The 124,395-nt window shown below is 42.8% G+C and overlaps 1 protein-coding gene and 1 long non-coding RNA gene across 4 annotated transcripts; one reads left to right on the forward strand and one right to left on the reverse strand.

Annotated features, from left to right (window-relative positions):
* Nucleotides 1-18,541: 18,541 nt before the first annotated feature.
* LOC149473736 (caspase-3-like) lies at nucleotides 18,542-113,118 on the forward strand. 3 transcript variants are annotated; one of them, XM_089670347.1, is made up of 9 exons: nucleotides 18,542-19,006; nucleotides 75,179-75,496; nucleotides 87,090-87,186; nucleotides 89,130-89,262; nucleotides 91,512-91,562; nucleotides 91,643-91,695; nucleotides 95,500-95,608; nucleotides 100,202-100,682; nucleotides 107,737-113,118. In XM_089670347.1, exons 2-9 carry the CDS (start codon nucleotides 75,192-75,194, stop codon nucleotides 107,906-107,908), a joined length of 1,401 nt encoding a protein of 466 aa, XP_089526473.1. In that variant the 5' UTR covers nucleotides 18,542-19,006; nucleotides 75,179-75,191; the 3' UTR covers nucleotides 107,909-113,118. The 3 variants fall into 3 exon arrangements, with proteins under 3 accessions (XP_089526473.1, XP_089526468.1, XP_089526467.1); XM_089670342.1 differs by having other exon boundaries at nucleotides 18,542-19,002; XM_089670341.1 differs by lacking the exon at nucleotides 18,542-19,006 and adding an exon at nucleotides 56,146-56,223.
* On the reverse strand, nucleotides 40,034-42,953 carry LOC149473737 (uncharacterized). The gene is made up of 3 exons (XR_016312138.1): nucleotides 42,827-42,953; nucleotides 41,831-41,907; nucleotides 40,034-40,612 (listed from the first exon to the last, which is right to left on the reverse strand). It is a non-coding gene; the product is annotated as an uncharacterized LOC149473737 (long non-coding RNA).
* Nucleotides 113,119-124,395: the final 11,277 nt, after the last annotated feature.

Genomic DNA, 124,395 nt, shown 5'->3' on the forward strand with positions numbered 1-124,395 from the left:
CAGGTTGCAGCGTCCTGTACAAAAGAGACTTGTTTGGGGCTGAATCAACCAGTCAACATATTCCATTCTAAAAATAGTTGTCAACTACTTTTGCTATCGATTAGTTGGTCAGCCGATTAGTTGGCCTGCATATAGAATGCATGATTTGTTTACATATCAGGAAATACAGTGCAGCACACATACGGCTCGGTACACCATCCATACATGTCAGTATACACAGTGCAGCACACATACGGCTCGGTACACTGTCCATACATGTGAGTATACACAGTGCAGCACAGATACAGCTCAGTACACCATCCATACATGTCAGTATGCACAGTGCAGCACACATACAGCTCAATACACCGATCATACATGTCAGTATACACAGTGCAGCACACATACGGCTCGGTACACCATCCATACATGTCAGTATACACAGTGCAGCACACATACAGCTCAATACACCGATCATACATGTCAGTATACACAGTGCAGCACACATACGGCTCGGTACACCATCCAAACATGTCAGTATACACAGTGCAGCACACATACAGCTCAATACACCGATCATACATGTCAGTATACACAATGCAGCACACATACAGCCCAGTACACCGTCCATACATGTCAGAATACACAGTGCAGCACAGATACAGCTCAGTACACAATCCATACATGTCAGTATACACAGTGCAGCACACATACAGCTCAGTACACCGTCCATACATGTCAGTATACACAGTGCAGCACAGATACAGCTCAGTACACCATCCATACATGTCAGTATGCACAGTGCAGCACACATACAGCTCAATACACCGATCATACATGTCAGTATACACAGTGCAGCACACATACAGCTCAGTACATCATCCATACATGTCAGTATACACAGTGCAGCACACATACAGCTCGGTACACCATCCATACACGTCAGTATACACAGTGCAGCACACATACAGCTCGGTACACCATCCATACACGTCAGTATACACAGTGCAGAACACATACAGCTCGGTACACCATCCATACATGTCAGTATACACAGTGCAGAACACATACAGCTCAGCACACCATCCATACATGTCAATATGCACAGTGCAGCACACATACAGCTCGGTACACCATCCATACATCAGTATACACAGTGCAGCACAAATACAGCTCAGTACACCATTCATACATGTCAGTATACACAGTGCAGCACACATACAGCTTGGTGCGCCATCCATACATGTCAGTATACACAGTGCAGCACACATACAGCTCGGTACACCACCCATACATGTCAGTATACACAGTGCAGCGCACATACTGCTCAGTACACCATCAATGCATGTCAGTAAGTGCCTGAGAACTTGTGAATGTGTGAGGAGCAATGCCTCATGGGACATGTAGTCCAGGGCAGGGGAAGGAAACAGGGGCGGACTGACCATTTGGAAACTCGGGCACTGCCCGAGGGCCTGGGGTCAGTAGGGGGCCCCATGAGATGCCCCTGGTACCTTTTTCATAGGCTTTTTTGAGTTTGAGCAAGGACACAGGGGCCCCATGATCCCGTATTGCCCGGGGCCCCATGAGTTGTCAGTCCACCCCTGGAAGGAACTGATTTAAATTGCTTCTAAAGGCAGAAGTATTTTCATCTTACTATAGGGGCACTCTTCATTATACTTTGTGGCTTGCTATAGGGGCATTCTGAAGGCAGGAGGAGCCAGAAACTCTGGTGGATGGATTCAGAAGTGAAGGATCAGGGCTGCTCTACGCAAAACCATTACACAGAGCAGGTAAGTATGACCTTTTTTATTAAAAAAAAAAAGAAAAATGTTTACAATCACTTTAAGCACTTGCCCTCCAGATGATTTACCCCCCTTCCTGACCAGGCCATTTTTTGCGTTACAACGCTGCATTACTTTAACTGCCAATTGCGCGGTCATGCAATGCTGCACCCAAATGAAATTCATGTCCTTTTTTTCCCACAAATTGAGCTTTCTTTTGGTGGTATTTGATCGCCTGTGTGGTTTTTATTTATTGCGCTATTAAAAAAAAAACAATTTTGAGAAAAAAAATATTTTTGACTTTTTGCTGTTAAACATGCCCAGAAAAAAAAATAAAAAAAATCTAATTTTGTCATAAACTTAGGCCACAATGTATTCTGCGACATGTCTGTGCTAATAAAAAATTACAATACGTGTCAATTAATTGGTTTATGTGAAAGTCATAGCATTTACAATTGGCGGTACAGAATTTTTCTTTTTTTACTAGTAGTGGCAGCAATTAGCGACTTATAGCGGGACTGTGGTGGACATTCTGACACTGGAGGGAACTGACTTGGTGTCACTGACATCCCCAGTGACACCAATACAGTGATCAATGCTAAAAAAAAGCACTGACACTGTACTAATGGCACTGGGCAGGAATGGGTTAACATGAGGGGCGATCAAAGGGTTAACTGTGTGCAGGGAGTGTTTTACTAGGGGGCGGTGTGTTGGTGCTCCACTGTAAGCACACTCCTCTGGATGGTTGTGCTGTGTACAGCCATCAAGAGCAGTGTGCTCGAGCTGACAGGGAGGAGAACTGTTAGTAAACAAAACAGTCCTCCTCCCCTTCGGAGATGCTCGGTAATCACCGGGCACCGGTGGGTAATCACTGACTGGGACCCGGTGATTGACAGCCGCAGCCACGAATGGCCTCCACATGCTTTCTGATCCTGCCAGCAGCGTTCCATCTGGTCACCTGCTGGCAGATTAGCTTTCTCCGTGATGCAGCAAGGTCAGCAATCAGCAGACTCTCCTTGCCTCCTCTCTCTCTTTTTCCACGGCCTGGTCCAGTCCTCCTGCAGTCAGTGCACTCCTTTCTCCAGATCTTTCTCTTCTCACCTCCTGTCTCATCTCCTGGGCTTTCATATATTAACACCTCCCCCCACACAGCAGCTCCTCTGGGAAATGTAGTTGTTTACTACACTGTTCCTTAGCAAAGTCCTGCAGTTAAGCATACAGGTTTCATGGGGCTGCTCTACAGAGTATGAATGCCACTGTTCTGCAGGACACTGCCATCTTGTGTATGTTTTAACATCCTGCATCAACTTGTAGCAGGATGTTACACCTCCCCCACACCTAAAGTCTTTGGTCCCCAAAGAAAAGCAAAAAAAGCAAATTGATAACGCTTGATATAACATATATACATCAGAGAAATTAGCCACCTTAGTCAGGAGGATTGACAATTGGCAAATGTTAATTTTTAAACAAGTTGTGCAAGAATGATTTCCACCAAGGATTGGGGGACTCAGTTCATTTAAGAGGTAGGGCCATTGGTTTAATCATTTGACGCCTGGCCTAGGGCCGAATGGCGTCCGGAAAAATGTACTAGCTTTCCGGGAGGCCGCCATATGGCGTCCTCCTGCACATGCGCAGTTCGCGAGCTTGCAGAGTCGCGCAGCGGCGTGATCTGTCACCGACTGTGTACCTCGGACACAGCCGATGACAGATCTGAGTACCGGCTCCCATTGCCAGTACCATGTGACCTGCTGTGACCAATCACAGCAGGTCACATGACAGTTGTGTACAATGGATGGCTTCATTCATGCCATCCATTGTATACTAGTGTCTAGCTGTGAATGGTCACAGCTAATCACATGTTCATGTCATGTGATTAGCTGTGGCCAAATCACAGCTAAGCACAAAAAAAAACACCCCTGAATGAATCGATGTCATTCAGGTAAATGCTTGCTTATAGCAAAGCAATTCTTTGCTATAAGCAACTTGTGTAAAAAAAAAATACTGATCACTTCCCCAAAGTAGTAAAATGTTACTATGGTAATATTGTACTACTTTGGACATAGTGAAATATGAAAAAAAAATCTTTAAAAAAATGTAATAAAAAAATTTAAAATAATAAAAAAAATATATTTTTTTTTTTCACACTGTCACCAGTCAGTGTCCCTGATCACCGCCATGCCAGTTATATGATGACGCTGTACTGCACTGGTGACAGTATGTAAAAAAAAAATAGTGAAAATAATTTTTTTTATTTTTTAATTTTCCGAAAAATTATGACAAAAAAAATACAACTTCAAAAAACTCGCCATGCCTCTTATGAAGTACGTCGGACTGTCTACTTTGCAAAAAGGGGTCATTTGGGGGATATCTGTACTGTTCTGACATTCTTGGACCTCAAGAAATGAGTTTGGCTGTCAGTACTTCAGGATTGATCAATATTCAGATCTATACCATAGTTTGTGAACTTTATAACCTTCCTACAAACTAAAAAATACATCCTAATTTGGGTTATTTTCACCAAAGACATGTAGCAGAATACATCTCGGCCTAAATTTATGAAGAACAATTATTTATTTGCAAACTTTTATAACAGAAACAAACAAAAATGTGGTTTTTTTTCAAAATTTTCGGTCTTTTTTTGTTAATTTAGCAAAAATAAAACCCCAGTGATGATTAAATACCACCAAAAGAAAGCTCTAGTTGTGTGAAGAAAATGCTAAAATTTTAGTTTGGGTACAATGTTGTATGACCGCGCAATTGTTATTCAAAGCGTGAGAGCGCTGAAACCTGAAAAATGGCCTAGGCAGGAAGGTGTAAAATTGCCCGGTATTGAATTGGTTAAAAACCTCCTCATGGATGGTGTCAGCAAGGGGGCTTACAAATTATCGGATCTGCTCCAATTAGCTGTAAATGGGAGCCTCCAGAACTCTTTGACTAGCATGGAATGCTTCTTTCTCGCAACACGTCATAGACCAGTCTTCTAGGTGCTCTTATCACCCATTGCTCTGTGGGCTCCTCTGGAGAGGCGGAATGATCTATTTCTTTCAAGATTTCTTCCTCCCCCATATTGAAAAGTTCCATAGCTTCTTCTATTTCAGACTCCACTCTAGAACCCTTCTGGGAATCAATCTCAGGTTCAGGTAGTAAGAGGTCTGCAAAAGCAGAAATTGGTGAAGGTGAAGGCTTAACACAACTTATAGGGCCTGCCTATGTAGTAGGAGGAATCTCTGGGGGGAACTTGTCGAGGGAGCAGTTGAGCTTGGGGTAGAGGTAGATGTCAAAATACTGTCTTTTATGGTAGTTAGAAGAGGTCGCCAATCTATTTCAATTTCTAACCCCTCTTCCTTGTTGGACCCCTCCTCCTCTTCTTGAGCCACAGTGCGCTGAGGAGGGGATAGGGGAGGCCTACGTGGCCGAGTTCTCGCAGTAGGAAGATTACTTGGTGGCATTTGGATTCACACAGCATCAGACAATGGTAAAAGATGATTTTGATGCCAAAACTTCTCCGGACCTTTCTTTCCTTCTAGGCAGATTTGATAAACAGGCAACTCTGGCAACTTCCAACAGATGATGACATATGGTGAAAATTTTCTATTTCAACATGGCATCATGATGCCACTTATTCCTTTCTCCTGCAGGCTAGGAAGCTTTCTTAGCCTTCTCATAAGCGGTCTCCAATTGATATTTCAGTCTCTCCATATACCCCTGGTGGGACAAAGAGGTGAGGTGATCAGGGGCAGTATCAAAGGCTAGATCCATGGGTAGCTTGACCTCTCATCCAAACATTAGACAATAGAGGGAAAAACCAGTGGCGTCATTTTCATTGCTATTATAGGCATGCACCACTGCAGCAATGTGTTTGCTCCACAATTGCTTCTTTTCTAATGTCAGGGTGCCAAGCATATTCAGAAGTGTTTGATTGGTTGAGGATCAACTTGAGGGTGATAAGGAGTAGTTCTGGACTTCTTTATCCCTAACAAAGCTAGCAGTTTTTTTTATTAATTTACTTTCAAAGTCTCTACCCTGATCTGAGTGAATCCCCTGTGGGAGTCCGTAATGCACAAATACATTTTCCACTAACACTTCGGCTACCGTGGATGCCTGCTGATTCTTTGTGGGAAATGCCTGAGCATATCTAATGAAGGGATCTGTCACTACTAAGACTTTCCCCTGTCCTCCAGAATCTGGTTCTAGACAAAAGAAATCGATACACACCAGCTCCATTGGTCCTTGACTTTGAAGGTGGCCTAAAGATGCAGCTTGTTTAGGTAGGGTCTTTCATTGTATACAGTTCAGGAAGGTGCGGCAGTGGCCAGTAGAATCGATCTCTCATCAGCAAATAGGTTCTCTCCTGTCCTAAATGCCCATGTTTATCATGTAGTGACCTCAACACCATTCTTCGGAATTAAGTAGGCAAAAGAGTTGCCATTATCGTCACTTCGGTCTGAGGGGCCCCTTTGGTAGACCACCCCATTCCGTAATTCCAATCTATCCCACTCTCTATGTACAATTTTTGGCATATGGGGGGATCTTCCACCCAAGGTAAACTGGTTTGCTGCTCCATAAGGGCTTTTCTTGACAGTTGGCAGAGCGGGTCTTGCTCCTGTGCCTTCTGCATATCTTTAGTGGTGAGCTGGGGTAGCTCCTCACCCTTCAGCTGTGAGACATAACAGTAATATGATGGAATGCAGGCACCTCTGGCACCTACCACTTCTGCGTAGACCATTCCTTTGACCACATACTCGGCGCCCTGGCTCATGGCCTGCACCTTTTCTGGAGACACTTGTAACCAGCTTGGCTCCGGGGCTTACTGACCATAGAGCCTCTTTGATAGGGCATCTGCATCTCTGTTTTACCTCTGCCATGCATAATATTATATTACAATGCTGTCTGACATTGTTTTAGGTCTTTTTTTAATTTTTTTTCTTTGAATAAAAATTTTGATCTCTGAGTCTGATGATATGAACCAGATTCATCCTCTAATAGTATATACAGGTACAGAAGTATGTCTTCTGTTTGTTATTCTCAGAGTGGATTAGACATTTTGTTCCCTAACCATCCACAGCAGCTGGTTATTTATATTTACCACTGCATATATATATATTCAAGAATAAATTGTATTTTTTTTAAATGCCTCATCCCCTCTGCTCAGCTAGACAGAAAGATGGTGGCGCAGCTTCTTTTGTCTCAGTTTCCCTCTGGTACGCATCTGTACAGATGTTTAACAGAGGAAACCACCTCAGTTTGCATATCTGTGCCTGATTAGACCAGGTAGCGATCTGCAGCTAATCTGTGCTACATTATAGTGCAGATAATAATTTATAGGATGCACAAACTGTGACATTCCTGCAACAAATCAATTTGCAATTTTCCTGTTTCTAGTGCACATGGCGCACATCTGATTCAAGATAAGCAGGCTCTGTGTGTTTTTTTTGGCACATGCATACAAAAAAAAAAGATAAAAAAACAATAGCTTATCAGATCCACTGTCTCCTAGTAACCTAGAAGGTCTCTGCTTCCATTTTATACGTATTTAGATTTAAAGAGTTTGATAACACATAACTCTGATCATTTGCATTATAAAGTTATAATTATTATTGGTAAAGAACTGTTGCACTGAGAGAGTGTGGACATGCCTTAAAGCTCCTTTCACACGATCGCACCAATGGAGTCCGCCTGTCCATTTTTCAGGTGGACCCGATCGGTCCATCCATAGACTTCTATGGACCAGCAGGTGTCAGCGGACAATAGTCTACTGACACCTGACGGCATCCTATTCGATCCTGTACATCAAAAATAAACAGTTGGGGATTGTTCCCCATTCGTCCAGCGGATCGGATGACTGTCGGGTGGAAACGGACAGGCGGTCCGTTTCCATCCAACCATCCCATTGAAATCAGTGGCAGTGTCTGTGCTGCTGTGCAGCAGTAGAGCGGACAGAGAATTATCATCCGCCTGCTCAGTGGTGATCTGAAAGGGGCCTGAAACATAGGGATACAATAATAATTATTCATTTAGGCCTCTTTGGGACTGTAACAGTTCCAAAATCTGTTTTTGGTCTCTAATTGTGGCTGGACACCCGATCGATGTGTGAATCAATCAAAATGATGGAATCAGAAACCGATCAAATAACCATAACCTTTCTTCTGATTGCACTGTCAATTGCATTGATCAGGAACACCAAGCTGGTTCAGTTAGAAAAGTGATTGCATTTTGATCGATCAGATTACGAGGTTTCTTGATAGAAACAGACATCTGACTGATCATTTACATTTTTATTTCTAACTATTGATTGAATTTTACTTCCCTGTGTGTCACATACAGATAAATTGTGTTGTTGATTATCAATCAATTATTCCTATTGAAGAGATAGATTGGAAAAGAAATTAACACCTTACTGAAGTGTTTATTGTGATGGATATGGTAAAATGCCTATTTGGTTTCCTGTTGAATATATACATTTTTCTATACATATCTACTTTTAGATTTTTATATTTCTAAATGTTTTGTATGAATATATATATATGTGTTGTGTATCTTTTGCCTGCTGGTCTTTGTAGTCCTCCTTGCTCAAAAATAGCTGCTCAGCAACCCCTCCCATCGAGTGAACTTGAGAACAAAGGAAATATTTATTTTCAGAGATAAGACCTAGGACGGGTGTCGGCAACCCGCGGCTCCAGAGCCGCATGCGGCTCTTTTTCACCTTTGCTGCGGCTCCGGAGCACACTGCCCACCAGGTGACAGGCAATAGGGTTGCCGTAGCTCAGTGGTCGGCAAGCCGCGGCTCTTTTAACCTCCCTGGCGGTTTTCCCGAGTGTAGCTCGTGGTAGAATTTCTATACCACGAGCTACACTCAGGCTTACCATGCGGCGCTGCTCTGGGGGTCCCTGCAGCACTTACCTTGTCCTTCGCTCCCGCGATGTGTCCCCTGCAGCGTCCCCGGCCATCTCCTCCGGCTGATGCCGGCATCCGGCTTCTGTGTTCTGGTCCCCGTGACGTCGGGACGTACGGGCGCCGCCGGCGGCGGGAAATTTAAAAAATGTCTTTTTTTTTTTTTTCAATTTTCAATAGTAAAACATTGCTGTTTCATCCCATTTCACATACATATTGTCCCTAGTGCTTTGTCCTGTGCCCTGCCTGCATTTTGTCTGTTCTTTCTGCCTGGAAACTTAGAAAAGTCCATGGCGTCCACAAAGCGTCCCTTTAGGTCAAAAGCGGTTTTAGACCGGCTAGAGAACAGCGATAGTAAATCAGAACCACTTGCAGAATTGAGTGATAATGATTTGTGGGGAAATTTTCCTAAAAATTACAGCCTACAATAAAAAACTATTTCCATGCGAAAAAATGGTACCGCTTTCAGCACAAAAAATCGGAAGGAATCATACCGCCAGGGAGGTTAATGCAGCTCTTCTGTGTGCCGGGCGCCCGCTCCCCTCCCTCCTCTCGGGCGGCCGCCCCAAAAGTCAGGACTCTGCAGCTAGCCTAGCAATGGGCAAACTACGGCCCGGCGGACCTTATAATCCGGCCCGCGGAGCGTGGCAAACATTGGCTGTCAGGATGTAGGCGGGGCAGCGTGACGAACTCCTCTCCTCTCACAGTCCGCCCTGAAGACCAGAACTGCGCGGGAACACGGCGAGAGGAACGCGCGGAGTACAGGTAAGTGAATTGACACAATATGGGAATGAATTACTATAGGGGGGATGAATTACTATATGGGGGATGAATTACTATATGGGGGATGAATTGCTATAGGGGGGATGAATTACTATGGGGGATGAATTACTATAGGGGGGATGAATTACTATAGGGGGGATGAATTACTATGGGGGATGAATTACTATATGGGGGATGTATTTTCAGTTTTAAAAATGTGGCTCTCAAAATAAATTTTAATCGTGGTTTTGGCGAGATTTGGCTCAGTTGAAAAAAAAGGTTGCCCACCACTGACCTAAGGCTATGATTGTGATTATGATGATACACTGTGGCCCTGATTAACCCTTTGCTTACTGGGCCCTTAAACCCCCTTCATGACCAGAGCGCTTTTTGCAATATATGCAGTGTCGGATTTGTTTTAAATGTTGCAATGGTTTTGCGGCTCCCAGTCTTTTTTTCCCTCTCGGAAACGGGTCCAAGTGGCTCTTTATGTCTTAAAGGTTGCAGACCCCTGACCTAGGAGAAGATCACACCTATATTTTGAAGGAAGATTGTTTTCGTGTGAAAATGGCCAATCAAAGACTAATATAATGCTAATGCTGCTCTCACATGACTTTTGCATCATCTTGTATATATAAACTCACTTTTTCATTCCAATAAATTAGAAGTATTCACAGACTGAACTCGTGTGTCAGTGTGGGTTTTCTACAAGTGCGCACACATTCCAGAGCTAGCATGATTAATTAGGACAGGAACAGATAATCACCGGACACTTAGTCCGCACTAAAGCAGTATGGCCACCGTTTGTTTGGGTAAATGATTTCCATAATTGCTAAACAGAATTAAATATTTGTATCATAAAACTGCCCATTTATATGGGTTTTTCCAATTTTTCCTACATGTAAACATGTCTATGAAAATTAGTTTAACCACTTCCTGTCTGGCCCATGTATATAAACGGCCGGACGGTGGCAGTGCAGGGGCGGGTTGCCGTTCATAAATGGTGCCCGCCATTTCAGACTGTGCGTGCTCCCTGGGAGCGCGCGGCACCGCAATTCGGTGCCTGCTGTGTTCAGAGAACACAGCAGAACACTGATCGCTGTATGGGACCTCTGTGTGAGGTCCCAATCAATGTGATCACTGATTGGCTGATCGGTGATCACATGAATAGGAGTAAGCAAGATGTCAATTCTGACATCATTGCGTACGTGTGAAATATGAATGATCACAGAGGACACATGGTACAAGGCTATTCACAACAGCCTTGTACCATGTGACAAGCTGTGACCAATCACAGCTCACACATTATTTGTTAATGGCTGCAAGAATGCAGTCAGAGGGAAAGAGAAATTATTGTGTTTACATCCTTTATGGGAGTAAAAGCAATCAGTGTAAAAAAAAAAAATCTTCATCACCCCCCCACAAGTAGTACAGTGTCACTGTACTGCTAGGGTGACAGTATGTTTTTAAAAAAACAAAACAAAAAAAACATAAATAGTAATATAAAAATATAAAATAAAAATGTGAAAACATTTTTTGAAAAATTATAATTTTTGGTTATAAACTAATTTGTGTTATTTTGTTTTACTAAAAAGATAACTGAATACATTTTGGCCAGTATTTATGAAGAAAGATTATTTATTTGCAAAATTTTATAAGAAAAACACATTTTTTAAAACATTTTTGGACTTTTTCTTTTATATAGCAAAAAAAAAAATAACCCAGTGGTAAATAAATACCACCAAAATAAAGTTATATCTGTCTCAAAAAAATGCTAAAACATTTATATGGGTACAGTGTTGCATGACCACGCAATTGTCATTCAAAGTGTGACAGCGCTGAAAGCTGAAAATTGGCCTGGACAGGAAGGGGGTAAAAGTGTCCGGACATGAAATGGTTAATGTGCCTCTGACAGCCTCTTACATCTGATTGGAGGAAGACGAGAGCCCACAGCTACTATTTAATGCAACCAGTATAAAGTCTCCTGCTGTATATTCAATAATTGTCTATAATCTGACCAGGGCATGCTCCACATTTTGCTCTCCTAGCCCTGGAAGCAGATAGTATTTCTTTGTTGTAAGTAAATGTTTTACTCAAATGTATGCAAAGTTTACACTATACCCATCAACAATTTTTATCATTTGTTTCACACAAATAGAGGTTTCTTTTGGTGGTATTTAATTACCACTGAGTTTATTGTTTGTTAAATAGACAAAAAAACCCTAAAACATTTTTAAAAAAAAATGTTATTCTTCATTATGAAACATTTTGCCATGAAATAACCTTTCTTCATAAATTTAGGTCAAAATGTATTCTGCTACATTTCTTTGGTGAAAATAACCCGAATTAGTGTATATTATTTAGTATGTAGGAAAGTTATAGAGTCCACAAACTATGGTACAGTATATACCGGTGATGGCGAACCTATGGCACGCGTGCCAGAGCTGGCACGCAGAGCCATCTCAGTGGGCACGCCAGGAAGAAGAGGAAGAACGCGCTCTCCTGCGCACCCCCGGGGGCGCGCACCGGGCGATCTCCGTGATCGCTGTGTCCTACGGACACAGCTGATCACGTGACGTGGTAAAAGGCCAATCACAGCGGCCTTTTACCACGTGATCAGCCGTGTCCAATGACACGCTGATCACCGGGAAATGTAAATGCCGGTTCTCGGCTGCACTTTCCTCATGCTGTCAGATCGTGAGGAAAGTACTGCCGAAAACCGGCAGTTGTCAGAGCAGGGAACGGCACCGATCATCAGAGTCACTGATCATCAGTGCCCTGATGATCGGTGCCCAGCAGTGCCACACACAAGTTCAGCCCACCTGTGCCCAGCAATGCACCCACCTGTGCCCAGCAATGCACCCACCTGTGCCCAGCAGTGTGCCCACCTGTGCCCAGCAATGCACCCACCTGTGCCCAGCAATGCACCCACCTGTGCCCAGCAGTGTGCCCACCTGTGCCCAGCAATGCACCCACCTGTGCCCAGCAATGCACCCACCTGTGCCCAGCAGTGCGCCCACCTGTGCCCAGCAATGCACCCACCTGTGCCCAGCAGTGTGCCCACCTGTGCCCAGCAATGCACCTACCTGTGCCGCCCACCTGTGCCCAGAAGTGCCACCTACCTGTGCCCAGTAGTGCCACCCACCTGTGCCAACCCACCTGTGCCCACCAGTGCCACCCACCTGTGCCCACCAGTGCCACCCATCAGTGCAGCCCAGCAGTGCTACCAGTCAGTGCCACCAGTCAGTGCCCACTGGTTGTGCCAGTCAGTGCCCAGCAGTGCCGCCAGTCAGTGTCCAGCAGTGATGTCAGTCAGTGCCACCTATCAGTGCTGTCTATCAGTACCCATTATCAGTGTCGCCTATCAGTGCCACCAATCAGTGCCGCATATCAGTGCCACCTATCTGTGACACCTCATTAATGCTGCCCATCAGTGTCACCCATCAATGATGCCCAGCAGTGCCGCCGGTCAGTGCCGTCTGTCAGTGCCTCTAGTTGGTGCTATCAGTCAGTGCCGCTTATCAGTGCCCATCATTTCCTGCATATCAGTGCATCATCAGTGCCTCCTCATCAATGCTCACCAGTGCCGCCTCATCAGTGCTACCTTACTGTGCCGCCTCATCAATGCCCCTCAGTGCTGCCTATCAGTGCAGCCTCACCAACGCACATCAAAGAAAAAATATTACCTGTTTACAAAATTTTAGAATAGAAGCAAAGGAAACCTTTTATGTTTTTAATTTTTTGCTCTTTTTTCATTTATAGTGCAAAAAATAAAACACCCAGTGGTGATTAAATACCACCAAAAAAAGCTCTATTTGTGTGAAAAAATGATAAAAATTGCATATGGTTAGAGTGTTGCATGACCGCACAATTGTCATTGTTAAGTGCAACAGCACTGAAAGCTGAAAATTGTCCTGGGCAGGGAGGGGGTAGAAGTGCCCGGTAGGCAAGTGATTAATTCCAGTGTTGGCACTTTGAAATAAAAAAGTTGGTTTTGTGTTGCAGTTTGGGCACTCGGGCTCAAAAAGGTTCGCCATCACTGGTATATACAATGCTCAGCATAAATGCATACACCCCATTTGAAAAGTAAGATTTTAATCAATATCTCAATGAACACAAGAACAATTTCCAAAACTGAGTTTTATAGAACATTTGTTTAGCTCATTACATGAAAGTAAGGTTAATATTATAACTTATAATAAATTAATAGACAGACTCTTACTATAACCCCTCAAGAAAAGTCACACTTTCACCATTGAAAGCAAAATTATAACTTAAACCTTTTCTCTTAATGAAACTCAAAACCCTTTACACCAAAATATCAAACTATATAAATATAAATAAGAATAAATAAATAAAACAAAAAAATATAAGAAAAATGTAAAATAAAAAATGTAAATTCGAAAGTCCAAAATCTAGCGTCTAAATATTAGTGTCCAAATATAATATCCAAATAAGAGTAATTCATCAAAAATGTTTCAATCCAGTGTGTCCAACTTAATTATCCATTCTAGACCACGTAATACCTCAAGAAAATATAACTGAAATAGTGTATTACCTTCAAAAATTCACTTAAATGTATATACCTTTAAACAAATAAGTATATACTTAATCGGTGCAAATTAAATAATAAATAATCAGATTCAACTGTGAGTGACACATGAATCATGCAAGAAAAAGCACTGTGTACATTCCAATAAACATGAAAAATTGTGTACACCTAGAAAAAAAAAGAAATTCAATATAACTATATATTAAATAAATCAATAAATCAAATAAAATCAAATATAGTGAAACAAATTAATCACTCAATCAATCCGTGAAGTGAGCACTCCGTGACCACCTCTAAATAGTGAGATTAAATGCAATTATCCTCATGGAGTAAAATCAAGCTTAGCAGGATATACAGTCAGGTCCATAAATATTGGGACATCGACACAATTCTAACATTTTTGGCTCTATAAACCAGCACAATGGATATGAAATGAAACGAACAAGATGTGCTTTAACTGCAGACTGTCAGCTTTAATTTGAGGTTATTTACATCCAAATCAGGTGAACGGTGTAGGAATTACAAAGTTTGCATATGTGCCTCCCACTTGTTAAGGGACCAAAAGTAATGGGACAAATGGCTTCTCAGCTGTTCCATGGCCAGGTGTGTGTTATTCCCTCATTATCCCAATTACAATGAGCAGATAAAAGGTCCAAAGTTCATTTCAAGTGTGCTATTTGCATTTGGAATCTGTTGCTGTCAACTCTCAAGATGAGATCCAAAGAGCTGTCACTATCAGTGAAGCAAGCCATCATTAGGCTGAAAAAAAACAAAACAAACCCATCAGAGAGATAGCAAAAACATTAGGCGTGGCCAAAACAACTGTTTGGAACATTCTTAAAAAGAAGGAACTACTTTACTGCATTACTTTAACTGACATCAGCGCGGTCATGCAACACTGCACCCAAATGAAATTTATGTCCTTTTTCTCCCAGAAATTGAGCTTTCTTTTGGTGGTATTTGATCACCTGTGCATTTTTTTTTTTACGCTATAAAAAAAAAGACCAACAATTTTGAGAAAAAAACTATATTTATGACTTTTTGCTATTAAACATGTCCAGTAAAAAAATTTTTAAAATCAAATGTCATCATAAATTTAGGCCAAAATGTATTCTGATACATGTCTTTGCTAAAAAAAATCCCAATACTTGTAAATTAATTGGTTTACGTGAAAATTATAGCGTTTACAAATGGCGGTATATATACTGGAATTTTTGTTTTGTTTTGCTAGTAATGGCGGCGACCTGCGACTTATAGAAGGACTGTGGGACTGTGGCGGGCATTCTGACACTGTGTGGGAACTGACTAACTATCACTGGCATCCCCAGTGACAATAATACAGTGATCAGTGCTAATAAAAAGCACTGACACTGTACTAATGACACTGGGCAGGAAGGGGTTAACATCTGGGACAATCAAAGGGGTTAACTTTGTGCTGTTTTACTGTGTGTGTTTTACAGTGTCAGCACATTGCTTTGTATTGCTCTGCAATGCAGAGCAATACAAAGCAGCGTGCTGGAGCTGACAGGGGAAAGATTTGTATTGGTTACATACAGACCTCTCCCCCATCAGTGATACTCAGCAATCACCGGGTGCTGTTGGGGAATCACCAGCCGGGACCCGGTGATCGACAGCTGAAGCCGCCAATAGAATGAATGAAGGTAAAATACCTTCAGCCTTTACAACCACCTTAAGATGGCAGCTTCCTTGGCTGAAAAGGATTAGAGGGTTTAATTCCCACTCATGTGCACACAACATCTGTTGATGCCCCTTTCAACGCTAGAACTCCTGGCAGGAAAAAGCTGTTTAACAAAATGCAGTAAAAGCCATGTATTGCACCTGTGTTTAGGCCCATTTAAGTGTTAATGCATCTTATTGCCAAGAGTATTCATTTATTCTGGCCATTGGAAAGCATTAACACTCAAATGCTCCACATTTTTTTCAGTTCTTCAGTTCCTCTCCTGAATGCACCTTTGGATGCTTTTTTTTTGGCCTGTAAACACTCCTCTTTTAATACTCCTATAAACCCCTATGTGTTTGTGGACGCATAGGCTTACCGAGACAAAACCCCCAAAACACTCAACATCTGTAACAGCAGCTTTTTTTTAAGCTCTGTGTGCATGATGCCTTAATTGTGTCAGGATTGTACTGCTGTCTGTGTAAGAGTTGTAGAAAATAGGCAGCCCCATAAAATTAAAATCCAAAGCCAAATGGTGGATAATATCCTAAGAGGTATACTTCAGGAGTGGAGGAAAGGAGTGGAAGTATGCTGATGATTCCTACTATATGAATAAGGTGTTTTTTATTTTTTGTTCTGGTAAGAGTATATATGCTTTTTCACTATAGAAGTGTACACTGTTGTGGTCACTTGTTTTTGCTGTATTCACAGAGTGATGCACTATCACTTACTTTGCACAGAGTAAATGTACATGGGAAAGGAATTATACTTTTTTGTGATGTGTTTATTAAGGTAATGCACTATTTCGTTTTTCTTTTTTTAGGTATTTTCTGTCCTTTAACCACCTTCCGCCCGACATATAGTACAATGACGGGCGCAAGGTGGTTCTCTCGTTCTGATAGGACGTCATATGACGTCCTTCCATTCTCATCACGCATGTGCGGTTCAGGGAGCGCAGCGCGGTTCAGGGAGCGCGCAGCGCGGCGATCGCCAGTGTGCGGTGTCCCTCGGACACAGCGGATCACGGAAAGAGCTGAAGATGGTGGCTTGGTCATGTGATCAGCTGTGTCCAATCACAGCTGATCACATGTAAACACGGAAATGCTGGTTATCGGCATTTCTCTCCTCTCGAGCTGTCACGCTGACAGCTCGAGAGGTGAGGAGGGCCAGTAATCGGCTTTCCGCGGAGGGGACATGTACACTGATCATCGGGGCACTGATGATCAGTGTGGCCCCAGAAGTGCCACCTGTCAGTGTCCATCAGTGCCAGCAGTCAGTGCTCATCAGTGCCACATCAATGCCACATATCGGTGCATACCAGTGCACATCAATGCCACATATCAGTGCCCATCTGAGCTGCCTTTCAATGTCACCCATCAGTGCCAGTCAGTGCCACCTATCAGTGCTGCCAATCAGTGCCACCTATCAGTGCCAGTCAGTGCCGTCTAACAGTGCCAGTCAGTGCTGCCTATCAGTGCCAGTCAGTGCCGGCTAACAGTGCCAGTCAGTGCCGCCTAACAGTGCCAGTAGGTGCTGCCTATCAGTACCAGTCAGTGCTGCCTATCAGTGCCAGTCAGTGCCGGCTAACAGTGCCAGTCAGTGCCAGCTAAAAGTGCCAGTCAGTGCCGCCTAACAGTGCCAGTCAGTGCTGCCTAACAGTGCCAGTCAGTGCCGCCTAACAGTGCTGCCTATCAGTGCCATATATCAGTGTCATGTATCAGTGCTGCCTTTCAGTGCCCATAAGTGATGCCTGTCAATGCCCATCAGTGCAACCTACCAGTGCCTTCTCATCAGTGCCCATCAGTGCCACCTATCAGTGTCCATCAGTGCAGCCTATCAGTGCCCATCACTGCAGCCTCATTAGCGCACATCAGTGAAGGAGAAAAATCACTTATTTACAAAATTGTATAACAAAAACTCAGAAAAAATGTTTTTTTTTCAAAATTTTCAGTGGTTTTTGGTTTGTTTAAGAAAAAATAAAAATTCCAGAGGTGATTAAATACCACCAAAAGAAAGCTCTATCTGTCTCAAAAAAATGATAAAAATTTCATATGGGTACAATGTTGCATGACCGCGCAATTGTCATTCAAAGAGTGACAGTGTAAGATGTGTAGAAAATAGGCAGCCCCATAAAATTAAAATCCAAAGCCTAATACCTAATATAACAGTAATCTATCTTTGTCAATAGAAGATACTAGTGATTGCATTTTTATTGTATCATCACAAGAGGGCAGAACTACTTCCTGTGATAATAGGAAGACACAGAAGTGGGAACTAAAAATCTAACAATTTGTTTCCAGTAGGACAGTGATTACAGTGAACATATCCAGTCACATGTAATTAAGAGTTTTCTGTGTTTATTACATCCATTCCTAATAAAGCACTTCTGGTTTCACCCGACCCATCCTTCGCACAGTGGAATTATTTACCGTATGTGCAACAACTGCGCTGAAAGCTGGAAATTGGCCTGGGCAGGAAGGGGGTATAAGTGCCCTGTAGGCAAGTGGTTAAGAGCCAGTGGAGGGGCTCAGCACCAAAGGATTTGACAAGCTGGATTTTGGACGCTTTTGTTGCAGGGACTTTATTTTAATTTTTTCAGTAACTTTACACGGATATTTTATTATTTTTGGACATTGGACTTTATGTTTGGAATTTACAGTTTATTATTATTTGAATTTTAGCACTTGGGTTTATGGTGTGGAGGTATTGGACATATTAGATCTATGTTTAAAGGTCTCCAAGACTACCCATTGATAGTATGTTTGACATTTGACATTCAGTAAATGAAAAATACAGGACCTACTATGAATATGTGAACACATGGACAGATAGAATGACTGAGGCCTATAAGGTTGCTTCAAAAATAGCTACTCAAGCTGCACAGAGAGGAAAAGAACACTATGACAAGAAAATTCATGGAGCTGAACTTCCACCCAGTAGCAAAGTTCTAGTCAGAAATCTTACCAAAAGAGGAGGTCCAGGAAAATTGAGATCATTTTGGGAAGATACAATACATGTTCTTAAAAAGAAGTGTGCAGACAGTCCAGTGTATGAAGTCAAACCAGAAACTGCAAAAAGGCCAAACAAGGATTTTACTTCGCAACTTACTATTGCCATGTGATTATTTAACTGTCGACCAAGGTCAAAAGATATCCAAAAGAACCAGTGCAAGGAAGCAAGGGAAGGATCAAAATACAACTCAACAACCTACACAGACATCTGTGGGAGAATCAGAAAATTAATCAGATCATGAACAAAGACACTGGAGAGCTTTCATCCCAGTCACCCAGCGTGACCACCCAGAGGAAAGTACAGAGCTAAACCCAGAAGCTATTGAGTTCTACCCATATCAGCTGGAAGTAAGTGAGTATGATTTAGAAGAAGTCACAGAGACTGAGCCTGTATTGTAGATCAAATTGAACAAACTGAGTATGCATTTGGAGGTATAGAAAAAGAATGTCCAGCAATAGAGAACACAGCGCAGCTTGTTGAAAGTAATGTAAAGGAGAATGAGGACCTTTCATATTCGCTTCCTCAACATAGAATACAGCCCTACAGGAACAGGAGACAACCAAAGATTCTGACATATGACACTTTAGGTCAACCCAGTGTTACCAGAGTTTCATCTGTACAGGTCATAGACAGTATTCCCCAGGGGCGGACTGACAACTCATGGGGCCCCTGGGAAATAAGGGATCATGGGGCCCCTGTATCCTTGCCCAACCTCAAAAAAGCCTATGAAAAAGGTACCAGGGGCATCTCATGGGGCCCCTTACTGACCCTGGGCCCTCGGGCAGTGCCCGAGTTTCCAAATGGTCAGTCCGCCCCTGGTATTCCCACATTACCTGTTGACTCTAGCTGGTATTTCAGTTCAGAATGTTTTGCAAAAGACTATAGAAGTTGGTAGAAGTGATTATGTCTATTGATCCACTGTTTACTATTTGGGACACTATACCAAAGCTAATTACCTAAACCAGAATAATTGTATGTTACTTTTCTGTTGGTTAAAGTAAGGAAAAATGTAATTGCTTTTGTACTGCAGATATTGTAGGTCAAGCAGATACAGTTTGAGGTGAGGGAACTAGATGTTACAAAGAGACAGAGTTGGCAAAAAAAGTACAGAGCAATAGGTGGCAACGTTATGCTGCATTGTCGATGTACAATGGGTATTCCGCCATTATGATATAAAAAAAGGTATAAAAGTAATAAAATGTTCCCTAGTTTCTCATCACCTTTGTCTAAACTTAGTAACCTATACAAATATGTATAGAAAGGGGTTTTACTAAATTGTTGGTTACACGCAACTATATCTTGCCAGGTACTATAGTGTTGTGGGCCTGGTGGGAAGCTGTGACCAGGGGCGGACTGACAACTCATGGGCCCCCGGGCAATAGGGGATCATGGGGCCCCTGTGTCTTTGCCCAAACTCAAAAAAGCCTATGAAAAAGGTACCAGGGGCATCTCATGGGGCCCCCTACTGACACCGGGCCCTCGGGCAGTGCCCGAGTTTCCAAATGGTCAGCCCGCCCCTGGCTGTGATGTAATAGGGAGTAGATGTCACAGGGAGGATGTTTCCTCAAGTAACTTGGTTACTACCTACCCTTGGCTTCCTATGGTTACTACAACACAAGTAAAAGAATGTTTTCTTAATAAGATTCTGCGTATGTCAGGGACGACATAACAATTTTGTGGGGGAGAGTGTAAGAGGTGTAGAAAACAGGCAGCCCCATAAAATTAAAATCCAAAGCCTAATACCTAATATAACAGTAATCTATCTTTGTCAATAGAAAATACTAGTGATTGCATTTTTATTGTATCCCCACAAGATAGCAGAGCTACATCCTTTTTATAATAGAAGGACACAGAAGGGGGGAACTGAAAATCTAACACTTTGTTTCCGGCAGGACCATGATTACAATGGACATCCTGTCTCATGCCATTAAGGCAGAGCTCCACCCAAAAGAAGAAATGCCGCTTTACGGACTGCTGTCCCGCTCCCCATTAAGGACTGGCACCTTTGGGGGGCAGGGGGGGCGGGTACCCAAATTTGACAGATACCCACTCCCACTTCCGGTCCGATCGCCTAAGCGATCGGAAGCTGAAGGTGTCTTCCCTCCCTCCCTGTAGTCTTTTGGGACACGTGACAGCTCCCAGAAGACTACAGGACCATTCATGAAGTGCAGCACTACTCGAGCATGCGCAGTGGGTACCCGGCTGTGAAGCTGCAAGCTATCACAGCCGGATACCCACGCTAAAGAGGCCGGCCTCCTGGAATACAGGACGGCCGGTGAAACGGTCTGCGGGGGGGACACTGCGGGACTGAGGGACAGGTAAGTGGCTGTTTTTTAAAAGTCAGCAGCTACAGTGTTTATTTTTTTTGACAGGGTGAGTGGAACTCTGCTTTAATGTGTTTTCTGTGTTTATTACAGGTAAGCAGGAGGCTGTTTTACATGATAAATAGGACAAAATGACTTAACATGTGGCCTGGTGGTCAGTAAATGTCACTGCTACTATTATGCAATCAGACTACTCACAGCATGAATGTGAATATATATTGCAGGTATGCAATTTGGCGCTAAGATACAGGGAATGTGATTTCTCTATTGTAATACGCTATTGTTATGCAGAATAGGTTAATAGCATATCTGCAGAGGTCTAGATATTCAGTATTGCGATTAAAGATATTTATTAATGCATATGGAAATGTTTAGTAATGTATAGAGGATTGTGATTACAATGAACATCCAGTCTGATGCCATTAAGAGTTTTCTGTGTTTATTATAGCTGTTCCTAATAAAGCACTTCTGGTTTCACCCGACCCATCCTTCGCACAGTGGAATTATTATCCGTATGTGCAACATCTGTGTCCCAGATGTGTCTATCTGCCCTTGTGACCATTTTCACCAGAATCTGAAATGTTATGGATGTTACTAAAACTGAAAATGAGAAGAAATCGTGCTATGGGGAGAGCTGTGTAAGCAAGGGTGTACCTCACTAAAGAAATTAGAAGAAAAAAAAACTAACAGGAGTTTTACCATTCCCTTCTACATCCAGAACTGGAAAAAAAGGTTTTGGCTATAAATGCACTTTAACCAGCAAAAGTTATCCCTAACAAGTAACTGCTTTTGTCTGCATTGATCTCTTAAATATATGACTGAAAGTGTTCTGCTATGTCTGTTGATCCTGCCAGAAATACAGTGCTGTCCTGTGCAGTCTGTAGTGTTATCTCAAACAATGTTACCAGGAAATGTGTTAGGACTACATAATACATCCCTCTGTGTTATGTAGAAAAGGATAGAGGATGGTTTTCTGTAGTCTTAATCCTAGGGTGACAACTCTGCTCCTCCATAGATACACTACAGTGAATGAGTGTTTTCACATTACAGGATAAGTTAACCTTTCCACAAAAAAAAAAATTAAAGGCACTTTTTTTGCAGGTAAAAAAATGTGCATTTATTATTTTTTGTGTTACAAGCCTGTAAAGCATTGCACCAGCAATCAGCAGATCACTGATGCCATGCAGATCTCCTGCAAACTTTCAGTGTATCTGCTGGCTCGTACATCTCGTATGGAAAAGCTGATGCTTGTTGACAGGAAAAATAAATGAACTAGCATGGTGCTCCACTGCACCAGGGTAGTTTATTGAGAACTACAAGCTGATAGTCGCTAAGGCTGTGTGGACTTGTAGTCCATTCATTCATAGAACACTGTGAATGAATGACGTGACCATATGGGCGGAGCCCCACACAATCACGCTGTTTTTGAAATCTGACAGCTAGTACAGGGAACTTCTCCCCGTACTACTGTTATGGGGGAGTGGGGACAGCGAGCAGGATTGGGAACATGCTACGTGTTCCACCATAAAAACAGGTGAAACATGTAACGTTCCCAAAGGTGAACTTATTCTTTAACTACTTGCCCTCCTGAGGATTTACCCCCCTTCCTGATCAGGCCTCTTTTTGCTACTCGGCGCTGCACTAATTCAACTGATAATTGCGCGGTCTTTCGGTGGTATGGGATCACCTGTGTGCTTTTTATTTTTCATGCTATAAACAAAAAAAGACCAAAAATTTTGAAGAAAAATTATATTTTTTACTTTCAGCTATAAAAAATATATAGTAAACTCAAAGTTAGTTATAAATTTAGGCCAAAATGTATTCTGCTACATGTTTTTGGTAAAAACAATCCCAATAAGTGTATATTGATTGCTTTGTGTGAAAGTTATATCTATGGTATAGATCAGGGGTGGGCAAACTTTTTGACTTGAGGGCCGCAATGGGTTCATATATTGGACCCGGGGGCCGTACCAAGAGTAGATGAATGATGTGTATGTGTCATCCATAGTAAGTATAGTAATATTCCCCCATAGTAAGCATAGTAATTAATCCCCCATATAGTAATTCATCCCCCATAGTAATTCATCCCCCATAGTAATGTATCCCCCATATAGTAATTCATCCCCCATATAGTAATTCATCCCCCATAGTAATTCATCCCCCATATAGTAATTCATCCCCCATAGTAATTCATCCCCCATATAGTAATTCATCCCCCATAGTAATTCATCCCCCATATAGTAATTCATCCCCCATAGTAATTCATCCCCCATATAGTAATTCATCCCCCATAGTAATTCATCCCCCATATAGTAATTCATCCCCCATAGTAATTCATCCCCCATATAGTAATTCATCCCCCATATAGTAATTCATCCCCCATAGTAATTCATCCCCCATATAGTAATTCATCCCCCATATAGTAATTCATCCCCCATAGTAATTCATCCCCCATATAGTAATTCATCCCCCATAGTAATTCATCCCCCATATAGTAATTCATCCCCCATATAGTAATTCATCCCCCATAGTAATTCATCCCCCATATAGTAATTCATCCCCCCTATAGTAATTCACCCCCCCATAGTAATTCATTCCCCATATTAATTAATCCCCCATAGTACTATTCCCCCCCAAGTAGTAAGCCAAGTCCCCCCTGTGTCCATTCACTTACCTTTGCTCCGCGCGTTCCTCTCGCCGTGTTCCCGCGCCGTTCCGGTCTTCAGGGCGGACTGTGAGAGGAGCCTAGCTCCCCTCACGTTCGTCATGCTGCCCCGCCTACACACATCCTGACAGCCAATGTATCCCGCGCCGTTCCGGTCTTCAGGGTGGACTGTGAGAGGAGCCTAGCTCCCCTCATGTTCGTCACGCTGCCCCGCCTACACACATCCTGACAGCCGCGGGCCGGATTAAAAGGTCCGCCAGGCCGTATACGGCCCGCGGGCCGTAGTTTGCCCATTGCTGGTATAGATACTGCAATTTACGCCATTTTTTTGCTATACAGCACTGCGCTAGTTAAAAGGACAATTGCGCAGTCATGCAATACGATACATAAATGAAATTTATGTCCTTCTTTTACACAAATAGAGCTTTCTTTTGGTGGTATTTGATCACCTGTGCGCTTTTTATTTTTGGCGCTATAACCAGAAAAAGTTTTGAAGATAAAAGAAAATTTTTTGAAAAAAACAATATTTTCTCATTTCGGTCATAAAAAATATCCCAAAAAACTAAATTTTTGTCATAAATTTAGGCCAAAATGTATTCTGCTGCATGTTTTTGGTTAAAAAAACCCCAGTAAGTGTATATTGATTGCTTTGTGTGAAAGTTATAGCGTCTACAAACTATGGTATAGATAATGGAATTTACACAGCTTTTACTTTCTGACTGCCTATCACATTTCTTGAGGTGCTAAAATACCAGGATAGTACAAACACCCTCAAATGACCCCTTTTCGGAAAGTAGACACCCTAAGCTATCTGCTGAGAGGCATATTGGGTCTATGGAACATTTATTTTTTTTCCACAAGTTTCTGGAAAATGACAAAAACATTTTTTTTTTTTTACACAAAGTTGTCATTTAAATGACTTATTTCTCGCACAAGCTATGGGTATATGTGGAATTACACCCCAAAATACATTCTGCTACTTCTACTGAGTATGGGGATACCATGTGTGTGAGACTTTTTGGGAGCCTAGCCACATACAGGAGCCTGAAATCCAATGACCACTTTGAAAGCCTGAAGGTGCGTAACTTCCTCATTACACTTCCTCACTACCTCAGGGGTGGACTGACCATTGGGGTACTTGGGCACTGCCCGAGGGCCCAGGGTCAGTAGGGGGCCCCATGAGATGCTCCTGGTACTTTTCATAGGCTTTTGTGGGTGTGGTTTGAAGGCCCTGACATGCCAGGATAGCCCCAACCCCCCCCCCCCAAATGACCCCTTTCTGGAAAGTAGACACCCCAAGGAATTTAAAAAGAGGCATGGTGAGTATTTTGCAGATCTCATTTTTTCTCACAAGGTTTTGAAATATAAAAAAAAATAGAAAAAATATGTTTTTGTTTTTTTTCTTCATTTTCCAAAAACTTGTGGCAACAAATGAGATCTGCAAAATACTTACCGTGCATCTTATCAAATTCCTGACACTTTTTGTTTACATGAAAAAAATCTGTATTTTTTGCTAGGAAGTTAATTTAAACCCCCAAACATTATATATTTTTTTAAAGCAGACACCCTAGTGAATAAAATGGTGGGTACTACAATTTTTTATGGCACATAGTACTCGCGCAGCAATTTTTCAAAAGCAAATTTAAAAAAAAATACACTTTGTTTACTTTTAATGCATAAAAACACAATATATTGGTCAATTATTTGGTAAACTATAAAAGATAATGGTATGCCGAGTAAATAGATATCAAACATGACATGCTTTAAAACTGCGCATGCCCTGTGCAATGGCGACAAACTGCATACATTTTTAAAAACCATAGGCAACACTTTAAAAGCTATCATTTTAGATTTACAGAGGAGGTCTAGTGTTAGAATTACTGCCCTTGATCTGACGTGCACGGGAATACCTCACATGCATGGTGCAACCGCTGTTTACATATCAGCACAGGGTCAAGGCTTGTGCACACAGGTGTGCACGCATGGGAGGGGCAATTTTTCATTTTTTTTTTTTTTTATCACTTTTTAATGCTATCACAGGGAATGCAAATATCCCCTATAACTTCAATGGGCATTGTCATATATTCTTTTTTGAGAGATCTGGGGTCTATCAGACTCTAGATATCTCCTCTGCCCTTACATTATCTAAGCAAACCAAAATCGGTGTGATCAGATGCTTTCCCAATTTACAAATGGCGCTGTTTATATCCTGTGAAACTGCAATGATGAAATGCTTGTAGCTTCCGATTTCTTAGACTATAGAGATTATTGGCACCACTCTGGTCTCCAATCAGCTCTATGGTCAGCTGGCAGAAACACTGGCTGCATTCTCAGGTTCCCCTGATGGCACGGGACTGCCCAAGAAAGTCATGGAAGGCAGTGGGGGAGGGGGGCATCATATCCCGCTGCTTGTAAAAGCAATCCTGCAGCTAATTAGCCGCTAGGATTGCTTTTTCATGAAACCCGATTGCCGGCTGAAAAAAACGATACCAGGATGATGCCTGCAGGTGTAGGCATCATCCTGGTATAACCATTCAAAGTCCAGTGATGTACCAGTACATCGATGATCCTTGTTGGTTATATATGCTATGTTCTTTTTTTTGTATGCAGCCTGTGGACTGAATGAAAAAAAGAGAAGACATCTCTGCCAGAAAAAGTGTGTGGTATGCCCACCATTAGAATATACCACCCTGCATCCACCCACTTCTAATGGTGGGCACACATTAGGTCACTATTTGCCACATGCGCCAGTTCCACGATTGTACAAATGTCTAATAGTGGCATGCTTGAATAAAAATTGTCCATGTATAAGTGGTACCCCAGATGGAAAATGGATCGAAAAGCGGCCAATTTTTCGGCCGAAAAAAAAATTGGCCGATTTTCGCACTATTAGTGGGTTAATTGGTTGGCCATTTTTCGGGGTTTTGGCACATTTTTTTTATTGGTGAAGTTGTAAAAAAATCGTCCGATTTTGCCGATCGGCCGATTTTCCTAGCAATGATGGGCAAATTTTACCGATAAAAAAATCTGCGCATGGGCCGTGACCTGCAAGAAGAAGAAAAAGAAGTAGAAGAAAAAAAGGAGAAGAAAAAGAAGCAGAAAAAAAAGAAGAAGAAGAGGAAGAAGAAAAGGAAGAAGAAAAAGAAGAAAAATAATTCCAGTCCGCTATTTGATATGAAAAAGTATTAAGGTTCAGGGGCGAACTGACCATTCGAGCACTCGGCACTGCCCGAGGGCCCGCGGTCAGTAGGGGGCCCCATGAAATGCCCCTGGTATCTTTTTTTATAGGCCTTTTTGGGTGTGCTTTGAGTGTGGGCAAGGACACAGGGGCCCCATGATCCCCTATTGCCCGGGGGCCCCATGAGTTGTCAGTCCGCCCCTGTTACGGTTGCAACAATGTATCTATTTGTATCCAAATAAAAACATCTATCCGAAATGGATACATTGTTGCAACCGCTATACTTTTTCATGTCAAATATAATAGCGGAGCTCTCTGCAAGGGACAGAAGTAATTAAATGCCAGCCATAGATGGGACGAAAATCGGCCAATTTTTTTTTACCGTTGGTGTTAACGTTGGCCTATTGAACGACTGATTTTTTTTTTTTTTTAAACGGCCAGTTTTCGACCTGTCTATGGCCTGCATAACGCTGCATTTTTGGCGACGCTATACTAATGTGAACGCTGGTATAGTGCTGATCTGATCAAAGATATTGATCCGTTCAGACATTATACTAGCAATGGAGGTTTATTGTGCATGAGCGTGTTCCTGGCAATCAAGGGGTTAAATGTGATGACTGGTGTACTGATGGGCAATCTGACGCTATCTGGGAGGGGCGTAAAAACCGCGGGAGCGAGAATCACATATATATATATGTATGTGATTTTGCGCAACCATGCCGCCCTGTAGTAGTATTTCTGCTATAGGGTGGTAAGGAAGCGGTTACAGAAGCGGTTTGTGTTACTTCGTTGTGTTACGTTAACTGACAATTGCGCGGTCATGCAACACTGCACCCAAATTAAATTTACGTCCTTTTTCCCCACAAATTGAGCTTTCTTTCGGTGCTATTTGATTGCCTGTGCATTTTTTATTTTTTGCGCTATAAAAAAAAGGCAGACAATTTTGAGAAAAAAACAATATTTTGGACATTTTGCTATAAAACATGTCCAGTAAAAAAATTTAAAAATCAAATTTTGTCATAAATTTCGGCCAAAATGTATTCTGTGACATGTCTTTGCTAAAAAAAATCCCAATATGTGTAAATTAATTGGTTTACGTGAAAGTTATAGCGTCTACAAATGGAGGTATAGATACTGGATTTTTACATTTTTTTTATACTAATAATGGTGGCGATCAGCGACTTATGGCGGGACTGCGGCGGACATTCTGACACTGGGGGGAAATTGACTTGGGGTCACTGACATCCCCAGTGACACCAATACAGTGAGCAGTGCAAAAATAAACACTGACACTGTACTAATGGCACTGGGGAGGAAGAGGTTAACTTTTTTTTAGGCAATGAAAGGGTTAACTGTGTGATGGGGAGTGTTTTACTAGGGGGCGGTCGTGTGTGCTTCATGGGGCGCTGATTCGGAGACTCTCAGGATCAGCGTGTGCTCGAAACTGACAGCAGACTTTCAGTGTAAACACTGCAGCCGTGCTCCCTGTCAGTGATTGGCGGTAATCGCCGGGACCCGGCAGGTAATGACCTGCCGAGACCTGGTGATTGACACCCGCTGCCGCGATCAGCGGGACGAGTAGGGCGGGCACGCGCCTCACGCGAGCCCCCTACCCGTTTTGCAGACCGACATTTAAAAACGGCGTTCTGCGCAGTGGTGCCACCCTGCCTCAGTAAAAACACTGTGGCTGGTCGGCAACCAGTTAAGACAGCGTTACTGGCATGATAACCAGGTAAACATGGGGGGGAGCCAAGAAAAAATGAATGCTGCTACCACATCTAAGGACTGATAAGTTGCAATGTATAGAATTTTTGTTCTTAGGTTAAGATACACTTTAAAGCATGTCTATGGTCAAAATGTAAAAACATATGTAGCTACCCCCACAAGGGCCGCTTATATGTTTGACCCGGTTTTCCCTTACTTTGCCCCGCACCCAGGCACAGTATATTTCTTCAGACAAATGCACACACACACTTCAGCTTGTTGTCTTCAATGGCCAGTCTAGGGAATGTTTGTTTTTGAAGTTTTATTGTAGAACTGGGGATAGGGATGGGGAATTGTAGTAGAATACTCCAAAATTAGAACTATTCACACTGAGGGCATCTGAGCTTATCTCTTAATCGAGTAGCATTGGAGTCCTGACTGACAACAGAGAGAAGACTTCTCTTTAAAGTGTAGTAACAAGTAGATTAGCAATGAGCAAAGTCCCTTTAGCAGTAGTAGTAGTTGCAGGGCTGAGCTCCTCAGGCCTGTTACGGCAGACTGTAGCAGTCCAGAAGTAATAGAACTGAGCAAAGTCCTGTGCAGTAGCACCCGTTGGACAAGCTCTTCAGAACACTAGCCAGTGTTCCCTTTTCTCAGACCCACGCTGACTATCAAGCACCAGAGGGTTAGCAAAGCACACACAGTCCCCAAGATTTCTCAATGTCTGTACTCATAAGTCCAAGGACAGAATGGTTGCCTCCTTCCAATCTTCCAAGTGACTCTCTCCAGTGATACTAAACAGATCTTTGGCACACAGCTCCCCTCAGTCAGATTACTGTAGGACCAGGGTCACTTTCTCTAACTTCAGGCCCTCAGGTTGACTCACCTGAGGCCACATGGCAGCAAGTGTCAGGCTTGGTGCAATCCACTCCAGGGAAAGACACTAGGAGCCATGTGCTCGCAGAACATACAGTGCCTTGAAAAAGTATTCATACCCCTTGAAATTTTACACATTTTGTCATGTTACAACCAAAAACATAAATGTATTTTATTGGGATTTTAAGTGATAGACCAACACAAAGTGGGACATATTTGTGAAGTGGAAGGAAAATGATAAATTGTTTTCAAATTTTTTTTACAATTAAATATGTGAAAAGTGTGGTGTGCATTTTTATTCTGCCCCCCTGAGTCAATACTTTGTAGAACCACCTTTCAGTGCAATTACAGCTGCAAGTCTTTTTGATGATGTCTCTACCAGCTTTGCACATCTAGAGAGGGACATTTTTTGCCCATTCTTCTTTGCAAAATAGCTCAAGCTCTGTCAGATTAGATGGAGAGCGTCTGTGAACAGCAATTTTCAAGTCTTGCCACAGATTCTCAATTGGATTTAGAAGTGTACTATTCTAACACATGAATATGCTTTGATCTAAACCATTCCATTGTAGCAATGGCTGTATGTTTCGGGTCATTTTCCTGCTAGAAGGTGAACCTCCGCCCCAGTCTCGAGGCTTTTGCAGACTCTAACAGGTTTTCTTTTAAGATTGCCCTTTATTTGGCAACTACAGTTGCTTATTTTTTAAGCAGTACTCATTAATTGTAAACACTTATATCATAAATTGCAGTTTACCAGGCAACTAATTACAATGTATCTTTTTTTTACCAAATCAATTTCCACATTTTATTGCAATTTTTTGTTAGTCTGCAGCCAATGCCTCGTGTTTAAAAATGCTTTAATCATCATTGATAACTTTGCCCTGCCCTATGTTTGGAATAATATTTTGGGGTCAAGAAGACAAACTGTAGAAAAATATTATCACTTTATATCTTTTTAGTTATTCTCGCTTTAACATTATCACAGGCTGAACATACCTTCACCTGGTTTAAAACTGAAAAAAATTGCCTTTAGTTATACTTTAACTGGTTACTATTGACAGTTTGTAATAGAACAAATAAAGGAGAACTGCTTGAAAAGATTCCACTTAGAATAAAATAAACTTTGCACACGTGTCAGACACATAGTCTCGTGGCCCAAATGATGTACTTCTGCATTCTTTGAATTCCCGTAAGACAGAGCTCTGGCTGGTTTTAGGCATACACTGCATGGATTGAGGGCCATTCACCTCCCAAAGTAGAACTCATAATAACTGCTAAGTTTCACGTCTCTTGTGTATTACCAACATCAACATCAATATTTTTTTCCCTTATACTACGAATTTCTGCAGGTCCTTCAGAGTTACCAGTGGCTTCTTGGTTGCTTATTTTAAATATATACCCTCCTTATCCAGGCGTTGGAATGCCATATTGCTTCAGTTTTTCAATGAAGCTTTTCTGGAATTTTATCATGTACTTGTTTTGATGGTTCCTTGGTCTTCATGATGTTCCTTATTTAGGTATTGTCTTTAGAAATCTCTGGGGCCTTCCAGAAACAGGTTGTGTTTTGTGTAATCACTTTTTCACTTTCCCTCCTAGATTGTAAGCTCCGAGGAGCAGGGCCCTCCTTTCTCTCTTGTATTGAACTGTATTGTTGCTGTATTGTCTCCCGTTATATTGTAAAGCGCTGAGCAAACTGTTGGCGCTATATAAATCCTGTATAATAATAATAAAAATAAATGCATGTAGGCACAACCATTTTAACCACTTGAAGAATGGCATGTTAACCCCCTTCCTGTCCAGTCCATTTGTCAGTTTTAAGCATTGTGATACTTTGACTGACAGTTACTCGGTTTACATATTTACTGTATAAATGGAAAATGACCAACCATTTTGAAAAAAAAAGTTCTATTATAAAACTTTTAAAAATTGTTAGTTTACATCAACAATAGACAGTCCAATCTGCAGCACCTCAAAAGTGTATTCAAAACATTATATCCACCTGTACAACAGTTTCAGACCTTTAAGGGTCATTTTTACAGAAGGAAGAAAACAAGAACCATTTTTCTCAAATTTTGAGCAAATGTTCTTTGGACATTATGACTTTGACAATGAGGAACACAAGTCTCTTACTGCTAAAATAAGACAGGTGGTTACCACACTGCAATCTCTACTCTCAGGCGAGGAGTAGGGTGCATGAATCAATTACTAAGTTCCATAAATTTACTGAAGTGAGGAAACAGAGCAAGATAAGGAGAACTATCATTCTAATCATGAATTTATAATTGATTACATCCAGAATGTGGATACACCAGGAAATTTGTTATATGAAATCCTCAGATGGTCGTCTGCCTCAAATGTCTCGGACTCCTCAGGTTCTGACACTGCTTTTTTTTTTTTACCAAATACTCAAGCAAGAGTGCCTGCAGAGAGAAGAAACAAAGGCAAGGTGGTTGAAATTACCACCACAAATTGAAACATGCCTGCAGCAATGTCACAGCAGAGGAATCAATCAAGACAGAAAATGTCTAAAATGGATCATTTTGTATTACAACAAAATCTATATTTTTTTTGTTTCACAAAATTGTATTGCATTTTTAAAGTAAATAACAGAATACGGAGAGGTGCAATAGTTGAAATATCATTCAGGTGCACATGGGTACCAGATGGGTGCTAGTGCTAGTTAATGCTAGTCATAAGAAAGCAGAAGCACCATGGCTGGTGTAGCTGCAATTTAGAGGTATCAATGGTTCCAGAGAGTAGTGCTCTGTGTTTCCACTCATGGGCACCTCTGCAAAACGAGAAGAGTTGAGAGGCACAGAGGGAGAAGAAAGGGCAGGGGGAAACAACAATTATAGAGGAGGAGTACAGAAAGAAAAGGGAGGAACGCTTGCCCAGGATGAGCAGAAATGGGAAAAATAGAGAGTAGAAAGGAAAGGAGATTGGGGGGTAGTCCCATGTGGGCCAATGGCCAAGGTGATGAAGGCATCTGTAATAGCATCAACCCGAGAGCAAGAACTTATATTGTTTGAAATTTGTTCGATAGTATTGTTACATTTAAAACATTTTCCAGTAGATCCTTCAACCTCTTTGAGGCTAAGGCTTAAAGAGGTGGGTTTGTAAAAATAAGAGTACAGTTCTTCCTTCCAAGATTTACCCATCGATTGAGCACTTTGAGTAGTTTCAATAAGGATGTCAATTTGTGTTTTGAAGATGTTGTAATGAATAGATGGCAAAAATGTAATGACCAAAATCTGAACTGAATGCTTTATATCCACTTACTTAAGACCACAATACGTATATAAACGTTGCAGTTTTCAAGTGCTTTAGAAGGGCTATGGTTGAATAAATCAGCCATAACCCTGGTATTTTTATTTTTCAGCTGACAGACCTGATTTCTATCAAAAACGGTCCTAGTGGCTCTCAAGTCACTGGATTGCTTTCTGTAGCAGCGGAAGAGGATGTACCCTTCCTCCCGCTGCTTGCCGTGTATCTCAGGTTTACCGTTAAAACTGTCGGGCCCATGAAATGATCTGATGGTGCGGCCATCTGAAAATTGAGGCAATGAAAGTCTCTATGGCCTTTGATCGCCTCTGTCATGATGAAGGACCAGAGCGATGTCATGATGGCACATCCGGGCGGCAGCCGCAGTAAACAAATTTTTTTCTTTTTTAAATCAAAAAGTTTAAAAAAAAACCCTTTGTTTTTTTATCTTTTACTTTTAAAGGAAAAGGAGAGATTTGGGGTCTTTTGATCTCTTCTTCAAGAGGACCTGTCATGCATATTTCTATTACAAGGGATGTTTATAATCCTTATAATAGGAATAAAAGTGCTAAAAAAACAATAATAAAGGGACAGGATTTTTTTTTTTTAAAGTACCCCATCCCTCCGTGCTCTTGTGCAAAAGCGAATGCATACGTAAATCACGCATGCATATGTACATGGTGTTCACAGCACACGTGAGGTATTGCTGCAAACATTACAGCGAGAACAATAATTCTAGCACTAGCCCTCTTCTGTACCTTTAAACAGGTAACCTGTGAAATTTTTTTAAAGCGTCACCTATGGAGATTTTTAAGTAATGTAGTTTGTCGCCATTCCACACGCATGCGCAATTTTAAAGTGTGATAAGTTAGGTATCTATGTACTCGCTGTAACATCCTCTTTCATATTTAAAAGAAATCGGGGGTATTTATTATGTTTTGTTTTTTTTTTAATTCACTAAAGTGTATATTTTAAAAAAAATAACAGTTGAAAAACCACTGCAAAGTACCATGTGACATAAAAATTTGCAATGACCACCATTTCAGTCTCCAGGGTCTTTGCTTTTAAAAAATAAAAAAAAAAATAAAATATATATATATATATATATATATATATATATATATAAAATGTTTGTGGGTTATAAGTAATTTTCTAGCAAAAAATACGTATTTAAATTTGTAAAAAAAAATTCCCAGAAAATGCTTGGTCTAGTCTGTCTAAACTGACTGATTTTATTATTGTAGCACACTCCTAGGCAGCTAGGTGGAGCTGGCTAGGTTTTTTTCAGCTAGGAAGGCTGAATAGCAGCCTGGCCAGAGGGTTATTTTATTTATTTATTACAATTTTTATTTAATTATTATAAAAACAGTATTAAAACACATTCCATCTTCAAAAATATAGTTTTTTAATATTACAATCTGTTACCCCCTTCCTCCCGCCCTTTACCCTTCCCTCCCCCCTCCTACAACCTCCTAATATTTTCTCTATCTGTATCCATTTCTCCTTATCTTATTACTCACCTAACTTCACCGTAACTTCTAAATTACCTCCTTTGCTCTAATTAATTCCATGTAAGTTTCTGAAGTTTTGAATTTCGTCCACGCACTCCATACTCTCTTAAACATTCCCATTTTATCCTCTTCTATACATCTCAATTCCTCCCTTCTAACAATGTTTTCTACTCTGTCTATCCAATCTACTATCTTTGGTACCTCAGTTACTTTCCAAAATTTTGGAATCAAACCCTTTGCCGCACTAATTAAATGGTACAATACTTTATTTTTATATACCTCCTGTCACGACTATGGCGGGTAGCTCTATAGATCCACAGCTTAAATTAGGATGGTATGTGCTGCGCCTTCTAATAGGTATCTCCATTCTTCCAAGGCGGATTTGATGGCCAATAATTCCTGAGGGTAGTATTGGGTCTGGATGGCTTAGTATGGGTCTCTTTAACATTTCGAAAGTACCCTGAGCTTCTGGTGTCCAATTGAATCGGACTCCCTGTTTGGTCAGTTGCGTAATTGGTGTAATGATGGCTGAGAACCCTCTAATAAATCTTCTATGAAAATTGGCAAAGCCTATGAACCGATGAACTCCTTTCTTATCAACTGGTGCAGGCCATTCTACTATAGCAGAAACTTTCTGAGGATCCATCTTGAAGCCTTCTATGGATATGATTAGTTCCAGGAACTGGATGCTCTGGCGTTCAAATTCACATTTTTCTGGTTTGACATAAAGTCCATGCAGACGGAGGCGACCAAAGACCCTTTGCACATGACCCCAGTGGAGGTCGATGGAAGCAGAAAAGATTAGAATATCGTCGAGATATACGATAACAAAAACATCTATAAAATCCCTGAAGATGTCGTTTACCAGATGCTGGAAGGTTGCTGGGGCATTACATAGCCCAAAGGGTATAACTAAATATTCATAATGCTCAAATCTGGTACGGAAGGCTGTTTTCCATTCGTCCCCTTCTCTGATGCTGACGAGGTTGTAGGCCCCTCTTAAGTCTAGTTTAGTAAATATGGTTGCTGCTCTGAGCCTCTGAAAAAGTTCTGGAATTAGTGGTAGAGGATATCTATTCTTCACCGTGATATTGTTTAATTCTTGGTAGTCCAAACATGGACTGAGGGAGTGGTCTTTCTTTTCGACGAAAAAGATTCCTGCCCCAGCTGGAGAAGTAGAGAGGCGGATGAACCCCTTTTTGAGATTATCATCAATATAATCTTTTAGTGCTTCCAACTCACGCTCTGATAGCGAAAAAATACGACTGAAGGGGATCACAGCTCCAGGTAGTAGCTCGATTGGGCAGTCGTAAGGCCTGTGAGGTGGAAGGCTGTTTGCACCGCGTTTACTGAAGACGTCTAAGAGGTCGTGATAAGCTGCCGAAACTAACTGGCCTACTTCAGTATCATTTTCCACGCACAGCAGGGGCCCGGACGGAGTAGGAACTTGAGGGAAACAGTGCTCATGGCAGTAGGCCGAGTTAAAGTCCACTTTACCAGAAATGCAATTTATGCCAGGGTTATGGGCCTGTAACCATGGAATTCCCAGGATGATGGGTAATAGTGGTGAAGAAATGACATCCAGGCATAAGAGTTCCTTGTGCCCAGATGGAGATCTAACTACGGGAAGTGGCATCGTTTACTGTGTGACTGCCCCAGATCTGATGTTGGATCTGTCCGCCAAGAAAACCATCAGTCTCTGTGTTTTGGCCCTTAGGGGTATCTGATGTTGCTGAACAAAAGTGGTGTCAATGAAGCAACTGCAGGCTCCAAAGTCAAAAATAGCTGTTACTGGTAGGGTTTTTCCTGAAAGCTAAAATGAAACGGAGATGGTGAGCTGAGCAGGGTTGATAGCAGGCATTTTTGCAGGCAGGGTTGTCAGAGACTTACTTGATTTTGCAGAACAATTTCGCACATAGTGGCCAGGTTCTCCGCAGTAGAGGCATAAGTTGCCCTGGCGGCGGTGTTGCCGCTCTTTCGGAGGGAGGGTGGTACATAGTAACCCGTTTTGCATGGGTTCGGACCCCTCAGAACTGGGTGTGGTAGAACTGGTTGATGCCATACTTGTTAGAGGTGGTACCCTGGGCATCATCCATGTGGGGCGAGTTTGACCTGCGGATCTCTCCAGCCTTCATTCCCTGGGTCGGCGGTCAATCTGAATAGTCAGCTTAATAAGATCCTCCAAGGTATTCGGTACTCCAACCCGAGCTAGCTCGTCTTTCAGGGGTTCGGCCAGACCCAAGCGAAATTGATAACGTAGAGCAGCGTCATTCCAGCTGGTATCAGCGCTCCAGCGCCTGAACTCGGTTACGTAGTCCTCAGCTGCCCTACGACCTTGCTACAGAGAGTGGAGCGCCGCTTCTGCAGATGCAGATCGTTGGGGGTCATCATACAGTTGCGCCATAGCTTCAATGAAGCTGTCTAGGGAAGTCAGTTTGGCATCTGCTTTTTCCATTAAATGATGGGCCCATGCTTGTGGCTCATTCTGGAGAACCATCTCCTCTTGACTGCAAAACGGAGAGTGGGAAGTGTCACAGTACTGGATATAAGGTGGGGGGCGGGAGCTGCCAGAATTTTCACATTAATCAGCAGGTGATTGGTTGCCGTGCGGTTCTTGCAACCAATCAGCAGCTTGCCAATTTGAATAGTTAGAACACTGCCGGGTTTATATTGCTTTCTATTTTCCCGTTAGGTAGAGTCACCCTCTCTATTTGACCTCTATTTGACAGTAAAAATATAAGAAAATCCCAATTTTTGGGGTTGTCACCAGAACAGAAGTAAAGGGAAAGCCTTATATGGGTTCTGGTGACAATCAGGAATTCTCTCACTTTGGAAGGATTTCTTCTCAATTCCAGTGAAAGGAAATCTCCCCAATGGGACACAATGGGAAAATAAAATGGACTGCCTAACTCAATGTACCTCGATGCACAAAAATACACAGCTATTGTGTGAACCTCCGGAAGTGTCTGGGGCCGCACTTGAGGCCCTCTAAAATTTTCAAGTTGACCGCCACCGCTCTTCACAGTAGGATTCTAGTAGAGTCTGTAAGGTATTCATATCTCATCTAATTTATGTAGAAAGCTCAAGATTTCTTCTGGGTTGGTTTTGCAGTTTGAATGTCATCATTAAGTGGATGTAATTAGCTAAAAGGAAAAGACCCACTTATTAGGCGAGTTGGAGCACTCTAAACAGTTTTGTAATTCCAACAACAGGGAGGTATAGGGCAGCAAATTCTGAGGTTCTCAGAAAGGGCATAGTGCTGTTGCTTTAAGCAGGAATAAGACAAAGAATGTGGCCAAAGACTTTTCACCACTCTGGAGTCTGACATGAAGATTCCTCCCTCTGCTGAGGTGTCTGGAACAGAGTCACTGGATACGAGGGGCAGGCTGACCCTTGTGGTCTCTGAGGGTGATGGCAAGTCCTGAACATAGCCACAGTGACCCTGAAGTATCAGAAATCCTGAATACAAACACTCTCTCTCTCAGCACGTGGAGTCTTTGGGTCCCACAGAAATACAGATCCTGACACGACAATTTCAGTAGGGTCCCACAAGGGCAGGAAAACAGTCTTTCACCAACTGCAGTACACAGTCCTCCATCTGCAGCTTTGTAGGTCCCTCCTCTCCAGGGCACAGTCCTCAGCATACACAGCAGAAGTCCCTTTCTCTCCTGAAGCACAGTTCTCACCCTACAGTCCCCCTAGGCTGGCCGTACATTACACAGTTTTCTTGTACGATTTTCCTTTAGATTTATCAATGTCAAACCTAAACACCTTCAATTTGCATGCAGTCAGGATGGCCCTTGCACTACATAGTTGAAGATAAATCTACAGGACATTTAAATAAGAAAATTGTATAATGTATGGCCAGCTTAGGTTAGGTTCACATCTGTGCAGGTGATTACTGCTGGGGGAATGCACCTTTTCTTGCAGTCGTAACCACCCGCACAGAAAACACACAGGAACTGTGTGTGGGTGCCATTAATGCTAATGGTACGTTGCATGTACTGGAAATCACTCCTTACTGGGAACTGCACTGCACTTGCGGTTCCCTTGTGGGCTGCAAATTCTTTAATTCTGTAGGGATTTCTTCCCTGTGTTTCAGGAGGTACAGCAGCCCATTCAAATAAATGAGCTGCTGTGCCTGCGTAAACCACAACTCGCAGAGTCGCACAGATGTAAACGTAGCTTTACAGGCAACTCAGCACTCTCACTGCAGCTCTGTCAGGGATCCCGGCGCCTCGGCGGTGCGCGCATGCGCAGAGCGCTGACTCGTCCGATCCAGCGAGCACTGAATCCTAGGCGATCGCGGCAGCCGCCGCGCATGCGCACTAGCGATCGCGGTTGCACCAAAGAGAGCACAGGGCGGCCTATTTAAACCTGCCCTGTGTCTTGGGGTCCCACAGAAATACAGATCCTGACACGACAATTTCAGTAGGGTCCCACAAGGGCAGGAAAACAGTCTTTCACCAACTGCAGTACACAGTCCTCCATCTGCAGCTTTGTAGGTCCCTCCTCTCCAGGGCACAGTCCTCAGCATACACAGCAGAAGTCCCTTTCTCTCCTGAAGCACAGTTATCACCCTACAGTCCCCCTAGGCTGGCCGTACATTACACAGTTTTCTTGTACGATTTTCCTTTAGATTTATCAATGTCAAACCTAAACACCTTCAATTTGCATGCAGTCAGGATGGCCCTTGCACTACATAGTTGAAGATAAATCTACAGGACATTTAAATAAGAAAATTGTATAATGTATGGCCAGCTTAGGTTAGGTTCACATCTGTGCAGGTGATTACTGCTGGGGGAATGCACCTTTTCTTGCAGTCGTAACCACCCGCACAGAAAACACACAGGAACTGTGTGTGGGTGCCATTAATGCTAATGGTACGTTGCATGTACTGGAAATCACTCCTTACTGGGAACTGCACTGCACTTGCGGTTCCCTTGTGGGCTGCAAATTCTTTAATTCTGTAGGGATTTCTTCCCTGTGTTTCAGGAGGTACAGCAGCCCATTCAAATAAATGAGCTGCTGTGCCTGCGTAAACCACAACTCGCAGAGTCGCACAGATGTAAACGTAGCTTTACAGGCAACTCAGCACTCTCACTGCAGCTCTGTCAGGGATCCCGGCGCCTCGGCGGTGCGCGCATGCGCAGAGCGCTGACTCGTCCGATCCAGCGAGCACTGAATCCTAGGCGATCACGGCAGCCGCCGCGCATGCGCACTAGCGATCGCGGTTGCACCAAAGAGAGCACAGGGCGGCCTATTTAAACCTGCCCTGTGCATCTCCAAATCGCCTTCTGGTCTTGTCCTGTTCCTGTGTTCCTGATTACTCCTGTGTTCCTGATACCTTGTTGCCGACCCAAGCCCGTTCCTGACACTGCTGCCTTCTCCTGCTCTGACCCCTGGCTAAGTCCTGACTATTCTCTACCTGTTCCTGATTGCCTGACCTCCTGTTACTGAACCCGGCTTGTGACCTGTTATTCTTCTGCCTGCTGCTCTGCACTGTCTGCTCCGCTGTTACTGACCCGGCCCGTCTGACCACGCATACCTCTTCACGTCTGGCTCTCACCTGCTCTACGCCATTGGCTTCCGCCTCTACCACAGCTGGTGTTCCTCGGGGGTCGCGACCTGGTCTCAGGCTGCTTCAAGTCCATCCCCACCATCAGGGGCTCTGGTGAACCAGCAGACTGAGGCTTAGACTCCGTGCCCTGAGGGATTCCGGCCAGTGGGCTGCTAGAGGCTACCACCAGTTGGTCGCTGACAACCTCATGGAACTGCACAACTCTACAAACAGCCACCCTGATCCCACCCTACCATAACCATCTGATCAATCATGATAGTAAAGAAAACCAGGAAACTGAACTGTGGAAAATTATGGCCATGGCCCCTTTATTTGGGTTCTAAAACAAATATGATAACCTTTAACCCTTGCCATACCATAATTTTAACATTAAACCAACAGACCAATACCACCATTAAAACTTTATCAAAACCACCTACTCAGTCTTTCAGGACTCAAGCACTGTACCAACCACCAGGTACCACCATAAACACTGTCCACCCACACCTATGGGGTGACATTACCCCGCTCAGTCTTTTAGGACTTGAGCGCCAAGTAACCGTACAAATCACCAGGTACCACCATAAACAGTGTCCACACACACCTGTGGGCTGACATTACCCCAATAAACTTAGAGCCACAACAAAGGGAGGGGAGATGACAGCTCAATTGAAGATTCAGTTGTACCAGACTGCAGATGTTGGCACCTAAAATGAAAAACACTTCATCCCCATAGGTTGTTTCATTTAATTTCAAATTCCATTTCTAAGCAATTTTTTTAACTTGCCCAGGATCAAAGCAGTGATTATCTTCTGGCAATAGCTATCTGCTGTGCTTTCTTATCAGTGACCAGGATGTGAGATGGAAGAGAGTGCCAGGATCTGAAAAATAAACAGACAGGGGTGCTGTTAGAAACCATGGTTAGCCAACCCGATAGCCAACACAATTTACTATGATTCAGTTATGAATGAACACAGTGTATTATCAGTACCGATCACACATTGTGTTCATTCAGAAACAAAAGGGTCTGGTAAATGTGACATATTTACCAGACCCTTCCCCCACTTTGCATCCTGAAGGATCCTATTGTGTGCTTGCAGCTGCTGGTGGGAAGGAGAGGGGGGAAGCAGGCAGCACTGAGGGGATTGGGCACATGGGAGGCCTGGGCAGCAAACATATAGTGCTCAGAGATGGTAATGGGTGCAGCAGGGAGCAATTACTGGAACCAATCCCCTGTATAGCTGTCTCTGCAGCAGCTAAAAGCCATCAGGAGGGAGAGAAGAAGCCAGCTTTGAGCTGCTGCAGAGAGAGCCATACAGAGAATTTGTTCCAGTAATTACCCCCTGCCGTGCCAATCGCCCTCCCATATCCGATTCGCCCAGCTGCCTGGGCCCCCCTGCTGGCCTGGGCCCCATACAGGAGGACTGGTGGTACCGCCTTATCCACGGCCCTGCATGGGGGTCACTTGGTTAGCACCATGGGGACACTTGGTTAGCCCCGTGTCCCTAGCAGGAGCTTCAGACAGCACAGCCTCCTCCAATGACTCTCCACAAGAAAATGCCCACCACAGCAAAGGCTTTCTGGTCATTTTTTTCCCTCTGAAGGCACGATTCTCCTGGGGCTTGTAGATTGTTGCACATGTAAAAGAGAAGCTGAATCTAGTTGAAGGAAGACTAAAGATGGGGTAGCCCTCTTTTTAGGGGTTAAGAGAAATGGCCCTACCCAAAAAGGATAGTGCACTAAACCTGTAGGTAAAGAAAAGAACCAGAACCTTCGCTAAGTGAAAGAGATGGATTGATAATAAAGTTGGCAGTGCCTCCACCAAGGACAGGGCTCGATTAACACAGGGGATACCCTTCCTGGGAAATTAATCAGTAACTAAACAAAATAATAGGGAGCAGAGGAACTATTGCAACCCACATATAATATTAACCATAAGTGTAAATAATACAAGCTTTGCATCAGGAAAGATTATTAATAGTACATACTGTACATCCAATGTACAATGAACAAATAGGTATACCAGCAAAGGGTCCAGCAAGAGTCCTGGTGGAATTGTGCACATATACCCGGGTATATATAGTTATTAATAATGATACCTTAGGATAAATGTTGCAGCAAAGTCCAGGGCCCCTGAGGATAATTGTGATGCAGCATCCATCCTGGTGTCGGAGACCTAAAGACAAGATTAGCAATGATGGGGAGAGTCTCCAACCGTTGTCACTGAAATCTAGAGTCAACCCATTTTCTCTGCGTCTTAGTCCATAGTAGGTTCTAATCTGTCATACAACTGGACATCTACCAGAAGTGGCCATCAGATGCCTAACCTGGCTCTAGTCTATGCTGGTTATTGAACCCTAAGCTAAAACCAGCTATAGAATCCCAGACCAGAATGGCCAAAACAACAAGAGCAGCATATAAACTATTGCAATAAACAGGTTAACCTACTAATAATCCTGTATAAAAATAATAATATACTGGAAGGTGACCTCTACACACATACAGTAGCACTGATCCAGCTATCTGGCTCAATGCATGTAGGATAGTAATGGAATAGAGATGCTTCTGTCACCAGTCTTTAGACACATACAGTATATAGTATGTACTCTCCAGTGCCTCAGGATATGCACAGCCAAAAGGGAAGCCAAGGGTACCAGGACAGCGACAACCAAAGGAAATGTTCCAGGGGTGTAGCCCTCCTCAGACGGGGAAATCAGCCACTGGATAGAGAGAAAACAGGTGGCGCACACACCTAGAGCATCAACAGCGAGGCTCTTTCTTTCCATACATCATACATCAGTATCAGAGGTTGGTCATCAGCTCTGAGGAAAGGGATTCAACCCCGAAACGCATCAGCCATTTGACCGCACTGACAGTGAGAACACCTTGCCCGCCGTTGTGGCCATTGTCATTTTTCTATGCTTTTTAGATACATGCTTTGTCTGTGAGTATGTTTTTATTATTTCATTCCTACAATAAACCTTGGATAATGCACTAGGTGTGTGCGCCACCTGTTTTCTCTCTATCTACATACAGTATATACACCCAAAAGCTATGGACAACAAAAGTAAACTATTAAACATACGAGCACTTACTTAGAAATCCCTGTATTCTAGCCTGGGTTCAGCAACAGCTCTCCCATGGACAGGACATATGTCTTAGACTTTCTCTCTCTCACTGTCTCTCCGCTTCCTTCTTCTGGGGTTTCCAGGCCAGTCTCCCAGTGACAGTGCTGATACATATACATAACTCTGTGACATAAACACCGTAGCCACTTACAAACACAGACAGTAGAGGGCAGCAAATACACTGGCCATACACTATGCCAATTTTGTTCTGTTCCTGATGAACTGGCTGAAATTTGCTTAGCTGGTGGTCCTGTCACCCTCCTGTCTGGACAGAAAACGTTTGGCTGAACAACAGCAACATGCAATCAGATGCAGCAGCTGTTCAGGTATTCTGACAGTCACCAGCAGCAACTGTCAGAATACAATTAGCACAGCAGGAAGTTTGACCATCCATGCTGTATAACATGGACGTAGAAATCAGTTTTTTACTGATTTTTTTTCAAATTATAAAATATTCACAAGCATACTACAAACATTCATGCAGGCTGAGCTATTTTTTTTTGTATTTTCTCTAATACGATGAATTCCTATGATCGCCAGCTCTATCTAGTGAACACAGTATATTTTCTGAAATTCCTCAAACAGGAAATATACCACATTTTGTCCAATAGATGGAACGGTCGATCATAGGAAGTCATAATATTAGAGAAAATACAGAGAAAATTTTCACAGCCTGGGTGAATGCTTGTGTGTCCAAGAAATATTTTAAAAATAGACCCCTGTGAGTGTATGGACAGCTTTGGCCTTAAGCTTACATTTTCTGTCTACGTTTTTGACATTGGATGTCAGGTGGGTGGCTAGCAACAGGGTCAAATATGAAGCAAATTTCATATAGTGTTTGGTCAGCTGTAGGCTCCATGAACACTAGCGTTTTCTTAAGCTGCTAGAAGCCATTATTAGCATTTTTCTGCTCCTCGAACTAAATAGCATTATCCTATGTGTCCATGCACGCTACTTTAGGCTATTAGCATTTTTTGAGCTTCAGCATCTAGGAGTAGAAAAAAATGTTTTTTGTAGAGTTTTTTGGAGTGTTTTTCCAGCAGAAAAAAACTGCTAAATGCTTCTAAACACTACTAAAATGCTCCTAACAGCTTTAGTTCTAGCTTTTTTCTACTGTACTGTAACTACTAATGTACTGTAAAAACGCTAGTAAAACGCTAACGCTCCTAAACACCTCTAAACGCTGTTTAAAATGCTATTACCAGCTTTTTTTATCCAGTGCTTTTTTCCAGCATAAACGCTAGTGTGCATGGAGCCTTGGAGCAAAGAGCTGGTTTATGAGGCAGACAATTAGCTTGATCCTTGATCTAACAATGGTGACAGGGATATACTTCTGAGATGATGTGTAAAATGCTGTAAAAAATATTTAAGGTGATTGTTAAGCTTTATTTATTTATTTATGTGTGTAAATTAAAATAACAGATATATTATACTTATCTGCTCTTACTAAAGGTTAAGCACAGAGCAGACCTGAACCTCCTCTTCTGCAAGTACCCCCATAGGAAGCCGCTTTCTATGAGGGCACTTGTGCAGGCTTGCTTCTGAGCCCCACTGCCTGCTTCCATAGACACAGACAGCAGAGCTAGGCCCCGCCCCCAGCTCCCTTGTTACAGAGTTTGATTTAGAGCAGCAGGAGCCAATGGCTTCTGCTGCTATTGACCTGTCCCGTGAGGGCATGGCGCTGGATCGCAATGGAGCCGGAGGGAGATCCTAGTCACAAAAGGTAAAAAAACCATAAGGCTTTACAACCACTTTAAAGATTACTTACTGGGTGAGCATTTTCTTCACTTAGGCTCCTTTCACAATAGCGATATCATTTACCACCCCCTCTAAAAGTGATTCACAGTGGATCATTTTTTAGAGGGCCTGCAAAAGGAGGTTAGCAGTCATGTAGGAGGCAAAACTGCTGCATCCTGATGCCTGTATTTTTTAAACTTATTTTTTCATTTTCTTTTGTTGCCCAATGATAATTTTACATTGCGCCAAAACTGTCAGCCAAGCATTGGGTCGATTCACTTACATGGAAGAGTTTCACAGGCGGTGTCAATTGTCATACTCTGTATGTGTAGCCAAGTGCTGGCTATACCATTATGCCATTCAGGGAATCCTTTTTCTCCATAGTGCCTAGTACTGGGATTGTGAGTTCTTCTGACAGCAGTGGATCCTGGGCTTGTAGTCCTATAGCCCAGTGTTTTTCAACCTTTTTTGTGCAAAGGCACACTTTTTTCATGAAAAAAATCACGAGGCACACCACCATTAGAAAATGTTAAAAAAATTTACCTCTGTGCCTATATTGACTATATATAAAGTAATTCTCTTGAATAGGAATCAAACACAAAGAAATTATTTTATAATTACTTTATTATGAAATAATAAAGTATTTTATAATTGGACCCGGGGGCCGGACCAAGAGTAGATGAATGATGTGTATGTGTCATCCATAGTAAGTATAGTAATATTCCCCCATAGTAAGCATAGTAATTAATCCCCCATATAGTAAGTCATCCCCCATAGTAATTCATCCCCCATATAGTAATTCATCCCCCATAGTAATTCATCCCCCATAGTAATTAATCCCCCATATAGTAATTCATCCCCCATAGTAATTCATCCCCCATAGTAATTAATCCCCCATATAGTAATTCACCCCCCATAGTAATTATTCCCCCATATAGTAATTCATCCCCCATAGTAATTAATCCCCCATATAGTAATTCATCCCCCATAGTAATTCATCCCCCATATAGTAATTCATCCCCCATAGTAATTCATCCCCCATAGTAATTCATCCCCCATATAGTAATTAATCCCCCATAGTAAATCATCCCCCATATAGTAATTCATCCCCCATAGTAATTCATCCCCCATAGTAATTCACCCCCCATATAGTAATTCATCCCCCCTATAGTAATTCATCCCCCATACAGTAATTCATCCCCCATATAGTAATTCATCCCCCATAGTAATTCATCCCCCCATAGTAATTAATCCCCCATATAGTAATTCATCCCCCATAGTAATTCATCCCCCATATAGTAATTCATCCCCCATAGTAATTCATCCCCCATATAGTAATTCATCCCCCATATAGTAATTCATCCCCCCTATAGTAAATCATCCCCCATAGTAATTCATCCCCCATAGTAATTCATCCCCCATATAGTAATTCATCCCCCATATAGTAATTCATCCCCCATAGTAATTCATCCCCCATATAGTAATTCATCCCCCCTATAGTAATTCATCCCCCATAGTAATTCATCCCCCATATAGTAATTCATCCCCCATAGTAATTCATCCCCCATAGTAATTAATCCCCCATATAGTAATTAATCCCCCATATAGTAATTCATCCCCCATAGTAATTCATCCCCCATATAGTAATTCATCCCCCATAGTAATTCATCCCCCATAGTAATTAATCCCCCATATAGTAATTCACCCCCCATAGTAATTCATCCCCCATAGTAATTCATCCCCCATATAGTAATTCATCCCCCATAGTAATTAATCCCCCATATAGTAATTCATCCCCCATAGTAATTCATCCCCCATATAGTAATTCATCCCCCATAGTAATTCATCCCCCATAGTAATTCATCCCCCATATAGTAATTAATCCCCCATAGTAATTCATCCCCCATATAGTAATTCATCCCCCATAGTAATTCATCCCCCATAGTAATTCATCCCCCCTATAGTAATTCATCCCCCATATAGTAAATCATCCCCCATATAGTAATTCATCCCCCATATAGTAATTCATCCCCCATAGTAATTCATCCCCCCTATAGTAATTAATCCCCCATATAGTAATTCATCCCCCATAGTAATTTATCCCCCATATAGTAATTCATCCCCCATAGTAATTCATCCCCCATATAGTAATTCATCCTCCATATAGTAATTCATCCCCCCTATAGTAATTCATCCCCCATATAGTAATTCATCCCCCATAGTAATTCATCCCCCATAGTAATTCATCCCCCATATTAATTCATCCCCCATATTAAGTCCCCAAGCCCCCCCTGTGTCAATTCACTTACCTTTGCTCCGCGCGTTCCTCTCGCCGTTCCGGTGTAGCATGAAAATCTGTCTCCTATAAGGATCTGTCCCCCTCGACGTATCTGCGCATGTGCCAGTTTCAGGCATTAGCAGCCGATCGGCGATCTCCGGCACATGCGCACATACGTCGAGGGGGACAGATCATCCTGACAGTATCACGCTCCACGGGCCGGATTAAAAGGTCCGCCGGGCCGTAGTTTGCCCATTGCTGTTCTAATGATTGGTCTATTTGTGAGCCGAGGCCACATGTTATGGATGAAATTGCAATTTTTCCCACGGCACACCAGACAATATCTCACGGCACGGCACAGTGGTTGAAAAACGCTGCTATAGCCAACATATACTGTATTTCTGAGTGCTGATTGAACTGCAACTACTAGAGAGCTGGGGAACCAGAAGGTTGCTGGGAGAACAGATACTGCATATCTTCTACAGCAAGGAACTGGCTTGGTCTCTGGGTGCAGGATTCTGAGCTAAACACAGGGGGGTCTGCTGTTCTCCTCCAAAGACAGATTGCTGGCTACTACTGTGGGACTCTGCATACCCGTTCAGCATTGCAGGGACGCTGATCACCACATCGGGATCGCATCAGCTTCTCTGCACTGGGACTGTCACTCTCCAGCCAATTGTCTCTGCTTGCTGCGCTGACAGGCTGTCCGGTGTTAACTCTGCACTTCCCTGCAAACAGCCAAGAGCCTGTGCAAGAACTGTTCCTAGGAGGCTGTGCTCTCCATGGGATTGGTGAGCGGGCAAGAGCCCAACCTCTTTCTCACAACACTGCATGCAGACACCTTTACACTTCAGTACCAGAAGATCTTCGCTTTGAGTATTTACCACAGTCTGTTATCTTCAATTAATTACTCACTACTGTATATGAGCCCCACCATTGCTAGAAGAAGACAACGGCTACTATCACATCAGAAACTTTAAAATCTAAGGACTCAAGTTGCTATTTATAGTTAAAAGGACCTCTAAGCCATTAATACAAAAAAATATATATCCTGCGCCTCTATGTGTGATAAACTATATACAGTGCCTTGAAAAAGTATTCAGACCCCTTGAAATTTTCCACATTTTATCATGTGGCAACCAAAAATGTAAATGTATTTTATTAGGATTTTATGTGATAGACCAACACAATGTGGCACATAATTGTGAAGTGGAAGGAAAATGATTAATGGTTTTCAAAAATGTTTACAAATAAATATCTGAAAAGTGTGGCGTGCATTCATATTCAGCCCCCTTTACTCTAATACCCCTAACTAAAATCCAGTGGAACCAATTGCCTTCAGTAGTCACCTAATTAGTAAAGTCACCTAATTAGTGAGTCCACCTGTGTGTAATTTAATCTCAGTATACTGCTGTTCTGTGAAGCCCTCAGAGGTCTGCTAAACATTAGTGAACAAACAGCATCATAAAGGCCAAGGAACACACCAAACAGGTCAGGGATGAAGTTGTGGAAAAGTTTAAAGCAGAGTTAGGTTATAAAAAATATCTCAAGCTTTGAACATCTCACGGAGCACTGTTCAATTCATCATCTGAAAATGGAAAGAGTATGGCACAACTGCAAACCCACCATGACATGGCCTTCCACCTAAACTGACAGGCCAGGCAAGCAGAGCATTAATCAGAGAAGCAGCCAATAGGCCCATGGTAACTCTGGAGGTGCTGCAGAGATCCACAGCTCAGGTGGGAGAATCTGTCCACAGGACAACTATTAGTCATGCACTCTACAAATCTGGCCTTTATGTAAGAGTGGCAAGAAGAAAGCCATTGTTGAAAACAGCCATAAGAAGTCCCGTTTGCAGTTTGCAAGAAGCCATGTAGGGATACAGCAAACATGTGGAAGAAGGTGCTCTGGTCAGGTGAGACCAAACATGAACTTTTTGGCCTAAAAGCAAAATGCTATGTGTGGTGGAAAACCAACACTGCACATCACTCTGAGCACACCATCCCCACCGTGAAACATGTTGAGGGGATGCTTTTCTTCAGCAGGGACAGGGAAGCTGGTCAGAGTTGATGGGAAGATGGATGGAGCCAAATGCAGGGCAATCTTAGAAGAAAACCTGTTAGAGTCTGCAAATGACTTGAGAATGGGGCAGAAGTTCACCTTCCAGCAGGACCCTAAACATAAAGCCAGAGCTACAATGGAATGGTTTAGATCAAAGCATATTCATGTGTTAGAATGGCCAAGTCAAAGTCCAGACCTAAATCCAATTGAGAATCTGTGGCAAGACTTGGAAAATGCTGTTCACAGACGCTCTCCATCCAAACTGACAGAGCTTGAGCTATTTTGCCCAGAAGAATGGTCAAACATTTCTCTCTCTAGATGTGTAAAGCTGTTAGAGACATCCCCAAAAAGACTTGCAGCTGTAATTGCAGCGAAAGGTGGTTCTACAAAATATTGACTCAGGGGGGCCGAATACAAATGCACACCACACTTTTCAGAAATTTATTTGTAAAAAACTTTGAAAACCATTTATCATTTTCCTTCCACTTCACAATTATGTGTCACTTTGTGTTGGTCTATCACAAAAAATTACAATAAAATATATTTACCGTATTTTTCGCTCCATAAGACGCACTTTTTTCCCCCAAAAAAAGGGGGGAAAATGTCAGTGCGTCTTATGGAGCGAATGTAAAGCGGCCGGTCCGGTATTTCTGCTGCCACCATGTCAGAATATCAGGCCGGCCGCTCAGCTCTTCTGTCCTGCAGGACCATACCTGTTCCTCGCTCCAGCGCTGCAGTCTTCCCGTGGCGGATTCTGTGACAGCCGGGTGCCCACTGCGCATGCGCGAGAAGCGCTGCGCTTTGTGAATGATCCGGCATCTTCTGGGACACATGCCAGGTCTCGCGCATGCGCAGTGGGCACCCGGCTGTCACAGAAGCCGCCGCGGGAAGAAGGAAGGACAACTCTGCGGAAGTGGGAGCGGGTACCTGTCAAATTCAGGTACCCACTCCCCCTCCCTCCCCAAAGGTCCGCAGTCTCTGGTAATCTCCTTTACTGTCTGCAGTCTCTGGTCATCTGTACTATGTCCACAGTCTCTGGTCATTCCCTGTACTATGTCCGCAGTCTCTGGTCATTCCCTGTACTAAGTCCGCAGTCTCTGGTCATCCCCTGTACTGTGTCCTCAGTCTCTGGTCATTCCCTGTAGTATGCCCGCGGTCTCTGGTCATCTCCTGTACTGTGTCCGCAGTCTCTGGTCATCTCCTGTACTGTGTCCGCAGTCTCTGGTCATCCCCTATACTGTGCCCACAGTCTCTGGTCATCTCTTGTACTGTGTCCGCAGTCTCTGGTCATTTCCTGTACTATGTCCGCAGTCTCTGGTCATCTCCTATACTGTGTCCGCAGTCTCTGGTCATCTCCTGTACTATGTCCGCAGTCTCTGGTCATCTCCTGTACTGTGTCTGCAGTCTCTGGTAATCTCCTTTACTGCTGCAGTCTCTGGTCATCCCCTGCACTGTCTGCAGTCTCTGGTCATCTGTACTATGTCCACAGTCTCTGGTCATTCCCTGTACTATGTCTGCAGTCTCTGGTCATTCCCCGTAGTATGTCCGCGGTCTCTGGTCATCTCCTGTACTGTGTCCGTAGTCTCTGGTCCTTCTCCTGTACTATGTCCGCAGTCTCTGGTCATCCCCTGTACTGTGTCCGCAGTCTCTGGTCATCTCTTATACTGTGTCTGCAGTCTCTGGTCATCTCTTGTACTGTGTCCGCAGTCTCTGGTCATTTCCTGTACTATGTCCGCAGTCTCTGGTCATCTCCTATACTGTGTCCGCAGTCTCTGGTCATCTCCTATACTGTGTCCGCAGTCTCTGGTCATCTCCTGTACTATGTCCGCAGTCTCTGGTCATCTCCTGTACTGTGTACGCAGTCTCTGGTAATCTCCTTTACTGTCTGCAGTCTCTGGTCATCCCCTGCACTGTCTGCAGTCTCTGGTCATCTGTACTATGTCCGCAGTCTCTGGTCATTCCCTGTACTATGTCCGCAGTCTCTGGTCATCCCCTGTACTGTGTCCGTAGTCTCTGGTCATTCCCTGTACTGTGTCCGCAGTCTCTGGTCATCTCCTGTAGTGTGTCCGCAGTCTCTGGTCATCTCCTGTACTGTGTCTGCAGTCTCTGGTCATCTCCTGTACTGTGTCTGCAGTCTCTGGTCATCTCTGTACTGTGTCTGCAGTCTCTGGTCATCACCTGTACTATGTCTGCAGTCTCTGGTCATCTCCTGTACTATGTCCGCAGTCTCTGGTCATCCCCTGTACTGTGTCCGCAGTCTCTGGTCATCCCCTGTACTGTGTCTGCAATCCATTGGTTCAGAATTTTTTTTTCTTATTTTTCTCCTCTAAAACCTAGGCGCGTCTTATGGTCAGGTGCGTCTTATGGAGCGAAAAATACATTATGTTTTTGGTTGTAACATGATAAAATGTGGAAAATTTCAAGAGCTATGAATACTTTTTCAAGGCACTGTATGTGTGTATGAAACAATGAAAAAGGATACTAATAAACAATATTGTGCATATATAATCAAATAACACTAATAATGTTATTTGCAAACAATTGTGTTCCTACAACCAACAATAAAGATATAATATAAAGAAATATTGTTGCATCTTCCCTATATATACACTGATCAGCCTATAAATTTCATCCACTGTGCATTATAAATACCAAAATATAAATGTTCACCTAACATTCAGAAATTATATATATGTCCGTATAAAATTGTGAATATCCTCATACATTGGCAATTTTTCATTATAAATTTAAACTTTCTTTCACTGTGTTATACCTCTCCCAGATCACTCTCTACGCATCTGAGAATTACAAGAGGTGTAACACAGTGACAGAACTGCACAGTTTAAATTTATACACACATAACTTCAATTAATTTATTTTATTACAGGCACTTATATAGCGCTATCAATTTACGCAGCGCTTTACATATATATTGTACATTCACATCAGTCCCTAACCCTCAAGGGGCTTACAATCTAAAATCCCTAACTCATATTCATACATACTTGGGCCAATTTAGACAGGATCCAACCTAGCAGTATGTCTTTGGAGTGTGGGAGGAAACCAGAGTTCCCAGAGGAAACCCACAGAGGCACAGGGAGAACATGCAAACTCCACGCAGGTGATGACATGGTTGGGAGTCAAACCAAAGACCCTAGTATTGCCAGGTGGAAGTGCTAACCATTTAGCCACTGTGCTGCACGTAATCACATCCCAGTCTTAGCCTATAGGGTTCAATATTAAGTTGGCCTACCCTTTGTAGCTATAACAGCTTCAACTCTTCTGGAAAGGCTGTCCACAAGCTTTAGGAGTGTGTCTATGGGAATGTTTGACCATTCTTCCAGTAGTGCATTTGTGAGATCAGGCACTGATGTTGGATGAGAAGGCCTGCTCACAGTCTCTGTGCTAATTCATTCCAAAAGTGTTCTGTGGGGTTGAGGTCAGGACTCTGTGTAGGCCAGTCATGTTCCTCCACCCCAAACTCACTCATCCATGTCTTTATGGACCTTACTTTGTGCACTGGTGCGCAGTCATGTTCGAACAGGATGGGGCCATCCCCAAACTGTTCCCACAAAGTTGGGAGCATGGAATTGTCCAAAATGTCTTGGTTTGCTGACATCTTAAGAGTTCCCTTCACTAGAACTAAGGGGCCAAGCCCAACCCCCGAAAAATAATCCCACACCATAATCCCCTCTCCACCAAACTTTACACTTGGCACAATGCAGTCAGGCAAGTACTGTTCTCCTGGCAACCGCCAAACCCAGACATGTCTATCAGATTACCAGACAGAGAAGCGTGGTTTGTTACTCCAGAGAACGTGTCTCCGCTGCTCTAGAGTCCAGTGGTGGCATGTTTTAAAACACTGCATCTGATGCTTTGCTTTCCACTTGGTGATCTAAGGCTTGGATGCAGCTGCTTGTCCATGGAAACCCATTCCATGAAGCGCTCTACGCAGTGTTGTGCAAATCTGAAGGCCACACGAAGTTTGGAGGTCTTTAGCTATTGACTCTGCAGACAGTTGGTGACTTCTGCGCAATACGCTTCAGCATTCGCTGACCCCACTATGTCATTTTACATGGTCTACCACTTCATGGCTGAGTTGCCGCTGTTCCAAGTTGCTTCCACTTTGTTATAATACCACTAACAGTTGGCTGTGGAATATTTAGTAGCAAGGAAATTTCATGGATGGACTTATTGCACAGGTGGCAACCTATCACGGTACACGCTTGAATTCACTGAGCTCCTGAGAGCAACCCATTCTTTCACAAATGTTTGTAGAAGCAGTCTGCAAGCCTAGGTGCTTTTATACACCTGTGGCCATGGAGTGCACACCTGAAGTGTGCGGCATATGGTCTCAGCACTGACAGGCTGACCCTCCACCCCTTCAACCTCTGCAGCAATGCTGGCAGCACTCATATGTCTATTTCCCAAAGACAACCTCTGGATATGACGCTCAGCATGTGCACTCAACTTCTCTGGTCGACCATGGCAAGACCTGTTCTGAGTGGAACCTGTCCTGTTAAACCGCTGTATGGTCTTGGCCACTGTGCTGCAGCTCAGTTTCAGGGTCTTGGCAATCGTCTTATAGCCTAGGCCAGTGGTGGGCAACCTTTTTTTTCAACTGAGCCAAATCTCGCCAAAACCACGATTGAAATTTATTTTGAGAGCCACATTTTTAAAACTGAAAATACATAGGATGGTACACTGTTTTTAGTTTCAATAAGTTTTTATAGTAATTCATCCTCCATAGTAATTCATCCCCCATATAGTAATTCATCCCCCATAGTAATTCATCCCCCATATAGTAATTCATCCCCCATATAGTAATTCATCCCCCATAGTAATTCATCCCCCATAGTAATTCATCCCCCATATAGTAATTAATCCCCCATATAGTAATTCATCCCCCATAGTAATTCATCCCCCATATAGTAATTCATCCCCCATAGTAATTCATCCCCCCTATAGTAATTCATCCCCCCTATAGTAATTCATCCCCCATATAGTAATTCATCCCCCATATAGTAATTAATCCCCCATATAGTAATTCATCCCCCATAGAAATTCATCCCCCATATAGTAATTCATCCCCCCTATAGTAATTCATCCCCCCTATAGTAATTCATCCCCCATATAGTAATTCATCCCCCATAGTAATTCATCCCCCCTATAGTAATTCATCCCCCATATAGTAATTCATCCCCCATAGTAATTCATCCCCCATATAGTAATTCATCCCCCATATAGTAATTCATCCACCATAGTAATTCATCCCCCCTATAGTAATTCATCCCCCCTATAGTAATTCATCCCCCATATTAATTCATCCCTCATATAGTAATTCATCCCCCCTATAGTAATTCATCCCCCCTATAGTAATTCATCCCCCATATTAATTCATCCCTCATATAGTAGTAGTAAGTAAGTAGCAAGTAGTAAGCCAAGTCCCCCGTGTCAATTCACTTACCTTTGCTCCGTGAGTTCCTCTCGCCGTGTTCCCGCGCCTTTCCGGTCTTCAGGGCGGACTGTGAGAGGAGCCTAGCTCCTCTCACGTTCGTCACGCTGCCCCGCCTACACACATCCTGACAGCCAATCACTGGCTATCAGGATGTGAGTGGCAGCGAGACTGGCCAATCATTGCATTTGAGCGCGCTGCCCTGGCTGTTTTTTTTTTTGGATCACGCTGCAGAGTCCCTGCCGCCCGAGAGGAGGGAGGGGAGCGGGCGCCCGGCACACAAGAGCCGCATTAAAGCGTGTAAAGAGCCGCATGTGGCTCGCGAGCCGCGGCTTGCCGACCACTGGCCTAGGCCATCTTTATGTACAGCAGCAACTCTTTTTTTCAGATCCTCAGAGAGTTCATTGCCATGAGGTGCCATGTTGAACTTCCAGTGAACAGTATGAGAGAGTGAGAGCGATAACACCAAATTTAACACACCTGCTCCCCATTCACCCCTAAGACCTTGTAACACTAACAAGTCACATGACACCGGGGAGGGAAAATGACTAATTGAGTCCAATTTGGACATTTCCGCTTAGTGGTGTACTCACTTTTATTGCCAGCAGTTTAGACATTAATGGCTGTGTGTTGAGATATTTTGAGGGGACAGCAAATTTACACTGTTATACAAGCTGTACACTCACTACTTTACATTGTAGCACAGTGTCATTTCTTCAGTGTTGTCACATGAAAAGATAGAATATTTACAAAAATGTGAGTGGTGTACTCACTTCTGTGAGATACTGTATACTATCTTATGTTTTTTGCATGGACTGGGCGGAGGCCTCCTTAAGCAAAGAGTCACATATCAAAGCATTTCTTGACATTTGGGAATCCTTTGTCCAAACCCTACAGGTTGGTACCCTATAGTCTATAATGAATTGTTTCCAATATACTCAGTGGTATCAAACTATATTGTTAATTAATTATTTTTATTATACAGGATTTATATAGCGCCAACAGTTTGCTCAGCGCTTTACAATATAATGGGAGACAATACAGCAACAATACAGTTCAATACAAGAGGGATAGGGGGGCCCTGCTCCTTGGAGCTTACAATCTAGGAGAATTAATGACTTTCCAATTGATTCTCTATCCTCTGCTTAATTAGAAATATCAGTTAAAATCTGGTAATTAAGGCCTCCCCCCTTTCCATCTCCACCTATCAATTTTTAAACTGACCGCTGTCCATCCTGCTGCTTACTGTGACTCCTTTCTATACCCTGTTCTACTAGTTTACTTTTAAACCATTTTTTAAAGAACTGTATATCGTCATTTTCAATTCTTTCCTTGGCCAAATATTGCGGTCCCTGACATTGTTAAATGCGTTCTCACCTAAAATATACATTATAAAAAAGATACATTACAGGACCATTAAGTAGTGGATGTGGATGGATTATTTTTGAAAAACAAAGATATTGTTTAGTGACTCTCTACAGTAATGATCAATATGTAAGCTGTTTTAGGAATTATTAGAAAAAAACTATGGCAGATGTAATAATGCATGCAGCAGATGGCAAGTATGTTCATAAATTTGTTGTATGTGAAAATGTAAATGAATAATAAAGCACACTTACACAAGATGTGACACTTTTGTGTAGCACGAAAAAAGTGTATAAGGAACTAAGCAGCATTCTGAGAAGGGGTGGATCCATGTTAGGACGGAACAGTATAAGTGGGCGTCCTCTGCATTTGTTCTACAACTAGTTTTAACTGGTGACTTCCTGAGAAAAAGTAATGTTCTCGAAGCATACAGTCTGCTACTCACACAGCTAAGAATCGTTCCAAAAGGTAAGTGAAATTAACGTACAGTTCTACCTAAAACTCAAATTCAATCATCTAAATACTTTATAGGTCCCTTCAACTTTTATTTCATTGATTATTTTGCTGTCTATAGGAAATGAAAGTAAGATTGCATTCCATAAGTACTATGTACATTATATAGCACTACCCCCAAAAGGGCCACTGGTTGAAGATTGAATGTAATAAAAGCACAGTCACTGCACACTTCTTGCCAGCAGCAGCACAGATGATGATGATTATCCAGAGTTCTCCCCCACAAGTGCAGAGGCTGCCAGCACACACACAGCACAGTTCAGGCATGCTGACGCAAGGAGCAGTCTAGGGGAATGTCCTTTAGTAATGTATTGCTGAATAAACCTGGAGAGGGTGCAAGGCAGTATGGGATACTCCAGAATCATTGCTAGTAACAGGAGGACATACAGTACTTCTCTATGTTACATTCCTCAGAAACAGATCTTCTGCTAAACTTCAAAGTACAGTCCCCCCCCCCCCCCCCCCCGCCCCTGAGAGACTAGGGGAGGCCAGAGGTATGGACCCCTCAGGAGAGTAACTAACTGGCCCAGCTATCCTGATTAGTACATATAAGGTGGGGAGGTGTAGGCGGATGATGGCGAACCTCCCTTCATGTTCCCCATTAACTCTTTGGGCACCAAGTGTGGGTCACCACTGAGGGGTCTACCCCCGAGGTGGGTTCTTCTGGGTTATGCTAGGTACCTGTAACAGGGTCACTGCCTCACTCATGGGGTACCATTACTCTGTGCTGTTTTCATTAACGGCCTGGGACAAGGCCAAGGCCACCGTCAAGAAATACTTAAGGCAGGCCTCTACTTTTGAAGATGAATGTATGCCATACACACTTGCACCATAACTGTCCTCCAGTTAATTCTCAGGTTCCCATGTAAAATGTACATCTTTCCACTACCGCTTGCAATTAGGAAGGCTGTGCCGAACACTGACTACAACCACCTGTCCAATGTTTTCCATTACTACATGCTGTGCACCTAACGTATGCTCCACCGTGCACTTGATTTCACTTTTGAGCTTCCGTACCTCTGTATAGGATGGGGACCCCTGTGGTGCAATAGAAACTGCGGCGGAAGGATGCCAACAACTTCTCACTCATGGCTAGAGGCCGTCCCACCTGTATTGGGTACACGCTATTGACAGACTGCTTGCTAAACTTCCATTACCCTAGGTAACCACTTGCTGGCAGAAAAAAAAGCACATTTACTCAGTGCTACCTTTGCTATCACTGGTAGGTAATCAATTCAGATTGGATCATGTATAGGGGATGGGTTTAGGTCGTTTGCACATATCTGCAACTCAGAGGTGATTTAAATGGTCTAAAACCCACTTAATAGCAACATATAAAACTATACATGTGAATCCAATATATATATATATATATATATATATATATATATATATATATATTTATACATACACACACACATATACACACACACACAGTTAGATCCATATTTATTTGGACACATTTTAGATATTTTTCAAAACGTATTCAAGCTATAGTTTTAGAATGGATATGGGCTGAATGTGCACACTCTCAGGTTTAATTTGAGAGAATGTACATCCAAATTGGAGGAAGGGTTTAGGAATTACAGTTCTTAAGAGTTGCCATCCCCCCTTTTACAAGGGACCAAAAGTAATTGGACAATTGAATCAAAAGCTGTTTCATGGCCAGGTGTGGGCTACTCCTTTGTTATTTCTTCATTGATTAAGCAGGTAAAAGGTCTGGAGTTGATTCTAAGTGTGGTATTTGCATTTGGAATCTATTGCTGCATTATGCATTCAAAGGAGCTGTCCATGCAAGTGAAACAGACCATCGTAAGGTTTGAAAACGAAGCAACATTAGGAGTGACCAAATCAACAATTTGGTACATTCTGAGGACAGAAGAACACACTGGTGAGCTCAGCAACATAAAAAGGCATGGACGTCCACGGAAGACAACAGTGATGGATGGTCGCAGGATCCTATCTATGGTAAAGAAAAACCCATTCATAACATCCAGACAAGTGAAGGACACTCTCCAGGAGGTGGGTGTATCATTGTCAAAGTCTACAATCAATAGAAGACTTCATGAGAGCAAATACAAAGGGTTCACCACAAGGTGCAAACCATTCATAAGCCTGAAGAATAGAAAAGCCAGATTAGACTCTGCCAAAAAAAATCTAAAAAAACCAGACCAGTTCTGGAAAAGCATTCTTTGGATAGATGAAACTAAGATTAATTTGTACCAGAATGATAGGAAGAAAAAAGTGGGAAGAAGGCTTGGAACAGCTCATGATCCAAAGCACACACTGCGTTAACTCTTGCGGACCTGTCGTCATACCACAGTATGTTTGTTTAATGACACATACCCGGACCCAGGTGCCGGTTACTTGTATTACACCCTTTGTTCCCATTCAGCTTCCTCCAGATACCTTCTAGTGAGGCTGTGGGAACTGGATCCTTTAGATGAAGTCTCGGGGTGTCAAACTCTCAGGTGTAGCCACCCCCCCTGGTTCTGCCACAGGAACCTCGATGAACATCAGCTTGAGTCAATAGAAGGGCTTGGGGGAGTAGCCACCGCCACCCAAACAGGTAGAATCCCTTCAGTAGGAAAGCCCTGCTGTTCTAAGGCTGAGACTATTTTTGTGATCCCCAGCCACCTTCTGCACAAACCTCCCCAGGGATTGGCTGCATAAATATTCATGATGCCCATTTGCCTTATTTTACTCCCTATGTTCTATATCACTCTAGAAATCAGAGGCGTGCAATCAACTTGAAGCCCATGAAATCCAGAAAAGCCAAACGAAATAAAAAAACTGCTACACTGCTACAAAAAGAACTCAATTTACCTAACATCCTAGCAACCTAACTAGATAGGTGCTACAATTATATACAGTTTGTACAATTATGTATAAAATGTACGTATAGCCAAACCTTTTTTAGCTTTGGATAGACTAGGAAAGGGTTACAACCACTTTTACATTTTTTTTTTATGTCTGACTAAGTTTCCCTTTATCTCCTGTCTAGGAACACACCAGAAACCTCCCAAAGTGAGGGGAAAACCCCTCTCAGCCTGGCTATAAATCAAGCAATTTTCTTTCCTTTGACCATGGGTTGAAGGAAGGAAAAATCACTTGATACCCCCATCAACAAGTCAGTGTTGGCGGGGAATCCCGCCTGCTGTGCTATTGTATTCTGATAGAGATATGGTTTCCCCAACATCAGAATACAATGAACACTGCTGTCGGCTATAGTCAGCGGCAGTGGTCATATGAAAAAAAAAAAACAACAGGCTGGTTGAGAAATTTTGAAGACAACCCTATCAATGTATGGCCAGCTTTAGACAGTCTGAGGAACAGGTATTGTCACCATTGGAAGATTTCATTTCATCTCCTTTTTCTGATGACAGCTCTAAAATTTTGGATTTCCTCTCACTTTTTATTCTCATTGACAATGGTAACCATAATCTCCCCAACGGGAACACATGTGGGGAGGTGCAGTGTTGTGCAGGTAGTAAATACACAGAGTCCAATTGCAGTAGAACTTGAAAAACGTGTATTAAACAGAATGCCAACATTACAGACACCTTGGAGGGAGAGCACCACTAGGGAAATAACTCACAGTTCAGTGCAGTCAGAAGTGTAGGAAAACTTTTGCTGACATTGTCTGTTTCAGAGGGTGAAGTGCGTCCAGGCCGGTCCGATCCCGAGAGGGAAGCTCCTTTTCAGAATAGCGGGTCCCTAATTATTATTATTATTATACAGGATTTATATAGCGCCAACAGTTTGATCAGTGCTTTACAATATAAAGGGAGGCAATACAGCAATGATACAGTTCAATACAAGAGGGTTAGTAGGGCTCTGCTCCTTAGAGCTTATAATCTAAGAGGGAGGGGCTGGTGGTACAAAAGGTAATAACTATGTAGGATGAACTGATAGGAGAGATAGAAGATTCGGTTATTAGCTGAAGGCAGGATAGGCTTCCTCGAAGAGAAAGGTTTTCAGAGATTGCCTAAAAATGGGCAGAATAGGTGAAAGATTGGGGTAGAGAGTTCCAGAGGATGGGGGAGGCTCTGGAGAAGTCTTGGAGACTAGCATGAGAGGAGGAGACAAGGGAGCTAGAGAGCCGGAGGTCGTGGGAGGAGCGTAGAGGGCGGTTTGGGTGATATTTGGAGATAAGATTTGTGATGTAATTTGGGAAAGGTTGCAAATGGCTTTATATGTTATTGTTAATGTTTTGAATTTTATTCGTTGGGCAATGGGAAGCCAGTGGAGGGAATGGCAGAGAGGGATGGCAGACATGGAACGGTTGGTAAGGTGGATGAGTCTGGCAGCAGCATTCATGGTAAAGTGAAGAGTGGATAGCATGTGATTAGGTAGGCCAATGAGGAGGGAGTTACAATAGTCAAGGTGAGAGATAACAAGGAAGTGAATAAGTTGCTTAGTGGTTTCAGTGGTTAAAAATGGGCTTATCTTGGAGATGTTGCGGAGGTGAAGTCTACAAGATTTGGACAGTGATTGGATTTGGGGCTGAAAGGACAGATGGGAGTCCAGGATTACACCTAGTATCCTGGCATGAGGGGAGGGACTGATGGCTGTACTATTGATCTTGATGGAGAAATCAGGGGAGGGGGCATGGGCTGGAGGGAATAGTATGAGTATGATTTGTGTCATCAGCATAGAGATGGTACTTAAAGCCATAGAAGTTTATCAAGTGACCAAGGGAGGTGTAGATGGAGAAGAGAAAGGGCCCAAGGACAGAACCTCGAGGGAGCCTTAAGAAAGAGGAAGTGGAGAGGAGGAGACTGAGTTATAGGTAATGCTGAAGGAATGCTGCAATAGGTAGGAGGAGAACCAGGAGAGAGCAGAGGCCAAGAGAGTGGAGCTTTTTGAGGAGGAGGGGATGGTCAACAGTATCAATAGCCGCAGAGAGGTAAGTAGTAAGAGTATGGAGTAGTGGTCATTGGTTTTAGCACTTAGTAAATCTTTAGTGAGTTTTAGTTGGGCAGTTTTAGTGAAGTGTAGTGAGCGAAAGCCAGAATGTAAAGGTAAGGAAGAATGTTCTCGGTGAGGTAGGAGCTCAGACGATTGTAGACTAAGTATTCTAAGAGTTTATAGGTAAATGGGAGCAGAGAGATGGGTCTTAAGTTGTTGAGATTGGTGGGGTCCAGTAGGGGCTTTTTAAGTATGGGAGTGATCTGTGTATGCTTTATAAGGGAGGGGAAGGCGCCAGTAGAGAGGGAGAGATGTGAGTGAGGGAGCATAGGATAGAAGAGGAGGGTGACCATAGTAGTTGTGAGGGGACAGGATCCAGGGGGCAGGTGGTGAGACGGGCTTCTGAGAAAATGTTAGTGACCTCTTCAGTAGTAGCAAGGTCAAAAGAGGAAAGTGTTGAGGTTGGTTTAGTATAAGGTATGCCAAGTGAGATAGGTGTCTGTGTAGTGGAGATGCCCCTACGAATTGCAACAATCTTGTTTTTGAAATGATTGGCAATCTCGTGAGCAGTGAGTTGTCAGTCTGCCAAGGTTGTAATGGTTGGGGCCTAATACTTTGTGTAGTCAGAGGAGAAAGTGAGTCTAGTGTGTATGAAAGCAAACTGTTGTAGACAGAATTAGCCAGGTCAGGGCAGGACAGGGAAGAGATTCTGTCATAGAGGCGGTCAGTTGCAGAGTGGAAAAAAAAGGGTTAGAGTTGTGAGCGCTTCTGCTGGTAATTGTTTGCTGCTTGGAGGGATATGTGTTTGAAAATGAGGACACTGTGAAGGTGATGAGATTGTGATCAGAGAGAGGAAAGGAGGCACTTGTGAGGTTGTAGTGAGTGCAAAGGTGGGAGAAAACAAGGTCTACGGTATTCCCATCAGAGTGAGTGGAGGACTGTGTCCATTGTGTTAAGGCAAGAGATGAGGTTAGGTTGAAGACATGGGATGTAGCCTGTAACGGAACCGGACCCCGACTGCGCTAGGGTATTTCCGTTACACTTCCGCTTCCCAACTCAGTCACCCATTGCTCCTGGGGTCGCTCTCCCATGAATGGCATCCGTAACATCAAATGGTGCCTGGACCGTTCGCCTGGGGTTGGATAGCACTTGCCCTTGTCCATACCAGCAACCTGGAAGGCTCCTCTCCAAAGAATCTCCCAAATCCGCTGCCTGAGCTCCGGGTACTGATCCGTAGACACAGTCCTGGGGTATGCTGCAAGAATGGTCTGCAGCAGCCCTGGGAACTCTGATGCCAGGTTCATATCTCCACTGGGGTGACCGACATCTCATTTCCTGATCTTGAATCCCGGTGGTGGTTTGGACATGTTCACAGCTTGGAAGCACAATCCCACCGCTTGCCACCAATGTAACGGAACCAGACCCCGACTGCACTAGGGTATTTCCGTTAGACTCCCGCTTCCCTGTCCAAACACAGATTCACAGACACCACCGCTGGCCATACAAGATGAGACAGCACCAGACTTGTGTTAAAACAGGAAATGGACTGCTTTATTTTAACATAGATACAAGATATATACACAGGGCGGGGAAATACACCCAGTAACGGGAAACACATCAGCAGGCCGTGCCATCTGGGGGAAGGGCTGCCGGAAACACCCCGCCACCAAGCTAGTATAAACACATATATCCCATAATAGTTTGCTCCCAAGCAAGACACACAATAGAACAATGGAATGCAGCTGCATGGCAGTGAACAATGAACACCCCCCCACCCCAATATTAGAACATTCCACCCTGTAACCCTAACAGGCACAGGGTGACTTACACATAACAGGGATATGGGGAGCTGAGACAGGGGTCTCCCCACCTCTCCAAAGGGGGCTGTGTTCCATGGGCCCCCCCACCCAAAGTCACTCCTGTCCCATAGCCAGGTTGTTCACATTAATGGGGATGTTAAAATCACCAAGAATGATAGTAGGAGTCAGGAATCCAACCGCGGTAGCCTCTAGCACTCCACAGACCGGAATCCCCCAAGGCGCGGAATCTAAGCTCCGACCTGCTTGTTCACCAGGGCCCCTGATGGTGGGGATGGACTTGGAGCAGGTCGAGACCAGGTCGCGGCCCCTGGGTTCACCGAGCTGTGGTAGAGGCACCGTTGAAGGTGTATAGCGGGCAAGAGTCTGATGTGAGGAGGTAGCTAGATCAGCGTCAGGCAGGCTGGGTCCGTAACAGTGGTGGCGGTGTGGTACAGAATCAGCAGGCAGAGGGATAAACAGGACACAAGCCGGGTTCGTTAACAGGAGGTTAGAACGTACGGGGTTAAGCAGGAGAATGGTCAGACAAAGCCAGGGATCAGAGCAGGAGACGGACAGCAAATCAGGGTCAGGCAGGGTCGGCAACAAACAATCTACTCTCAGGAACTCAGGAACACAGATAAGACCATACGGCAATTAATTGCAGTCTGACCTTGTTTTAAATAGGGCGCCCTGCGTGGTGCCAGGCTCGCGCCCGCGATCACGAGTGCGCACGCGCAAGCGCCGCTGCAATTGCGGGTGCCCTGGTCCCAATGCTCGCACACTATTGCGGCTGGGCACACCGTGCATGCACAGATCCGCACGCGATTGCGGCAGCCGCTGGGGTCCCTGACAGTGGGTATTTCATAGCAGAGAAAGTAAGGTAGCCAAGCAGAAAAGTCATCAAGAAAGTGCGACGCTGGTCCAGGAGGCCAATAGATCACTGCAATGGGAGAAAATAGCCGAATGCAGTGAGCCTCAAAGGAAGAGAAGGATAGAGAGGGAGGTGTAGGGAGGACTTGAAAGGTGTTCAGTGGGGATAGAAGCAAACCAACTCCACATCCTTTCTGACCACTGGGTCTGGGTGAGTTCAGTGGAGGCCTCCATAGGAAAATGCTGTGGGAGAAGCAGAATCTGCTGATGGAAGCCAGGTTTCTATAATTGCTAGTAGGTTAAGGGAGCGGGAGACAAAAAAGGCCATGGACAGAGGTGAGTTTATTACAGACAGAGCGGGCATTCCAGAGTGCACATGAAAAAGGGAGGGTGGTTTTAGGAGCATGGGGATTGAGATTAAATTAAGTGGATTGCAGCTATTCCTGGAGGAAGGAAGGTGCCTAGTGTAGGGGTGAGATAGTGGAGGACCAGGGTTCAGGGAGATATCCCCAGACATCAGGAGAGGAAGGAGGGTAAGGAAAGTAAGATGGGAGTGGGATGTATAGGAGTGCACATGCCTTCCTGTTCTGGTGTTTTGGTCAGCAGGTGATTTAAGTATTAGCAAGAGGTGATGAGAGCAGTAGTAGGGAGATGGTAGAAGTGAGGGTGATATGTATAAGCTTGTCAGGAACCTTCTCCTACCGTTGTTACTTTCCCTAACAAGCAGGGTCTTTTTCCCTACACTAGCCACACACCAGAAGCTTGCCAAAGCCCTGGGGCAGGGACTTAAATAAACACTGTTGACCCAAGATGGCCACCAAGGGTCACATGGGTGCAGTGTACCCAGGAAACCCAGGACTTGCTCTCCAAGCTAAGATGCCACTCAGTCCACTGAGCACCACCTGCACTGGAGAAAGCAAACTGCACCTGCCTACACACACAGATGACAATAAAAGCTAGATAGAGGGTCTATCCCTTCCCACTTAAAACTAACAAAAAAGGTTTTGCCTAGAGATGCGCTTTGGTACAAAACATGATTATGAAACGTTATACCATAACAGATCAGCATGGCTCCAAGCCTACAGTATCAGTCTCCCAGGTTTACACTCTGTATTGACTTCTCCTTCTAGCTAGTAGTGACGGTAGTAGTAAAGTTGAGCAAAGTCCCTGAGTAGCAAGGTGGACAAAGCTCTTCAGAAAACTAGCCAGTGTTCCCTTGGCTGGACCCTTTGCAGACTCTAGCATATCAGAGGGGCATTAACAGCAACACTCTATGAGATCCTTCAGCATGTTTGTACTCACAAGGCCCAAAAGAACAGCCGGTAGACTTTTTTCCTTGATACCAGACCAGATCCTTGATAAATACCCCCTCAGTCAGCTTTTCTAAAGAACCAGGGTCACTCTCTGTCTTACTTCAGGCCCTCAAGTTGCCCACCTAAAGCTGCATGGCAGTCGATGCCTGGGAAGACAGAGTGCCCTCCCCGAGCTGGAACTCTCCTCACCAGGACTGACCCAGGGCTCAGTATGCCGAAAGAATAAATACCCTCTCCCAGCATCCTTCAGGGCCACACTCCCTGGTATTGGCTGGAGCAGCATTAACATTCATGCTGTGTTCTGCATAGTTTTCACCTACACATCTAGAACCTTCTTTGAATACAGAGGAAGACAGAGGCAGAACTGGCAGCACTGAACATACTGAGCAGGCTATACAAGTAGATTGCAGTTTCTGTGTTTGCAGTGAAGCAACTACATTTTCCTATTACTAACAGCTCTCCTGTTAAGTAGTGAGCCTAGAAACTATACCTTACTAATCCTAGCACCTACCTTGGAGGGTGTTACACCTTCATTTCAATCATTCTATTCTACTTGTCAGGATGTTTTTTTTTAAAGACTTAAATGATATATAAACCATCACCTTATAAAACAACCCATTCCATTTAAAATAAAAATGAAAGGTAAAACATTTATGTATACATATAAAAAAACATTATAAATTCTTTTATTCCCCCTTTTTTTAAAATTAGTGATCATAGAGAGGTGAGGGTGGAGAAACAGCGGGGCACTGGCTTTCCCAGTGAATGGCTGTGTGTGTGTGGGGGGGGGGGGTGTCAGGACGAGTCTGGTCTGGTCTTTGGAGGAGAGCAGACTGAGTTCCCAGCATAGCTAGAGAACTGACCACACTGTGCTATAATGCCTAATGTGGTCCTTTTTGTTTTATAGAAAAGCAGGAGGGACTGGCAGGAACACCAGTGATTTCACACAAAGGAAACAATACAAAGAGAACAGGATACTTTTTCATACAAGTACATGGTACAGCAGACATATCAGGAATATGAAATGTTAGGTTTACAAATTCTTTAGTGTGGATTCACATATGTGTGGTGCAAATTGAAGCTCAGTTTTCACAGCTAATTGACAAACTAGTTGTTCAGCATTTCAGGACAGGTTTACATTCACAACTGAATCACATGTGCGATTCAGAAGCATTCCTATAAAAGTCAATGGGTCTGAATTTGCACCTGAGCCGGACCGTACTGCTCAGAAAACTGTCAGGACTCTTTCAATTTGCACTGAATCCGCACTCCGGCTGCACCAGATATATGTGAACAGGCCCAATAGACTTCAAAGTTCTTTCACATGTCATGAGATTGGATGCAGTTCAAGACGCATCCAATTCACATATGTGTGAACCAGCTCTTAAGCTAGCGGCTAAAATCAATACGTTAGTCCATCCACACCAAACAGCATGAATGGAGGAATCTGCACTACCAGCCATTGTATTCAAGCAACTACAACACCAAGGGCAGCTTGAATGCCCAAACAATGACTGCAGCTGATAGGATGACATCCAGCAACGTTGTGTGCCATTCAGGAGATTTCACGTTACTTCCTGTCATGGATAGACAATATAAAGTGCAAGGAAATCTCCCCAAAGACAGGGTGAATCAGCTCATAGACAGTTGTCACTAGTAAATAGGGCACCCATTTAACAATTTGGCCTTGTTCACATGGATGTAGTATAGCGCACACCTTTGTAAGGGCTGTGTTTGCCCACATGGGGATGTGCAGGAGATAGCCCTGGTTCACACTAACGTGACTTTGAAAGTTGCATGACTTTCACCTCAACCTTCCTGTAGGACTTCCCTATGACCTGGTGCTACTTTAAAGTGACTTCAAAGCGATTTTAAAGCAATGTTAAGGCAACGTTGCTGTTTTGCTACATTGGTTGTGGCCAATCATAGCAATACAAAGTGTGACACCATTTTTTTTCACGGATTTCCTGTTCCTTTTTAGTTTCTTGTTTACTGTGCCTGTATGGCGCTTAGCAGTCATGCTTTCTGCACGTTATGTCATGGCATCAGTCATATGAAGAAGAGAAGGAGTAGGAACTGGATCCATCCAGTTATCGTCAATAGGGAATACAGTGAAAAGGAGGGAGGTGCATTGTAGTGCTAAGCCAATAGAAGTCACAATGGGTCAAAATTGAGTCGAAATTCACAATGGGTGCGCTTATTGTAGCTGCTTACACACCATATTATACAGTATACCCTGAATATGGAAATTTTAAAGATATAGTGCTACAATGCAACTCCTTCCTTTTCTCACGAACCACAATAACCCGCATTTGAGAATGATGTGTAAAGTGACATCAAATGGTAAAACGTTTTTTAAATGTACTACAATACACCTCCCTCATTTACAATATTGTAGTAATGAGTGTTGTGTATATATATATATATATATATATATATATAAATATATAAATAATTTTCTTTTCTTTTTTTTTTACACATTTGCAGGTTGATTGGAGTTACATAATACATGCACTTTATGATATTGTTTGCATATTACATGCACTTTAAAATATTGTAAAGAAGAGAGGCGTACAAATTATTTTCATAGGATTTAACACTTAATGTCAATTTACAGCATTTACAAATGCAGGTTATTGTGGTACAAGATGGGAGGGAAAGGTGGGAAAAGATGGGAGGTGGATTGTAGAGCTATACCTATAAAATGTTGCTTTTTGTCATTGTATATTCCCTATATATAATAATAATATATATAATAAGGTGTGTGAGCAGCCACATTAATTGCACCCATTGTGCATTTTGACTCAATTTTGCCGCATTGTGACTTTTATAGATGTAGTGCTACAATGCACCTCCCTCCTTTTCAAATGTGCCACTATAACCCACAACGGGTAATGCTATAAAAGGGATATTAAATGTGAAAAACTTGTTAAAAAATGCACTACAATACACCTCTCTCCTTTACAATATTGTAGTAAGGAGTGTTTTATTTACAGTTGCAAGAAAACCATGTTGCCATGGTTTAATTGCACATAACATGTAAACATTCATAGTGCAGGGAGGAAAAAGTATGTGAACCTTTGGACTTAATAACTGGTTGACCCTCCTTTGGCAGCAATAACTTCAATCAAACGTTTCCTGTAGTTGCAGATCAGACCTGCACAACGATCTGGAGTAATTTTGGACCACTCCTCTTCACAAAACTGTTTCAGTGTAGCAATATTCTTGGGATGTCTGGTGTGAATCGCTCTCTTAAGGTCATGCCACAGCATTTCAATCGGGTTGAGGTCAGGACTCTGACTGGGCCACTCCAGAAGGCATATTCTGTGCTGTTGCAGCCATTGTTTTGTTGAATTACTTGTATGCTTTGGGTCATTGTCCTGTTGCATCATGCATCCTCTGCGAAGCTTCAGTTGGCGGACAGATGGTCGTACGTTTTCCTGCAAAATGTCTTGATAAACTCTGGAATTCATTTTCCCATCAATGACAACAATCCGTCCAGGCCCTGAGGCAGCAAAGCAACCCCAAACCATGATGCTCCCTCCGCCATGTTTTACAGTGGGGATGAGGTTTTGATGTTGGTGTGCTGTGCCTTTTTTTCTCCACACATAGTGTTGTGTGTTCTTCCCAAACAACTCAATCTTGGTTTCATCTGTCCACAGTATATTTTGCCAGTAGTGCTGTGGAACATCCAGGTGCTCTTTTGTAAACTTCAAACGTGCTGCAATATTCTTTTTGGACAGCAATGGCTTCCTCCGTGGTGTCCTCCCATGTACTCCTTTTTTGTTTAATGTTTTCCTTATTGTAGATGTGTCAACAAAAATGTTAGCATGTGCCAGAGATTTCTGTAGGCCTTTAGCTGACACTCTGGGATTCTTCTTTACCTCATGCAGCATTCTGCGCTGTGCTCTTGCAGTCATTTTTACAGGACGACCACGCCTAGGGAGAGTAGCAACAGTGCTAAACTTTCTCCATTTGTAGACAGTCTGTCTTACTGTGGACACATGAACATCAAGGCTTTTAGAGATACTTTTGTAACCCTTTCCAGCTTCATGCAAGTCAACAATTCTTGATCGTAGGTCTTCTGAGAGCTCTTTTCTGCGAGGCATGGTTCACATCAGACAGTGCTTCTTGAAACCAGTAAACCCAAAACAGGTGTGTGTTTTTTAAGGGCAGGACAGCTGTCAGCAACACATCCAATATCATCACACTGATTGGAGTCAAGGTTGGCTCACTTCTGGCTCCAATTAGCTCTGGGAAAAGTCATTAAGCTAGGGCCTCACATATTTTTTCCTCCCTGCACTGTGAATGTTTACATGTTATGTGCAATTAAACCATGGCAACATCTAATGTTTGTGTAGTATTATGTTCAGCAGACTGTGTTCTTCTATTGTTGTGACTTAGATGACGTTCAGAGCACATTTTATGCCCAATTCATGCAAAACTCCACTTAATCCCAAAGGGTTCACATACTTTTTCTTGCAACTGTATAACACATCTGCACATTGATTGGAGATACATAATATATGAACTTTATTATTCGTTGCATAACACATGCACTTTAAAATATTGTAAAGGAGGGAGGTGTATTGTGGTATGATTTTTTTTTCACAGGTTTTAACATTTGATGTCACTTTACAGGATTGCTAATCAGGCAGGCCCTTACACTACATAGTTGAAGGCAAAACTAAACGAGATTGCACAGAAGGTGTACAAGAAAATTGTACACTGCTCAAACAAATTAAAGGAAAGTTTTTTAATCAGAGTATAGCATCAAGTCAATTAAACTCCTTGGATATTGATCTGGTCAGTTAAGTAGCTGGGGGAGTTATTAATCAGTTTCAGCTACTTTGGTGTTAATTAAATTAACAACAGATGCTCTATATGGGCAACAATGAGATGACCCCCAAAACAGTAATGGGTTTACAGGTGGAGGCCACTGACAATTTTTTGCCTACTCATCTTTTCTGACAATTTTCACTAGTTTTGCATTTGGCTTGGGTCAGTGTCACTACTGGTAGCATGAGCGTTACCTGGTCCCTACAGAGGTTGCACAGGCTGTCCAACTCCTCTAGGATGACACATCAATACGTGCCATTGCCAGAAGGTTTGCCTTGTCTCCAAGCACAGTCTCATGAGCATGGAGGAGATTCCAGGAGACAGGCAGTTACTTTGGAAGATCTAGACAGGGCAGTAGAAGGTTCTTAACCCATCAGCAGGACCGGTATCTTCTCCATTGTGCAAAAAGGAACAGGATGGGCACTGCCAGAGCCCTACAAAATGATCTCCAGCAGGCCACTGGTGTGAATGTCTCTGACCAAACAATCAGAAAAAGACTTCATGAAGGTGGCCTGAGGGCCAAACGTCCTCTAGTGGGCCCTGTGCTCGCTGCCTAGCACCATAGAACACAATTGGCATTTTCTGTGGAACACCAGAAATGGCAGGTACTCCACTGGCACCCTGTGCTTTTCACAGATGAGAGCAGGTTCACCCTGAGCACATGTGACAGACGTGAAAGGGTCTGGAGAAGCCGTGGAGAACGTTATGTAACATCATTCAGCATGACCGTTTTGGTGGTGGGTCAGTGATGGTCTGGGGAGGCATATCCATGCAGAGACGTACAGACCTCTACAGGCTAGAAAATGGCATCCTGACTGCCATTAGGTATCGGGATGAAATCCTTGGACCTATTGTCGGACCCTACGCTGGTGCAGTGGGTCCTGGGCTCCTCCTGGTGCGTGACAATGCCCGGCCTCATATGGCAAGAGTATGCAGGCAGTTCCTGGAGGTTGAAGAAATTAATATCATTGAATGGCCCCCATGCTCTCCTGACCTAAATCCAATAGAACACCTCTGGGATATCATGTTTCGGTCCATCCGACACCACCAGGTTGCACCTCAGACTGTCCAGGAGCTCAGTGATGCCCTGGTCCAGATCTGGGAGGAAATCCCCCAGCACAACGTCCATTGTTTAGGAGCATGCCCCGACATTGTCAGGCATGTATACAAGCACGTGGGGGCCATACAAACTACTGAGTTCCATTTTTAGTTGATGCAATGAAATTTTAGGAAAATGGACTAGCCTGCTGCATCATTTTTTCACTTTGATTTTCGGGGTGTCTTTGAATTCAGTCCTCTGTAGGTTGACAATTTTCATTTCAAACGATGGGCCATCCTTACATTCTTAACACATTACCCAGTCCATATCAGTATAGATCTCTAGCATGATATTTTTCCCCATTGAGATCTGATGTGTTTTCAAAGTGTTCCTTTCATTTTATTGAGCAGTGTATAATATATGGTCAGACTTATACACAAGGCTGGTGAGAAAAGTTCCACTGCGTACAGTTTTTCTGTGGAAACACTACAGTCTCACAAGACAGATAAAATCATAACAATAAGGGGTTGCTGATGAGAAATTCTGGCTGCAGAGAGCAGAGTCCTTCAGCAGCACAATTTCTGATAAGGGGAGCAGCTTGCCAGTGCACACTACAGCATAAAAAGGAATGTCAGTGAAATATAGAGTTTAAAAAAAGGCTCAGAAATGGCTGAATTGTGCTTATAAAGACACTGTGCAACTCACGGGTGAGTTTTCATTGTAGCCTATGGAAGTCGTACTGCACAAGAATTGCCCAAAAGTAGTGCAAGAAGTATTTTTTTTGTCGCAGTCCTGGCAAAAAAAATCCTGGCAATTAAGAAAGCACCCATTAAAATATATGCGTTTTCACCTGACCTGCGATTTTACATGTCACCTGAATGTCTCAGGTCGCTGGAAAAATCACTCTACCATGAACCAGGGTTTACTGTGCATCTCCATGCAGGCAGCCTCATTCATGTCAATTGGAGTGCAGCAGCTGCACAGACAGAGCTGCTGCTTCCAATTTGACAGCCATGCAGGTGCATTGCGCTCAACGTACGCTGTCTGTTAACCCGAACGCAAACAGCTGTCAAATTGGAAGCAGTGGTTGTATTTGAGGATCCCCTGTGCCCCAATTGACATGAATGGGACTACCTGCACGGGGATGTGTGCAGGGCCGGTACAAGGGGCAGCTGCCCTGAGCACTGTAGTATCATGGGAGGTGGGGGCACCACAAGGACATGGGGGGGAGGGGATTTTTGTTGGTAGGGAGATTTTGGTGGGTGTCAGGGGGTTAGAATTGTTCTAGGAGTGGAAGTTTTGGGAGGTGTGCTAGGAGTGTTGATTTGGGGGGATTTGTGTTGGGAGGGGGAAGGGGTAAGACGATTTCTGCTAGGAGGGGAGGATTTGGGGAGGTTGTGCTAGAAAAGATTATATGCTATAGGAAGGGGTGGGAGATTTGTGCTAGGAGGGGACATTTTTGGGAGGGGATCTGTGCTAGTAGGAATGATTGGGGGGTATTTGTGCTAGGAGGGGAATTTTTTTGGGGGGGATTTCGGACCAAGAGGGGGATTTGGAGAGGGGGGGGGGGGACTTCTGCTTGGAGGGAAAATTTGAGGGGTAGAGTATTTGTGTTAGGAGGGGGAATTTTTTTTGGGGGGGGCAGAGGTATTTGTGCTAGAGTCATATGGGAGAGAGGATTTGAGCCAGGAGGGGGGGTTTCAGCAAGGGGGAAGATTTGTACTGGGGGGATTTTTGTTTAAGGGGCAAGAATGCATATTAGAGCTCGATAATTTTTTTTTGGGGGGGGGGGAGGTGATTTTTGCTGACACATAATGCACATACATCTTGGGGGGGGGGGGTCGAAATTTGGCATTTTTACCCTGAGTTCAAGGTGACTTTCTCCTGGCCATGGATGTGTGAACACCTGTGCATCCCCATGTAGACTAACATGGCTTTCGTATTGCCATGCTATATACTACACTAAAGTGAATGAGGTCTTACCTTCACCTCCTATTCCGGTGACAACTTTCAATAGCACTAACAATGGTCAACAGGGCCAGTGGAAGAATCTCCCCAGAGAGGACACAGACAACAAAATCTTGAAATAGGGGAATTAATAAATTAAATTAATGTAATATATAATTTACCTGTTTTAGATTTTGTTTTTAGAACAAGGAGGCTTATCCGAATAAATACTACGTGATTTTTTTTTGTCTATTTCTTATTTGTATCACATTGAAGATCCACTTGTATTCTCCCCTTTTCATCAACAAAATTCTGATAAAGGTTCATACCTATCACTCTTTCCAAAAGTGTAAAAGGTTTGGGGTCTAGATACACTATAAAAGGAGAACATTAGAGGTGCCATGAAGCTCTTATTGCTATTTTTGGCAAATTTGAATGCTAAAATTGTTATGGTTTGTAAGATGAAATGTTCTGCGGGATAAATAAACCTATTTGTAACTTTAAGATGTGAGTCCATCCACAATGCAGAGCCTAGGCCATCTAATTTTTTTTTTGCCTCCAATAAAGCAAATTGAGCCAAGATTTCAATACATTTGATAGTGACATTTTTTTCCATTGACATACATATGTAGAATATACTTATACGACAAGGTTTCCTGATTCATTTTCCCATGAGTGGTGTTGAGTCATGTTCCTGGTTGCTGGGCTTCGATCATTGGTGGTGGGAGCACCAGTGATACTTGTGCAGAGCGGTAACCATGCTACAAGCTGTGGAAGGTGGCGTTAGCCTATAAAGGCATTGTACACTTTCAATAGTTTTTGTTGTTTTAACTAATGTAGTGTAGTTATAGCCCCAGTGTTGTTTGTTTGCCTTACTTTGGAATGATGGACCCACATGTTCTGGCTGCAGTTTTATAGTAACACACAGATCCATAACTCCGCTCAAGACTGGCCTCTCTTGTATATGGACAACCTGGGTGTTGGCCATAATAGTCCATCTCCACTCTCCATTGAAAATATAAAAGAATATCAGTTGCACTCCACTTAGCTACTCTTACAGTGTTTCTTAATAACCGACTGCATACAGCAATATCCCCATCCAAGAACCAACCTTCCTTGACGTGTTTCATCACCCCTGGCATGCTCATAAGAATATGGAAAGTCCCAGCTAAGCCTAACCGGGGGGGCTTACAAGCTAAGTCCTGGAAGAGAACCAGGAGGAAGTTGGAGGGAGGAGGGGTGTCCAGCTGTGGTATGAGCCTGCATTTCCCTCATTGAGAAGAGCCTGGTGGATATCGGAAGGAGGCAACCGATAATCCTGTGGCTGTGTGAGTAAAATTATCCAAGTGCTGGGAAGTCAGTAACTGTGTGTAGCTTTTGGTCTCTGGGAGAAGACATAGTCGCTGTGAGCTTAGTGGCTCTGTGGGACATTTTTGCAAAAGTTCTGCTAGATAGATAAGGTCCTCAAGTCCTAAGTCCTTAAGTTCATTAGTTCATCAGTTGTGGGAAGTCCCATGCTCCCTTCACCCCACCCAAGTTCAAAACACACCTGGGCTGTTCCTTCAAACCAGTGAAAGAGTGAGGGAGATGCCTGTGTGCCTGGCTGTGTGTGCTCTAACTGGGGGAATGGATCTAACATCACCAGAGGCTATTTAGGTGGTGTGCTACATATATCTTGCACTGAAAAGAAGCTGGTGATTTACATTTTTGCAGATATGCTGGTAAGTTCTACATTCTCTTTATGTTATGAACCATAATTGTATTTTATTGTTGTGAATGTTAGTCCTGATCAGGGGGGGACTGACCATTTGGAAACTCGGGCACTGCCCGAGGGCCCTGGGTCAGATGCCCCTGAGATGCCCCTGGTACCTTTTTCATAGGCTTTTTTGAGTTTGGGCAAGGACACAGGGGCCCCATGATCCCCTATTGCCTGGGGGCCCCATGAGTTGTCAGTCTGCCCCTGGTCCTGATACTGATTTTTACATACAGTACCTATGAAAATATTGCTTTTTAATTTGAGTGTGTAAAGGCAAAATGATTTAAAAATGCTGGACAATGTCAAACCCATAGACTCTTCCTGGGCTCTTGTTTGCAGTGATTGAGTCAATTGTATTATTTTATGAAAGTCGTATTAGTGAAGGCATAATGGGCAGCACTGCAGATTAATTAAAATTTACAACATTTTTTCACAGTTAAAGCCTGGAAATGAGTCAAAATCTGCAATCTAAGCTGCTAAAGATTTCTGATGCCCTTGAGAAACAGGAAGTGAAAGACATGGTATTTTGCAGCGACAATTTAACGACTTCACAAAAACAAAGGATAGAGGATGATGGAAAAAAGCTCTTTACCTATCTGAGGAAACTGTATCTGGTGTCAGAGAGAGACTTATCATTTCTAAAAGAGATTCTCTGCAAAATAAGGAGAATTGACATCCTAGTAGACCACTTGTCAGTGACTCAGAAGGAACTAGAAGCACTTGAAAAGTCTTCAAGGCACATTTCCCCCTACAGGTGAGACAAACCTGCAGTCTTCTTGGTATCCTTTAATATGGAAACAGTATTGCATAGCTGTTCATGTTGTTTTCAAATTATTTTAGAGTACAATGAAATAAAATTCAATGGGGAAATTGACACCACTCAACCGACCCCAGGAGTCAAAAGTATGGGATAGACCCCCATACATCTGACTCCTGGGGTCGGTTGAGTGGTGTCCATTTCCCCATTGAATTTGCTAATGCTAGAATCACTTTTGGACACCTGCCCCCTCTTTTCATCTGCTGGTGCGGTGACTCCTTTTCCCATCTCCAGCTTGAAACGGTGCTGTAAGATATTTCTGTTAGTGAAATAAAATTGATACTGCTTTGGTAGATTTGATAACAATATTGTAAGAAAAGGCTAACTCCTCTATTAAACCTAGTGTACCTCCTCCAATATTTATTTTTATTATTTATTGCAGTTACTTAAATAGCGCCATCAATTTATGCAGCACTTTACATATATATTGTACATTCACATCAGTCCCTAACCTTCAAGGGGCGTACAATCCAGGGTCCCTAACTCACATTCATACATACACATACTAGGGCCAATTTAGACAGGAGCCAATTAACCTACCAGCATGTCTTTGGAGTGTGGGAGGAAACCAGAGTACCAGGAGGAAACCCACGTAGGCACAGGGAGAATATGCAAACTCCAGGCAAGGTGGTGCTGTGGCTGGGATTCGAACCAACGACCCTAGTACTGCCAGGCAGAAGTGCTAACCATTTAGCCACTGTGCTGCCCAATGCCAAAGTACAGTGGCGCCAACATAAATTATGTATGTGCAATCTGAGTTAAATATAACAAAGTGCTATAAAGTAATAAAAAAATTATTTATTTATTTATATATATATATATATATATATATATATATATATATATATATGTGAGCTGATGGGTTAGTGGCTGCTCTTAGGCCATCTGCTGGGCTGCTCCCTCCTTACTGCACAGATAGTCATCGCTCAATGAGGTCCTAAGCTTTTCTCCTTTCCAGCTCCTGCAACTGTAGGTAAGCCCCTTCCCATCTGGGCCCCCTCCCACAATCCTGCTCTCCAGCCTCTTACTTCCTCTCCATCTTCCCAAACTCTCCTGCTGCTGAGCAGGCTCTGTCCTATTTGAATGCTGCCCTGGCCCCATGCCAAGCCTCCTGCTTGGGTATTGGCCAAGGTCCTCCAAGTGTGTAGGCAATCCCCTCCTCATCCCTGCACACTGCTTCTAGAATCTTCTCCAAGATTCTAGAGCAGGGGGAGGTATCAGGGAACTGGGCTACAGACGTTCTCAGCTCTGGTCCGAAAGTGACCTCCCTCTATCACCACAGGCTCATATTCCGCCTCTGCCTAACAATTGAGCAAAAGCTCCCCCTAGCTATCTGGAAGAATGCTATATACAAAACAAATGAAAGTCCAATTTTTCACAGTGTTTGAGAAATATCTGTCCTTCTTGTTAGCTATAAATGTTGTGCACCACACCACATGCTCAGTGTCAACAACTCCCCGTAGGACACACACACACATACACACCAGAATTTAATGTCTCTCATTATCCTGATAGGCACAACACACTTTCTCTTCAATTACTCCACTTCAACACAAGGGCTCTCTAGCTCAGCTTATTTAAAGCAGATACATTTCATAAAAAAGAAGAAGAAAGGAACTCCAATAGTGCAGTAATGTTAAAAAACACCATTTATTTCTCCATTAAAACTACTCACAAGCATACAATCTTTAATACATTAAACATGACCACAAAGCTGCTATAGTCTCTGAATACAGTAGGTCAGGTTGACAATATTGGTGTCTCCGCTTCGGGGACTTGGCTGTAGGCAACCAGAAGTGACAAAACACATGGGACCGGACGTGACGTTCCGAAAGTGATGGAGGTTCTGTCAGGTAAGACGCCGATATTGTCAGCCAGACTAACAGTATCTGGACACTGTAGCAGCTACTAGCACATTAGGAAATACTTACCTTAAAATGAAGCCCTCTAGCGGCTCGCTGTCTCCACTCACAGGGCTCCCATCTTCACCCGGTTTCCCTTGCGGGTTTGCGGGCTCTGTCCGTCTGGCTAACCAAGTCACGATGCTGTCCCACCTGCGCGGCACACAGCTCTGAAGGAATGGCACAGGTATGCAGGGCTGAAGTTGTTGAGCATTGGGTGGTGGTGCACAATAATTTATTTGGAACTAACTATTCTTAAAAACGTTCCCTCCCCCCCCCCCCCCACTCCTACATATCCTGCATACCCTATATAAAAATGATCTGTGCACATATCTATTATTTAATCTGGTCCAGTCACATGATCCTGCAGCTTGGGTTGCTGCAGAGGAGGGGAGGGAGCACTCCCTTACACAGGAGAGCCAGTGCTGCTTAATCATGTGACAAGATTAAAAAAAGTAAGTATATGGATCTTTTTATTCATAGTAATAATACATAAGAGGAGAGGGATAGGGAAAAAAAGTTTGAGTTAGGCTATGTAACACCCTCCTCTAATTAGGCTGCTGGGCCAAATTTAATTTTTTGGCTTCACTGCAGTCAGCAGAAGAGTAATTGATTGTTTTTTTCTGGTCAGAGTTTCCAGGCTGAGTGTTTAATTTTTCCTACTTGCTTATGGAAGAAGCTTCCAGGATATAGGGCAGGGAGAGTTAAATGGCCAGCATGAATATTTATCATGCTTCAGCCAACCCCTGAAAGGAGACATCCATAAGGTGGCTGAGGTTGTAATTAATTTTTGGGAGGCTTTTTCAGAGTGTTCTTTCCTGTCCAGGGAGGTTTCCAGTTCACCTGGGGCTGCTGCCTCTGGAAGATAGCTTGTATAGTGCCCTCCTAGTTAGTTAGTCCTGATTGATAGACAGGATTGATGAGTAGTGTAGCAATTGTGCACACAGAGAAGGACGCAGTCATCCATCTTGCTAAGGATCCTCTGGGCGGCACAGTGGCTTAGTAGTTAGCACTTCCGTCTGGCAGTACTCGGGTCGGTGGTTCAAATCCCAGCCATGGCACCACCTGCCTGGAGTTTGCATGTTCTCCCTGTGCCTGTGTGGGTTTACTCCGATTTCCTCCCACACTCCAAAGACATGCAGGTAGGTTAATTGGATCCTGTCTAAATTGTCCATAGTATGTGTATGTATGAATGTAGTTAGGGACTTTAGATTGTACACCCCTTGAGGGTTAGGGACTGATGTGAATGTACAATATAGATGTAAAGTGCTGCGTAAATTGATGGTGCTATATAAGTACCTGAAATAAATAAATAAATAATCTTATATCTCTCTCCCTCCAATCCCCCCTCTCTGTTGAGTGACACATGGTCCCTGTGTCTGAGTTCAGAAGTGCACAGGCAATCAGGCACAGCGGGACAGCTTCATGGTTATAAATCCCAAATTAGCTGGTGCCCGGGTGTCTGTTAGCTTCTCAATCTGAGAGAATTGTAAAACCATAAAGCAGCCCTTCACTGGGCTTCAAAGACATTCCAGCTAGCTGTAAAACAGACCTCACATTTAAAACCCACTTTTCCATATAATTTTATATCTTAAGGTAGGAAATAATTACATAAAAATTAAGCGTATATTCAGATAACTCAGTTTAATGCGAGTAGTCTGATATCTTAAAGCAGTAAATATACGAGCGCTGGGTGACACATAAAACAACAAACAAGATCAGCGGCCAGCAAAATGAGAGGGAATACCTCAAATCCTCCAATGGTGTATAAAATAATCAATAAAATGCAGCGCTAAAGAGTGCAAAATAGAAATGACGTAGATAAATAGATAAATAAAAGTCTTATAAAGTGCAATGTGACAATTGTAGTTCATTAGATGGCTGTTGGATTATCGTGACTTCTGTGGCTTGTAAAAGATGAGTATACAATGCACTAACCAGATAGCACAAAGTTTTGTGCGTTGTAGTAAATAAGACCTACTCCAAGGTACTCTGAAAGCAGGAACTCTGCAGACAGGTAAAGTTGTCAGGTGGAGTTGAGTCACCAGATGTCATCAGACCAAGGCAGATTTCCTCATTCCAGTATGGTGTATGATCATCATATTGGATACATCATGTAGTACGGATTTCAGCCACCGGGGGGATTATACACTTAAGTGTAAGTCGCCTACCATGGTGCACTTTAAAGGAGGGGGGGGCTCACAATTGCCAAAAAATGAGCCCAGAGAAAGAGAAAAACTCCAATAGTGTAGTATTTATTAGACAAGTGGAGTTACAATTGTAAGCAAAAAGTTAAAAAACGGACACTTACATCCAGAGATATTTAGAACGGTATAATAGGTCAGTACTCCACGTACAGGGGGGTCTCACTGACGGGTTTCGTGTATATACACATCCTCAGAGTCTGATATCTTACATCCCTAGTGGAAGTCTACAGGAGAGCAGAAAGCCATATAATTCTAGCTGGAATAGTAACATATGGCTTGTTTGATATATAGAGGTTCAGCAGATGATTCTGCATATTGATCTACCCGTGGATAGAATGTTACATGTACCTAGGGAAGGTTATTGCCCTAGTATAACTTGTGAGGGATTTTGGTTCTAGCCTGAGTCCCCCGCCTACAACACCACTCCCCAAATGAGGCGATTGGTTCGCTGCTTTAAGGAGACACCCTGCTGAGTTCCTAGAAAAAGGCTGGTATGCTTGGAGCAGTAAGTTGAAGAAATCTCCCTTGTAACATCGGAACCAACTTGGGAGAATGGCACCCTTTTACTCTGAAACTTTATCTGCTTAACCCAGGACTTTTGGCAAGTACTCTACCTCTCTAAATTTCTTTCTGTTATCTCCCTGTTGTGGTATTGCTCTCTGTATTTATATATATATATATTGGCTACATCTTTTTCTTTAAATATTGTTATTGCACCCTTTTGACCTTTTTAGTAATAAATCCTATTATCTGAAAAGTGTTGAACTGTTTCTAAAGCTCTTTAATGCAAACTAAGAATCCCTGTCACTGAAGAGCGCTACTGTGTGTTGTAAACCTCTATATACCTCTGCCTGCGGTAACAGTGGTATACAGACGATCATTCAAACATCATAGTGTTATTGCTAATATTGGCGAGTTTCCTCCTTTTCTCTACAAAAATGTGGTGGTGGCAGTGTGAAGGGTTAATTGCGTAATTAACCTGACCCAGTAACAATCGCTCTCAGGCTGCAGGTACATTGATTGTGGTCCATTAGTTTGAAAATCTTTGTGCAGGGTGCAGCTGAGCGTGGCATTGTTACGCACTTGACAGCGCGGTTTTACATTGGCTAGTCCTTCGGTCACGAGTTGGTGAGAAGGGCTGGGGGTCTGACGCCGCGATCGTCACAAGTAGCAGCCTAGGTGTGATAGTCAGAGGGTCAAATTGTGGTCAGGAGCTGAGTGGCTCTGCAGGCCAGCCCCTGTGGAATTTCCCACTGCTCTAGAGCTGTGGAGGAAGGCCTAGAAGCAATGGGTGGATCTGAGGAGTGGCTGATTGCACTCTTGAGAGATCCTGGCCAGTCCCCAACAAGAGGTCTGGAAAGGGAATAACTTGTGAGCCACATATAATAAACTGTAAAATTTTGGTTCGCCAGCACTAAATCAGATTCTCATTGTTATGTGCATAATTATAAATGATTTTAAAATAGATGCCGCGCTCCTGTAGTAGATGAACAGAATAATTATTTATCTATATCACGGGTTGTGGTGGTGGTTAATTAAATCAAACCAAATTACCATCCACTTGGTGTGTTATATTTGTAATTAAATTATAATAATGTATGAAATAATGAAAATGAATATATCAAAAAGATATTTTTGCATAAATTGATATGGACCAAAAAAATGTTTATAGAATAAAAATAAAAAAATTAAAAATATAAAAGTGAAGTAAAGAATATGAACAAATCAAATATTAAAACTTGTGTATATATAAGAGTCCACAGTTTGCTGGGTATGTTCACATCATCGCTGTATAAATCTCTGCTGCAACTATGATATTCTTATGCGCTCACCTTCCTGTAAGCCCATTCTAGGCAAGCAGAGCTTTTTAGATCCAATAAGGTGATGGTTTGATGTTCTATGATTAGATCCTTCAGGAAGAGATGAATGGTGAGACTCCCCTCTGTTCTCCTGTGATGATCTCTGTGGTGTAGATGATTACCCTGCAGGTTTCTCCTCCATTGTTATAGCAAGAAAAGAAAAGTAATATAGTGCCTTATCTTTGTATAACAGGTTTATTATGTATCCCTTTGTTATATGCACTCACATTGTGTACATGTAAACAACGCCTTATACATGCAAACAGCCCGATGAGTGAAACAAGCCTCCTGGTGTGTATCTTTCTCACTCAAACTATACTCACCATTCAGAAGTGGGTGTGCAGTGACTTCAGAGCCCCTCCCCTACGCGTGTCACCACAGGGTCACATGGCTTCCTAAGGGGGATGTGATAGCTATCACAGGAGAACAGAGGGAAGTCTCACCATTCATCTCTTCCTGCAGGATCTAATCATAGACATCAAACCATCACCTTATTGGATCTAAAAAGCTCGGCTTGCCTAGAATGGGCTTACAGGAAGGTGAGCGCATAAGAATATCATAGTTGCAGCAGAGATTTATACAGCAATGTGAACATACCCAGCAAACTTTGGACTCTTATATAAATACAAGTTTTAATATAGATAAATAATTATTCTGTTCATCTACTACAGAAGCGCGGCATCTATTTTAAAATCAGGTCTGGAAAGGGGCCAGGACACCCTTAAAATTGTTGAGTTTGCTCAGCAGCAGGTGATTTCGGGTGGAAGACAGTAAGGAAGATGTGAGGCTGCGAGGAGGCCCAGCGGGATGGGGCGTACTTGCGGGCCTGGAGCTGGAAAGGAAGAAAGCTCAGAGCTTCACTAGCCCCCAGAGTGAAGACCACCTATACTGCAGGGAAGGAGCGGCCTAGCTGATAGGCTTGGCAGCAGCCACCAACCCAGCAGCGGTACAAGAGAGAATCTGAATAAGTACCCCTGCACCTCCTGGGCAGATAGGGGAAGGAGCACTCTAGTGGAAAACCAGATTCGCCACCTGCCAATGGCTGTCCATCCCTTAAATTGACAGGACCGGATCCCTTGTTCAGAGATACCTCCAGATTTCTGGGTGAAGAGGAGGAGTTCATCTAGGGTTTAGGGCGGTACATTAGGAGATGCTGGCAAGCTCTCCACCAGAGACTGTGTTGCACTGAAGGCTTCTGAATAGTTTCAGGAAGTTGTCCTCAGTTTCCTTGGTCATCCTGTATACCCCTAACCCTATCCCAGTTCAAATCCTCTAAATGAAAAAGCCAAAACCCATATGTCCCTCAGGAAGTTATGGACACAATTGAGGAGTCCAGAGCCCAATGGGAAGAGGACTTATCGGGTACCATATGCATGTCCCCAGATACATACGGGCCCGTTTTCAAGATATCAAAAAGAAATCGAGCGAAGGTCGGACTATTTACAGGGACTAGGTGGTAGCTGTTAAGGTTGGCCTGAAGTTACTCTGTGGCCACCCGAAAACCTGATGGCACTATGGTGAGACTGCCGAGCCCTTGGAAGTACAACTAGAACTAACACAGGATCCCAGTCTAGTAGGCTTTTGTGTCATTTATATTGTGGACTTTGCCGGACTCTACCCTAATGCCCAGATGTGCTAGTCTGGGATTAATTTGCAAGGAGACTGCTCAGTCCCTACTACCTTCTTAGGAGGGGCTCCTCAAATTATTTAATTTAGGCGATGTACTAAGTTTCCTTGATGTCTTCTTTTCCTACTGTTTGCAGGTCACCTAAGACGGCTGTCTTTCCTGCTGGGAGTAAGGAAGACCTTTATTTCTGACTCTGAATGCAAGTTCGTGTGAAGATGCATGTTGCCTGGCTGTGCAGGACTATAGGGGGACCCAAATATCTAGCGACTCCTAAGGGAGTAGTGCTACACTAGTGAGACGAAAATTGAAGTCTGGGCATCAACAGGTGCTGGTCTGAGGGCCTGGAGAAGATTGCTAAAGGATTTAGGTGTCCTTTTATGAAACTGAGATCAGCGGCGATCCTGAGGATCATTGCTGAACTCAGATCATTAGTGGTTTAAGAATCAGAGATGATCAACGGAGAACATGTTCTCTGCTGATCATCTCTGTACACAGATAATCTGTCACTGACAGAAACAGAAAATGGCCAGTGTATGAAGGAGCAATGTCAGCTCGTCACTGGTGATCTCTGTGAAAATTCTCCCTCCCAGATTTTCCAGCCCAGAGTTAGAGAATCGGGGAGAGAAGAGTGAATCCTGGGAGAACTGAGGAGGAAGGAGGAAGATTATTGACTTCCTTCTTCCTCAGTGCCCCCCAGACTGTGGAAAAACTCCCCCTGGCCTTTACAATCCCCGATGGGGTACAGCAAGTTATAAATATGTGTGTGTGTACAGTGTAGGGGTCAATAAAACAGTTGGAAGAATTTATTGCAGAACCTAACCAGAATAATAAAAACATCCTTCTCACGTATAAAGTGGATTCATATCAGTTTGAGTTCTCAAATTTTAAAGAGGATAATGACTTGAGACCGCTGTTCAAGGAGCTGTCTGCCACCCAACATCCATAGGTAGCTCCTCAGAGAGACAAAAGATCTTTCTCCTGACCAGGACTTTAGGAAGACGTCCTCTAGCAAATAAGTGTGTTATGATCCGCCCGGCGGTGTCTCTAGCAGCCCACAGTGCGAAGTTCCTCAGGGCGCGGGGTCTAAGTCCCAATCTGCTATTCACCAGGGCCCCTGATGGTGGGGATAGACTTGGCGCAGACTGAGACCAGGTCGCGACCCCTGAGTACATCCGGCAGTGGTAGAGAGCACCGTCAGGGGTGTGCGAGAAACGGAGTCTGATGTGAAGAGGCTGGCAGACTTACTGACAGGGAGCGATGCGTGCGGGATGGATGGATTGTCTGGGTAGCGTGAGGCGTAGTCAGGCAGGCCAGGTCAGCAATGTGCGGGCAGCGAGGTACCAGAGGAGTAAGCAGAGAATGGTCGGAGTCACAAGCCAGGTTCAGTAATTAGCGGGCAGCGCGGTACAAGGATCAGGCAGAAGGATGGTCAGGCAAGCCAGGGGTTAATCAGGAGAAGTCAGTAGGGTCAGGTACAATGCAGAGGTCGGCAACGGAATAATCACAGGATCAGGAATCAGGAACAGAGCAGATAAGACCAAACGGCAATTTTGACATACCTCTGTTCTGTTTAAATAGCCCGCCTTGCGCTGTCATTGGTGCCAGGCACGTGTCCGCGATCGTGAGTGCGCATGCGAGGCCATCGCCGCAGCCACGCTCGTCCAGGTCCCGTCGCCCGCCGGCTAGAGCGTGTCAGTGTTCTGCGCATGCGCCGCCCGGCGCGATGCTGCAGAACACTCGCGCCCTGACAAAGTGTCCGTTTATTATGCAGCAGTAAATGACCCCTTCAGACGAAGTCCGGAAGTGACGAAACGCGTTAGGGGACGTGACGTCAAGACGCACGCACGGAAACCGGAAGTGCCACCACGGCCATTTTAACTGCTGGAAAACGTGGTTTCTATGCCCATTGATTGCAGGGCTGGTTCTGTTTGCTACAAAGAGCTGATATTGAAAAACCCCAATGTAAGTTATTTAATAAATGTATCCCTATACTCAGAATTCTATTATATGAGTCTCCTTTGCTTTATGAGGAATATGGAGGATGGGCTCCTGAAGTGAAGGAAAACTTGGAAGCAATGCTGTTACCAGGGATATCGGATAAGCTTATGAATACTACCAGAGGGTAATGGTATTTAATATCACTACTTTGAATGTTCACGGAGTGTTCACTGTATGAATTGAAGTGGTCACTGAGTGTTCACCATATGTATTGAAGTGCTCACTTTAAAATTGGATTTTAGCTCACATTTTTCAGTGGATGATATATAAATTTTGTATATCTACATTTATTTAATTTTTTTTTTCCTTGCATAATCACTAGTAATCACAGTTGTAGTGGTTTGGATTTTTGCACGGATTTATTTTTTACACTTTCACTGTAATTTGTTATTTGAAAGATAAAGCACTATATGAGTATTCTTTTTTTCGAAGTATCACAAGGATTATAATAGGATTAGAATCCTTCCTACTGGACTTATTTATATTTGTTTTGGTGGACTTTTGATTTGGACTTTAATTGGACAATTGTATTCATTTTATATGTACTTACTTTTGGGAATATTTGGTTAGATAATATTCAGAATATTCACATGGTATGGTGAAAGAAAGGTTATATTATATTAGTAAATGACCACTGCTCAGTTCTCTGGCATTCTCAGAGGAGACAGTTCTCCACTGAATGCCTGTTCATGAAGCGTTGTGGATCGCTTCTCCAAAAGAGGAGTGAGGTACTGAGCTGTCTCCTCTGAAAGCTGAAAGGAAGCAGTGGTAATTTACCACTTCTTGGTAAACTGTGTGTTTGGCTGATCTCTTACTGTAAGCTTGCAAGATTACAGTAAGAGGAGCCGTTTTCTAAAGTTCAAAGCTTTTGTAGATTGCTTCACTGCAAAGCTTTTCCCAAATTAAATTTATATAATTTTTTTACTCTCTTTTGGTGGTATTTGATCACCACCATAGCCACATCACTGGATACTGAAAATTGTAAAAAAAAACAAACAATATTTTCTACTTTCTGTTATAAAACATATCAAATAAAATAAAATTTCTACATAAATTGAGGCATGAAAACATGGTACGAGTGTCTGTAGTAAGTCCAATAGTCTGTGTAGGTACGTAGCCAATGCTCTACGAGGAATGAGCCAGGAGACAGAGGCAGCCGAGAGTGGGCAGATGCAGCAGACTCAGAGCTGCAGGTAGCAGATTGGCAGGTGCTTGGCTGGCTGGTGACAGGGTGCAGGTGCTTGAGCAAGTGGGCAAGAACTAGGTGAGAGCGTACTGGTCAGGAGGCAGACTGGATGAGCAAGATGCAGGTTCCGGCACACCATGTTGGCAGTAGACAGTCAGATCAGGCATAAATGACAGGCAGAAGAATAGTCAGGACACAGGCCAAGGTCAGAAATGGTAAAGCAGATTAGGCAAAGACAGGAGGCAAGAGCAGATTCTGGTTCTTTTAGGTGAAATTCTCCTCCATCAATGCTCCCCCACCAATGCTGCAATAATTTCTGGTGTGGTGGTGTTTAATAGAACTGTGGGTGATGTCAAAGGGGATCAAGTGTGTCCAACTATGCCCACTGTTTCTGCCCATATCTTTCATTTATAGAAGCTGGTACAAGAGCTTCTATGAATGAAATGGTATGTGTGAATGGAGGATAGGTGGATAACTGAAATGTCTGCCCTTTCCATTCATATATTGTGTATTTGAAGTTGAAGGCAGGTTACTGTGGGTGTGGGGACAACATATAAAGGATAACTGTACAAAAATTTTACACGGAGCAGTTGTAAATTGACTGTTTTTGACTGCTTTATTTTCCACAAGGTAAATGTAAGGAAAAAGAGACAGAGATCTGTATGTTAAAGATAATTAAATTGAAAATGTTTGAAAAAATTTTCAGGATGTAATAAATATAAGGCATTGCATTTTCTTTTTGAATCTTACAGGTCACTGCTATATGAAATTGCACAAGCGCTAGATTCAGAAGATGTGGCGAAAGTGATATTTTACCTGTATGATCAAAAAGCCATATTTAAAAATGAAGTAAGACACTATTATTAAAAATTTGTACCATTTTATGATGTTCTTGAGCATACAATTTGAATTGTGATGCTGACCCCCCCCTTCCCAACATAGTAGAAATAAAAAACAAATATTAGGCCACACTCCATTTATGTCATTTTGCAAAAGCTTTTATAATCAAACACTTGTCTTGAGTGTCCTGAGTGCTGTATTTCTTAGAATGTAGACACTAGTCTAAAGATTATCATCTATAGCTTCAAGTATATTAGAGGTCCCTTTAAGTGATTCAATCATTCTAATGCGGAAAGTCTATATAGATGGATTGATTGGACAATTCTTTCTTTAACTAGGAGGAAGAGTGATTTTGGCATGCATTTTATATTTTAGATGGTTTGTATCTGTCATTTGTCAGGAGCCCAAAACTCTCTAATAATGTTTTGTTAAAATGACATAAAATAAAGTTTAAATACAAAGCATCTCAACTTAGAAGAGACACTGCTGCTCGGACTAAGATGGTAGCATATGATATCAGTGTGTTAAACTCTACCATATACGTTTCGTCTAATAGAACGTTTTCAGGGGCTAACGACACTGGCTCCGTAACTCCGTAGTCCTCATATCACTCTCATAGACTATCCCACTAACCGTGAGCTGTAAGATCTATTATCATCTGATCTTTCCAGATGCAGATGAATTTATTAAATACATTGTGTCATAAAAGTGCACACACTTCCCAATAGTGTACACAATCCCATCTATCAATTCAACCAAAAAAAATATAAATAACAAAACTGTCTTAAGAAGTGTGATATAAGGTTATCCTTTCCTATCATATGCATTTACCAGATACTGTATATTTCATGTCCACATACTGTACCTACATAATACTATCATAAGAAATAGCAAACATGCATTATTACAATATCCATACACTACGAATTTTATTTTTATAAAAAATATAGTGCCAATATAAGTGTATAAAATGTGCCCTAACTAATTGTACCATCTACAATTTTATATCTTATGTACTTTTTAAATAATCCCTTTTAAAATTTATGCTCAGAGATCAAACATGCATTCAACTAAATAAATAAATGTTAAATAAATGCAGGTATCATTTTATTGCATCACATAGCACAATGTGTTATTGCTTTTTTTTACAAAAAAAAAGAACAAAGTATACATTGTGATTTGCATCACCTTTCACTGCTCCTACACAGAGCACATCAGTGGGCTCAGCATGGTACTGATATGATCCAGTCCTGAAAGATGCTCCTTACCTACTTTAAAATGTTTGCTGGCCTTACAAAGGAACATGTTGGAGTTCCAATGAAAAAATGTACAAATCTAAAAAAAAATGTTCTAGTTTCCCACATCTGTAGAACACATGACTGGGTTATGGGTAATACATTAAAAATACACTTTAATCCTGTGCAATCAGTTCTTCTGAAAAGGTATCTGATAGAGATGAGTAAATTAATGTGTCCTACCATTTAAGGCATATGGGACAGATGACGTGTTCTGTGAAGATCCATACACCCCCCCCCCCCCTCTACCCCCTGACTCTTACAGACCTCTTACCACATCAGTCCCATTCTGTAAAAGGTTGAATGTCCTTGCCTCCGTGCTCACTGACACCAGAGTGGCATTTTACAGTTGGTTTAAAGGACCATATTTCAGATTTATTTCATAGGAGAAGTTGGGGGGGGGGGTTAAAAATAAAATCCATCAGGTTATGAATATCTGACTCTGTCAAATTGAATACAAGACTGGATTTGCTGGATTGCAAACAACCTTTTCAGTTTTAGAGAAATTTCTAATTTCTAGCACCTATTTCATACTGTATCATCCAGCATACCTTAAAGTAGGGCACCATTTGCAAACTAAGCTAAAAACTTTGCATAATTAATACTCATGTCTACATTTAAAATAATTTGGTCCTGTTTCATATTTTTATTGCTAAGGCATCTATATTGGACGTGCTTATTCAAATGGAAAAGGATAAATACTTGAGTGAACGTAACTTGGGAAAACTAAAAGAAACTTTAGCTGAAATTGGTCGAGAGGACCTCCGCGAGAAAGTTGCATCATATGAAGGTACTTGTAATTTAATTACATTTCCCAATGTTTTTATTAAGAAGTTAATAACTTATATGACTAGGCATTGGGAAAAGATTTTTAATACTGTATATATTTACAATCCAGTAGTTTACAAAGGGCCAACAGCCTTCAGTGGAAATTATAAGCACATGTGAGTATTATGTTAGTTGTTTTAGCTAGCATTAGATAGTACCATTCAACTGAACATGTGAAAGACTTGAGGAGGTGTGAAAATTTATTAAACCAACCTGTTCTAACTATGTAATCCAACCTTTTCAGTGACAGAAATGCAGTGTTTTGTAACAAACATTGCATCAAGTCCAGTAATACACTGAAGCAGAAGCTTGTACATCTAAAAGACCCAACACAAACACATAAGCTCCCAGGATCAGGGCCCTCCTATCCCTCTTGTATTGAACTGTATTGTTGCTGTATTGTCTCCCGTTATATTGTAAAGCGCAGAGCAAACTGTTGGCGCTATATAAATCCTGTATAATAATAAATCCTGTATAATAATAAGCAAATATAAGCATTTTAACAACTCTACCCTAGCGATTTGTCAACAATTCACATATTTAGCCATGTAAATTGAAGGACTGACACCTGTTGTAGACTCTGGCACCAAGGGATTGGTTTATGTATACAGAGCAAGGTAGTTCCGTAAACTTTCACACCTCCTGTCCTGCTATTGGACAATCAACATCTGCCTTAACAAATTCCATGGATTAAGATGTGGCTATTAGTTCTGTAGTATATTCTCATCACTCAATAGAAATGAATCGGCAGCTTGGAGATACTATGAAGAACGGTCTGGATAAAAGCACACAGATGTATCCCTTAGGAAATAAGTGAATGGTATATGTCGAGTGTGGTTAGTGAGGAAAAAACTCACTGCTGCCATGGTAAAAACACATCGGTTTATGGAAAGTATGAACAGGAGCCAGGCGCTGTGTAGTTTTGTGATAAAAGTAATACACTTTATATGGAGGTGTGCCTTTAATAATTCATATGGTAAAAAATAGATAACCAGCCTGTGGCTTTAAGAAGCCAGGTTCCAAGATGAACGGCCCATCCGCTCAGAGGGAAGCAGTGGAGAGTAGAATGCCTGTCAGTGCAGGGACCATGTGTATCCGACGTCCCAGCGTCCCGGATGACGTCACCACGATGTGGAGAGACAGAGAGGTGGAACTCACACTGGAGCCGCAGCTTTAAATGGAAGAGGCCGGTTGCCGGGACAACATGTTTCGCGCGCCTGCACTTTATCAAGTCTGTGAGAAGTACAGCAATCGGCCATTTTATAGGAGACCTGCACGGCAGGAGGGGCCGGCTTAACAACCAGGGGGATAATCAAGGGGATAACCAGGAGTGGACGGCTCGTCTCACAACAGGATCGGATTGCAGTTGAAATATAAAAAAGATTATAAGGACAGGAACAAAGTGTGATTAAAACCTAAATACGACCATAATAAAAACCTATTGGGCTTAATTGTGTCAAAGTGGCATGTGCAAGATTATAAAACATTTTATCATTTGACATATAACAATCAAGGGGAAGAAAAAAAGGGGTGGGGGACTTTTCACAGACTTGATAAAGCGCAGGCGAGCGAAACATGTTGTCCCGGCAACCGACCTCTTCCTTCTAAAGCTGCCGCTCCAGCAAGAGTTCCCCCCCTCCGTCTCTCCACATCATGGTGACGTCATCTGGGACGCTGGGACGTCGGATACACGTGGTCCCTGCACTGACAGGCATTCTACTCTCCACTGCTTCCCTCTGAGCAGATGGGACGTCCATCTTGGAACCGGCTTCTTAAAGCCACAGGCTGGTTATCTATTTTTTACCATATGAATTATTAAAGGCACACCTCCATATACAGTCAGGTCCATAAATATTGGGACATCGACACAATTCTAACATTTTTGGCTCTATACACCACCACAATAGATTTGAAATGAAACGAACAAGATGTGCTTTAACTGCAGACTGTCAGCTTTAATTTGAGGGTATTTACATCCAAATCAGGTGAACAGTGTAGGAATTACAACAGTTTGCATATGTGCCTCCCACTTGATAAGGGACCAAAAGTAATGGAACAGAATAATAATCATAAATCAAACTTTCACTTTTTAATACTTGGTTGCAAATCCTTTGCAGTCAATTACAGTCTGAAGTCTTTACATCACAAATTATGTTTCCCTCTGTAAGTATCTGTATGTTATTCAGTGTCTATGACCTTTATATTTTACAGACAGTCAAGTACCATACCTTGATACCACACAGGACAGGATGCCAACCCAAGGTATGAATAAACACAAAAAAATCAATATTAATGTAATCACATTTATTGTTAAGTCCTGTATTTATTTTACTTTCTCTTAGAGCAATCAACTAATCAGCCAGAGGAACTAAATGCTGGTTCTGAAATAGGCGAGGTGAGACACTTCTGCAAAAATGATGTGATATACGCTTTGGAAAAATGATATGATTAATATATTTTACCTTTACTTCTAGATCAGATTCATGCAAGGTGTTGTTTAAAGGGATTCTTTCACTTTGACAAGAATGACTGACAGATATAAAACCAAACAGATGCCAGAACACCGATATTAACAAAGAAAGATAGCTATAGCATTACTTATGCAGCCCCTTAGGCAGACAAAACCCTTGTGGCAGACACAAGCTAATACATAAGCACATTACAAATAGCCAGGGTGACCAATGACCAATGAGAACTTGAGCTTTCACTTAACATGGTTGTACACCTCAGACATGAAATATGAACAAAGCACATATTTCTATACTGTGTAGTTGCCTCTCTCCAAATCTGAGTGTCAGTTCTCTCTGCTGCCTGATTTTTCTGTTACCTGCATGGCTCACTGCTGACAGCTTTTCCTGACAACAGGAGAAAAAAGGAGATGAGGGAGGGGAGCTCCAGGACACAGCCTGTGATTAACAGCCACAGCTGTGCTTGTTCTCCTGTAGAGTGTGTGTGTGGGGGGGTTCCTTTTCCTTCCCGCCAATCAGGGCTCAAAGTTCTATTCTCTTAGCTGTCCAGTGTGTGAATTCAGATCTGCCCCCTGCTTTCTACTTCTGGGAGCTGCTGCCTGATGCTGTGTGAGTCTTTGGGTTGTAGAAAGCTATACAGGACAAATGGCTGCAGATTATCAGGCAAAATTTATGTAGGAGGATTTGTTTAGTCTCAGTGCATCATCTGAGGCCCTTGACTTCACTGGTTATATGTAAGGGTTTACAACCACTTTAAGGACAAAGTCATTGTCTCTGACAACTTCCACTCTAAACTGCACTGCTGGGTCTGCTGGAGGAACACTGTTCTCATAGGTGGGGAAAGCACAGCACAACCCATACCTGCTGATAGCTCTGCAGCAGTTTCCCCCTTGTAAGGTGGGGAGGGGGGGTGAGCTTACAGGCAAATAGCACACAATACTGGGGAATAATATACAGTAAAAGGGGAGGGGGAGAGATCAGACCTTTGTGAAGGAAGGGGGTGGGACTATTTGTGCTGAGAAGTATAATGAAGGGGGAAAATTTGTGCTAGAAAGGGGGGAGTTGGAGGGAATTTGGAAATGTGAATGGGGATTTGGAATGGGGGAGGGTGATATGTGCTAGGAAGGTGGGTTTGGGGGAGATTGGGGAGAATTGAGCCAGGAGGGGGATTGGTGGGAATTTTTGTGCTGGGAGTATGTGGAAAGAGGGGGGATGGGGGGGATTTTGGTAGGGAGGGGGGATTTGTCCTGGGAAGGGTAATTTTTAGGGGGTTGTGCTAGGAGGAAGGATTGGGGGAATTTGTGCTAAAGGGAGGGATTGGGGGGGAGATGATATGTGCTATGAGGGGGTTTGGGGAGAATTGAGCCAGAAGGGGGAATTGGGAGGAATTTTTGTGCTGGGGGGTTTGTACTAAGGGGAGTATTTTGCGGGGGGGGTTGTGTAGTAAGGGAGGATTTGTCCTGGTAATTTGGAGGGGTTGTGCTTGGAGGGGAGATTGGGGGGATTTATGATAGAAGGGGGGAGTTTGGGGGAGAGAATTTATGTTAGGATGGGAAATTTGAGAACAAAGAGAATGTGTGCTAGGAGGGGTGATTTTTTGGGGGTGATGGAGATTTGTGCTAGGAAGGGGGATTTGGTGTAGGATTTGAGCTGGAAGGTGAGATTGGGAGGCAAAGATTTGTACTGGGAGGGTAGATTTGAACCTGGGAGGAGGGGGAATTTTTGCATTTTTTGGGTGAATGTTATTTTTTGAAAGAATGTTAGCTTGCAGATGGAATTTATGCTTAGGGTGTGAGTTTGCTAATTAATGCGGTCTTTTTTTATTTTTTTTATGTGGAGGGATTTATGTTGAAACAGGATGCTTACACTTCAGGGGTGCAGTTTGTCATCTTCACCCTAGGCACAAGATGACCATGTCCCAGCACTGCCTGCACTACACGCAGGGCACTCAACAGATCTCCTCCCCCCACACAGTACATAGCTTAGATAGGATTGCCTTACAGACACCGCCTCAATCCGCATAGTGTATAGCTGGCTGCTATGTTGTAGTTCTGACCTGTGGAGTCCACAGATCTGAATGGCAGCACAGCTGCGGTAGGCAGCTACAAACTGTGCAGATCAAGGCTATGTCTGTAAGGGAATCTGATGGAAGCTGTGATCTGTGTGAGGAGGAAGAGATTGGCTGTGTGTCCAGGCTATGTGCAGTGTTGGGATGGGAGTATGAGCTCTGCTGAGTGATCTGAAACAAGTAAACCCAGCCCTCTTCTCTGCTGACCCCTGTAAACTGCCTCATTGACCCCATCCTCTACCCTGCTGATCCCCTGTACACTGCCCTGCTGACTCTTGTCCTTGTCCTGCTAATCCCTGTACAGTGCTGTTATGACCACTGTCCTCTGTCCTGCTGACCCTCTTTCCTTTGCCCTGCTGATCCCTGTCTTCTGTCCTGATAACACCTGATCTCCATCCTGCTGACCCCTGTCATCTGCTCTGTTGACCCCTGTTCTCTGCCCTGCTGACCCCTGTTCCCTGCCCTACTGACCACCTGTACACTGTCCTCTTGTATACTTTGCTGCTGACCTCTGATCCTTTGCTGACCCCGTGCACACTGCCCTGCTGACCCACTGCACACTGCCCTGCTGACCCACTGCACACTGCCCTGCTGACCCACTGCACACTGCCCTGCTGACCCACTGCACACTGCCCTGCTGACTTCTATCCGCTGCCCTGCTAACCCCGTACACTGCCTTGATAACCCACTGTACACTGCTCTACAAACTAATGGTCTCTGTACTCTTCCCTAAAAGCTGCTGACCCTATTCTCTGCCCTGCTGACCCACTGTACACTGCCCTTCTGACTCCAATACACTGCCCTGCTGACCTGACATCCTTTGCCCCTCTGAAATTTCTACTGCACCCCCACATTGGACAGACTAGATCCAGCACTGACTGCTAGTGTAAATGAGGCCTAACACTGTCTGCAGAGTTTGGCAGGTAATGATGCTTTCATCCTTCATCCTTCACTTACTATTATTCAAACACACCACAAGCGAGCCATAAATGTACTGCAAATGAGTCTATGGTGTTTAAAGTGCCCAAAGTGATTTTTTCCCCTTTTAGCCTTGTAAGAAATAAAACAAAATTCTTACACTTCCTAGTAATGTTGGAGCTTTCCCACTCCCTCTCACTCACATACTGTACCTGCAGCAGCATGGGACAGATGCCAGCACTTTATACCTGTTAAGAGTCTCTGTTATTTAAATGACAGAGATTTTTTTTTAAAGCTTGTTAGCAAATAACCCTCGGTTCACACTGTTGGCCGTGCGGCCCGCGTTTGCTTTAGCACAACAGCCTGTTCATTTGAATATGACTGCTGTGCTGTGTTTCCCACAGGAAAAATGTGCATGCACCTTTTTGAAAACACAGCCGCAGGGGAGCCGCATGGTCTTTTTGACAACCACCCACAGCCGAATCACGCTGCAGGCTAAGGTGCATGGGGGTGCCATTCAGAATGAATCACAACCCCACGTGTCTTGCAGAAGCAGCGCAATTCGGCTGTGGGTGGTTGCGGGTGCAGGAACATGTACAATTCTTGCACCCACAACCAGCCCGCAGCCTGCAGGCCAGTGTGAATGGAGGGTCAAGAAATATACCATCAATACAGCTGTGAAACATAGATCACATAAATCACCACTGTAATGGAATGTAACTAACAAGAGTCATTATTTCTGCAGGATTTGGGAACGTACAGTCTAGAGAAAAACCCACATGGATGGTGTGTGATTCTGAATAACAAGGATTTTGAAAAACAGCCTAAAAGGGATGGAACAGAAAAAGATGCTGGTAAAAAAACAACAAAAAAACAATCATGCAGAGTTTTTATAACCGTGCATTGTATGCCAAGTTTTAAAATCAAAAACAATGTTTTCCATTCTGTAAAGATTTAAACACCTATGGTATATGACCTGAATTTACCACTTGCATGTTATAGATTTACACTCACCAGCCACTTTACTAGGTACACCTTGCTAGTGCCAAGAAAATATCCCCCACACCATTACACAGCCACCACCAGTCTGAACTGTTGATAAAAGGCAGTATGGATCCATGCATTCATGTTGTTTATGCCAAATTCTGACCCTACCATCTGAATGTCGCAGCTGAACCAGTCTGCCCATTCTCCTCTGACTTCTGACATCAGCAAGGTATTTTCATCCACAAAACTGCCGCTCACTGGATATTTTCTCTTTTCTGGACCATTCTCTGTAAACCCTAGAGATGGTTGTATGTGAAAATACCAGTAGATCAGTTTTTTAAATACTCAGACCAGCTGTTTGGCACCAAGAACCATGCCACGTTCAAAGTCACTTAAATCACCTTTCTTCCCCATTCTGATGCTCGGTTTGAACTTCTGCAAGTTGTTTTCACCATGTCTAGATGCCAAAATGCATTGAGTTCCTGCCATGTCAATGTCTGATTAGCAATTTGTGTTACCAAGCAAATGAACAGGTATACCTAATAAAGTGGCTGGTAACTGTATGTTCTATTTTGCATGTAAAAAAGTTGATTTATTAAACATATTCTGTGTGTTTTTATGTTAAAATATCGTTAGCTTTTGAGATGTTAGAAGATGTCTACAAGGAACGCAAAAATAGTGCCGTTTAAGGGTAAGATAAAATAATTTTTCATGAAAAAACATACTATTCATGGGAATAAAGGTTTACAATGGGCAAACAACAATTTCACACACAGCTAATGATCACAAACCTATTAGGGAATTGTGGAGGGTGTGGGCCACATCATCTCTTTTTTCTTGAAATCTGAAAAAAGTGATAATAATGTATGTAGTAAAAAATTATTACAACTTCAGTTATTTATATTTAACTCTCCACAACCCCTAAAACTTAATGTCGCCCTACTACATGGATGACGCTGATGTAATTAAGAGCTGGCAGCAAGAAAAAAAAATCTGCAGCCTACTTATTAAATATTGTAGAATTCCTTTCTGTGCTACTGGGCACACTGGGCAGCTATTGATTTATTGTGGAGCTTATTGTCTTTTCCTTATCAGCCCTGCCAGTAGGATCTGTGGAAGCATGTCTTCCTGGCACCATAGGGGTACTTCACTGGCATCAGCTGGTCAATAGCTATTTTGTTTTTTAGTAGTAGAGATCTACTGGCTTATATCCTACGTTGGCGTGTTGCAAAGCCATCAATATGTGCAGATTCAGGGCTATTGAAGAGATAAAATAGCTTCCCAAGCCTTTTAAAATTGAGGACAGTTGACCAAACATGTTTGAGGCTTGAGTAATATGAACAATGATATAGAAGAGGCATCATTCCAGGGCCTCCATTAAAAAAAAAAGTAGGAGCTCTTCTGTAAAGAGCATGTTGGGCCTTATCTTTGGTCAGTCAGCCATAGTGGTAGCTGTGAAAGGTCAAGCTGGTCAATGGGACAATGTCTGGTGCAAGGCCTACTTATGGGAAGTACCCCAGGTAAACAGAATAAAGCCTGACTATCTTCTGGTGATAAATTGACGTTAAGGAAAACGAATGCACAAGCAAGAAAATGCCTTTGAAGAAAAGTGGAAAAAAAAAAGAATCACAAAGGAGAGGTGAGCGGGGGACAGACATAAAGTGGAGGAAATTACCAAAACGGGTTGTTAAACATAAATGGTAACATTACAAAGAAGCAAAAGTTGGCTTGGGTGAAAATAAGGAAAGTTACTAGGGAGAAAAGCAGGTATCTAAGGAAGGAAATGGCCAATGAGGAAAAATGAGGAAAGTGGGCATGGATCAAAGGTTGTAGAGAAGATTGACTTGATTACAAAAAAGGCATGGATGGATGTGGAGGAAATTGACCAAAAAAAGAAAGCAGGTTTGATTAAAGTAATAAAAAAAGACCAGGCCACTGTTTTTGTTATGTATGTGCCATTGATAGCCCCTGCATGGGCGCACCTTTTGCTCTGTTGGTGTTAGAGCACTGTTTTCTTTATTTGTTTATGTGCAATTGTTGGCCTTTGCGTGGGCATGTCTTGTTGCTCCTGTTTTTTTTAAATGTTAATAAACCAGATAAAACAGTCCAAGATATTTTTAATATTTAATACGGTAATTAATAGGGAGAGAGGCCATAGATGGAAAGGAAAAAAAATGACTAGGGAGGAGAGCGAGGATCGGGGAAAGTAGAGAAAACTAATCAGAGAGATGAGCAGACATGGATGTACATTGAGCAAAATATCCTATCCAGGGAGGGCAGGATAACTAGGTACAAATTGTAAAAAAAAAGTCAAAGTGCAAATAAAAGATACCTACTGGAGACAATTGTGGTTAAACTTCCATTTAATGATTTTTTTGGGGGGGAGGGGGAATTAGATACACTTTACAGTTTTTTTTACTGCAGAAAAATAACTTCCAGTTTTTAATGGCAATGTTGCCAATTAGGAGTTAGAAAGGGGGTGTTGGACAACACAGAGGAGAGAGAAGCACATAAACAGAGCAATAAAAAGGGGTTCTGAACACAGACATGGATGCAATGTCTGTAGTGGGATTGTAAATACTGCAATTATTACACATTTATGCCAAAGGTTTTCTGGAAACCCTATTTGTAACCTATACATTTTTTTCTAGTCAGAGTGCCATGCCTTGCCACAATTTAAGTCCTACTACACTGCTACTTTTTGTGATTTTCCCAACAGCAACATACAGTACCTCTAGAGCACAGGTGTCAAACTGGCGACCCTCCAGCTGTTGCCAAACTACAAGTCCCATGAGGCAATGCAAGATTGACAGTTACAAGCATGACTCCCAAAGGCAGAGGTATGATGGAACTTGTAGTTTGGCAACAGCTGGAGGGCCACCAGTTTGACACCCCTGCTCTAGTGTGTCCCTTTACTGATAAAATTTGTGATGTGATTGTGAAGTTATTCCTGTGTCAAGTACCTGATCCTTTACCCGCTGCTGGGCAAACAGGCCCACCAAGTGGGCTCCAATGTATGTGTATAATAATTACAGTAATGGCCTCACATGCCAAGTACATAGGTAGCAGTTCCGTCCCTTGTCTTAACCTTTATCTTTGCACAGGGCTTCAATTTCTTAAAAGCACAATTACTATACCTAGGATTGTAAAGGAGGTGGATTTTTTCAGGTTTCAAAAACATTTTCTAGGTAAAAATGAACTCATTTTTGTTATATCTAGACAACACAGGACTAGACACTGCTGCTAAATACCAGGAAAATGAATGAATTTGTATGCAGTATTACTAGGTACATTGGGTACTTAGGATCTGTCTACAGGAATCTGTTTGTAGCACTAATGATAAAGGTTAATGCACTGGTGAAAGCTGAACTCTGGGCACAAAAACTTCCAATATATTCCTCAATAGCCACAAAGGAAATAAATACACTTTGTGTGCAACAAATGACTTTGCAAACTCAGATATTACACCATAAAAGTAGCAATCACATCATCACTGTGTTCAGGGCCAGGACAAGGTGGAGGGGGCGAAAGGTGGGGTAGCCCTAGGTGGCACAATTTACTGGAGAAGAGGGGGGGGCGTAGGTGCAGTGTGCTGCTAAAATCTTGCTTTACCTGGGCTAGACAAGTACAGTACCCCTGCTACAATATTTGCAGAGCCAGAGGAGCAGCGCTGTGTTGAGTGCGATCCTGCACCCGTCACAAGCCTAGGACCAACACTTCCCTGTCAGGCGGAGTGATTTGTGTCTGACAGGCTCTGGCTGAAATATTACCAAAGCTATTTGTAGTATGCAGCATGAAGGGGAGGATCAAAGACAAGACCAGTCACCCTGCACAAGGAGAGAAAGCAGCAGTGTTTGCTCTTTTCTACAGAGAGCTCCTGCGCAGAGGCAAAGTTTCCCAATGCATTATTGCACAGATCTGGAGGAAATATACAAAGCTCACTATGATTCATGTAAAAATACAAATGCCTACACTATTTAGACAATATTTGCTTATCCTAATGTTCCGCTTTAAGTAACTACACACATTTGTATACTTTTTGTAACATTACCGTAAAGCGCTTCTCCAGTCTCCCCCCTCCCCACCCCCAATTAAAAGTCAGTAGCTACAAAAACTATAAAAGTGCCAAATGTTTGGGTGAAGTTCCACTTTAAGGCGTTGGCATGTCAGCTTGTACTGTTGAGGAGCATCTGTTCTAGAGTGACAACATTGCTCCTGCATAGACTTACAGGTGAGTGAGCTTTGTCACCCAAGGTGTGGAAGCACCAGGGAGGGCAGGATAACTAGGTACAAATTGTAAAAAAAAAGTCAAAGTGCAAATAAAAGACACCTACTGGAGACAATTGTGGTTAAACTTCCATTTAATGATTTTTTTTTGGGGGGAGGGGGAATTAGATACACTTTAAATATGTATATAAGTTCTTGATATTAATGTATTTCTTGATTGTTTTGTATGGCAGAGGCAATAAAGAGAGTTTTTGAAAATAGAAGATATACTGTAGAAGAACACAACAACCTGAAAGCAAATGAAATGTTAGACATCATGAAGAAGTATCAGAAAGAGGATCATACTAATTACGACAGCTTTATCTGCTTTATTCTCTCACATGGGGATAAAGGAACTGTGCTAGGTGTTGACGGAGAAGAAGAGTTCATTTCTAACTTAATTAGTTGTTTCAATGGTCGGAATTGTGAGACTCTCATTGGGAAGCCTAAGGTATTTTTTATTCAAGCATGCCAAGGAGGTGAACTTGATGCGGGAGTCCTTTATTATGAAGATGACAGTGCACCTATATATGAATGTGATGGAAAAAGTCTTCCTATTACTGCAGATTTCCTAACAGCCTATTCTACCACTGAAGATAATGTAAGTCTACGGAGTTCTGATGGATCTGTTTTTATTCAGAAGCTGTGTAAAATCTTGGAAGATCCCCATCATTTGTAAGTACAAATATTTTGGTAGATATTGATAAAAGATTTCTTTAAGCAAGTAAATCCTTACACCCCGTGACCTTCCTCATTCTATCTATACACCCTTGTACAAGCACCTGTACATGGTGGTATACATAACATAGGGAAAGCAAAGTGGGGGTTAGAATTTCATTGTTTAAAGGAAAACTTATGTTGTAAATGTATAGAATTTTAGTAGACAAGGCACAGTTAAACAATCCTCCCAGTGCTGAAAGAATCTTAGTTTTTGCTGAAAATTTCAAGAAAGTAGTGATACAATATCGATTTTGTGGGTTATCGAATGACATGGTTGTCAAAAATCGGTAGTAAAAAGATATAACATAAAAGAAAACCAATAAAAATGTATATGGTGATGGATCGGCAGGACTTAAAGTGTACCTGACCCCAAAAATTAAAAATTAATTTTTAGTTTGCTTCAAAATATCATGTGATATCATGTGATGCTGCCAGCTCCTCTGGGTTCCGGTTTCAAAGTGACCTCATAAAGCACGGTGCAGACCCGTCCCTGCATGGTCAGTTTGCATCCCTGGCATACTTGCTAGGAGAAAACAGGATGCTGTTCTTACACATGGCGTATTTGTATCTCCTGTATTCAGTTTAGCACCATGTCTCCTCCCAGCCCTGCTGTGTTGATTGATGACAGAGTCTTCCTGTCAAAAATATACTGCACACAAATGAGGTCCATTATAAATATAAATAGGTGCAAAACGTTTATTTTACACAAAATTGAATGTGATTATAGTGAACTATAGTGAATGTACTGTTGTTGTAGTGTGTTCATATAGTCTTTAACCACTTGCCTACAGGGCACTTATACCCCCTTCCTGCCCAGGCCAATTTTCAGCTTTCAGCACTGTCACACTTTGAATGACAATTGCATGGTCATGCAACACTGTGCTCATATGAAATTTTTATCATTTTTTTTAGACAGATAGAGCTTTCTTTTGGTGGCATTTATTCACCTCTTCATTTTTTATTTTTTGCTAAACAAACCAAAAACCACTGAACATTTTGAAAAAAAAGTTTCTGTTATAAAAGTTTGTAAATAAGTGATTTTTCTCCTTCACTGATATGCACTAATGAGGCTGCAGTGATAGGCACTGATAGGCTGCACTGATGGTCACTGATAGGCAGCTCTGATGGGCACTGATGAGGAGGCACTGGTCGGTGGCACTGATAGGCATTGACAGGCATCACTGATGGGCACTGAAAGGCAGCACTCATATATGACACTGATAGGTGGCACTGATAGGCGGCACTGACTGGCACTGATAGGCGGCACTGACTGGCACTGTTAGGTGGCACTGACAGGCCGCACTGACGGGCACAGATAGGCGGCACTGATGCGCACTGATAGGCGGCACTGACTGGCACTGTTAGGTGGCACTGACAGGCGGCACTAATAGGCAGCACTGACGGGCACAGATAGGAGGCACTGATGCGCACTGATAGGTGGCACTGACTGGCACTGATAGGCGGCACTGATTGGCAGCACTGATAGGTAGCACTGACTAGCACTGATAGGTGGCACGGAAAGGCAGCTCAGATGGGCACTGATATGTGGCATTGATGTGTACTGGTAGGCACTAATATGTGGCATTAATGTGGCACTGATGGGCACTGGCAGGTGGCATGCATGAGCACTGACAGCTGGCATTGATGGACACTGACAGGTGGCACTGCTGGGGCTACACTGATCATCAGGGCACACTGATCATCAGTGCCCTGATGATCAGTGTAGATGTCCCCTCTGAGGAATGCCGATTACCGGCTCTTCTCTCCTCACAAGCTGTCAGTGTGACAGCTTGTGAGGAGAGAAATGCTGATAACCGGCATTTCCTTATTTACATGCGATCAGCTGTAATTGGACACAGCTGATCACATGACCGAGCCGACATCTTTGGCTCTTTCCGTTGATCGGTGATCCGCTGTGTCTGAGGGATTAAGAATAACATTTTTTAATAGAAAGGAGAGGATTTTTTTTAACCTTAATGAACTGTAGGTGAAGAAACAAGGTGTTCAAAGTGCCCCTTTAAAATTTCAGAGGAAATATCCATATTAAAGAACATCTGGGTAGCAGTGACCATAACATGATTTCATTTATTTTTAGCTGTAAACAGCGAGCACATACTGGAAAAATAAAACCGCTCAATTTCAAGAGAGCTAATTTTCCAAGGCTGAGATCTGCTCTCCAAGCCTTAGACTGGGAGGGAATATTGGCATTGATGAACACAACACAGAAATGGGAGTTCTTCAAAAAGACTGTATGTGAACACACTGCAAAATCTGTTCCCATGGGCAACAAGTTTAAAAGGCTAAAAATTAAACCTATGTGGCTTACGGACAAAGTTGAAAAGGCTATAAATAATAAGAAAAGAGCTTTTATTAAATATAAAAATGAAGGAAAACTATCATCGTTTAAACATTGCAAAGAATATAACAGAATATGCAAAAAAAAATAAAGGCCGCAAAAATTGAAAACGAACAACAGATTGCAAAAGATAGCAGGACCAACCCCAAAAAATTCTTTAAATATATTAACCTCCCTGGCGGTATTCCCGAGTGTAGCTCGGGGTAACATTTCAGTACCAAAAGCGGTAACCCCGAGCTACACTCGGGCTTACCCTGCGGCACTGCTCCGGCAAGTGTTCTTCACTTACCTTACCCTGCGCTCCCACGATGTGTCCCCTGCAGCGTCCCTGGCCATCTCCTTCGGCCGATGCCGGCATCCGGCTTCTGTGTCCTGTCCCTGTGACGTCGGGACGTACGTGCGCCGCCGCCGGCGGCGGGAAATTTAAAAATTTTAAAAAATGTCATTTTTTTTTTTTTACATTTTACATAGTAAAACATTGCTGTCTCAACCAATTTCACATACATATTGTCCCTAGTGCTTTGTCCTGCGCCCTGCCTGCATTTTGTCTGTTCTTTCTGCCTGGAAACTGAGAAATGTCCACGGCATCCAAAAAGTGTCCCTTTAGGTCAAAAGCAGTTTAGATCAGCTAGAGAACAGCGATAGTAAATCAGAACCACTTGCAGAATTGAGTGATAATGATTCGTGGGGGAAATTTGTCATCAGACACTGAAAACGATTTTGCGACTGAGCTCAGCAATGTGCGAACTTGGCACTCTATTTCACATTTCAGTGTTTTTGGTTTGATTATATTATTGAATTAAATTTTTTATTATTTTTATATTATTTTTATGATTATTTATTAAATTATAATTTATGATTTTGTGTTTCAAATTTTATCATACCCGGGATGCTTACTAGACTCTTGTTCGGACAGATTTCAGTGAGTTTTTCCTAAAAATTACAGCCTACAATAAAAAAAATACATATTTCCATGCAAAAAAATGGTACCGCTTTCAGCACCAAAAATCTGAAATAATCATACCGCCAGGGAGGTTAATAGTAAAGAGGTCCGGTCCGAGCATGTAGGCCCTTTACAAAATAATCTAGAGTGGGTGACTGGGGACAAAGAAAAGGCAAATTTATTAAATACCTTCTTCAGCTCTGTGTATACAAAGGAGCATGGGGGAGCTCTTGTCCATAATGGGCATGGTATTGACACAGCTTCAGATGATCCACATTGGCTCACAATTGATATGATACAAAAACATTTAGACAGTATAAAGGTGAATAAAGCACCTGGACCAGATGGCTTACACCCAGTGGTCCTTAAAGAATTGAGCTCTGTCATTTCAAAGCCATTGTTTCTAATTTTTAGGGATTCTTTAATGACTGGCATAGTACCACTGGATTGGCGTAAGGCCAATGTGGTGCCAATATTTAAAAAGGGGTCAAAATCTTTTCCAAGTAATTATAGACCTGTTAGTTTAATGTCTTTAGTTGGGAAGATACTGGAAAGTATAATAAAAGACCACATAGATGAGTTCTTGCTGGAAAAAAATATTTTAAGCAACAGACAGCATGGATTCATAAAAGACAGAAGTTGTCAAACAAATCTGATTTCTTTTTATGAGGGGGTGAGCAAAACCTTACACAGAGGGGTGGTGGTGGACGTGGTATACTTGGATTTTGCAAAAGCATTTGGCACAGTTCCCTACAAACGGCTAATGTGTAAGGTAAAGTCTACAGGCTTGGAAAAATCCATATGTAAATAGATAGAAAACTGGCTATAAGATCGTATTCAAAGAGTAGTGGTTAATGATTCATACTCTGAATGGTCTAGGGTTGTCAGTGCTGTACCCCAAGGTTCAGTGTTGGGACCCTTACTTTTTAATATATTTATAAATGATATAGGGTCTGAAATCCCATTTCAGTCTTTGCAGATGACACCAAGCTGTGCAGTGGAATAACATCCTTACAGGATGTCTCCAATTTACAAGCCGACCTCAATGCACTGTGTAATTGGGCAACTATGTGGCAAATGAGGTTTAATGTTGATAAATGTAAGGTTCTGCACTTGGGGGCTAAGAATATGCATGCATCATACATACTAGGGGGGGTACAACTGGGGGAATCAATGGTGGAGAAGGATCTGGGAGTTCTGGTAGATCACAAGCTTAATAATGGCATGCAATCCCAAGCTGCTGTTTCTAAAGCGAGCAAAATCCTCTCTTGTATTAAAAGAGGTATAGACTCCAGAGAGAGAGATCATATTACCCCTGTACAAATCATTAGTAAAGCCTCATCTGGAATATGCAGTTCAGTTTTGGATACCAATTCACAAAAAGAACATTGGGGAACTGGAGAAAGTACAGAAAAGGGCAACCAAACTGATAAGAGGCATGGAGGAGCTATGAGGAAAGATTAGAGGAACTGAATATATTCTCTCCTGAGAAGAGGAGATTAAGGGGGGATATGATCAACATGTATAAATATTATTATTATACAGGATTTATATAGCACCAACAGTTTACATCAGTGGTTCATATAGTGAATTCGGTGTAGAGCTATTCACCCTGAGGTCATCACACAGGATAAGGGGGCACTATTTACGTCTGGAGGAAAAGAAATTTAATCTCCAAACACGGAAAGGTTTCTTCACAGTGAGAGCTGTGAGAATGTGGAATAGACTCCCTCAAGAGTTGGTTAGGCAAGCTCAAAAAAGGCTTGGATTGATTCTTAAATACACAGAATATAACTGGATCAGGGGCGGACTGACCATTTGGAAACTCGGGCACTGCTCGAGGGCCCTGGGTCAGTAGGGGGCCCCATGAGATGCCCCTGGTACCTTTTTCATAGGCTTTTTTGAGTTTTGGCAAGGACACAGGGGCCCCATGATCCCCTATTGCCCGGGGGCCCCATGAGTTGTCAGTCCGCCCCTTGAACTGGATACCAACATTTATAGGTAAAGTTGATCCAGGGAATATCCGATTGCCTCTCGGGGATCAGGAAGGAATTTTTTTCCCAGCAGGAGCAAATTGGATCATGCTTTGCTGGGGTTTTTTTGCCTTCCTCTGGATCAACTGTGGGTATAGGATTATAACTTTTTTTTTTTTCCTCTATTGTCGAACTGGATGGACTTTTGTCTTTTTTCAGCCAGACTAACTATGTAATTAGTCACAATATGCAAATCCCCATTGGGAAAGCATGTGGATTGAACATAACATTTTACCACCCCTTCCCAGACACTGAGATTCAAAGAGCAAAATACTTATCAACATAAATCCCTGGCATTTTTGTAGGGATGCCAGTTTTTATAGGGACTCCTCTAAACTCTTTATTCTGCAGGTTAGAAGGACAATTAATATGGCCCTAGCACAACACAGACACATGCGCTGATATCACAAGGTACATTTTCACAATTAAAAAGTTAAAATCCAGGCACAAAAACTTTCTTTTCAATATATTCCTTAACAGCCACAAAGGATATAAGACTATTTTTGTGTACCAAATGCTTTTCAAATCGAGTTATTACCTTTGTAGAAGTAGTGGTGACATTCAGTGGTGTATTTAGATTGTGGTGCCCCAGGCAACACAAAAATCGGATGCCCCCATTCCCTCCCCATCAGAGAGAGAGCCTGACACCGACCAACACCAGAACCCCCCCCCCACGGAGAGAGCCTGACACCGACCAACACCAGACACCCACTCCCCACTCTTGGAGGGCCTGATAGTGATCAACAACACCCCTGCCCCCACCCAAGAGAGCTTTCCACTAACACACACGTCGACAGAGAGAAAGACACTCACCTTCACAGCTCTGGACATCCCCGGGAGCGACAGTTGAACTGTGCATACACCATCAAGCAGCCTGTAGCCTCTCTCAGATCCCAGCTGGTCCCCATGCCGCATATGTCCCTTCTTCCAGGGGGCAGTGCTGCCCCCCTAAAAAAATGCCACCTTATGCAAATGCCTTGTTTGCCTTATGGTAAATATGCCCCTGGTGACATCATCATTTTGCTGTATAACGCATGTGCAGAGACCAGAGCAGTAAGAAGGACTCAGTGGGCCCACCCACTATAGGCTGCCTACAGAAAGCAGATCTGAAATAAATAGACAAAGCAAACCACGATTGAAGTAAGAACACACATGCCTTTTGTATGTAGGCTAGATTCACACTGTTGGGATCTGATTTTGATCCATTTTTTAGTACAACTATGTAATGCTACTTTAATGTGGTTTTCATATTCGATGGGACTAAAATTGCACTTGAATCGCACCAAAGTAGTACAGGAACTGTTTCCAAAATCACATTATGCTGAGTTGCATTGATGAGAATGAACAGCATTGAAAACAATGTGATTTTCATTGTCATGTGATTCTGTTATGTGCATCTAATACAGTTTGTACATGTAACTTTCGGTTATCTAATTGTAAGAAGATTTGGGACAAAGAAACATTTTCCTATGTGTTTGATCCAGAAACTACACTAACCTATAGCTGGTGTATTTTTTCCAAGTAATGCTTTTGTATCAATTCAGCAATCCAAAGAATCTAATTACCAAATGCCTATGTTAATGTTAATTTGAACTATTTCATAGAAAAACATGATTAACTTGCACTTTTTAAGTTGATAGAAAACAATTAACTTGAACTTTTGTTTATATTTTTAAGCAAAAAAGATTTGGAAAGCATCCTGAAAATTCTACACAAGAAGATAGGGGCTGAAGATTTCCCAGTTTTTCATAAGAACAAGAAAAAGTATGGGAAACAGATGTCATCATACAAATCAGAGCTACGCAAGAATCTCATTTTACCTCCTCCAGAAAAGAAGCAAAGCCAATGATTTCCAAATCCCATCTCTGTTTTTTACTGTCCTTAGGAAGCAGCTGGAGAGGAGATACATTGATACAATGCTCTGAATATAAGTAAAAGTAAAACTTAAAGCCATATTAAGCCTAAAACCAAGATGTAATATATTGCAGATTACTGAACATTAGAGATGTAATATATTGTAGATTACTGAACATTAGACGTGGAGGCTGCATTCATTTTTTGGGGGGGTTTTCTCTCTGTTTTCACCTGGTGATCTGGCCAGTAACAGACCTTCTGTAGTAGAGTGACCCCATTTTGGATGAAGGCGCACAGGGGGGAAATTTTGACAGCAACATTGGCAGTCTGGGTTGAGTGGAGTGTTAGATGTACTAGCAGATTTAAATACATTAACATATTGAAGCCAAACTCTAGCTAACACTTTATGCAGTTACAGCAAACCACTTTTTCTTATTGAGAAAGGCTTTAAATAAATAGAAGCTGGTTATTGTAAGCACCCTTATCAATGGTAAATGATTTGTCTCATCTCTGTAACTGATACGATCTGCAAGAGAGCTTTTTCTTTTGAAAAACAACAGACTTACTGGCTTGATCATTAGATGAAAATAGAGGAAAGAAAGCCTAATAAAAGGAAACCAAAATAGCCTTCAAATCTAAGAATTGGTAAGCCATAATATAATAAATATTTGCTTTTGGGTTTAATACCACTTAAAAGAAGCACATTTTGCCAGCAGGTAAGATCTTTTGGTTGAACAATGTACTAACTGCTAAAACCAATGGCCTCTACTGAATACTGTTACTTTTAGACCTTTCTTGTACCTTTGACACAGTACACCATCCACTCACTTGGCCTCCAACACTCTGCTCTCTCCTAATTCTGTTGTTACGTATCTAAACTCCTTCAATCTCAACTACCACTCTATCTTTTCTTTCCTCTTTCTGTAGGGGTCCCCAAGGTTCTGTCCTCCCCAAGGCTTTGATCCTTCTATTCTTTATCTACATTTCCTTCCCTGGTCAGTTGATATTGATTCTCCAATATTCATAGCTGCACATTGTGGCAACTGCTGACTGCCCTGCACAGTTTAATTGCATTTTAAATTTGTAAAGTGTTGAAATTAAAAAGTATTATTTGCAAATCTAGTGTGTCATAAACAAGATAGATAATCCAAAACAAGTTTTAGGGCTTGTTCACATACGTATGAATTGCACAAGAACGTGGTCCGTGTTCCCTTGCGACTTTTAAAAAATGCACTGCACCGGATTGCATGGTACTGCGGTACCATGCAATCCAGTGCAGGCAAATGGACTGCATTTGGGATCTATGTTTGGGATGTTGTTAGGATTATATTGACACCGGTAGCAGATTTCACACCCAGTACATTTTGAATGCGTTGCAAGAAATGCACACAGAACATCATCATGTTGTGAACAAGCCCTAAAAGTTTCCTATAGACAATGGTAGCAAGTGGCATGCTTTCACAATCTGGCCATTGAATAAAGGGACTTGTTTCCTGCGAGGCTTACCAATGAACTCAGGGAAAAATAGATCCATGTCCTACCTCATGTCAAGCTCAATTCTAGCCAAAACTTTTTTATTTTCTTTGTATAAGACTAGGTAGGTTTACTGCCTCTGTCAGGTTTTTATGTTTTCTACTTCTTTGTTTCAAGAGGTAGTACACTTTTTTAAAAAACAAATACTGTAGCTGCTGACTTTTAGGATACAGACACTCACCTGTACAGGAGTCCAGGCTTGTCTTCACCTTGGCCGGTTCTTTGCAGGTCTTCAGATACCCAGAGCCACTATCTTGGCTGTGGGGACCAGCTGTGACTTCCTTCCCTTTCAAAGCCAGCTCCCTGCTGCGCATGTGCAAGTTGATGCTGTGCTTTCAAATTGGTCCCACATCCTCCTGGGATATGTGATGTGTTCCAGGAGATTGCGGGCAGGGAGCTGGACAAGGCAAGCACAGTGGCTAAATGGTTAGCACTTCCGCCTGGCAGTACTAGGGTCAGTGGTTTGATTCCAAACCACGGCACCACCTGCCTGGAGCTTGCATGTTGTGCCTGTGTGGGTTTCCTCTGGGTACACTAGTTTCCTCCCATACTCCAAAGAAATGCTGGTAGGTTAATTGGATCCGGTCTAAATTGGCCCTAGTATGTGTATGTATGAATGTAAGTTAGGGACCTTAGATTGTATGCCCCTTGAGGGTTAGGAACTGATGTGAATGTACTATATATATATATATATATATATATATATATATATATATGTAAAGTGCTGCATAAATTGATGGCACTATATAAGTGTCAGGGACCCCAGAGCTGACCGCGATCGCGCACGGGTTTGCGCATTCGCGGTGTGCCCGGCCACACTAGCGTGCGAGCATTGGGACCTGGGTACCCGCGATTGCAGCTGCACTCGCGCATGCGCACTTGCGATCGCGGACGCATGCCTGGCACAAATCAGGGCGCAGGGCATCCTATTTAAAACAGGTCAGGGCTGTGTCTAGTTGCCTTTGGTCTTACCTGTATCCTGAGTTCCTGTATTGTAGATTGCCTTGTTGCCGACCCTGCCTGACCCTGATTTGCTGTCTGTCTCCTGTTCTGATCCCTGGCTTGTCTGACCATTCTCCTGCTTAACCCTGCACGTTCTGATCTCCTGTTACCAAACCCGGCTTGTGACCTGTTTATCCTTCTGCCTACTGATTTTGTACCACTCTGCCTCCACCATTACCGACCCGGCCTGCCCAACGCTGCTCTTGTTACCTCCTCACATCAGGCTCTCACCTGCTATACACCTCCAGTGGTGCTTCTACTGCAGCTGGGTGAACCCAGGGGCCGCGTCCTGGTCTCGGCCTGCTCCAAGTCCATCCTCACCATCAGGGGCCCTGGTGAACAAGCAGGTTGGGACTTAGATTCCGCGCCTTGGGGGATTCCGGTCTGGGGAATGCTAGAGGCTACCACCGGTAGGTACCTAACAATAAGTACCTGAAATAAATAAAAGAAACGCAGAAGCGGGTGTAGGTTCCTGTCAATAAAAGGTACCCTCTTCCAGAGAAAAAAAAAAAATCATCATTAATGGGAGTGGGTTAATGATGAGTGCAACTTTCACTTTTAAGTGAAGTGGATTGAAAATATCTTTAATAGGGACACAAACAAAAAAAGCCACATTTTTAGTAGAGTGGGGAATGGTTAGGTCCTCTAACAATAGACAATAGTGTGTGTGTTTTTAGTAGTGGGGAAGGGTTAGGACCTACCTCTAACAATATCTTTATGTGTGTCTTCTTGACCCAGTGATAACCCCAACCCCCTTTTCTTGTATGGATGTAACATGAAGTGAGGGCAAATCTCCAAAATAAACCTACTTTTAAAATCCTGATACAACTTTTAACTTTTTCCCACTGCTGTCACGGCCAAAAACCTGCGAACATGCGCACCACGCAGGTTTGAATGGGGCCTGATAAATAGTACTAAAAGCTGTATACTTTTTGTCCTCCTAAAATAATTTGTATTTTGTACATTTTACTGTTATTTTATTATTAACTGATGTTTAAAGGGAATCAGAAGGACACAATTTTGGAGCCACCACTGCTGTCTTTTTGAAAATGAAAGATACAAGTCTGTCACCCCCATCATTGCTTCATTCTTTAATACAAACCTAACATCAGATATTTTTTTATCCTGAGATTATGCATGCTAAGTGATGTGTAGGTATAACTTGCAGGTATCCTTTAACTTTCTTCCACTCTTCTGTTGGCAACTATAACCATAAATGTAGTGTTTGTGTGTGGACGGGACCTCCATGCCCATGCATCCTCAGGAGATGTGCAGAGATGTGCAGTTGTAAAACATACAGAATTCCTCTGTGAACATTTCATATGTCACTGCACACCTTCTTCAGATTAATGTTGCAATTAGGAAAGACACTGCTGAGTATATGCCCTCTCCACCAGTCCAGCGTAATTCTGCCACCTCACTCACTCCCAGTGACAGAATGGAGTCCCGCTGTGCACGTAGCGTGGATCTCATGCATGCACTTTCCTTAACTCCTTCCACTCTGCCATACCATGCGGCCAAGTACACGAGGTCCCAAATGCTTTTGGGGAATTGACCTCTAAGCATCTACCCGCTCACTGCTGGAGAACCTGTCACCTATGCCAGGTACCATACTTTATTGACTGACTGCTGTGCATTCCCACCAGTCCATGATTACCCATGGCAACTACTCTCCTGCTCCTGCTCTTCTGCCAAGTTAACTCTTTGTGGTAGCCTTACTCCTGTCCTCCATGTTTGCTTTACAGGCCTTGTTCTGAAATGCCATATTCTGCCATGCACCCCTTTCAATGGCTTCAGCCCAGGCATTAGAACAATTCAAGATTTTACAGATCGTTTCTGAAAATTTCAGATTTCAATGCAGACTCAGTCCTCCTCACTAAGTTATAGCTGCCCAGGCATACCTTTAAAGGTGTAAGTCCAAGACTGGCAGAGTCCATAGTTGGAGAATCCCCATAGGGTGGAAGATGAACTTTTGCTCTGGGCTATATATTTCCCTCTGATCCAAGTCTTCTTGCTTCCAATGCGGTCCCAGTCAAAAGCTCCCTGAAGGGAACTGCATTTTCCAGTACAACTACATGAGACAGCAGACCTTCCACTTGAAATCCCATGTAGAAGAGGGAGCTTGCTCTGAGCACTGTTTGTTTGCTGGAATGATACTGTCAATAAACACCATTGTAAAAGAGATGTAGAGGCAAGGTAGGAGGGCTGTATTATGCAGGAGGAGGGGGGCAGGGGGCTATATTATGTGGGAGGGGGGTGTGAGGGGGCTATATTAGGCACCCCAATAATTAGACACTTTTAATATGTAGTATGCTCTGCTGCAGGCACATGCATGGACCTTCAAAACCATTTAATCTAATAATTATTATCATGTCCTTTTTTAACTTGTATGCTACATGTGTTGCTTTAGTTGCTTTTTTCATACAGTATAGCTAACCCTTACTCTGTTCACTATTCTGACTTGTATCTCTTCAATAATCACAGAATATTGACTTGTTTTTATATTACTCTACTGATCATGTTTTTATTACTTTAAAATAAAATTGTTAAAAGTTATGGAAAACTAAAACAATAAATGTAGTAGTTGTATACAAAAGTTATTTTCTACAATAAACGTCAGAAGCAAATATTCCTTCCAATCAGTTTGATTAAAAAATTATTTTGGCCATACCTTGCCATGTGTTCAATTCTAACCTGATTGGTCGTTGTGGGTTAGAACAATGTTTCTCAGCCTTTAACCAGTTAAGGGGCCTTTGGAAAGTAATTTCAGTCCTGACTTTGTTCACATTACTGCGTGTCATGAATGTGTGCAAAATCGTGTGTGTTCCTGACACGCAGACAAATGCACTGTTCTTAAGCAAACATACAGGGGTGTCATTAATTATTAATGGTATAGCCAAACACTGGCAAATGCAGTGCATTTTGAGTGCTGTACAGTTTTAAAAATGGGTCAGGGACTTCTTTCCCTGTGTTTCTGCGTGTACGGCTACCCATAGAAATGAATGGGCTGCCCTACATGCAGCATGCGGCTGCATAGATGTAAACCAAGGGCTCTCAAAACTGGTCCTGCAGCCTCCTGGGACCTGTGACAAGTTCCAGGAGGTCGCGGGCAAGGAAGGGGACAGGCCAAACTCTTGTAATTCTTGCCTGAAATAAGAAATGTGAAATGGGAGTAGGTAATTCTCAAAAAAGGTATCCACTTCCAGAAAAACTGTGAAAAAAGCATCGGGGGGGGGGGGGGGTTAATGAGGTAGGATGAGCAGAACTTTTATTGAGTGAAGTTCTGCATTAAGCACTTCAATACTGGGCACTTTTACCCCCTTCCTGCCCAGGCCAACTTTCAGCTTTCAGTGTTGTCGCACTTTGAATGACAATTGTGCGGTCATGCAACACTGTACCCATAGAAAAGTTTAGTCTGTAGGAAAATTATGAGTCCACAAACCATGGTATATATATCTGACAATCAATCTTGATGTACTGACAGCCCATCTCATTTCTTGAGGCCTATAAATGCCAGGATAGTACAAATAGCCCCCAAATTACCCATTTTTGGAAAAGACAGTCCAAGGTATTTAATATGGGGCATGGTGAGTTTTTTGGAGGTTGTAATTTTTTGTTACAATTTTTAGGAAAATGTAGAAATTAAAAAAAAAATGTTTAATTGTTTTTTTTACGTATTGTCACCAGTCCAGTACAGCGTATTATATAACTGGTGTGGCGGTGATCAGGGACACTGACTGGTGACAGTATGTAAAAAAATTTAAATAATATTTTTTTTTTTAAATGTTCCTATATTTTTTATTACATTATTTTGTTACTATTTTTTTTCAACACACTGTGACCAAAGCAATACAATGTTACCATAGTAACATTGAAATACTCTGGGCAAGGGATCAGGATTTTTTTTTTTTTAATACACATTATGATTGCTAATACCAATGTACTTCATTGATATTTGCAATCATTGTTTCTGAATGAAACTGATTCATTCAGTCTTTCGTTGTGATTAGCTGTGATTGGGCAAAGCTCATCACATGATACAGATGGGCTGTGATTGGCCCTGTCTGTACCATGTGACTGCTTTGACCAATCACAGCTAACAGCACAATTGTATACAATGGATGGCATGACAGGAAGCCATCCATTGTATACAATTGACATGTGATCTGCTGTGATTGGTCACAGCGGTCACATGACACTGGAAACAGGCTGGAGTAGTGATATGTCATCATATGTGTCCTGTGGACACAGCTGGTGACTGATTGCGCCACTGCGCGGCCCCCTGGCCAGCATCTTTTGACAGGACGTCATATGACGCCAAGGACGTCAATCTGCTATAGGCAATGTGTTAAGGAGATTTCCATTCACTTCACATCAGGAAGTAACTGAAAATATCTTTAACAATGACACAAACAAAAACATATTTTTAGTAGCAGGGAAGGGTTAGAACCTTTGACAATATCTTTATTTTATATGTGTCTTCCTGCCCCAGTGATAATCCCCCCCCCCCCCATCACACACACCTTTCTATTTTATGAATGTAACAGGAAGTGGCTACTATGAGCAAGGCCTAAAAAAAGCAGTTCTGATCATACAGGATTAGGTGTCAAAATCAAAATAACGTACGAAGCTGTAAATATTAATGTCATGGTATCTCATTTTCTCCCCAAAACTGTAAAGCCTTGGCTGGAAAACCAAAGTTATTTTTCATATAAGCGTGCCAAGGCAAAAATATGCGCACTTATGTGAAGATGATGTTTCCTAGATTGTAAGCTCCGAGGAGCAGGGCCCTCCTAACCCTCTTGTATTGAACTGTATTGTTGCTGTATTGTCTCCCGTTATATTGTAAATAACTGAGCAAACTGTTGGCGCTATATAAATCCTGTATAATAATAATAATGTTTCAATCACTAAAACCATCCCAAATGATGCAGATGTCTTGATTGGAATGTCAGCTGTTGATGGCTGCTATTCATACCGTCCTGTTGAAACCAGGACATGCTACATCCAAGCCTTGTGATCAAATCTGATCAAAATGGTTCCAAAGTACAGTAAGTGTCTTTATTCTAAATAGCAATGAACATGAACATATCAGTGCTGACCACATCATCATCTTTATGTTGCATTCTTCAACTAAAGAGCAAACAGATTTTTTTTCTATCATAGACATACAAACTTCAGGTTGAGTTTTTAAACAATTTGTATTATCATTTAATTTGCTGCATTCAATATTCAGTGTTCCTGAATGCAGGAAAACAACTGTCCCAGTCAACAAATCACAATGCAGATTCATTTGGTATCTGCTCACTTGGGTCCATTTAACCACTTGCCATCCAGAGGATTTACCTCCCTTAATGACTAGGCCTCTTTTTACTATTCGGCACTGCACTATTTCAACTGATAATTGCGCGGTCATGCAATGCTGTACCCAAACTAAATTTACGTCTATTGTTTCCCACAAATAGAGCTTTCTTTCGGTGGTATTTGATCACCTGTGCACTTTTTATTTTTTGAGCTATAAACAAAAAAAATGAAAATTTCGAAGAAAAACAATATTTTTATTTTTGGTTATAAAAATATATAGTAAACTCAAAGTTAGTCATAAATTTAGGCCAAAATGTATTCTACTACATGTTTTTGGTAAAAAAAAAATCCCAATAAGTGTATATTGATTGCTTTGTGTGAAAGTTATAGCATCTACAAACTATGGTATAGATACTGCAAATTACGCCCTTTTTTTTGCTATACAGCGCTGCACTAGTTTAACTGACAATTGCGCGTTCATGCAATACGGTACATAAATGAAATTTACGTCCTTTTTTCACACAAATAGATCTTTCTTTCAGTGGTATTTGATCACCTGTGTATTTTTTATTTTTAAACAAAAACATTTTGAAAAAAAAATTTGAAAAAAAAATTATATTTTCTCATTTCTGTCATAAAAAATATCCAAAAAACTAAAATTTTGTCTTAAATTTAGGCCAAAATGTATTCTGCCACAGTGAAGGAAATAAGTATTTGACCCACTGCTGATTTTGAATGTTTGCCCACTCACAAAGAAATGATCAGTCTAAAAATTGAATGGTAGGTGTATTGTAACACTGAGAGACAGAATAGCAACATAAAATTCAAAAGAAATACGTGTCTAACAAATGATGCACTGATTTGCATGTTCATGAGGGAAATAAGTATTTGATCCTCTATCATTCAGCAGGATTTATGGCTACCAGGTGTCTTTCATACAGGTAACAAGCTGAGATTAGAAGCAGTCTCTTAAAGGGAGTGCTGCTAATCTCATTTTGTTACCTGTATAAAAGACACCTGTCCACAGGAGAAATCAAACAGATTCCAAACTCTCCACCATGGCAAAGACCAAAGAGCTGTCCAAGGATGTCAGAGACAAGATTGTAGACCTACACAAGGCTGGACTGGGCTACAAAACTGATAAAAACAAAGTGCAGCGCTAAAAAATAAATACAAACGAAAAAAGTCCGTAATAATTGAATAGATGTATATATTAACGAATCCCAAGGAATAGCTGATAAAGCCCGGAGACAATGGAAAGAGTGCGCACTCACCGGACGCGCATGGAAAATGCGCATATAATAAATATCCCCTGGAATCCTTATGGAAAATGAGGAGAATAAGCTCCAACTCTGTAAATCATTCAGCCTGGAGATGTATGAGAGAAGTCCGGAGATCCCCTTTACAGATGGTATGGTAATTAGCCAGGATCCAAAGCTCCGTCCCTCCGGTGGTAGTAAGTGCACACTACAGGAATCCTGCAAATGGATTTAGCTCCCAAACAGGAACCAAAAAACAGGTGCCCATAGTGTAGTAATTCAAACCAATTTTAATAGATAAAAATCAGGGTAAAATACAGGGTAGTAGGCTGTGTACAAAGAATATATTACAGCAGAGTACGCAGCAAAAGGTACTGACCCTAAGTTAAAATGGCCGCCGGGCTATCTCGTGGCTCCAGGCGGGAGATGACGTCATGCTCTGTCGGTTCCTCCTAAGGCCTTTCGTGCCCAAGCACATCATCAGAGGGGATACCAACCCTGGGCTACAAAACTATCGCCAAGCAGCTTGGTGAGAAGGTGACAACAGTTGGTGCAATCATTTGCAAATGGAAGAAACACAAAACAACTGTCAGTCTCCCTAGGTTTGATGCACCATGCAAGATCTCACCTCGTGGAGTGTCAATGATCATGAGAACAGTGAGGAATCATCCCAGAGCTACACGTGAGAATCTTGTCAATGATCTCCAGGCAGCTGGGACCACAGTCACCAAGAAAACAATTGGTAACACTACGCTGACAAAGACTGAAATCCTGCAGTGCCCGCAAGGTCCCTCTGCTCAAGAAAGCACATGTCCAGGCCCGTCTGAAGTTTGCCACTGAACATCTGAATAATGCAGAGGAGGACTGGTTGAAAGTGTTGTGGTGAGATGAGACCAAAATCGAGCTCTTTGGCATCTTTCGCCGTGTTTGGAACAGGAGGAATGCTGCCCATGACCCCAAAAGCATCATCCCAACTGTCAAACATGGTGGTGGAAACATTTTGCTTTGGGGGTATTTTTGTGCTAAGGAGACAGAACAACTGCACCGCATCAAAGGGACGATGGACGGGGCAATGTACCATCAAATCTTGGGTGAGAATCTTCTTTCCTCAGCCAGGGCATTGAAAATGGGTCATGGATGGGTGTTCCAGCATGACAATGAGCCAAAACACACGGCCACTAAGGAGTGGCTCAAGAAGAAGCACATTAAGGTCCTGGAGTGGCCTAGCCAGTCTCCAGACCTTAATCCAATTGAAAATCTGTGGAGAGAGCTGAAATTTCGAGTTGCCAAACGTCAGCCACCAAACCTTAAGGACTTGGAGAGGATCTGCCAAGAAGAGTGGGCCAAAATCCCTCCTGAGATGTGTGAAAACCTGGTGGCCAACTACAGGACACGTCTGACCTCTGTGATTGCTAACAAGGGATTTGCCACCAAGTACTAAGTCATGTTTTGTGAAGGGGATCAAATACTTATTTCCCTCATGAACATGCAAATCAGTGCATAATTTCTTAGATGTGCATTTCTTTGAATTTTTTGTTGCTATTCTGTCTCTCAGTGTTACAATACACCTACCATTTGATTTTTAGACTCATAATTTCTTTGTGAATGGGCAAACATTCAAAATCAGCAGGGGATCAAATACTTATTTCCTTCACTGTACATGTTTTTGGTTAAAAAATCCCAATAAGATATATTGATTGGTTTGTGTAAACGTTATAGCATCTACAAACTATGGTATAGATAATGAAATGTACACAGCTTTCACTTTCTGACTGCCCATCACATTTCTTGAGGTGATAAAATACCAGGACAGTGCAAACACCCCCAAATGACCCCTTTTCGGAAAGTAGCCACCCTAAGCTATCTGCTGAGAGGCATATTGAGTTCATGGAAGATTTATTTTTTTTCTACAAGTTTTTGGAAAATGACAAAAACATTTTTTTTACACAAAGTTGTCATTTAAATTATATTTCACACAAGCCATGGGTATATGTGGAATTACACCCCAAAATACATTCTGCTACTTCTACCGAGTATGGGGATACCACATGTGTGAGACTTTTGGGGAGCCTAGCCACATACAGGAGCCTAAAATCCTATGACCACTTTGAATTCCTGAAGGTGTGCAACTTCCTCATTTCACTTCCTCACTACCTCAGGGGTGGACTGACCATTGGGGTACTTGGGCACTGCCCGAGGGCCCAGGGTCAGTAGGGGGCCCCATGAGATGCTCCTGGTACTTTTCATAGGCTTTTGTGGGTGTGGTTTGAGTGTGGGCAAAGACACAGGGGCCACATGATCCCCTATTGCCCGGGGGCCCCATGAGTTGTCAGTCCGCCCCTGCAGTACCTGTCACAGTTTTGGAGGCCCTAAAATACCAGGATAGCACCAACCCCCCCCCCCCCCCCCTTTTTGGAAAGTAGACACCACAAGGAATTTAAATAGAGGCATGGTGAGTATTTTGCAGATCTCATTTTTTCTCACAAGGGTTTGAAACATAAAAAGAGAAAACAAAAAATATGTTTTTGTTTTCTTTCTTCATTTTCCAAAAACTTGTGGCAACAAACGAGATCTGTAAAATACTCACTATGCTTCTTATCAAACTCCTTGGGTTGTCTACTTTCCAAAAAGGGGTCATTTGGGGGGGTCTGGTGCTATCCTGGCATTTCAGGGCCTCTGAAACTGTGATAGGTAGTCAGGAAGTGAAATGAGGAAATAAAGCCCTTTAAAAGCCTGAAGGTGCTTATTGAATTTTGGGGTTCTGTACTTGGCTAGTCTGCCAAAAAGTCTCTCACATGTGGTACCCCCATACTCGGGAGAAGTAGCATAATGTATTTTGGGGAGTAATTTCACATATACCCATGGCATGTGTGTGCAATAAATACCGTATTTTTCGCTCCATAAGATGCACCTGACCATAAGACGCACCTAGGTTTTAGAGGCGAAAAACAAGAAAAAAAAATATTCTGAACCAATGGACTGCAGACACAGTACAGGGGATGACCAGAGACTGCGGACACAATACAGGAGATGACCAGAGACTGAGGACACAGTACAGGAGATGACCAGAGACTGCGGACACAGTGCAGGAGATGACCAGAGACTGCGGACACAGTGCAGGAGATGACCAGAGACTGCGGACACAGTGCAGGAGATGACCAAAGACTGCGGACACAGTGCAGGGAATGACCAGAGACTGCAGACAGTGCAGGGAATGACTAGAGACTGCAGACAGTGCAGGGAATGACCAGAGACTGCAGACAGTGCAGGGAATGATCAGAGACTGCAGACAGTGCAGGGAATGACCAGAGACTGCAGACAGTGCAGGGAATGACCAGAGACTGCAGACAGTGCAGGGAATGACCAGAGACTGCAGACAGTGCAGGGAATGACCAGAGACTGCAGACAGTGCAGGGGATGACCAGAGAATGCAGACAGTGCAGGGGATGACCAGAGACTGCAGACAGTGCAGGGGATGACCAGAGACTGCAGACAGTGCAGGGGATGACCAGAGACTGCAGACAGTGCAGGGGATGACCAGAGACTGCAGACAGTGCAGGGGATGACCAGAGACTGCAGACAGTGCAGGGGATGACCAGAGACTGCAGACAGTGCAGGGGATGACCAGAGACTGTAGACAGTGCAGGGAATGACCAGAGACTGCAGACAGTGCAGGGGATGACCAGAGACTGCAGACAGTGCAGGGGATGACCAGAGAATGCAGACAGTGCAGGGGATGACCAAGACTGCAGACAGTGCAGGGGATGACCAGAGACTGCAGACAGTGCAGGGGATGACCAGAGACTGCAGACAGTGCAGGGGATGACCAGAGACTGCAGACAGTGCAGGGGATGACCAGAGACTGCAGACAGTGCAGGGGATGACCAGAGACTGTAGACAGTGCAGGGGATGACCAGAGACTGCTGACCTTTGGGGAGGGAGGGGGAGCGGGTACCTGAATTTGACAGGTACCCGCTCCCACTTCCGCGGAGTTGTCCTTCCCTCTTCTTCCCGGGCCGGCTTCTGTGACAGCCCGGTGCCCACTGCGCATGCGCGAGAAGCGCTGCGCTTTGTGAATGGCCCGGCGCCTTCTGGGACCTGTCATGTGTCCCAGAAGACACCGGATCATTCACAAAGCGCAGCACATGCGCAGTGGGCACCCGGCTGTCACAGAAGCCAGCGCGGGAAGACTGTGCAGCGCTGGAGCGAGGAACAGGTAAGGCCCTCCAGGAGAGAACAGCTGAGCGGCCGGCCCGGTATTCTGACATGGTGGCGGCAGAAATACCGGACCGGCCGCTTTATATTCGCTCCATAAGACGCACTGACATTTTCCCCCCTTTTTTGGGGGGAAAAAAGTGCGTCTTATGGAGCGAAAAATACGGTAATTTAATTGACAATTTTGTGTAAAAAAATATATATTTTTTGTCATTTTCCAAAAACTTCTGGTAACAAAAATAAATTCTTCTATTGACTCAACAATCCTCTCAGCAAATAGTTTGGGGTGTCTACTTTCCAAAAGGGGTCGTTTTGAGGCTTGGGGGCATTTTACGCCCAGCATTAGAAGTTTATGCCACAAATCATTTACTCTTCTAACCACCTGAAGACCAAGCCTTTTCTGACACTTTTTTTTCACATGAAAAATATCTGTATTTTTTGCTAGGAAATTACTTTGAACCCCCAAACATAATATATTATTAAAGCAGACACCCTAGTGAATAAAATGATGTGTGATGAAATTTTTTTATGTCACATAGTACTCGCGCAGCGATTTTTCAAATGCAAATTTTGAAAAAAATGCATTTGTTTACTTTTAATGCACAAAAACACATTATATTGGCCAATTAATTGGTAAACTATAAAAGATGATGGTATGCCGAGTAAATAGATACCAAACATGACATATTTAAAAACTGCACATGCCTCGTGCAATGACGACATACTGCATACATTTTTGATATCCAAAGGCAACGCTTTAAAATCCTTTACAAGCTACCAATTTAGATTTACAGAGGAAGTCTAGTGCTAGAATTACTGCCCTTGATCTGATGTTCGCGGCAATACCTCACATGCATGGTGCAACCGCTATTTACATACCGACACAGGGTCAATGCTCGCGCACACGGGGGGGGGGGGGGGGCGAGGGTGATTTTTTTTTTAAGTTATTTTGATTTTTTTAATTATTTTTGCACTGTCCCTTTCATTATTTTTTTATCACTTTAATGCTATGACAGGGAATGCAAATATCACCCTATAACTTCAATGGGCATTGTCATATTTTTTTTTTTTTTGAGAAATCTGGGGTCTATCAGACTCTAGATATCTCCTCTGCCCTTACATTATCTAATCTCACCAAGATCATTGTGATCAGATGCTTTCCCAATTTACAAATGGCGCTGTTTATAGCCTGCAAAAATGAGGTGATGAAATGCTTGTAGCTTCCGATTTCTTAGACTATAGAGATGCTTGGCACCGTTCTGGTCTCCAATCAGCTTTATTGTCAGCTGGCAGAAACACCGGCTGCATTCTCGGGTTCCCTCGATAGCACGGGACTTCCCGAGAAGGCTGTGGAAGGCAGCAAGGGAGGTGGAGGTATCGTCTCTCACTGCTTGTGAAAGCAATCCTGCACCTAATTAGCCACTAGAATAGCTTTTACATGAAAGCCAATCGCCTACTGAAAAAATGATACCAGGATGAAGCCTGCAGCTGTAGGCATCATCCTGGTATAACCATTCAAAGTCGAGTGATGTACCAGTACGTCGCTGGTCCTTGTTGGGTGTATATGCTATGTTCTTTTTTTTGTATGCAGCCTGTGGGCTGAATGAAAAAAAGAGAAGGCATCTCTGCCAAAAAAAGTGTGTGGTATGCCCACCATTAGAATATACCGCCATGCATCCACCCACTTCTAATGGTGGGCACACATTAGGTTGCACTGTGCCACATGCGCCAATTCCAAGATTGTACAAATGTCTAAATATTGGCACGCTTGAATAAAAATTGTCCACGTATAAGTGGTACCCCATATTAAAAAAGGATGACACCAAGTACCAAACTATTTTGCCATTATTCCCCATTTAGTCTGGGCATCCGGGGGGCCCCACGTGACTATCTTTTCCCTCGTAAATCCGAAACTTATATGTATAGCCTGTTGCCCTCTCACAGGTCTTATACATCTTGACCCCATATCTGGCACACTTTCTGGGGAGAATTTGTTTAAATGCAAGGCGGCCAGAACAATTAATGAGGGACTCATCAAGGCAGATTTTTTGCTGGGGAGTATAGATATCTGCACATTTTTGGTTAAGGTGCTTTACGAGGGGCCGAATTTTGTGGAGCCAGTCAAATTCAGGGTCACCCCGAGGATGACAGAGTGCGTTGTCGTTGAAATGCATAAAACACATTATACTCTCATATATATGCCTGGCCATGACAGCAGAGAACACGGGCATATGATGAATCAGGTCTGTGGACCAATACAACCGCAATTAATTTTTTTTAATAATGCTCATGTTGAGGGTTAGACCTAAATAAAAATTTAAATTCGGAAACCGTAATGGGTTTCCATGAGAATGGTCTGGCAAGGTTTGAATTTGGGTTGGCGGCGATAAATTGTTGTGCATATAAATTGCTTTGATCCACAATCAATGCATACAGATCTTCCGTGAAAAACAGCTCCAAAAAATCAAGGGGAGTAGTTAAATTTGCTGTTACCACCTGAATTTCCGAGTTGGGCATTGAATGGGGAAGTACGCATGCTGCAGAATTTGTGGACTGCCAATCGGGATTTGCAAGCACATCCGGAAGGATACTAGGGGCTGTAGTATGGCACTAGTACTGGCACTCTGCTGCATATGAGAGTCATCAAAATTTGCATGTGCTAGCAGAGATCAGGCCTGATCCTGCAAACACTGCGGTTTTGTGTGCAATGTATCAAGCGACAGTGACCTACTGACACTGCACTTGCTGGGGGAGAAGGGTGGTTAAGCGTAGGGACTAAACGCAGGTGCTGGCAGGTGTAGAGGGCGATCCCACTAACGCTGTATTTTTGGGGACACCATACTAATGTGAACGCTGGTATAGTGCTGATCTGATCAAAGATATTGATCCGTTCAGACTCCATACTAGCAATGAACCAGCATACACAAATGCTCCTGCGCTTGGGGATGGACTCGATGCAGGCTACAACCACATTAAGAATGTCCTGGAACATGCGCACCTTGCTGCCCTCAAATGGACCGGGGGAATCCAAATATACTGAATGGGGAAAGAACAAAAAGAGGGCGCACAGGCCTAGTGCATTACCATAAAAAATGTTTAATAAAAAATAAAGTAGGTGTTGTACTCACAAACGACAATATAGTCAAGGCACATCATAAAAGAACAGCTG

This window comes from Staurois parvus, unplaced genomic scaffold (genome assembly GCF_062004578.1).
Source record: "Staurois parvus isolate SC_StPar_1 unplaced genomic scaffold, SC_StPar_1.0 ptg000011l, whole genome shotgun sequence".
NCBI classification, from domain to species: Eukaryota; Metazoa; Chordata; class Amphibia; order Anura; family Ranidae; genus Staurois; species Staurois parvus.

Bases quoted from the DNA above. Each gene is read 5' to 3' on its own strand.
- LOC149473736 (XM_089670347.1), top strand. From the start codon at position 75,192: ATGAGTCAAAATCTGCAATCTAAGCTGCTAAAGATTTCTGATGCCCTT. The intron at 91,563-91,642 runs GTATGAATAAAC...ACTTTCTCTTAG, and splicing joins GGACAGGATGCCAACCCAAG to AGCAATCAACTAATCAGCCA. The intron at 100,683-107,736 runs GTAAGTACAAAT...TATATTTTTAAG, and splicing joins TTGGAAGATCCCCATCATTT to CAAAAAAGATTTGGAAAGCA.